Raw genomic sequence first — 144,179 nt, 5'->3', positions numbered from 1 at the left:
CAGACTCGGTCATGGCTAATACATTTTAACATGCATGCTAACGGAGCGAGATCGGGGGAACAGGATCATTTTTGTTGTCATTGGAAGAATGCTGCTTGGAATGCTATGGTGATTCCAGACTTGATTCTCATAGTTTATTAGTTCTACAAACTCCAGCTACGGCCGAAAAACGTTGTGGAAGAGGAGCTGCAACGTTTTCCGTTCATTTGTATACATGTTGCTTCTCCTGCATCTAGTTCTCTTGCTGCATTTGTCGCCACCCAATTGATCACTAAATCATCACCCTTTCATATAATTTTGAAACGTCGAGATAGTTTTCCATGGTTTAAATACTAGTTTGATCACACTGATTCCATGGCGCATCGGTGGAGCAGATAGAAAACGCAAGTAGACATGGACTTTCGATCAGGAACCCGGAGGACAACAGCTGGAATCTGGGTCATACAGCAAAAAAGTAACTTCAGTGAAGCAAAAAAAAAAATGAGAAAAGAACAGGAGCTAAACAAATTATTTTTTTTTTCTTTTTTCTTCATCTCACTTTTGACAACTACCGCTCCAGAGACCTGCTACGGAATTTTGAAATTGGCCGCATATCAGCCGAATAATGCGACAAAAGTGGCTTTTGAGCAGCTCTATTAGAGGATATAGAACCAATTAGCTCTGTTAGCCAGGTTCTATATTCGACTAAAGAACCGATTTAATGCCATTTTTACGGCTTATTGGTTATCTGGGCGTGCAATCCACAGCATCCCCACAGTTGTCACGGGAAGGAGTATATGTTAGTAGGGTAGGGTAAAGTGTGGATCTAGGATCCACCTATGGTAGGTGATATGATCCACTAATTATATGAAATACACATCGTGGCCTTCATCACGATTGTAATTTATTTGGTCGCGATGAACTCCCCACACAGTAGTAAGGGTAATGCACATAAGTCAACGGTCGTTCATTAAACGTATCAGCACGTTGATCGTTTAGTTAACCGTGCAAACGGGCTTTTTCACGAAATTTCTCGAGCAACTCTAATTTTGTATTTCACACTAGCATCCCCATCCCGTGAAAACCGACTGACCCACAATATTTGTCGCGCGATTCTGCGCATCCGCGCCCTCATCGCTCTTAGCTGAAAATCGTTCTCCACATTAAAGTTTTCGTGCAATTCTCGGAAGGCATTGCAGAGAGTTTCAGAGGATTTTCGGTGGGCTTTGGAGTCATTACCGGTGAATTTTCGGTGGTTTTGGAAGGTCTCAGGTACCGTAATCCCGGGTCAAATTGATCACTTTAAAACAACTTTTGCGGATAACATCAGTACCTGTTCATATGTTGCCAAAAAAATATCTGTAAAACCAGTACCCTATGGATCTCCATGGAACCATGTGACAGAATTTTTGTTCAACAAATTTAAACTTTAAGTTTAATAACTCCAAATATCAAAATATTGGAAAAGCCACTTTGGGGCGAAATTGATCAGTTTACAATTAAGCATCGGTTGGAAAGGAAAATTTCCTTCTCCGCTTAATTTTGCTCTTCTAAAACCGAATAACGCATCTAAAATCTCACAACTAGTGAATTTAATACTTTAAATGCAAAATTAAATTTTGAAATTTCCCTTTAATCGCCTAAAGGTAAGCAATTTCATATGATATAAGTGATTTTTATCACAATAAATGAATATTTCCGCATAAAATGAACTTTTTATAACTATTTCATATTCTGATTAGCTGTATAACATCCCAACCAAGGCTCCACGAAAATGCTAAAACAGAGAATTTACGGGAAGCCCTATTGACAATTGATTGTTTAGTAGCAATGATTGCAGCTAAATGAAAAATACATTGCAAATTCCTTGAAAAAATAAGGCAAAACTAACTTTTTTTCTTTAAAATTTAAAGTCTACACTCATCTCTAGACATCCACGAATCAGATGACATAAAAAGTTTAAGAGCATTACGACGCTTAAGAGTTCCTAGTATGAAATAACAATGTAGTACCCGAGTGATCAATTAACCCCGCTGATCAATTTGACCCCGGTTTACGGTACGTGACATGGGTCTGAGGGGGGTTTTAGGAGAATTTCGGAGGTATATACATAGGAGCATTTCAAAGCATTTTCGACGGGTTTGGAGGCGTTATGGAGGTGATTTCGGTGAGTATCAGGCGCGTTACGAGGGATCCGAATGGGGTTTTAGATATCGGAAGCATTCCAGGATGTTTCAGAGGATATTTGGATAACCCTTTCTAAAAACCCTTCAAACTCATTGAAACGCCCCAGAATCCTTCATAATCCCATTGAAATGCCCTGGAAATCCCCATAATCCATTTGAAATGCCCCTTAAACTTCTTTGATTTAAAGGTTCTCAACATTCTCCACTGCTTGCTCAGCTACCGTAAATCCGAAAGGGTTGACCGTGTTTACATCTAACGATTTGGTCTTGTTGACGTTGATGGTAAGATCTGGGGCCGAGGAGTGATTAGCAAGATGATCGAGCTTGCTCTGCATATCAGAGCGCCGTTGAGCATAGTGAACAACGTCATGAGCCAATTCTAAGTCAATTAGGACTGTCACAGCAACCCACGGTTTGGTTCACGATCAATCGCACTTGCCAGGGTCTCGTCGGTTACGAAGAGTAACAGTAGCGGTGATACGACACATCCTTGCCTCACTCCAGCAACGACCCGGATGGGATCGGACAAGACACCGTTGTGCAGTACTCTGCACGAAAATGCCCTGTACTGTGCTTCAATGAGGCCGATGAATTTCTCAGGGAAACCCTTGCGCCTGAGGGCTTCCCACATGTTTTCGTGGTTGAGACGGTTGAAAGCTTTTTCGTAATCAATTGACATCGGGTAGAGAGACTATTGGAATTCATTGATTTGCTCCAGGACAATACGGAGCGTGATAATATGGTCCACACAAGATCACCCGGCACGGAATCCTTCTTGCTGCCGTCGGAGAGTTGCGTCAATCTTCTCCTGTATCCGGTTGAGGGTCTCCAGTTAGCCTAGTGGTTAAGGCTACCCAGACAACCAGTCATCGTATAAAATGTTGCATAAGATGATAAAGTGGAGGCCATTTGCGTGCATGCCTCCATTTAGGCGCATGTAAAATGTACGCATATCGCCATCTTATACAACATATTATACGATGACTGGTTGACTGGGTATGGATCGCCGATCCGGAGACGAAGGGTTCGATCCAGAGCGTTAATGATTAATCATAAATTTAATCATGATTAATGATTAATGATTAAGATTAACACCTATGTGCCTGTGCCTCATTTTGCACCCTATTTCAAAACTTTAAAAATCTGATTCTCAGCCGTTTCTCAACGAAAATTTGTGAAATTTTGACAGTTGATCACAAAATCCTTCTTGTTTGTGGAACCGGTATCATGATTCCGATTTTTTCCGTTGTTCCGGATTTATGGCCGTGGGTACTGGGGTAACCTCCTTATCAGATAGAGGTGCAACCTATAATTCGCCTTCGAAAACTAGCTTGCGACATATCAAACTTCATGATTTTGCAAAACAAGACTATTGGTACATGTTTTGAGACATTTCGGAAACACTGGCCACATCTCCGGATGTTCCGGAAACCTGGTGCCCCCAGGGAAGTAATCACTTTCTGACCGGTTCTGAAACCTCGCTTGCGACATATCAAACTTCATGATTTTGCAAAACAAGACTATTGGTACATGTTTTGAGAGATTTCGGATACGCTGGACACATCCCCGGATGTTCCGGAAACCTGGTGTCCCCAGGGAAGTGGTCACTTTCTGACCGGTTCTGAAACCTAGCTTGTGACATATCAAACTTCATGATTTTGCAAAACAAGACTAATGGTACATGTTTTGAGAGATTTCGGATACACTGGCCACATCTCCGGATGTTCGGGAAACCTGGTGCCCCCAGGGAAGTGGCCACTTTCTGACCGGTTCTGAAACCTAGCTTGCGACACATCAAACTTCATGATTGTGCAAAACAAGACAATTGGTACATGTTTTGAGAGATTTCGGATACACTGGCCACATCTCCGGATGTTCGAGAAACCTGGTGCCCCCATGGAAGTGGCCACTTTCTGACCAGTTCTGAACCTTAGCTTGCGACATATCAAACTTCATGATTTTGCAAAACAAGACTATTGGTACATGTTTTGAGAGATTTCGGAAACACTGGCCACATCTCCGGATGTTCCGGAAACCTGGTGCCCCCAGGGAAGTGGTCACTTTATGACCGGTTCTGAAACCTCGCTTGCGACATATCAAACTTCATGATTTTGCAAAACAAGACAATTGGTACATGTTTTGAGAGATTTCGGATACGCTGGCCACATCTCCGGATGTTCCGGAAACCTGGTGTCCCCAGGGAAGTGGCCACTTTCTGACCGGTTCTGAAACCTAGCTTGTGACATATCAAACTTCATGATTTTGCGAAACAAGAGAGACCATGTTTCTAGAGATCTCTGATGCACCGGCCACTTCTTCGGTTGTTCCGGAAAACTGGTACCCCAGGGAGTTTTTAGATAGTTTTCTCTTTTATTAGAATGCCTTTCGCATACTGGACGATTACAATAGAGGCAACTGATCATTGTTTTCACGTCACGGTGTCGTGAACAGTACCAATATCTTCTGATTTTTTCGATATGTATTTCAGTTCCCGAATATCTGGCTGTTCGTTCATACAATCCGCCCAGACAACCAGTCATCGTATAAGATGTTGCATAAGATGATAAAGTGGAGGCCATACGCGTGCATGCCTCCATTTAGGCGCATGTAAAATGTACGCATATCGCCTCCACTTTAACATCTTATACAACATCTTATACGATGACTGGTTGTCTGGGCGGACATGCGTACAATTTAACATTTCGATAATATGATGAACGAACAGCCGACTTACATAATGGGCACTCCTTTAGATCGATAAATCACACCTTTTGTTTTTATTCTACATCGGTGATTCCCAAAGTGGGCGAAATCGCCCCCCAGGGGGCGAAAATCAGGCCGAAGGGGGCGAAAATTTGAAATACCAAATTTGGGGGGCGAAAATACTAAATAAGGGGGCGATTTTTTTTAAATAATTGAGAAATATCAAAAATATTGAAATACAGGTTCAGAATATCAACTGAATCATTAAAACTCCCTGACATTTCAAGATTTTTTGTTTATAGGATTTGAAAATGTTTCGAGACCAACTAAATTTTACAGTATTTTTGATGTTTATGTGAACTTTTTGGCAACATTCCAAGAAAAAAAGGCTGCTACACGAATTTCCGAAAAAAATCCTAATGATTCAAGAGATCCAACAAATGAGAAACTCCTAGGCAAAAATTCATGACTGATTTTTGTCCAAGTTATGAAAGGAAGAACAAAACTTTCTTATTAAGTAAAAAATAAGAAAGTTTTGTTCTTAATTTATATGAGGTTTTTTATTGACACTTCAATCAAAAACATTACGTTTAAGATGCGTCTACAACACTTTTCGGATGAAGGTCGTCACATATTGTTTGAAAATATATCAATGAAGCTTCCTGGAGAAATTTCAAATATTAGTAGTGAAAGGAGCTTTTTGAAAATTTTCCACAAATACAGCGTTGAATTCTCTCAAAAGCGAGTAAACTGCATGTCTGCGTATCTACTTATTTGACAACACAAATTTCTACAATTCATGGGATGCTGAATTGACACATAATTTTCAATTACTGAGCAATGCTGAATACATTTGAAAATATACAAATAAGGGGCCCAGATGCAAAGGGGTATAAGTGGCCATTTTGTCGATTTTGAACTAAGCTTATTAGAAAATTCTTCAAATTTCAAGCTTTCAGGAATTTTTTTAAGATTATTTTTACGTTTATTAGAAAAATTACAATAAATCGAGAAAAAATGGGTCGATTTTGAAATTCCATACATTTATTCGAGTAGTAATTTTTGTATCAATGACATTTTTGTGATTGTTTTTCAATTTCCCACCAGTCCTATTTGAGTACTTATGACTAAATATTTCGGGTGTTGAAGAACCCCCTTTTAGAATATTGGTGAAACATCTGGTTGAGTTTAACGAGTGTTCGTAAATGTTCACAGTCCGTTCTATTATATTTTGCTCGATTTTGTTCAAAACCATGTATAGCACTAACATGATTTCAAGATGCTCTGTTTTTACATGCAATAATGCAGTTTTTTTCAAATGCAGACAATCAACGCATTTTCATTACAACTCAATGAAAATGAGAGCGATACTAATTTAGGTACATAAAATATCAGTGTTACCATAATAGCACAGACAAACAGATGTAACACCTAGAACAATTTTCGTGAAAATCCATCGCCCAGTTCACACTACCATCACCTGGTGGAAATGATTCACATAACACTACGTTGTGCAATATCGTCAACAGAAGGCGCTAGTGTGAAACGTCAAACTCAAAGAAAAACGATGCGTGCGCCTCTGGTTGTGAAAGTCACAACTATGAAGATTTAAAATGATCGTGAAAACCATGGTCGATGGAAATTTCGATAGTGTTACGTCTGTTTGTCTGTGATAATAGTGTCAAATAGTGGGCTATTAACGGCTCCCGGTTAGCAAATTTTTAACCTTTTATCATGGAAAAATTCAATCTCACTGAGGGGGGCGAAAATATTTTTCTCAAGCTCCAAGGGGGCGAAACCTCCTAAAAGTTTGGGAAACACTGTTCTACATCATTATATAGAATGATGTCCTGTTGTCTCGTCCTAACGTGATTTACGGCAAACTCCTTCGAAAGCCTAGCTTGAAAGCGCAAAAAGGAATGTGATGTAGGAATTGTGAGCGCAGATATCGAGAGTGTTGGAAAATATTGCCAGGGAATATCTGTCTGTCCGCCGTTTACATGTATAGCTTCCAGGAATAAGATCTAATGAATCTCCACCTGCTTTTAGTGAATTGTACATCCTTACCACTTTTGGTTTTTCCTGCAAATAATTTAAAATTTATTGCTGTTAAGGGTTTTGGTGCCACAATAAACCAAAAGCAAGTCACAAAATATGTTTGAAAATATAGAATCAGAACTTTTGTGGCTCACAGAAACAAAATACATATATAAGCAATTTTTTATTATTTATTTATTATTTATTAGACGAAATTGTAACAAAGTCAGCTCTCTACAACTCGATAGTTGAGAAATCAGTATGTTTAAAATGCCAAACAAATTTTATTTATTGGTCGATTTTTCTAGGTGATTGCGGGTTGCCAAGATGTGCATATACTCTCTGGAACAGTCGATAAGATACAACGAGAATAAGGTACTAAGAAGTAATCACGTACATATGTGGCAACTGTATTTTCACCTAAAGGGGTGTCCATAAATCACGTGGTCATTTTTTGGGAGATTCCGAATAACCCCCCCCCCCCCGCGTGGTTTTTCGTTCATACAAAAAAAATAAATTTGTATGGACCGTGGTCTTTACCCGAACCCCGCCCCCCCCCACCATGACCACGTGGTTTATGGATGGCCCCTACGGGATTTGACAGGGTCTCCAATTAGTCTAGTGGTAAAGGTCAATACGGAGATAGCGAGTTCGATTCCCGTTCAGGTCGGGTAAATTTTCACAACTCCCTGGGCCAAGTGTATCCTTGTGCTTGCCTCACAATACACAAATTTATGCAATGGCAGGCAAAGATAGTTGAAGAGAGAGACCATGTTCCAGTGGGAACGTAGAACCATGAAGAAGAAGAAGAAGAAGTTTTTGACATGGTCCAACATCTGCCATGGTGCAATACTCTTGTTTGGCGAAATCGTTAAGTTTGATATGTTGCAAGTCTGGTTTCAGAACCGGTCAGAAAGTGGCCACTTCCCTGGGGACACCAGGTTTCCGGAACATCCGGAGATGTGGCCAGTGTATCCGAAATCTCTCAAAACATTTACCAATAGTCTTGTTTTGCAAAATCATGAAGTTTGATATGTCGCAAGCTAGGGTTCAGAACTGGTCAGAAAGTGACCACTTCCCTGGGGGCACCAGTATTCCGGAACATCCGGAGACGTGGCCAGTGTATGTGAAATCTCTTGAAATATGGTCCAATACTCTTGTTTCGCAAAATCATGAAGTTTGATATGTTGCATACTAGGTTTTTGAACCGGTCAGAAAGTGGCCACTTCCCTGGGGGCACCAGGTTTCCGGAACATCCGGAGATGTGGCCAGTGTATCCGAAATCTCTCAAAAGATGTACCAATTGTCTTGTTTTGCAAAATCATTAAGTTTGATATGTCGCAAGCTAGGTTTCAGAACTGGTCAGAAAGTGGCCACTTCCCTGAGGACACCAGGTTTCCGGAACATTCGGAGAGGTGGCCAGTGTATCTGAAATCTATCAAAACATGTACCAATAGTCTTGTTTTGCAAAATCATGAAGTTTGATATGTCGCAAGCTAGGGTTCAGAACCGGTCAGAAAGTGGCCACTTCCCTGGGGGCACCAGGATTCCGGAACATCCGGAGACGTGGCCAGTGTATGTGAAATCTCTAGAAACATGGTCCAATACTCTTGTTTAGCAAAATCGTGAAGTTTGATATGTTGCAAGCTTGGTTTCAGAACCGGTCAGAAAGTGGCCACTTCCCTGGGGACACCAGGTTTCCGGAACATCCGGAGATGTGGCCAGTGTATCCGAAATCTCTCAAAACATGTACCAATAGTCTTGTTTTGCAAAATCATGAAGTTTGATGTGTCGCAAGCTAGGGTTCAGAACTGGTCAGAAAGTGGCCACTTCCCTGGGGGCACCAGTATTCCGGAACATCCGGAAACGTGGCCAGTGTATGTGAAATCTCTTGAAATATGGTCCAATACTCTTGTTTCGCAAAATCATGAAGTTTGATATGTTGCATGCTAGGTTTCAGAACCGGTCAGAAAGTGGCCACTTCCCTGGGGGCACCAGGTTTCCGGAACATCCGGAGACGAGGCCAGTGTATCCGAAATCTCTCAAAACATGTACCAATAGTCTTGTTTTGAAAAATCATGAAGTTTGATATGTCGCAAGCTTGGTTTCAGAACCGGTCAGAAAGTGGCCACTTCCCTGAGGGCACCAGGTTTCCGGAACATCCGGAGAAGTGGTCAGTGTATTCAGCATCTCTAGAAATATGCTCCATTACTCTTGTTTTGCAAAATCATGAAGTTTGGAATGCCGCAAGCTAGTTTTCGAAGGCGAATTATAGGTTGCACCTCTATCGAATAAGGAGGTTACCCCAGTACCCACGGTCATAAATCCGGAACAACGGAAAAAATCGGAACCATGATACTGGTTCCATAAACTAGAAGGATTTTGTAATCAACTGTCAAAATTTCACAAATTTTCGTTGAGAAACGGTTGAGAATCAGATTTTTAAAGTTTTGAAATAGGGTGCAAAATGAGGCACAGGCACATAGGTGTTAATCAAAATCATTAATCATAATCACAAAAAAATCTCATTTAATCATTAATCATTAATCTTAATCACACTGTTTTTGCAATCTAATCATTAATCGGTAATCATAATCATAAGAAAAAATATTAATCAATCATTAATCATTCATCACCAAAAATGATTCATCATATAAAATATATGATCCAATTTAAATTGGTTCAAATGCTGTTCTAAGTAATATAATGTATGATTCTTTTTCCAGAAATCTCCCGGACAGAGTTACCTTTTACTTTTGAAACTTCAAAAACATGTTAAACACAATAAATATATTTTAATCATTTCCAGTTTTTTGTGATTGATTAATCATGATTAATCATGATTTTTAATCAATGAGCCATTTTTAATCATTAATCATAATCAATAATCACAGATAAAACCAAGTTTAATCATTAATCATAATCTTTAATCATCCTGAAAATCAAATTAATCATTAATCATAATCAATAATCACCAAAATTGGAATTTTAATCATCAATGATTAATCATGATTAAAATTTTTGTTAATCATGAACGCTCTGGTTCGATCGTGTCGGGGAAATTTTCTCGACTCCCTGGGCATAGTGTATCATTGTCCTTGCCTCACAATGTACAAATTCATGCAATGGCAGGCAAAGAAAGCCCTTCAATTGATAACTGTGGAAATGCGCAAAGAACACTAAGTTGAAGAGAGGCCGGCCAAGTTTCAGTGGGATTGTAGAGCCATAAGGAAGACGAAGAAGACATTAGCTCGAAGGTAAGTGAATTCTGTTACCGTATATACTCAATTGTGTATTCTTTTCGTTTCAGAGAACGGTCAATGGTGCTTCAGCCAAGGCTTTTTAGCCAGGACACATGGTGTAGATGTCATAGCTCCATTCCAGAAACAAAATGGCACATGGAGTGACAAAGAATCTTTTAGTTACGTCACTCCCAACGTTAGCGTTTGAATTTTTCACATCTACATGATTTTCCCAGTTACACTTATACAAAATCCAAAATCATCCCGTTCCAAATATTCAACTCCTTGTCAACAAGAGTGTAGGTGAGTGTGAGTCGCTGACTTCTTGTAAAGTACCGTGATTTCGGGTGAAATTGATCACTTTTTCCAGTTTTCGGCGCCTAATTTTTGAATCTTCAACGATATGGTTGAACTCAAAGTTTTGAAACAAGTACGACTACGGTTTTCATCAGTCAATGAGGTTGAAACTTTTATTACAAATCATTTTATCACAATAAATGTCTTTTGAAATAAAAAATCAAAAATATTACTTTCGGGGTGAAATTGATCAGTCAGTGGAATGCCTTTGTAAGTCCTGAAAATATTTTTTCCACCTAAATCAACCACCCCAGATTGTGAAAAGCTATGCAAAACTTTTATAACTTTACTAAATTTTTAATTATGTAAGTTTAAAGTTAAATAAACCGCAAGAATACGCCTGAAAGTATGCAATTTCCATACCATATATGTAATTACACTACTGTACTTCAGAAAAGTATAATTTTATGCATAAATTTGAATATTTATAGAATTTTTATGAGGAAGTCGGATTTAGCGAATGCTTGGCAGCTATAAACATTCATTCGAATATTCATTACATGTGCGATACTGGTACGGTAACAAAAGTTTGAAAGTGTCTTTGAAATTCGCCTAACACGCAGTCTCAGAAAATATGAAATTTAATACAGAAATATGTGACTAATTAGCTTTAAAACATGTAAACTCATCATTCAATAATCCTTGAGCCAGATGATGGTCATTTTCTACAAATCGTTTTAACTTCACCCCACTGATCAATTTCACCCGAAATCACGGTAACATAGAAGATACTGTATACCCAGGTATGTCAAGAAAATTTCCTTTATGAAAAATTCATGGACCGACCGGGAATCGATCCCGTCACCCTCAGCATGGTAATTCTGAATATTCACTCCTTTACAAGGCCCTCAAAACCATAATTATTTTGACTTATTTCATCATGTATTCAAACAATGGGTTGGGGGCTTTGGGGCGTTTCAGGGAGTTTTACGGGGCTCCAACGGATTTCTGTTGGTTTCAGAAGCGGTTCAGCAAGTCAAGAGGCGTTTCAGGGGGCTTTAGATGGTTTCGAGGAAGTTTGAATGCGTTCCAAGGGGATTTCAGCAGGTATTAAAAAGTATTGAGAAGAATTCTGGGGATTTGCCGTTTCAGGAGCGATTCAAGGGGTTTCAGAAGGTTTTAAAGGGCTAGATGACTTGAACAGGTTTCTTAAAACATTCAGGGGGATTCCAGTGGGATTTCAAAAGGGTTTCAGGGGTTCTAGAAGGTGTTAGGAGGGGGCTCAAAGGAATTTCGAGAAGTTTTAAGAGGTTTCAGAAGTTACCCTAGAGAGTTACAGAGAGTTTTGAAACATGAAAGTTTTACAAGCCGCTTGACTTATTCCGCAACGGCTTCGTGTCGAGAGTCGAGCTGTGTAGGGATAGGGATGGAATCCTTTTGACGGAAGGACGCAAGGTAATAATGTTGGGAGCAGCTCTTCAATGAGCATCTGAACGGCGCAGAGAACATCATCTTATACACGAAAAATGTAATTACACATTATTAATATATAGAAGGTCCTCTCAGTGCTGAAAATTTCATTTCGTCCCATCTAAATTCAACCACCTACAGCTCATTTTAGTAGCTGAACCTGAGAATATGGTATATGAAAAACTTGTGCGGCTAGACCTGTTTTGCAAGAAAGTCACGGAAAAACCGCCATTTTTCGAATATTTAAGGTAAATGTCACGGACTACCTTTGAAAAATGCTAATGATATTCACGGTGAATATCATTTGGCATTTTTCAAAGGTAGCCCGTGACATTTACCTCAAATATTCGAAAAACAGTGGGTTTTCCGTGACTTTCTTGCAGAACTGGTCTAGTCGCAAAAGATTTTCATATACAATATTCCCAGGTTCAGCTTCTAAAATGAACTGTAGGTGGTTGAATTTAGATATGACAAATGAAATTTTCAGCACTGGGTCCTCTAAAATTTGTGTGAGTCCAATTTAAAGATCCTTGTCTGGTTGCCAAGGAAAAATCACTCACGTACCTGCATAGTAATTGATTTGTTCCCATCATTATTAGCGAACCAATACTCTATAAATCCTGTTCAATGATTCCCTTGACACCCCATATCGCTCGTCCGGCAACATTAGCATGTTCAATTGTCGGAGGAGAATTTATCTCCAATCGCTTCTCCTCCTGGCAGCCAGAATCACCGCGCAACCGACACCTGGCGAATAAATTATCGCTTCATTATTCTTTCATAAGCGCGGATCCAACAAGTGAGAACAAGTATGGGGGAGGAAAGTGGGACGTACATGTAATTATTGAATCTCTCGCACATCCATGGACATGGAGGGGAGGAGGCTGCTCTGGTGTTGGCGATTCTTTACAGCAGAAACTGACTGGACCTCAAGTGGGCCGATTAGTGGGCGAAAAGTGTGTCAAAAACACTTGACGTCATTGAGAATGTTTCGAGAGATTCTTGTCGAGTTTTGTGATCGATTGTTTTGTGGATAGAAATTGACTAGTCATCTCAGAATCAGGGAATAGCCGTTATTCATGATACCCACGAGGTTAGATTTACAAGACTTTTCTATATAAACATATAGGTATTTATTGCTATTTTATAATTATTATTACCTTTATTATTACGATTTTCAGCCCATGTCCCCATTCTAGACATTACTGTACGAATCAGGGTTGAATGTAACTTACCAACATATGTATGAATAACTGTTTAAGTCACGATTTTATAATCTCGTCAGATTCCAGACTGCAGAAAAACAAACATCGGAATTGGATTAGAATAAGGGAACTCAATACAAGTTGGGAAGCGAAAATATCGGAAGCTGGGTATGAAATCATCTAACAATCGCATCGTGACTTGCCTAACTCGCGAGACATCTCAGTCCTGAGTTGGCAATAAAAGGCATTCCATCTGGTCGAGTAAAGTTATGTAATTAATCTTATTACCAATTCATCATTCAATACCTCCAGATGAACGTTGATGGCTCGTGGCTTAAATTTAGTTTGTTCTTTATAATCAATTTTTCAGGGTCAGGCCAGATCCGTTTATTGAAAAATGATGCTGTGCTGGACCAGTCGGCAGAAACCAAAAAACAAGCAAACAAAATAGTCACCCGAAATATAACAAAGAAGTAGGTGGATACGAAACAGAAAACAATGAAGGAAATCGTAAATATGCTGTAAGGAAGCTTTGATTTGACGCCAATTATGATTGGACTAAGGCTTGGATAAGATACTTTTTCACGCCGCAAAAGACACCAACTATAGAATTGAGCAGCGATTTTCAGCTTCGTTTATTGCCGGTATCCACTGGTTTTCTGCAGATCTATCTATGTGGTTTCCAAATTACTAGGGCCGATCTACAGCACAGGTCTATAACGTTTTAAAGGTAATCATTTGATTCCGGAAACTTTTAATTTTTTACTTCTTTATTAACTTCTGAATATCTGTTTTTAATGGATTACTTCTCTTATTTTATCCATGGTTTATCTTTATAGTTTTTCCGGAGATGTACATACGGTGAAGTAAATTCGTGTTAAACATATTTAAAATAAAATTGCAGGAAGAAACACATATTCTTCGGTGGGAATAGAACTCATGACTTCCAATTAGCTAGGCGAGCGCTTCAACCATCAAAGGTATAGATCCACTTGAAGTGCCTGCTTTGGAGTCTGTTATTCAAAATCCGTTAAACTAGCAGTGCTCTACTGAATCTGTTTGGTGATCAAAAGTAGCTTCTTGCATTTTACATTCCCAACTTGAGAACCCCTTCAGTAGTAGCTTTCGGTCCACACAGTTCATTCGCACTACTGCAAGCTCCGGTTCGAACCTGTTCAAGTTCAAGAACGACGGAGCGCGGTGGAATGCCGAACCAGAAGCTCAACTCGATCGTGTGACGTTTCCACTTTTCAAGGACTCCGCGCCGAACGATGACGAGGGCGACGATGGACGGATGGTTAATCCGTCGCTAACGTGTAAATGGACCAGAACGCAACGGACTTGCTTGCTGCTGTAGGCTTAGCGGCAATGCGGAGGAGGTATAAGCACAAAAACTGACCGACCACACACTACTGCTGTGATGCAGTAGGTAAGTGGAGACTGTAATTCAATAGATGGTTTCCTAGTGGAGTGGTTTCCTGACTTTAGGAAATGCAATTCCGGATCAGATAACAAATCAGCAAAACAATTGCTGATCGATATTTTGGAGATGATCCAATAGTAGTGGTTATACATCACTTTGCTTGTGAATATGGTTTGTCGACAATTTTGCAACGGTATGGTCTACAAACCAGAGTTACGCGCAATTTTTTTATAATTAATTGTGTATTTCAACTTAAAGCTTATTCTACACACAACGAGCAAAGATGCATTAAGAGCCATTAACCGTGTCCGACCAATTGTTTGTTGGTTTTTACACCGTGTTTTTTTTAATGGGAGCTGGGTCTGAGTATGCCGGTCACATAAGGGTTAAACAAATAACAAGACAAAAATAGTCTTGCCATGGCCCGTGGCACATTGGCCACACAATCGCTTCATAAGACTGGGTCAACAAAGTCGATTTTTCAGAACAAAGCTTTTTCGATTCATTTTAGCGTCCAAAGCAACTGTGCAAAATTTGGGAGCGTTTGGCTGCGTCCCCGTATTCCGCATTGCGATTGAAATTTGTATGAAATTTAGTATGGGACAACGTGCTTTTATGCATTTCTGTGAATTGAAATTTTTCGTCTAAAACGATCTAACAGATTACGTTAAAGTATAGCCTAGGATAAGCCGAAAAACTTTGCCGAAGACCGCAATGTGATCCGACACTCGTTAAAAAAGTTATAACGTACAGATTGCCCGGTGATGCGTAACATTTAACATGTAAAGGAATAACATCAATAATAAAATCTCAATTTTTGACCTAAGTTACCAGGCGAATGACTTTTTCCACAAACGTCGGATCACTTTGCGGTCTTCGGCAAAGTTTTTCGGTATATCCTAGGCTATACTTTAACGTCATTAGTTACATGGTATCAGACAAAAGAATTTAACTTATGATGAAAATGCAAAATGTACGATTTCCCATACTAACTTCCATACAAATTTCAATCGCAATGCGGAATACGGGGACGCAACCAATCGCTCCCAAATTTTGGACAGTTGTTTCGGACGCTAATATAGATTGGAAAAGCTTTGTTCCGGCTTGATACGATTAAATTTAAAGATTCTTCATACAACGATGACCCACTCTAGGTCATGGGATTGATCCCAGCCTTGGTACTTACAAATTTTTCGTCTGTTACTCTTCCCACCGAAACCCCCCCGCAACGTGGGTAGATCACCTTATAATGGTGCGTTGCGGTGTAAGATCTACCAAATCAAATTTTGATCTTGATATTTACCGTATTTTTAAATATTCCAAGATCAAAGTTTGATGCTCTTTTCCTTGTATTTTGTAGTTTTTTTTGTTTCAATGTACTGCTAATTAACATTTTATTTCAGCAGGATTCAGGTAAATACATCGTACGATATAAATCATATTTTAAAATATGTAACTGTGGCGAGCGTATCATTAATATGTAGCTTATTTAACCCTTTATAAGGCAGTGGCAACTATATTGCCACCTACTGTTTGTATTTTTTTTTCTGTTTCATAACAATTTATCGCGAACTTTTTTTTTGGTTTACACAAAATTGGGATTATAAACAAGGCCTGGAATTTTTTTGGTACTAAACAAAGCTTAAACAACAATTTGGGAGCCATTTGTAGTCTCAAAAATGGCTCAAATTGACCGCGTTAAGAAAATTAGCTCAAATTTATTGTTAAAATATAGATTTGGTGAATATTTTAAGAAATAATCATATTATGGGTTGTCATGAGCTAAACTACTCAGTTTATATTATGGGTTAAGCCCTAACCCACTCTAAAATCTATTTTCCGGCTTTTTGTTGAAGTCAAAAGAAGAAAAGTACCCCAAACGGGCAGTGGCAAGAATATTGCCACCAGCGCTGGTGGCCTAAACGGGCAGTGGCAACTATATTGCCACCTCAAAAGCTCGTTTTTGGCCTAAACGGGCAGTGGCAACTATATTGCCACCTAGATTTTTGAGAGTTTCTTTCAAACAAAAATTGTTTTGTACATGTAATCATGTATATAATCATTTCCATAATAGTATGCGTTGACAACTCATCTAGTTTTCTCGGCCTTATAAAGGGTTAACGTACGATGTTAATATTGTTTTATATTTCAGATTATCAACCGAAGAATCTACATAGTAATTCAACCAAATGCCAACAAGATGACGAGGAAACCAACTGATTCGAAGCAGTCTAACAATGGTGTGCCTGAACGTTAACCAAGCGTATCCTTTGGAGTTTACCCTTCCACTAACAACACCCAAAAATTCCCGTGACACCTAGGCCTGAGAGATCGTAGAGTTGTCTACATTTTTCATAGGTGTCCAAAACTAACCATCCTTTCCTATTCCTCAGCAGTCGCAAGGACGTGGCCAGGACAGTGCTCGACCATTGGAGGATTGCGTCAATCTTGTCTAAGAGTCAGAGATTAGTCCCAAATCTTTGTGCTTTGGTTCGGACGGGAAGGAGGCAACCCTCATAACAGCGGTCTAGGACTGTACCACCTACGAATTTGTGCGACTCGCTTAATGCTAATGCTAATGCTAATGCTAATGTTACTCTTCCCACCGAAACCTGCTGCTGCCCTCTTCTGGTCAGTTCTACGCGCAGCCCGAACGAGAGTACGATAGCTGCCTAAGACACGACGTTAAGATCATCATAGGAGATCTAAACTAAACGCTCAAGTAGGCCAAGAGAATAAATTCAGACCGATGCACAATGGGAAGAAATAGATATAAAATAGAGATGGTCGGGTTTCAGATTTTACAGACCCGAACCCGACCCGTACCCGAACAATTTTCAATTTCAAAACCCGGACCCGACCCGTACCCGAGAATTTTTTGTTCCGTCAAACCCGCACCCGACCCGAACCCGAAAAATTTTCGTCGATCAAACCCGAACCCGACCCGAACCCGAAAAAAAATTGCCAATAAACCCGACCGAAACCCGAGTTCAATAATAATCATTAAATGTATCAGATACAACAAATAAAATATTTTTCTGAATACTGATTTATCTACATTGGTACCAAACCCGACTTGAACCCGACATTATTCAAACCCGACCCGTACCCGAGAATTTTGAAATTGTTTAAACCCGGACCCGACCCGTACCCGAGCTTTTTTCAAATTTCCAAGCCCGAACCCGACCCGTACCCGTCGGGTTCGGGTTCAGGTCGGGTTTCGGGTTTGAAAACCCGAAACCCGACCATCTCTAATATAAAACGCGAATAAATTCAATATCTCTGCTCGGAGTGAATGGATTTGAATGAATTTTCAACACAAACTGTAAAATTCTCTATAGTTAAGGAACGTGTCATTCGCCGCACGATGCTGGAAGTCAATGTATTTATCTCGTTTTACCCCACTCTCTCTCTCTCTCTTTTTCACCTTTTTCGAAAATTTTGATTTTTTAAGTCGTGCCTATAGCAGCTGCCTATTGCACTGGAATAATCTGAAAAGCGATTGTGCTGTTGTTAGTGAACAGCCATTCTCCTGTATGAAGGGCCAAAAAGGGTTGTGCGGACCCGCAAGCACTTGACACTTGACACTCCATTACGGGATAATGATTTTTTTAAGTCGTGATTGTGTAAAAACTTCCGTAGTATCGAATGGAGCTGATTGGACCACGGCTTTAAAAATTGAAATATCTTCAAATAACCCCGATATCCCCTATTTCTTTGAAATTTCACATGTATCTCCTAAAGACACTATATGCAAAGACACGAAATGTTCCAATTGGAATTCCAAATTTACTGTCAATGTCATTCCGATCGAGCAGGAGACCTGTCAAACGCGCTTTAAAGGCATTGCTCGACAGCATCATCGTCATGATGCGGGAATCATCATCACCAGCACCAATCATCAGATTTCGTGTCTTTAGCATATAGTGTCTTTAGTATCTCCGCCCGGAGTGGAACGCAATCGATAAGAACAGGACCAACCGTATGTTAAATTGCCGATCCTGTGGAAGTTTTTACACAAATACGAGTTAAATAAGTCATTTATTTTGCGCGCCAGTCGGGAATAGATGAGGATTTTCTCAAAAAGGTGTATCTTAGAGAGAGTGGGGTATAACGAGCTAAATTCAGTGATTTCCACCATTGTGCGGTGAAAGACACCCTACTTATCTGAAACTGTAGAGATTTTTGCAGTTTGTGTCAAAAATTCATTCGAATCCATCCACTCCGAGCAGAGATATTGAATTTATTCGCATTTTATACCTATTTTTCCCACTGTGTGATGATTGGAAAGTTGAGCGCTCATCAGCTGTCGAACGAAAACGGGCTAAATACATTTCACCACCTCTAAGAACATGGCAATAAGTAGTAGGGTATTTTAACCAATAGTGGACCCCTTAGTAGCTGAAAATTGTTCTGATCGTTAAAACAGTATGATATTCCAATTAAATTGCCCCTGTCAACGTTTGCACAGCAAGTTCTATGTCTTTCCTGCACATTGCACACAAAAACCTTACCAAACCACCCTATATTTCCCATAAAATAATCATTTCAAATCTGGCTCAAATTATCCTATAGTGGTCCCCCCGGGGTCCACTATAGGATTGTTGGGGTCCACTATAGGATAAATCGTATTCTCTTACCATGTTAAAACGGAGACAATAGTGGACCCCCTTGGATTTAACCAATAGTGGTCCCCCAGATTTGTTTACATTTACAAATTTGTTCAAAAAATCAAATTATTGCTTTCCAGCGTAGCTCCACCACTTGTAACTACTGGCTAGGAACATGATCCATCGTCTCCCGGTGGAAGTTCACCGGTAAAAACAGATTTAAGCAGGAAAATTAGGAAAAATATAAGGGGGTCCACTATAGGTAAGGGGTCCACTATTGGCTAAAATACCCTACATACCTATTTTCATCATAGCCTTCCTTATCGTTACACCTGGAGACCACCACAGCCGACAGAACCCCAAATCGATCACGTCCTGATTGACGAACGGCACTTCTCTGACACATTATCGTCGTCCGTCAAGACATATCGTAGAGCAACTGAAGCAGCCGGATGTCGCCTCAGCATACGCGCAGAATCTCTAGGCAGCGTTGGCAGACGAAGGCGAGCTCGATGTGACCCCTCTAGAGGACTATTGGAGAATGCAGCCATCAACAACGCAGCCGAGAGCAACATCGGGTACGTGGAAAGGAGTCGACGAAACGAATGGTTCGACGAGGGATGTAGAGCGATTTTGGAGGAGAATAACGCAGCACGGGCGGTAATGCTGCAACAAGAAACCCGGCAGAACGTGGAACGTTACATACAGAAGCCTGGAAAAAGCGAAGTATTCCCAAGTTCCCAGGAAACACAAAAGTTCAATCAGAAGCTCAACGCATCCCGCAACGGCTTCGTGCTACGAGCTGAAATATGCAGGGATAATGATGGTGTAACGTTTTGACGTTTTTTTTTCATCTTTTCTAGTACAATAAAGTTTGAGAGTTGCGATGGGAATCTCGATCGGGTGGCATTGTTCGAAGGAAAAAGTGAAAACTGACGCGTGTTTGAGGCAGTTGCGATGGGGATCTCGATCGGTTTGCATGGTTTTGCAGAAAAAAAAACGAAGTAACGAGTGTTTGGGACAGTTTTGATAAGGATCTCGGACGCGTTGCATTGTTCGATAGAAAAAATGAAAAATTACACGGTGCTACTTATGGCCATATTTTTGGAGGCGGCGAAATCAATGAGTCGTAGGCCGTTTTCGTTCGTCTGCTAGTGGCGCTGAACTTACCAATCGTCGGTCTGAATTCCTCCTCCTCGCCTAGCTTAGCGTTTAAATCTCCTATGATGAACTTGATGTGGTAGCTCGGGTAGCGGTCGTACTCGCGTTCAAGCTGCGCGTAAAATACATCCTTGTCATCATAAGTGCTTCCGGAGTGTGGGCTGTGTACGTTTATTACGCTGAAGTTGGAGAATCGGCCCTTTATCGTCAACCTGCACATTCTTTCGTCGATCGGCCTCCAACCGATCACGCGCCTCTGCATATCACCTATCACGATGAAAGCTATTCCCAGCTTGCGTGTGTTGCCGCAAGTCTTTTTTGTTCGCTGGAGTCGTTGCCGTTGGTCTCGGTTCGTATTATTCTGTTGCTGATTTTCCGTTACAATGGTTTTTACGGCTGGGTAGGGCTTGACACCAACCCCTAACTTTCCTGAGGACCATAGTGCACAGTTGAGCTTAGAGTCCTTCCCTGGCAGTCGGACGTAGATCAGCCGTCCCTAACATGGGGATCAGACGCTGTTGTGAGCCGCTCCTCCTGGAGAACATACGCTCAAGTTTGCCGAAGAAAACCCCTCCCCCTTCTCTGTCAGCCTACGACCAAAGTTCCCACCGGGGTTGCTTACCCGATCTTCGCTAAGGTTGCTCTTAGTTTCCGGCCGGTACCACGAGGAAAAAGGGTAGTGGCTAGTGGATCACAATGGGATCTGGATTGCGCAGCTGAAACAGTAATACATTACGAATAACTGTTCGTTAGCATAAACGGGAGGTATGGACATGGTTGGTTTTAACATCTCATGAGGTGGGTCAAGTCGATCAATGTCACCCCGCTGATCAAGCTACCCCATTTTACAGTACCGTGGTTTCAGGTAAAATAAATCTCTTTTCACAGTTTCTGGCTTCTAATTTTTGAATTGTTATCGATATGGTCAAATTCAATATTTTAAAACAAGTACGACCACAGGTTTTGTCAGTCAACGAGGTTGAAACTTTTACTGTAAATTTATTTATTGCAATAAATTTTATTTAAAATAAAAAATCGGAAATTTTAGTTTCGGGGTTAAATTGATCAATCAGTGAAGTGTCTTTGTAAGTACTGAAAATATTTTTTTTTTCATCTGAATTAACCACCCTAGAATGCGAAAAGCTTTGTAAAACTCGTATCGTAAGCCTCGGCTTCAAATAAAAATAATACGCTCTCACTTGTAGTTGTAGGGCACAAACAAGGGTGGTTCTTAAAAAGTGAATGTTCATGGAGGGCTCGGGTTCAGTTTGGCTTTCTATTCCGCAGAATTATTACCTGTTCTGTAGCTTAGTAGATTAAAGCACGGGTCTACCGAATACGGGGTCGTGGGATCGAGACCCACCAGAACGTGATTTTTTTTTTCAAAAATTCATCTCTCGGGATGTTCAGAGCTTCTCAGGTAAGTTACATGGGGTCCGAGGGAATTTAAGGGGCATTTGGGAGGCATTTCTAGATGTTTCAGAGCATTTTTGGCAAGATGCAGAGGCGTTACTTAAGCATTACGAGGAGTTTTCGTAGGTTTCGGAGCCTCTCAGGTGCGTTATATGAGGTCCGAGGGGGTTTAAGGGGGATTTTGAAGCCATTTCAGGACGTTTCAAAGCATTTTTAGCGGGATGAGGAGGCGTTACAAAAGCGTTACGGAGGAGTTTTTGGGGGGTTTGGAGCCTCACAGGTGCATTACATGGGTCCGAGGAGGTTTAAGGGGGATTTTGAAGGCATTTCAGGATGTTTCAGACCGTTTTCGGCGTGATTAAGAGGCGTTACGAAAGCGTTACGAGGAGTTCTCGGGGGGTTCGGAGCTTCTCAGGTGCGTTACATGGAGTCCGAGGGGGTTTAAGGGGGATTTTGAAGGCATTTTAGGATGTTTCAGACCATTTTCGGCGTGATTAAGAGACGTTACGAAAGCGTTACGGAGCAGTTCTCAGGGGTTTCGAAGCCTCTCAGGTGCGTTTTATGGGGACCCCGGGGGGTTTAAGGGGAATTTTTGAGGCATTTCAGGAAGTTTCAGAGCAGATTCTGAAATACCTTGAAACGCCCCTCAAACCTCTTGTAACGCCCTTTAAAGGCTCCTGAGATCCCTTGAATGGCCCCTAAAGCCCCTTGGAACGCCCCTGAAACCCTTTTAATACTATTCCACGTAATTCAAATTCCACGTAATTCCATGAAAACACCAAAAAATATTGGCAGAACACCCTTAAAAGGCTCTTTAAATCCCCCTTAAAACACCCCTGAACAGTGTTGGTAAAATCACACTCATGAACCGCTCCTGCGTGAGCAAACTCGCGCGCGATTCTGAATCATTTTCTCGCGCGCGAGATTTTCAGGTAAAATCTCGCTCTCACGAGTCAAGCGCCGAAATCTCGTTCGCTTGTAAAACGAATCCAAATCAAATCGAACGACATTGAATGATGTTGTACGATAGATTTGCTTTTGCTCTATCATATAATCCTAAAAACTTCGATGTAAATAATAAGGACACCAAGAAATAACGCAATGAGTGAAATCGCGAGTCAACTCATGCATGATTTTTTTCGGCGGTAAGTTTGGCGAGTTAAGAATCGCGCGTGAAACAACTCAAGCATGAGATTTGAGATTTTGAGTTTTTACCAACACTGCCCCTGAAGCCCCTTGGACCTTCCTTTTCGACCCTCTGGGAACTTTCTGGAAACCCCCTTAGTCCCACCTCAACTGCCCAGGAGCAAGATCTGTTCTCGCGAACTAGATTCTATAATTAAAGCCCAAACTTAATTTATGCATAAATTTCCCTCTTTTTATACCTTTTTTAATTTATGCACATTTTCAATTTATGCAGTCCCAGCCATGTGCATAAAAAGAGGTTCCAGTGTATCCAATCTTCGAAGTATACCGTAACTACGCTAACGCGCTAATCAACTTTCAAGCTTGAATTATGTATTTTACTAAAAGTACAGGGTGAAAAAATGCGAAAAGTTCAAGGCACTATTACACGCTAAGTATGGGATATATATGACTATTTTTTTTATGACAGTGTGTCAGTCAATGTCTACACTCTAGCACTGCAAAATAAAAATGAACATATTTGATGTTTAACATGTGATTATGTAAGCCTAATAAGCTGGTATCAATAAACTGCGCGCCCAATGGTCATTTAGCAAAATGACTACAACAGTGAAAAAATTAGCTTCAATTCGATGAACAACCAGACCACACTGATCCAGAGCCATGAAGTTTCACATACTAGATGAAATAAGTACATATATTTGATGATATTGTAGAGAAAATTAAAATTTTTGTTTTAACAGATACGAAATTTAGCGACCTGTGTGCTTTTCTGCGGTTTGAAAATTCTGATTGTCTTCAGCTTCAACCGCCGCCCTGTAAAGGTTAGTGACCAAAATGGGAAAATTTTTAATTAACTTTTCAGAAAACTAGCCTATTAGAAATCATGGAACGTTGAAACATAGATTGGTTAACGTCAAATGGACGAAAACGAGGTTTGAAGTTGAAAAACACTTTCGCAATTTTTCCTGCCGCATACTGTAGTTCCATGTGATCGTCAGCCGTTTTAAATTTGCTCAATGATTGTTGTGAACTGCAATCACTTTCTTCTTACATTTTTATCGCCTTAATATTAGGCCTACACCAAAGCTACAAGATTAATTTGCAGATATAACAGACTTCAGGTGTCCTCATGAAAACGCATTGGCGAAATTACCCCAATTTCTTCTAGTATGTAAAGAAAAAAAAACTCGGAATGGTCTCACCCAGTTCCATGTCGTCGGATGACCGCAACCACTCCTTAACTCCTTCAATTTTCTGTAATACTGTTTGCACTTGGTAAAGTGTGCATCCATTTTTATCACTTCTCGAGGAAGGACAATGTGCACCTGGCCCAAACACTTGTCACTTTTTACTTTTTCCTTCTAACAATGCAACGCGACCGCAATTTCCATCGCAACTGCCACAAACACGCGTCACTTTTCGTTTTTTTTTCGCCGAACAATGCAACCCGTTCGAGATCCCCATCGCAACTGCCGTTAGTTGAGTCAAGTATTTTTCACAAACCAATAAACTAGACATAAATGTAAAAAAAATCATTTAATTCGTTTTACTAAATCGTGAGGCAAAGCAGTTAAAAAATAACAGCTAGTTAACCGATCAAGCAAAAAATTTTAAATTACTGCCAACTAGTAAAAGAAGCACTCAAAATTTGGGAATATTTGCCACATTTTATAAAAAAAAGTAACACCTTGTTGAAAATTTTCGAACTAATAATTATACAAATCCGTCTTCGTCAGATACGCGGCAGCATCTTGTACGCCAAATTTAAAGGGGTAATCCTATGGGTAATCTCTCAGTAAATAATACACTTTAGTCTGTGATTTGGCATATAAGGTAATCCAAGCAAAGGACCTCTGCAGCTACAGATACAGTCGTAGGTATCAGCGGCCTTGCTGAGGATGACGTGTTCAATTCCTGGTTGGTTCAGGAACTTTTCATAAAGGATATTCTCATGACTTCCTTGGGCGTAAAGTGCCTTCGTGCCTGCCACACAATATACATACATACACATGGATAACGGTCATTGGCAGAGGAAGTTCTCAATTAATAACTGTGGAAGTGCTTTTAGAAAACTGAGAAGCAGGATTTGTCCTAGTGAAGACGCTACGGCAAGAAGAATAAGAAGGTGACTCAACCAGATGGTGGACAATTCTTCATTCTCTCATACCTTTATAACAATCTGGAGGATTTATTGATGCAGCTGCTCTCTTCCGTGTTTAAAAATTTTAACCAGGATCTCGTCATGCCCAAAAGCTTTGCTGTTTTCCAGCTCCTGGGAATTCTTAACCTCATCCAGTTTAAATAATATTTAGTACATGAATTAAAAAAAAGGAATAGTTTAAATTCATGTTATTTAAGTACAAACACTGGTTTTAAAATAAGTGAACATTGCTCGCATGAGTAATAAATATCTCTCCAATTCTACGAAGCAATACTATGTTCAAACATATCCAAAATGTTGAGACTGTTTCAGCAGCTAAATATGCAGTGAAAGACATAAAGACAAACAATTTATTGAAGAAATATTTGAAAAATTTGTCAAGATTACCATGGATTACGGTTCTCATCAGTGAAGAGAATTGTCAGACAAAAGAGGCACAAAACAAGCAACAAAGGAGGCGCGACAATTACTCTTTATCCCTTTTTTGTTGCAGACAAAACGGAAGCTGAATTTGTTGCGTACTTTTCAACTCGTGAATAATCAATTATTATTAACCCAAAGTCGAAACAGTTTGATGATAGAGCTTCACCAGAGTTTACCGACTCGAAGTTACCGTTCGAAAACCTAAATGCAAGGCTAGAAAATCTCTAAACTCGTGGTGTACGATGTTTATCCTATTATTTTTAAGTTGGGACAAACTTATGTCGCATGGGATAGATTGTCGCAACAAATACAGGTTGCGACATTGTCATTATTGTTGCGCGATGGTTGAATTTTGATTCACTGGTTCTCATTGAACACGCTACTATATATGAATATTAGAGTGGGTCAACGTTGTATGGAGAAACTTTAAATTTGATCGTATCAACCCGGAACAAAGCTTTTTCAATCTATATTAGCGTTCAAAACAACTGTGCAAAATTTGGGAGCGATTGGTTGCGCCCACGTATTCCGCATTGCGATTGAAATTTGTATGGAAATTAGTATGGAAAAACGTTCTTTTTTGCATTTTACTCATAAGTTGAATTCTTTTGTCTAATACCATGTAATTAATACAGTTAAAGTATAGCCTAGGATATGCCGAAAAACTTTGCCGAACACCGCAAAGTGATCCGACGCTTGAGAAAAAAGTTATTCGCCTGGTAACTTGGGCCAAAAATTGAGATTTTATTATTGATGTTATTCCTTTACTTGTTAAATGTTAAGTACCACCGGGCAATCTGTACGTTATAACTTTTTTCACAAATGTCGGATCACTTTGCGGTCTTCGGCAAAGTTTTTCGGCATATCCTAGGCTATACTTCAACGTCATTAGTTAGATCGTTTTAGACGAAAAATTTCATTTTATGAGAAAAATGCAAAAAAGCACGTTTTCCCATACTAAATTCCATACAAATTTCAATCGCAATGCGGAATACGGGGAAGCAACCAATCGCTCCCAAATTTTGCACAGTTGCTTTGGGCGCTAAAAGGAATCGAAAAAGCTTTGTTCCGAAAAATCGACTTTGTTGACCCAGACTAGAATATGTTATTCTGTTTGGGTCGGGAAGGGCAATGTCCAGGTGCACGCTGGGGATTCCCCGATTGTACGCTTTCACATCTACTCTTGCCACACGTGCATTCCCCATCTAGCAAGACAAAACTGGATTTCAGGTCACCAGCGCATCTTACGCATCGACGAGATCAACACCACAGATCGAGCTGTGGGAATCACATTTTTCGATTCATAAATTAGTATATTAGTAAAATATGCAGTCAGATTTTTCTCTCGATGCAGGTTTTTTGTACGATTTTCTTCAGTACTTTAGTTACGGGAAGTTTTATGACAAATTTCACGCAGAAAAAAAAAACAGATTTATCTTACATGCCTTTGATGGAACGTGCCGAGTATTGCAGAGCAAACCAGTTCCCCGAAACCCCAAACTTAGCATGAGTCAGTCGAAAGGTTATTCCCGAGATCAAAATCTCGCAGGCGGCAGACGCGCTACTTCATAAAGACCGGTCCAGAAAGTATGGACGCATAAATAAAATACTGGCTTTTCAAAACTATTGATGAATAGTTCTTTTTGAAAGCCACATCCTGTTGATCAACCTATTTTCTCAGCATTTGTATAGCGGTTTTTGCGATTCTAACAGTTTGTTTCAAAATACATGAACTTTCAGCGGAACATCATCGAAAAAATGTGCACAACTGATGAACAGAGCTTGAAAGATCACTAAGAAAATGAGCAAAATATAGTGGGAGTAAGTGAGAAAACCGTGCAAGCAGCAATCAGCAAACACAGTGGAGGTAACACGTTTAAGCATAGGCAAAAATAGGACAAAAAATATAGATCCTGCTAACCCTCGTTTGGAAAAACAAATAATGAAGGTATTTGAGCACAAGAAAAAACCTTCTAACTTACACAGAGCGGGGTATGACCAAAAAGGTTACCATTTCGAATTCCAATGTTCATCGTGGCAAAGAACATTTGAATTTTAGATCGTATAGTAAGCAGAAACAGCCAAAATGAAGCCCGAAAGAAGAACCATCGATCAGGCCCAGTCAACTGAAGACTAGGTGCGTCCATACTTTCTGGGGCAGTCTTTACACAAGATTTCGGGACCACTATAGCCACTACTGTTTGCGTAACAGTTAACACGTCTATATAGTTATCTTCATGCCAACGTGACGGGGCATTCCCGTTCGCTTCACCACCAACCAAGATCGCCGAATGGTGGTGTTGGATTGAAACCCACCCGCAGCAAAAATGAAGTCAAGTTCACTGTCATTGCCCACGCAAACATCTGAGATCGGCAGTCGTACCTATTGAAGGGGAATGAGATGGGATGAACCGCCAGGAATAAATGGACTTCAATTAATGGTGCGAGATGCCTCTAGTTCCATTGAGAATTAAGGTAAACCATCATGCGTCTCCAATTCTCCATAAGAGCGCTCTACGATATATACTGAACCTCTTTTCAAGCAGGGAGTTCTAGCTGGCCTTAAGGGAGTTTTGGGAGTCTCAGGGCCGTTTCCAGGGGATTCCAGGGGGCTCAGGGGGTTTTTTGGGAGTCTGAGCGGGCTTCAGGGATCCCAAGAAGTCTCAAGGGCGTTCCAGGAGTTCTCAAGGGAGGTCTTATGGGGTCTCAGGGGCGCTTCAGGGAGTTCTGGGGGTTTCACAGGTGTTTCTATGAGGTCACAGAGAGAGGTCCAGTGGGTTTCAAGTGGGTTCCAGGGTGTCTCAGGGGCGGAGGAGATTTGGTGGGATCTCAGGAGCATTCGAAGCAACCTATAGTAAGAGAAAGCATGTGAAGCCAACCATCGTAGCAAAGAAAAACAGTGGAACAGAATGATACAGTTTATTACAGATTGGTCGATTGTATTGTAATGTATTTACGGCTGTGTCAAAACAATCTCATGAAAATATATGATTGTTGCCCTTGTTACGAATAGTCGAGTCGCTTAGCATCCTTCTCTCCTATTTAAGAAGCATATATTTCAAGCTTGTTTATGCACTTTACTCATTTGTTACTGGACACAACTGGATTTGTGGATGGAGGTCTTGGAGATGCAGTCACATCAGGTCAGCTCTAACGTAGTCGTCGTCGTTGTCATGGCAGAAACGTAAATCCACAACCTGTTTCCACCTCACTGAGTGTGCCGCTAATTTTTATTCATTCTTTTATTGATGCTCTTCCCCGATCGGCAGCAGACCATTTCCCTTTTTTCAGTTTGAAACTTAGGCCAGTTGAGGTAGGCCTGTTGGCCGGAATGTTGGTAAGAAGTATACGATACTCCAAGACTGACAACCAATTTGCTACAGCCATAGGGCAGCACCGTCGAACATGCGGCAAGAGAGGAGGGATACTGGATCAACGTGGGTATTACCCAGAAAGTTGAATGTTTACTGCTTCCGTAGGGTCATTGTAGGTTGTGGATTGAGTAGCATTCCTATAGGTTTACAACATTGTTTACGCCCTGCAACGCCGCGTGGAGTTTCATGGATGTGCGCATGGAAGATTGGTGAATTCTGGGTAATACAAACCAGAACTATTAATATTGATTTCATTGAGTTGCTCTTAAATAGCCCTTCATCCAGAAACCCTACACACCAAATTTTTTAAAACGCTTCTAGCACAAAAAAAAATCAGCAAAATAAATTGCTGAATTTTAGCAAAATTTCTTCTGAATTCCAGCACAACGTTGCTGATCAACTGTCAAAATTGCTGGATGGTTCAGCAAGTTGAAAAATAATTGCTGATATTCAGTAAATTCGCATTGCTGAATGAAATCAGCACAAAAAATCAGCAAAGTTTGCTGAATACCAGTAAACAAAATTTGCAGTGTAGTCTTATTTACACGTACAACCGACCTAGATACGTGCATCCTTAGGAAAAGGCGGTAACTAAATCCGGTAAGATAAATAAATTGTGTAAACGTACCAATAGTAATGGAACTTGCAGCTCCTTGTACTAAATTAATAGAATAAAACATAGAATATCAAATAATCAAAAGTTTGGATACGTTAGTTGGTAGTTTTTTTTATTCAAATCAACACGGAAAAATATGTAAACTACCTGATTATAACCCTGGACGTGTAAGTGAAAAATCGCGTTAAATTATAACTCGATTTACGGTTATTTGCGAAACCATCGTTTATCTCTGCTTTTGACAATAAATCACTTGCACCAACTATAGGTACTATTCCTATTATGATGGTAAAATTTAACATTGAATCCAATTTAGGTCTTAAGGGTCCAACCACTAAGGGAACCACTATAAGTGTAAAGTAGAAAAAAAGAAAATGAAATGAACTAATGTGATCATGCCACTCTTCCATATAACAGTTTAACTTGAAAGAACAGCCTATGATTAAAAGAAGGAAAAATCTCTGATAAAAACAATAACATTTGCGACGCCAACAAATCGCTTAAATTAATTAATAGAAAGAATAGCCTACACACTTAAAACTGATTCTCGAGATCGGCAGAAATATTTGCTGGTTCATAACGGCAATTCATAATTTTGCTGACATTTCGGCAAACAAAATGTTTTTGCCGAGATTGTTCAAAATATTTTACCGAAATTACGGCAAACTGCTTGAAAAATTGGAAAAGTGACAGCATTTTTGGCTGATTCTGGCAGTGATCGCGGATTTTGCCGAAATCAGTAAACGAGATTACCGAGATATCAGCAATTATGTCATCCTTTGCTGAGTTTCAGTAATCCAACTGTCATTTTTGCAGCCGCCATGTTTTGACAAAAGAAAAACAAATCAGCGGTGGTGTGTGGTGCTGAAGGCACATGAAGTGCATTTTTTAAACGTCGAAAGGTGTAAGAATTAAAGACACTCTGTAAGTAAACTATTGCTAATTTGCTTCATATTCACTGTATTCTAGAATCGCAGTAACGCCTATGTGCCGCTGTTTGTCAAGGAGCCGTTGGTCTTTGAGTAGTATTCTCCATGCAGCTGGAACCCGGAATTTTCGACTAGCGAAGTTGGATGTTTCTCCAAATCCGTGCGTCGGACCTAACTTCGGAAGTAGTGCGCTGTATAGCGGACCAGGTTTACTTTACAGCGCACCACTTCCGAAGTTAGGTCCGACGCACAGATTTGGAGAAAAATCCAAGTTCGCTAGTCGAAAACTCCGATTTTCAACTAAATTGAGAATATTTCAACACATGAACCAAAATGAAAGGAGGAACCCTGAGAGGAATGAATGCTTGCGGCAACAAATTCGATATTTTTCATAATTTTATGGGCCAATGCAAAAATAAATGTCGGAGAATATAATTTCTTTTTTCGTGGTTTTATATGGAATAAGACTTGGGCTAAGAATTCTGAATTTTATTTATTTTTTATTATTTTAAAATGAAAACAAAAATATGCCTTGATTCAGCAAATCCATTTAAACTGGCAAATGATGTTGCCGAGCTTCAGTTAATGTATTTGCTGAGAATCTCGGTAAAATATCACTAGCTGTCAATTTTGTGATTGCCGAAATCCCGGCAACTCCAATTTTTGCCGAGCTGTTTGCCGAGCAGTCGGCGGTGCCAATCTCGGCAATTGGTTTGCCGAGATTCGGCAAAAAAAAACTTAGTGTGTATGTTTGAAAGAAGGGTACATAAGTGATGACCGCATAGTAGAATGTCCTTGAATGAAAGTTCTTTGATAGTAAGGTCAAGAAGAACATCATATGCTCAAAGAAGGAAAAGTTTTGTAGAAAATATGATAAAACACTTGGTGTACCGTTAACTATACCCATGGCGGGTTTCGAGGTAGGCTTGTGGATAAATAATTCGGATATTGGGCCATTCGGGGAAATGGGTCATTCGGGGTAATAGATCATTCGGGGCAATGGAATTCGGGGTAATGTCATTCGGGGTAATGGAATTCGGGGAAATATCCTTAAGCCTGTAAAAACCGTTCCCCGACTATTGAGCAGGCTCCTTGCATCACACCTTCCAGAGCGATGGTGTAGGCATCAGAGTCCGTCACCTTGTCGCAGTCCCCGGTCCCCATCGTTGCTTTAATCAGAACAGTTTGTTTAGAAGTTTCAAGTTTTGATGCAAAACTTCGTCACTGACGCTAGTAACAAATTTTTAATAGGATGCAAATGATTGGAATTTCTAAAAATGTGTTTAACAAGCTGTAACTTTTCTCTCTTTTGACATATTTGAGGTAAGTCAAATGGTAATCAAAGACCAATATGTTAGTCATAAATGACCAAAATTTTATTAAATTTGGTTCACTACAGTGAAATTGAAAGTATTTTACTAAAAACATTTCAACTTCGAGTAGAGTTAACCAATCAAGCCCAAACTCGTATCACTTATAACTAACTAGTTAACCCTCTAATACCCAAATTTTTGATTTTGATCTAAATATCATTTTTCGTCATCTAAAATCGATTTAATCATGTTTTGGAAGATGATTCTTTTCAATTCTCGATTTCGTGAATTTCAGTTTTTGATTTTTCTAATTTTTATTTTTGAACATCCCCACACTTTTATATTTTTCCTGGAAGCCAATTTGGGGGACGAACTTCTTGAGATAAAAACATTTTGAGATTTAATGATTATTGTTGAAATATTATTATTTTAAATTTTTTTCACAGAAAATTTTATTTTCCGTGTAATTTTAAGGAAAATAATTTTAGAGTGTATTCGATTCCCTTAAACTATTAAACAAGGATAGAATGATTTGGGAAAAATTTAAAATATGTTAATTGTAGCGATTCAATACAAAATAAACAATGACTTCTAAAAGGTGACTAAAACATCAATTTTTCAATGATTTTTAAAAAATGTAAATACGCTGAAAATACACCAAAAACCATTTTGAGATATACAGAACAGTCCTAAATATCAGCCAAAAATATATAAAAAAAATGATTTTCCACGAAACAAAAATTACAAAAATGCTCAAACTATACCCCGTCTAAAGACGGGATTGGGTATTAGAGGGTTAAGGAACTTGCAGTCAAAATTTGAGAATTTTCGGCGCACTTAACTCTTGAGTGATCGCGTTATTGTATCTTGTACAACACGTTGAAAAACTTTCGCTTTTTGTATTCAGTATTAGCGTGGTGCTGATGGTGGTGGCCAACCGCGCGAATGACTGAAGGTTGATTTAAAGTTACAATTTGTTGAACATTACATAGCTAACTAACTGTTCCAGCAAACGTCGTACCGTAACCTGGGGTAACATTGATCAAAATTTTCGATCTTTCTTAAATAATTCTCTTGCCAAAGCAAACGTTACATGTTTTATATTTTTAAAACAAGTACTGGCCCTCGACGCTAGAGTGCAAACACATTTTAAATTCTACATTTCTCAGGATCCTGAATATTTGGAAAAATTGTACGATAGATCAAGGGCTTTCAGTTGAATTATTGATTGGTTTTAGTTTCTGGTACCAGACGGCAATAGTTGCAGATTTGCAAGAGCACGCCAATTTCAATTATTAGCAATAAAATGTTCAACAAGCTGTAACTGTTTATTAAGAGCACCAAATATTCCCAAATTTTGACGGCTAGTTCCCTAACTAGTTAGCAATGGTTGACACATTTTTGGGCTTGATTAACCTCAACTACAATATGTTTGACAGAAAAAAAAAAGTTATAGCTTATTGAACACTGTTGGGGAAATTTCAATAATTTATTATGCTATTATAACTTTGCTACTAGCACCGCCGCACTGTGTTCAATAATAGAAACATGAAGATTCAAACAAAGAATTGCCAAAACGAATTTTGAAAATCTTTAGAGCCATCGCTGAAATATGTCCGATTGAAAATCTTGTAAGAGATAAATCTTGTAAGAGATAATTGATAACAATTGGGTTGTTTAGTGAATAAAATATTGCTATTTTCTATAGCTTAATCGAAAGAGCTCATTTTTCTGAGTATAACGTGATTTTATTGCGTTTCAATAACTTTGTTTTTATGGTTAAATAAACAAAACAGGTTTAAATTTTGTGGCTAGAATGACAGTTCAATCGTTAGAATGACAGTTCGCCCCGAACAAAAAATTTTCCCCATACAAACTTTAAATGCATTTTAAAAATACTTGCCGGGTACCAAAAATTATGAAATTTTGGATTTTGACTAATTTTTGGGCCGAGATTCCGAATATGACATAGCCTGGATACCCCTAAAGAACCCAATTGCAAGAACACTAGAAACGTTCAACAAGTTTTTCGCATTCGAACAACAAGAGACTGGCAAAACAATTTTGAAAATCGGTTGAGCAATCGATGGGATATACCTTGCTAATTGGAAATTTAATTGCAACTATTCATTGTGCCGGGAGCGCTGGGGAGGTTCAAAATATTTTTTGTTGTATTTAAGATATACAGGGGATAGACAAAATGATCGGGACAGGCAAAATTTTTACTTTTCAAAAGATGTTCAACTAGCTGTAACTTATCGAAAAGTGCATCAAATATGCTCAAATTCTTACTGTAAGTTGATCAACTAGTTGTGTATCAGTGATCAAAATTTGGAAAAGATCGGTAATAAAGTAATAAAGATTCTAGAAAAAGGTATAATTATCCGATAGCCAACTTTGAGCTGTTATATCTCCGGATTCAATGCACCGAATGAAATGAAATTCAGACCATTCATGACTTATATAATGAACTATTAAAAATAATTGACTTAACTTAAAATTAATAACAAGAAAGAAAGTTATAGCGATTTCTTTTGTTTCATGATTTTTTAGTAAATTGGTCAATTTTTAATATGCATCCCATTACTTTTTCAATTTATTGCTGGCTTTGTTGTTACTTTCCTTCAAAACATATTTATATTCAAGTCAATTTGAGGAAATTCAAATGAACTATAATAATATCTTAATAATAATAATTTTGTGTTTTATTAGAAAATTAACCAAATCGTTATAATTTTCTTCCGTGTAAAGAATTTTAAGTTAAAAGTTTTTATATAAGTCATGAATAGTCAAAATTTCATTGCATTCGGTTCATTGAATCCGGAGATATAACAGTTCAAAGTTGGTAATCGGATAATTATACCTTTTCCTAGAATCTTTATTACTTCGTACATAATAGCCCGACCTTCTCCAAATTTTGACCACTGATACACAATTAGTTCATAAATTTCAGTGAAAATTTGAGAATATTTGATGCACTTTTCAAAAAGTTACAGTGAAAATTTTGCCTGTTCCGATAATTTTGTCTATCTCCTGTACATCCGGATATCTTATACTATATATGAATATGAATTTATTCATTTGAGCAACTCAGATTTATGATGTTTACGGAAATATTATAAGAACGTTTACATCCAAATAAGCATAGCGAAATAGTAGGTTAAGTAGTTGAAGATTTTTACAGCACGAGTCGTACATTGTCCAACGAGGCTTGGCGAGTTGGACAATTACGACGAGCGCTGTAAAAATCGAGTTCTGCACCGAGTTGTGTACAACGTTTTTTGCAATTTCATAAACTACCACTTGAGGATAGTTTTTAACAAAAACATTTTCATCAAACTGCAAACTGATGTTCATAGCCATGAAAGAAAGTCTGATCATTGCAGGTTATACTGTGCAGTTGTCACAAGTTTTCAAATCTGCATCCAGATAGCATCAAGAAGCTAAACAAAACTGAAAACAGTGCTGTAATGGCTCATTACGTAACGTAAATCAGTGTGGCAATGAACCATTACAGTACTGTTGATTTGGTGAGGGAATGTAGGCCTTTTCCTGACAGTTGCGTGAGGTAAAACAGCCTATTACGATGAGAAATTGCAAAAAAAATTATCGATTACACTGTTCTAAAGGAAATTTGAACACCCCTAAAATAATGTCTGTTTAATTATCTGAAACTTTAAGATTCGGACAAGAGATTGATGAAAGTATTTTGAAAATTGTTTGAGCCATCACTGATTGAGATATAGCCGATTGAAAATTTTATTGCAACTAATCACAGTGTCAAGAGCGTTCAAAATATTTTCATTTGAACTACTAAGATTTATGTTGTTTACTGAAATACTTATTTTGAACGTTTACAACCAAATGAGCACATCCAAAAAAATTGTATCGGTTGCACTTTTCTAGATGAAATTTGAACATCCCTGGAATGATTTATGTCCAATTACCTGGAACTTTAGGATTCAGACAAGAGATTGATAAAAAAAAAATAGAAAATCGGTTAAGCCATCGCTGAGATATAGTCATTTGAAGATTTAGTTACAACAAATTTTCGATCCGCGCAACTTTTTTGATCTCGGGGCTCCAAGTGTTAATAGAACTTCTATTAATTCTATTCTAAGAAGGGTAAGGTCGAAAGGGTACGTTTGGCCAACGTTCAGTCACACAATATAATGTTGGGCTGCTTCGAATCTCCTGACTAGAACAAATAAAACCAAAAGTTTGCAAAAAAGTAATCCACATCATTCAAGGATTAGGCCAAGTTCAACTTCTATCAAAACCTCATAAAAATGGTGAGCGAAAATCGAGCCAGTTGGTCATAAAATGTGTAGGACTCGAGTTGATCAACTGTGAACATGATGGGAAGTAGCTGTATTGTGTGAACTAAATTTGTATTCCGTTAAAATGTCATTTCATACCCGAATTTAGACGAGTAGCTCACCACAGGTCGTTCGAGAGATCAAAACACAGCAGTAAGCGTATTATAAATTTCAATCGAAGACATGTTGCAACGGTTCCAACCAACTCCAACAAACTTGAAAAGCATAAATGCAATGCAATTGAACTATCGGTCGGACGTCGTCATGGCAGTCCAGTCCCGTTTGTTCCCACCGCACCCACATTACTGGCACGGCGCAGGTAAGCCTACACGGCTGCATGAACCGAGAAGACAACATGAACCAGCAAAAGTTGAAAGGCAAAGGTATTTCCACCATATTATTGCCAATCTAAAGAACGAACTAACGAACAACAGCCTACAGCAAATGAGGAAAAAAAATAAGAGTCAAGAACAAATTCTACGTGAAAGAACAGAAAAAATGTAGACAGCCAAACACACGGATTCTGGTTCTATCCCGTAGAACCAAGTTGACCGGCAGCAGCAACGAAACGATCACCAGAGCGTCCATCACGCCGCGGCGTGGCAATCGGTCTCGGTGTCGGTTATACTCGAACTGGCTCTGGACGAGAACTGCCCGACGCCGAAGGCTTTTACAGCCTAAACCAAATGGGGAGCCACCACAATAATCGTGAGACTTGTTCTGTTCTCCACCTCACTTACTCTTACTCACTCACTTGTTCACTTCGCTCACTATCGGCAAGTGTATCTATGACGCGACCAAAGACGCGAAGTCCCAATCCAAGCCAATCCCGTAAAGGTAAATTTGCGCAGGAGTTTTCCGATCGCGATATGCATGGGCACTTGGTGGAGGCCATCATTATAAGGCAGGTTTACAAGTCAGCTTGTTGACTCATTTTCATCTCCCTCTAGAAAATTTATTCTAAAATGGGAAATACATAGCTCTTCCCCAGTTTTTTAGGCCTTTCCCACAAATTGCGGATGCAGCGTCCCCATCTTTTTCGCACCTTGAAAAATAAAAGAATCTAATGTCTTTTCGAAGGTTTTAAAAATGAAAAATCTCCAACATACCCACCTTGACACCCTATTGGCTATTGTACTCCTGAATATTATTTTCGCTATTCTTTCTCCCGACATTCCTACTGAAGTCTGCCGTCCCATGTAACAATGAGAGCTGAATAACAGCTTATTCACCCATAATTTTAAGAATCAAGCCGCTTATTCATCTGTTGTACAGCAATAATGTTTGTTGGGGTATTTTATATGTATCACAATATTCGAATATTTGTACATTTCGTACAACTCGTCTGTCATGCGTCTGTGCCACACATTCCATGTTATTGTTTCCCACCAAGAATTGTCCGCGGAACGTTGTACTCAAAAATTCTGAAAGATTTTCGGTCTACCTCCTTTAATGTCTTCGCTTCGTGAGTCGTAACCGTAGAGGGCAACCGGAAGAAACTGCGTCTTATACAGAGCGAATTTCATTTGCGGTTGCAAGTTACGCGACCTAAGTTGGTTACGCAATCTGCAAAATACCCTATTCGCAGCTTTAAAACGCCTTTTCACTTCACGGGTAACGTCATTGTCACATGTCACAAGTGACCAAGATAAATAATTTTTTCAACAACTTCAAACGCATCCCAATCAATCACTACCTCAGCATTAACACCACTATGTCTGCCTCTGTCTCTACCCGCTATCGTGTACTTAGTCATGCTAGAGCCGTGAATCGTCAGATCTATCCTCACTGTCTCTCTCTTTCTCTCTCTTCAGATGAGCATAAGCATTCTCCACTGCTCTACGATCGATGCCGATGAGATGAGAATCGTTCACCAAGCTCCTCAGCGTGTGCGATCGATGATCAGTAGGTCAGCTCCAGAGACACGTTCTCTTTGTGATGATAGTGCCATTCGTCTGCACGCCTGACCTTCTAGTCGCTTCTTCGAGTGCAATGTTAAACAATAAATTTGAAAAAAAACGTCACCCTGATTCAATCCACCCAGCCATATTAGTTCCGTCGGAAAACCATGTTCTGCCATTATCTGCCAAAGCTCATTTCTTTTCATCGTTTTTAAGTAAATCAACAAATGGTGAGTCTGCAAGTTATATACCCAAAATTTATCTAGGATCATCCACAAATTAAACATTTGATCGGTCGTTGATAGGCTCTCTTAAAAACCACCCTGGAATTCACCGACAAAAGGCTCCTCAACAGGTCTCAGTCTGTTGAACAGGATACGCGACAGTATCTTATACGCCGAATTCAAAAGAGTAATCCCTTTGTCATTGACACAATCTAGTCTGTGCCCTTTCTTGAAGATTTGTCCATGATGTAGCTGCTCGTGTCCGTGCTTAAGAAGTTCGCCCGAGATCTCGTCCTTCCCAGCAGCCTTGCTGTTTTCATCTCCTTAAGGGTTTTCTTAACTACATCCTGTGTTGGTGATTCCACTGCTTGATTGTCATTCATTATGTTGATCCTGTTTTTCGGTGCTCCTTCCACATGGCTGCCACCATTATTGTTTGGTCAGTTAGCAAATTTCCTCCCCGGTAATTGGTCACTTGTGCCATTGACAGCTGCATAACACCTTTTCATATCGTCTCTTTTCATTCTTGCGCTTTAGCAATCACACTTGCATGCGTGGGAATCGCGCATAACTTGCGAACGGAACGTCCGATTTGGCTCGTTTTAGTTTTGTTTCGTTGGTTTTCTGCCAAGGAAGGTTTATGAGGCAAAAACATGAAGAAATTCAGCCATTCTAGAGAAAATCGATATAAATAGTGTATCTCCGAATGCCGTGATACTTGGTGGGTTTGTAGTTCTTCGAAAAATAATTAGACCTGTACTTTTTTTATTTCGTCATTAGTGTGATCAAATTTCCAAAATTAGGGTGGTCCAAAAAATCTGAGCTTTTAGAACTAAAACTTTTCAATCATAACTTTGAAATCAGTTTTCGATTTTTTTTTTGTTTCAAAGATATTGAATTCTTGTTTTTGTTTAAAATATGTTAAAAGGACATAATTATGTTCAAGTACATACAAATGGTAAAAATATTAGTTTTTTTTCACGTTTTGGTCTCGGGACTAAAGAGGCACCCTGTTTTTATATGTTAAAAACATCAAAAATCCAAAAATTCAGTAATTTTTCAGTAACGTATCCAAAAATAAAAAAAAATATATATATTTTCTAGTTTTTAGGATATGATATGGAAAATAGTGAGCCATATATTTTAATATTAGCTACTCTAAAAATGTCTAATATTGTAAAACCCAAAATTATGTATTTTATTGCATTTTGAGTGATACCTAGTGTTTTTGTATTCATAGTTTTAAATATATTCAAATTTAAAAAAGTATCCTGTACGGGAAAATTTGACATTTTATTTATATTCTTACAATTTGTATGTACAATTATGCCCTGTTTTTTTAATATTTTTCAAACAAAATAAAAAGAAATTTAAGATCGGCCAACTGGTTCCAAAAAGATTTGGAAATATGGCGAATTCGAAAAATAGGTGAATTCGAAGTATGCTTGCAAGGTGAAATTCTTTGAAAACCAACAACAAACAATGATCATCGACATCGTATCCAAGGCGTTGCGTTGCTTGGAGCGATCGATGATACCTAAGTGAAAATCAGTAGTCTGACAGCTGCGATTGCTTTTTTGCCGAACCGCAAAACGGAAAGTTTTCTCTCAATCAGTAATACTTATGGAAACGATCATGTTCTAGTGAATATGCTTTGTCATTGCAAACAATGTTGTATGCAACACAACGTATTTATCCAACTCGGCTAGCCTCGTTGGATAAGGGCACGGTTCGTGCTATAAAAAATATCATTTTGCACCTCGTTTCATGATAACAGTAACATTTAGTAACTGTTCTTTCTAGAGATTTTTGGGTTTTTTTTGGGAACTTTCGTATGTTCTACAAAATTGTTCTATGTGGTGAAATACGACTCTATGACATTTCCTCGAATTCCATTCATTACCCCGAATGACATTATCCCGATTACATTTTTTCAAGATTGTAAATTTTCTATTCATCTAGCTGAAGGAAAGTCAGGAATTAACTAGCTTTTCATTCACGAAGTGGAAAATAAACACTATATTTACTGTGAGATTATCTAAGTATATCAGCTCCAGGGACTTTTTGTGAAAATTTTCAACAAATAGAGTAATGAAAAAAAATCTATTGAAATACTGATATATTACAGTATAACTTGAAAGAAGAGCCTATAATTGAAAGGAAGATGGACTGATCATAGTACAAAACAATAAGAATGACAAAACATTCCTTAGTAGAGAGGCCAGAAAGAACAACATATGCTCAAAGAAGGAAAATCTACCACTTCGTGCAACGGTAATTACCCAGAGCGGGTCTCTAGATAGGCTTGTAGATAACTCATTTGGGGTAAAGCCGTGAAATGTGTATAGTTTTGTTTTTTTTTTCTTTTTACAGAAATAATGAACATAGCTTGCATCTCAAAGGAGAAATCAAACAAAGTTTCTTGGTGAAGTCCTTGGAGAAATCTGGGAATATCTTCAAAATTCCTGAGGACATTGCTGGATTGAAAAAATCCCGCTGGGATTTCTCCAGATATTTCTTTAAAATTTCCTTTGTACTTAGTAATATCTGTTAAAAATCCACTAGAGATTCCTTCAGGAGCTGTTTTTGAGATTGCTCTAGGAATGCTGCTGGGATTCATTCAAGAATTTCCTGTGGAATCCACCAGGAAGTCTTGCTGGGATTTCTCGGGAAATTCCTGCTGGGAATCCTCCAGAAATATTTAGAGGTCTATTAGTAGCAATTTCTGAAGAAAAATCCCATCTGAAATTGTCTGTAAAACCCCCGTAGGAACTCCTGAAGACATTTTAGACGCAATACCTAAAGGAATCCTTGCAATAATTTCTACCGGTTTAGTAGAAAAAAAAGCTATGGGAAGTCTCTGGAGAAATCACAAGAGAAATTTCTACAGCAATTCTTGGAGGAATTACAGGAAGGATTTCTATAGGAATCCTTGCATAAATTTGCAATATCAGCCAGGATTTCACTTCGTATTCATTCTGTGTATGCTCTTCAGATTCCTTTGAGAATTTTTGGTGAAATTGCTGCTGGGATTTCTTCAGGAATTCGTGGTTGGAAATTCCCAGGAAGTCTTGCTGGAATTCTACAAGCAATTTCTACTACAAACATTCCAGAAATTCCTGGAAAACTCTAAAGAGCAGTAACTGTAGAAATTCCATATGGAAATGCTTGAAAAATCCCAGCAAGAATGCTTGGATAAATCTTGGTAGGAGTTCCTAAAGGAATCCCAGCAAGAACTAATAGAGGAATGTGAGAGAAATTTCTAGAGGAGCCCTTGTCAAAATCCGTGAATAAATCATCGGAGCAATTTCTGGGGGAATGCCTGGAGATATCCATGGAGGAATCTCAGCAAAAATTTCATGCAGAAACTGAAGGATTTCTCAAAAGATTTCTTTGACATTTTTTTTGGAATTCCTCTAGGAATGCCTGCTGGGGTTTCTCCAGAAATCTTTCCTAGGACTCCTCAAGGGAGTCTACTTTTACCAGAAATTGCTGATATGATCCCTTCAGAGATTTCTGTAATTTTTTTCTCTAAGAATTCCACTTGGAATACATCCTCAGTAATTTCTACCGGAATTCCTCCAGGAGTTCCTACTATAATTGGTTCGGAAATTCGTGCTGAGATTCTCAAGTATTTTCAGCAGGAATGTGGCCCGGGGCAAACCCTGTAAAGTGGGCCCCAAAACCAAAATTTAAAATAAAAATATACCTTATTTTTTCGAATTTTTTTATCAAATTTTTTGTATGTTATCGTATTTTTTTTAGTTTTTCACTGTTTTTCAGCGATTTAGTAAGAAAAATTACATCACCCAATTGTTTTGTTCATTTTTTCATGTGGAAATATTCAGGCCAAAACAGAAAACTTGTAATGCCCTAAAACGTGTACCTTATGCAATGCATTTATTGTGATAATTTGGGTAAAATGCTAAAAAAAACTTCAGAATTTCAGCGTAAATGGCTTTTGTTCAGGAGGCAGTACATATGTTTCAAACTTTCATCCAAGTTTATATAATATATGCAATTTTTAGACCTTTGCGTTGAAACCTAGAATAATAAAACATGGAGCAACTTTACTTAGGATTACAAAGCTCGACTTACATTTCAAGATTCAGATTGAACAAAGGGCTCATGGAGGTAGAAATAAAACTCAAAAACTTTGGTTAAGCTCAAAATATGTAAATTGCAACCGCTGTTTCTCGATGCGTTTGGACATTGGGTTCCTAAAACTTCCCCAGCTTCTCAAACATCTCCAGGAATCACCTAAACATCTGTCCTCGGCGAACTGATACAGATGGGTATTATGCAGTTGTTTTACCTAATATAATCGTATGATCAACAGACGTATGTATAATCATTGTCAAAAAAATGATTGGATTTTGAAGAATTTTCAGAGAAAATAGCGTGAAAAAAATATAAAAAAAAAAAACAGATTAATCCACCTAGTGGTGATAGTGCCTTTCTCGTCGAATATGTACTTATGAACATCCCGTCGCCGTTAGCCGATCCTGAGAATGAGCTCAATCCGATCAAAGACATAATTCGGTCTTTGCTTTTAATCTTACCCAACGTTTAACAGGCTATCAAAAAACCACGATTTGATTTATGTATAGCTAACATTGGTATTGTTCACTTTCATATTTCCACTATATGATGTGCCGCATGGAGGCCCGGATTAAAGATTGTAGGGGCCTGGTGCCTGAGCGGATGTGGAGGCCCTTCGAAGAGATGACCAGAATGTTTTTCCTTATTTTCGAATAGTATTTGAGCAATATGAAAACGTTTTCGCTTAAAACTATCAAATTCGATTTGGTAAAACAAAATATTTGGCATAAGCCGTTAATTTAGATGTTAATTGACCAATTTATTCTTTGATTGGTAAAAAAAATACTTCCATGCCTAATGGTTGGCAGTCAAAAAAGCTCAAAATCGCATATGTTGCCCTATAACTTGAGGTATAGCTTAAAACTGTGACGTGCTGAAGCAAATCTGTGCCCGGATTCGGATTCAGCGGCCCAAAATCTGACAGAGACACATAAGTTTGCTTTTAAACAGACTAAATCTTTTGAATAAAGGATGAAAAGCTGCGATAAGTTCGACCATTTTCAAGTTTTTTTTTTTTTTTTTTTTAAGTCTGAACCTATTTGATTACTAATGTTCATAAGGTTATCAAAAAAGCCGCACTTTGCTGTGTCGCATGCATGGGTTTGGTTCAATTTTATATTTGCCGCTTTCGGAGGGACACCCGAAACTGGTTCCGGCACTACCGGCAGTCCCTAATGTGGTCTTATCCTACTTCCTTGATAACAAGTCATCAGGTTATCGGATAAGCCGTTATTTGTTGTGTCCCATGCACGGAATTGGTTCTCTTTTATAAAAGGCCATTTTTGGTGGGACACCCGGAAACGGTTCCAGAACAAGACCGGTTCAGATATGGTCTGAGACTATTTTCTTGCTTACCGTTCATAAGGTTATCAAAAATGCCGCTCCTTAATGTGTCTTATGCATTGGTTTGGTTCACTATTATTTTTTATCACTTCCGGTGGGACATCCGGAACCGGTTCCAGAACACAACCGGTTTAGATATGGTCGGAGACCAGCTTCTTGCTAACCTTTCATTAGGTTATAAAAAAGCCGCGCTCTGATGCGTTGTATGCATGGTTTTGGTTCCCATTTATATTTGGCCACTTCCGTCGGGACACCCGGAACCGGTTCCGGAACACACGATTTTCCTGCTAACCGGTCATCAGGTTATCGAAAATGCCGCTGTTTGATGTGTCGCATGCATGGGTTTGGTTCACTATTATATTTGGCCACTTTTGGTTGGACATCCTGAACCGATTCCGGAAATGTACCGGTTCAGTTATGGTCTGATACTATTTTTCTGCTAACCGTTCATCAGGTTACCTAAAATACAGCTGTTTGATGTGCCGCATGAATAGGTTATGTTCACTTTTACATTTGGCCACTTCCGGCGGGACACCCGGAACCGGTTCCGGAACACTACCGGTTCAGAAATGGTCCGAGACTATTTTCCTGCTTACCGTTCATCGTATAATCGAAAATGCCCTGGTTTGATAGGTCGCATGCATGGGTTTGTTGCATTTTCATGTCTTTCCCCTTCCAGGGGTACCAGTCCGGAACACCTAAATGGCCATAACTCCGGAACGGCTGGAGCGATCCAAATCATTTTCAATAGGAAACAATGGGACCAGATTCCGCGTCGAATGAACCGTCGGTCATTAAAATCGGTTGAGGTTTACTGCCAAAAAGTGATGTGATTTTTTTTGTCCACACACATACACTAGCGTGGGACACAAAAAGACATTTTACTCCTGTACACTTTTTGAGTTCCATTTTGGCCCCATATCAACTGTGCAAAATTTCAGCTCGTTCGGAGAAACTATATTTTAGCGCCAGCCGTTTATATTTTTCATACGATTTACTATGGGGAAAATCACTTTTTCAAAGAAAAATCGCCACAGGTTGCCCCTTAACTCCTAAAAATATATCGATGAATGATTTCTGTTGGAAAATTTACGAGGAACAGACCCTCCGAAGACCGCAAAGCGATCTAAGGCATGTGGAAAAAGTTATTCACTGAAAACCGAATGGCATGCCAACGCTGTTTAACATGTAAGGAATAACAATAAATAATAAAATCTCGTCATTTTATCGATCGGGTAAGGCTCAATAACTTTTTTCACGAATGTCGCATCGCTTTGCGGTCTTCGGAGGTCTGATTACTCGTGAAGTTATCTACAGAAATCATTCAACGACTTATTTTTAGGAATCAATGGGTGACCTCAAGCGATTTTTCTTTGAAGAAGTAGATTTTCCCCATAGTAAATCGTATGAAAAACTAAGAATGGCGGGTGCTAAAATATAGTTTCTTCAATAGATCTGAAATTTTGCACGGTTGATATGGGACCAAAATGGAACTCAAAAAGTATACAGGAGTTGGAGTTTTTCCATTTTTTGTATTTTCCCATATAAACCGTGTACCAGGCTAACATACACTCATACATACACACAGACATCACCTCAATTAGTCGAGCTGAGTCGATTGGTATATGTGACTCGACCCTCCAAGCTTTCTATCAAAAAGTCATTTTTGGAGTGAACATATAGCCTTTCCAGTACACTTAGTGTACGGGAAAGGCAAAAAGATAAGTGTTGTTGAACATATCAGATTGAATTTGTACATCAAAACATGGATTTTTTTTTTACAAAATTCTACACATAAAAATGAGTTTGTGGAGTATTGAGTGAAAAACACAGTGAATTTAGCTATCAAAAATCATTATCTTTGTAAAAATATATTTTTAACGGTACATAAACATATGATTACATGCTATTCATGGTGAGTTCATTTTTTTTTGGGTTGTTTTTTAATGTTTTCTAAACAAGTTTTTAACACAACAGATTCAACTACATACAAGGACATTGCATACTTTTAGGCGTTTACCTGTATATGGAAATTTATGTCGCAATTTACAAAATTGATTTCAGTTTGTAAAAACACACTTCGTTAAGAGATTCAAGGCCAGATTTGGAATCTACCATGATGGATCTACCGAGAATAAGGAGCCATTCATTGAAAAAAATGTTGAAACGAGATTGTTTAAAGGAGTTGAAAAAATGACAAAAATATCAACAACTTTTATTTTTGCCCAAAAAGTTCAATATAAACTTGGTTTTATTGAAAATTCATCTAAGATGGACTTTCAAAGACTATCGATACATCTTCAAAATTTCAGTCTCGTGTGCCAAATAAATTCGCTCTTCAGAAGGGTATGGACGTAGCTTGGTCTATCCGTTTAATATTTTTCTTATAACGCATACCATGTTAAAAATAACAATAGTATTCAAGTGTGATAATTAGACTTTTTACAATTTTCATATGTTGAATTTAGGGCACACCTGCTTCGTGCCAAAATACGACAATATTTCTATACTCAACTGACCCTGTTGCGGATATTGTCGACTGCTCCATCCACCGTTAAACCTGAAAACCCCTGCCTGGTTTTGCACACCATTCCAGTCAGTGTTGAACCCATCACAGTGAGCCCGACATCTCACCTCTCTGGATAGGTATTGGGTATCAAATTGCCTCATACTGACTGCCGCCGCCGCAGCCGGTTGCCTCCGGCCACCACCTCACAACCGCGCACACGTCATTCGTTGTCGTCACCACACCGTCCGTCCCTCGCGCGCGCGAACACATTGCCTCTACATACTAGACTACTATACTGCTGGCTGACTGCTTGGTACGGCCGACCACCACGCGGGCCGTTCGAAGCCTTCGACTCGGGGCGGCGAGATCGCGGGAAGCAACACCGACGACGTTTGTAGAAACAAAAAGTGCTTTTGTTATTTATTGAAGCACCGGACAGTGATCCGGACTTAGTTAGTGACTGATCGGCGGTAGATTCGGTTGTCTTCCGGAGGACTTCTTTGTTTTGCCTGCTCGGTACGAGGAGGAGACCTCTGAACGCCCACAAGTCCTGTTGAGTGTGTGCGCTCGCCGAGTGCGTGTGGTGACTCCTGACCGGGACGATTTATAGTGCAATTAATCCGTACTTTTAGAAAGTAAGAACAAGCGAAACAAGTGAAGGTGCAACGGTTAGTTGGGAGGAATTTGGGCGCGAAAATCCGGCAAGTCCTAGAGAAGTTCGTCGGTTGAAATACATACTCCCCCGAAGTTGTTGAGTGACACCTAAATATTGATCAAATCAAAAACCGTTGCCTGGACTATCGTCCAAGTTTAGTGATATTGAAACGAAAGTGAACTGAAGGCAGTGCAGTGAATGTGCATGTGAAAACTACCTGCCGAGATAACAATTAGGAAAACTACGAGGAGGAGAAACACATACGAAGGTGCCCGTCAATAACATCGAGTTGAAAGGTGAATAATTGGTTTTAAGTTCTGTTTAATTACACGCACGTGGGTGAGGTGTTGTGAGCATCCTCCAGTCAGGTTCTAGGCATGAGGAAGCAGGGAACAACGCAGGAAGATAATGGGCACGACATAATGAGGGGAGTCGTTCCCAGAGTCGTTAGAGTTGGCGCTCAATAACTGTAGACGGGAGGAGCGGGAAGCTAAATTACGAAAACACGACAGCAACGAGGGGTTACGTTGCAGGAATTTGACCCCAAGTTCGAGATGGATAGGGATTCGCAGGAGGACTGGCTTTGTGTTTGTGACTAATGTGTGTGTGCTCAGAAAAGATTGTAATGGATGATAATTACAGTGAACAATACGAGAAGGGTATCGAATAATAGATTAAAAATCACAACAACGTGTTTATAAAGACTTGCTGATGCTGATCGCATATCGTTATACAACTATTGGATCAAAATATCTGACGTTCTTATACTGACCTTGAGTCGGTTCTGTAATCCGAGAGAAAATTCGTTGAAGCTCATATATTGCAGAACAAAATTTGACAGAATCGATGCTTTGCTGCTCTATAGACTGCTTTAGAAATTATAAATACACTTTGTTTATTAAATAAAATTAACTGTTCTAATGATTTTTACCAACTTCTTTCAGAATATAGCTTATTGTACTCCATGTTTTTGTAGTTTCTTTCAATTTCCTCCTGAATTTCTAACAATTAACTTCATTCTTTAAATTTGCATTTGCACGAAGGTGTTTTTTAATTATTTCAACATTATTTACCACAAATTATCTAAATTTTTGTCACATTCGCTTTCTCAACAAGTTTGATAAGAAATGCCTTGATCAAAATCTGGGAAAAATCGATAAAGACATTTCAACAACATTCTTTTTGAGATCAAGTTTCTCAGTTTTTAAGGCTTTCTACGGAACATAAGAACTACCACACAGTTTCTTAGCTTATTCGATCGTTCAGATGGCAAAGCTTGTTATACCATAAGAACGAATGCAGTGCGCAGTAATTAAGACATTCGTTTGCTTCAAGTTTGTTGCTACTGGGGTTGTTGAGAAATTTGAATCAAAAAATTTTGCATTGAGAAAGCCCGTAATGGTGGTTCTTGATCAAATATTCTAATAAAAAATACTCTTACCAATCAAGGAATATCTTTTCTTATCGATATGGTAATTTTTTATTGTGTTTGGAAATTAAATATTTTGTGTGTGAGATTTTTTTTACTATGCTACATTCTTTGAACACTTTGTGCAACTTCAAATTTTAATCATCTAGTTTTTCTAAGCCCTATTTTTTAACTTTTACAAGAATCATCATCACAATTGGTATTATTTGTTTCGTTAACATGTTTACTATAAAAGAAAGAAGAAACTTTTTTTGGAAATTGTGCTCAAATTGAAATGGCAGTCAATCGTTAGTGTATTTAAAAGTTCTGAACCAGTCTATAGATTTGACTATTGAATTAAAATTAAGACCATAAGATTTAACCCTCTGCCTCTAATACCCAATCCCGCCTTTAGACGGGGTAGAGTTTGAGCATTTTTGTAATTTTTGTTTCGTGGAAAATCCTTTTTTTATTTTTTGGCTGATATTTAGCACTGTTTTGTATATCTCAAAATGGTTTTTGGTGTACTTTAAAGAGCATTTTCATTTTTTTAAAATCATTGAAAAATTGATGTTTTAGTCACCTTTTAGAAGTCATTGTTTATTTTGTATTGAATCGCTACAATGAACATATTTTAATTTTTTGCCAAATCATTTTATTCGTGTATAATAGGAATTGAATACACTCTAAAATTATTTTCCTTAAAATTACACGGAAAATAAAATTTTCTGTAAAAAAAAATTTAAAATAATAATATTTCAACAATAATCATAAAATGTCAAAATGTTTTCCTCTCAAAAAATCCGTTCCCCAAATTGGCTTCCAGGAAAAATATAAAAGTGGGGGGATGTTCAAAAATAAAAATTAAAAAATCAAAAACTGAAATTCACGAAATCCAGTATTTAAAAAAATCATCTTTCAAAACATGTTTAAATCGATTTTAGATGACGAAAAATGATATTTAGATCAAAATCAAAAATTTGGGTATTAGAGGGTTAAACAACTTTTGAATGGTTTGATTTAAATAGTTATAGAAATATGTCTTCGATGTGTAACAAATCAACATAAATTTCTACATATATGAAGATGTTCAACTTGCTCTGTAACCGTATATTATAATGCGGCATATTTGTCAAAAGTTCTGGAAACCTTGAAATCGTAAGTTCTTCTGGATTCAATTCACATAAAAAGAGAAATCTCTGAGTTTATTTAATCTAAAATTGTTGAGATTTAAAGCTTAGCGGTAGTAATAAAAAGGTGCTATCATTTTAAGTCAATTTTCAAGTTTTTGCATGGAGCCCTTCCGAATTAATTTTTGAATAAACTTGTAGAACATTAAATTTTCCCAAAGTCACGCAAAATAAAGGATATCTTTTATTTTTCTTCTATTTACTTAAAACTGTAACTTGAAGTCCCGATAACTTTTCAACTCCATGACAAATTTCCATTTTTGGTCGTGTTTTTGAAGATATTTTTGTTGCCTAATAAAAATGTTGTAAACAAGCTTGTACCTTTGAACATAGAAAATATCAAAAACCAATGTTGTACTGATTTTTCGAACCCTCTAAGCAAAATACTCTTTTTGAATGAATGTAATCAGTTGTGTACCTTTTTTTCTTTATTTACTTCTTTTGCTATTTCCCTCTATTGCTTATCCTTTGACAAAAAAAAAAAATCAAAAACCCAAAAAATAAGAACTTCGGGTAATTTTTTGTTGTTTTGCATAGTTTCAGTCTTAAAATGAAAAATGTATTCTGAAAAATATGATGCTTAGTATCTGATTTTTTGTAAAAACTTTCAAAAAATGATCCTAAACTTAAATTTTGCATGGAAAACATAAGATTTTAAGCATGGTTTAGCAGATTGTGCTGAAAATTTTCATAGAAATGAAAACATTAATAAATTGATTGTTGAGGACATATTTAGGCAACAATCTACAAAAGTACGCTTAAGGATTTGAATAGGACAAGCAGTTGAAAAGTTATCGGGCCCTAGATTTAAAATAATAAAAAAAATCCTAAGAAATTCATTGGTCTACAAGTTTGTTATTCAATTTGAAAAGGATTCGTTTAAAAAAAATGAAAATCGGTAGAAAATTAAGAAAGAAGGCCTTTGAGTTAAGCCATTAAGTGTCAAAGTAAAAGCATTTTTTTTTATTTGAGGTTTTTGCGCCACCTATAAATTTCAATGTGTTTAGCACACACTTTCAGGTTTCTCTTTTTTGTGATATAAATCTAGAAGAGCATACGAATTCCAGGTCTCAACAACTTTTGTAAAACAAGTCTCGCCCTACTGTGTTTAAACATCGGTGTTGACGAAAATCTGGAGTGGAAGTTCGTTTCATTTTTATGGGCTACACTGCAAAGAGATGTGTGTAACGTTTTTGATTTATTTTGACCTGAGTTCAAGAAAACAAATCTCTTGACTTCAAGTTTTAAGATATTTTTGAATTAATGTAAGCATGTTCAATAGTTATGAATATTTTATTCCAAACAGAGATATTTATTGTAAAACAATCACGGTTTATTCTCTCAAAAGCGTGTTCTGTTGTTTGCCTTATCAAGGGAGAGGACAAAGATCTTTCCTTATTACGTGGAAACGGCTTTCTCAGTGCTTGTTCTCCAAAATTCTAAAAAAAAGTAATCATTCTAGCGTATTTTTCTAGTATTTCTTTTGCAAAATTTTATATTTGAACTATGGACTACTTTCCTATACTTGTATACTTGGGGCCAGATTTACAAATGTGGGGTCCCTTTCAGAGAACTTTTTTTTTCATTTTTTTTTTTTACTTCAATTAAATGTTTGCCGGAAATTCTATTTACAACCGATTTTTACAGAATGCCTTTTCTGCAAATTCTTCAAATTCTATTCAAGATCTATTGAAATTTCTCCGCAAACTTCTTCTGCCATTCCCTTGAAAAATTTTTGAATGTTACTTGGAACTTTGCCAAAAATTACATCCTCAATTCAGGAAGAAAATAACTCAAGAACTCAAAATTATTCATTAGATTCCGCATGAATTTTTTGCAAGAGTTCATCTAGAAAATGATTCAACCAATTTGAATAGGTCAAGTCAAACCTCGATTCAATTAAAAAAAAGCTTGAAGATACGCTTCAATCATTTCCGGTGGAAACGAAAACGAATATGGAGAATTCTTTCAGAAACTCCTCCAGAGTTCAAGCGAAGATTCATCCTTCAGGATGAAATATGTTGAGCAACTGCACAAAACATAAATCATCACTTCTTTTCTCTTTCCCACATTGACCTACAATCTGACGTAACAGGCACCAGTCTGTCCTAAAAACTAGAAGATCATTGGTTCCTTGTGTGAGCGTAGCTGATCTGGCGATACTGGAATAGACAACTACGGCCAGTCAGACACGTTCAAGTTCAAACTCGTAAGAGTTTTGCTACGAACCTCAAAGATCCTCACTTTTCGCTGCAACAATAGCCAGTGAAGATACTTGAGGGCTTTAGGTAGAGCGTTAATAAGTCCTTGTTGGGTGATATCTTATTTGCACATAACTGCAACAAGAATGCATACATATGTATTATCCAGATTTGTTTCTTATTTTCAATCCAAATTTTGTCCGTTACATGTTATCATAACGCTAGAACAAATTTACAAAATTGTATGTTATACAGACTTCTTTTATTTTTCAATTATCTAAACATTTCCCAATTCTCTTTCTTCTTGCTGTACTATACTTTACTATACCGAGTAGATTTAATAAAATAACCTAAATGAAAAGGTTAACTAAGCTTCAAGATAAAGCATCTTGAACATGGCTCATATTAAAGGTTTAATTGGCGAACATTATGTGCGTTTGTTGTTATTTTAATTAATGCAGCTTTTCTTTTTGGAATGTGTTTCTCAAGAAAAAAAAATATAGGATTTTTCAAGGTACTCTTTGAGGATTTTTAGAGTTGGTATTTCTATCAAATTTCCTGTGAAGTGTTGTGCGGTTTACAGAACTAACAACAAGTCCACGTGGCTTATAAACAGCCCCTGTTGAGCTTTTTTATAGATTCTTCAGAATTTGCCTACCGATCATATCACTCGGTTCTTCTAATATTGAGGAAACTACGCTATGTATAAAAATTCATCTAGTAATACCACAACAAATTTCTCAAGTAAGCCTACACGAATGCATAGCAAACTCTTCCAAGAAATCAAGTAAAAATTCATCTCGAAATACACGTAAATATTTTCGAAAATTTCACCTGAAAATCTATTGCTGATTGCTGAAACTGTACAAGAAATTTTCATCAAAAAAAAAACTTGCTTATTAGAGTGTTGAATCTTTGTCACAGATTCGCCTGAACCTTTCAAAAATTACATCGAATATACCCGCAAATACTTATGTGCAAAAGATCTTTAAAAAAAAAAATCCAATATCCCGAAGTCTAGAAATTAAAAAAAAACTACGTTTGGAGTCCTTCTGTAACGATTACCTTTACACAATAGTTACATTTACAATTCTTACAATTTACGAAAAAAATAAAGTATTGGTTCAAAGCTTCCTTTCGTGAAGTTTTAGATTTTTTTTTTCAATAATGTTGTAAATGGTAATGGAGATCCCTCTTAGCTACACCATTGCAATGGTATGGCTTTGGATTTAATCACATTTCACGTGTAGAATCCAAGAATAATAGTCCAGTTGAAGCCAACGGAACTTTTGAAGGAACTGTCAGAAGATCATGAAGAACCCATTTTCTCATCCAAAACCTATTTTTCGTAAAAAAAATGTTCATAAGCTATCCGATGAGCTTTCCCTAATTTTTAGAATTTCCAAATAAAATACTCTACGAAGTTTGTCAGGTCTTTTTCTGCATTTGTCACAAGTATTTTACATGATATTCTGTCTGATGTTCATAAGCGTCCAAACCCTTTCAGATCTTCTGCAAAAATAACTGATGCCTTTTTGCAATGACTTCTGCTCCATTTCCTTAACACCGACCTTTTTTATAAAATCTTCTAGAACAAAATTTAATTAAATTGATTGACCGCTCGTAGCCGCTTGGGACCAACAGGCATCTTCAGTGTGTGAGTATTGATGATGTTCTATTTATAGGCGACAATGGCGCCTGCTACGTCAAATTGCAATCGCTTGTTGCCAACAGGTCGTTGAGTTCTCTACGCCTGCGGATGTCGGAGTGTTTTTGGGAAATTTTTATTTTTCACATAGGTATTCACGCATTGCTGCATGGATGCAAGGCTTAAACTGATAGATTTTGTGAAGGTTACTGTGAAGCGGCACAGTTCACTTGGTTGCATAACTGGTAGGCGTTATATGATAAGTAGATTCACACTATGCTGTAAAAGTTAGAAGGAACGGAAACGTTTTTTTTTTTCAATCCGCTACAAGTTCTACCAATGGTTATGTACGTACGTTTATACATGAGCTGTATATGTAGAGCTAGGATGTAAAGAAGAGAGTATTTTTGGAGCGGACCTGTAGGCGAATTCCGGCGCACTTTTCTTCGAAGAAAAGAAAATTTTCTTGCTAGTGAGCAATGGAAGAAAATTTCTTCTCTTCGAAGAAATTGTGCGCCGGAATTCGGCCACTGGTGTGATGGTTAGAACACTTGACTATCACGCCGAGGACCTGGAATCGAATCCCACTCCCGACAAACTCGCAAAACGTGAGTTCTTCCTTCGGAAGGGAAGTAAAGCATGGGTGCCGAGATGAACTAGCATTGGGCTGAAAATCTCGTTAATACAGAAAAAAAGATAATGTAGAGAAAGTAGATAGAACGATACAAAGTAGGAGGAAAGGGATAAGCCTGGGATTGAACCCAGGAAATTCTGTAAATGAATCAGAAGTGGTAGCCACTGGACCACCAAGGTCGTCTAACCTTTTTATGTAACCTTCTAGGAACTAAACTAAGAATCCGTCAAAAATGTCAACAAATCTTAATTTAGAAGTACCTGATATAATTAACAATAATTAACAATCAATCAAAAGTTATACTGTACATACTTCTAAAAAGTCATCGTGGGAACGTAAAATTTTAAATGTTCGATGAATTCTGCTAGTAGATATTGCCATTTTCCCATGGTTGAGACAGAATTTCAGAACACAGTCAAATTGTATCCATTAGTGAAACCGTGATGATATCAACCATAAGTTCTGCCAGAAATATGCATCAGAAGTTTCACATCAAATTATACTAGTGATTCTTCCGGAGAATTATTCATAGATTCCCTAGTGTTTTCAAAAAAAAAAAATGGATGAATATCGCCAAAAATTCACTCCACTTTTTCAAACAACTGGAAAATCAATCAAGACTATCAGAAGTGATGTAAGAATATCAATATTTTTTCTCGTGGGAGTTAATTTTGATGGAAATGGTAGGTACAAAATCCGAAGGAATACTTGAAAGCAGCAATTTGCCTTTCCTCCAATATTGGCGAACAAAAAAAAACAACAAAAGGCAAAGTTGAAGAAAACTCTACTCATTTTTTTTGCTTGCCAGACCATGACAGCCAATTTTAAGTCCAATTAGCAATGAGGAGGTTCTTAAGGCCGTTTTAAAATCCAAATCAGTCATAATGATGCATCAACGCTACTTTTTGGATAGCGTGAATTTGATGACAATGATTTTATTGCCCTTTTCCGGCTATACCTGTCGGCTAGTATGTCTGAAATAGACGTAAAAACTTGAAGTATTTTTAGGCAAAGTACGTTTAATTGTAAAATTGAGAGATAAATTTGTGAAAAAATTACCGTTTGTTTTGGCGTGAATTTGATATTTATTTCGAGGCTTTGAGAATTTGATTCGAAATTATGTATCTGAAAAATTCATTATTCCAGTCAAACCGTGAAATACATTAGAAGCGATTGAATTGATATTGTTAGATGAAGTACTGTGCAGAAAAAACGGAGCCAGGGCGATTGAGATTTCATTTTCTTTATTTCATAGCTCATACATTCGGTGTCCTGCCATTTGGCCGGATGTCGTTTGGTCGAACTTCATTTGGCCGGTTGGGTTGTTTGGTTGAGTGCCGCTTGGCCGAAATATTATCATAAAAAAGAGGAAGGTTTTGACATTCTAGCTCATATATCATCAGAAATGTTTCCTTCCTTTGATGATAGTCTATTCTTTGTAGTTTTACCTCAGGGCCTGTCCATAAACTAAGTAGACTCTGTGATGAGAGGTGGGGGGGGGGGGGAAGCGGAGTTCGGGGCAAAGTCTACGTCTAAAGTAATTTCTGTATGCACAAAAGTCTACGGAGGGGGAGGGAGTCTGAGATGGCCAAACATGAGTCTACGTAGGGATAAGTTGACGCTGAAACTGCCAATACTGTCCAATACTGGATCATAGATTTGTATTTCTTTGAATAGAATGCTGAATAGAATGCTGTGCTTTAGAGTTATACTCATCTGGAGAACAGTAGTGGCATAATCACTTAATGAGTTCATCATTAACTCTTTCGGCCAAATGACCCGGAACCCATTCTCTGTAAATCAATGCTACAATTGGGTTGGAATTTTCACTGTGAAACGATAAAGTTTTATACAGTCTATGCTCCATGTCTCAATCTCAATGTTCTATAGTTCAATATCATTTTTTTGGAAAGTTTAATAAATCTCAAGTTTAATAATCTTAAAGCTCAATAATCTCAACTTCCATCAATCTTACGAAAAAAATGTGTTCAGATGATCGAAAGATATTATATCCAGCTTTCTATTCATGCAAAATATTTTTTATTCATGTTTTAGTAAATTCCATATATCAAAAACTGTAGAACTCGATTTTCAAGTAAAACCCAAAACTGTTCTATTCTAGAATTTTTGAAGCTTCTTCTTCTTCTTCTTATTCTCCTTCTTCTTCTTCTTCTTCTTCTTCTTCTTCTTCTTCTCATTATTCTTATTCTTCTTCTTCTTCTTTATGTCCTCACTGGGACTTGGCCTGCCTCGCTTTAAAGTAGTGTTCTTTGAGCACTTTCACAGTTATTGGAGGGCTTTCTTTGCCTGCCATTGCATGAATTTGTATATTGTGAGACAAACACAATGATACACTATGCCCAGGGAGTTGAGAAAATTATCCCCACCGGAACGAGAATCGAACCCGCGGTCTCCGGATTGGCGATCCATAGCCTTAACCACTAAGCTAACTGGAGAATTTTTGAAGCACGGTTTCGAATTCAGCACATGCATAAGTCCTGGTCGTTGAAAGAAGTTCATGATTTAGTGAAATTAATTGCCACGCATTCTTAGAAGTCCCAAAATCTGCTACAGTCATAGCACAATCATGGGTCACCCATTATTATGGGTCAATTCTATTTGAATTGCATGGTGAACTGACTGACTAATAATTATGAGAGAGTGTCCCATAATTGTGCAATGACTGTACAATAAAAGCTTGATTTCTACATTTCAGTTTCTATAGTCAAGATGTACGATCGAATTGTGTACATTCCGAATCACAAACCATTGTCATCCTTAACGATCGAACTGGACGGACAGTCATAAGGCGATCGCAATCTGTCGACTTAAACTTGCCCAGCCCGCCAGCATTGTCACGATCATCCAATTGCTGCTGCCTAGCTCAACATTCTGCCTTATGTGGTTTAAGAAATCTGATTTTATACAGGTTCTTACGTTCCGCATCAAACCCCACGTAAGTGACTGACTACGACCATAAACTTTGCGGCAAACGACGACGGCGGGTTAATGAAGAATAGCTATAGCTAAGTGGAAAAAGGAAAAGAATAACACTTTTTTCACGCACCATTTCTGAAATCCAGCTCCGACGGTGGTCATTAAACGGGATGATTAATAATAACCCGGACGGAGGGGTGTAAACTGGCGATTTTCGGCACTACACGCCTGGCATTTTTCAGCAAATTCTAATCAAGATCCCAGCAACAGCAGAAAGCAGTACCAACCCATTGGTGCCTGTTTTGATCTCAACAGGAAGGGTTGCTAGCAATGTGCTTATTTATTTAGGTGGATGATTGTATCCACACCATACACTAATGGGTTGGTTTAGCGTAGAACAGGTTTTGGCGTCACATCTTGAGATAATTCCGGTTCTCGGTTTATGATAGGGTTTTTGCACAGTGCTCACGTTCTAGGCTTTACGGATCGAATTGATCTGCTAATTGGTATAAAAAAAGACCAATCTCAGCATTTATGATTGTGAAACAAGTTTCTTGAGGCAAAGATATTGATAATTAGACTGTAGTAAAATAATGCCATTATTCTGTTTTCTTTCATTTTATGTTTATGCGAATGAACTCAAATTTCAATCATATGTTTAGTTTTGTTAGTTTTAGGGTTTTAAATAGGGAATTCTAAAACTTTCTTGCATATTCGCTATAATATGACGAAAAGGGTGAAAAGTTTTGTACAAAGGCCAACCATGTTTCTACTATAATCTAACATTTTAACATGAGTAATTAATTGATTTGAATTCATGTCGTACAATCCATATATAGGTAAGGTATCTGGTGAGAGCCCCCAGAGGCCATTGTCCATCGGAGAATATTAATTATGAAATACGAACTTGAAAGCTGCAGCTAGGGAGAATAAAAAACTGCTTATTAACTCGCTGCCCCGACAAATGAGAAGAATGATGTAACATAATACTTTTCCCCTCCCATAAAGAAATCCCACAGATTACTTCCATAGATGAAATGCACTGCTGCTGACCGACACCCAGACACGCGGAGAAGGTTTTCACGTGCAAGTTTGCAGTTTTTACTGCACTGACCATCATCGGTCCGGTCGCTTCGGGTTGGGGCAAGTTACGAGTTTTTTTTTGCATTAGGTAGAAAGAAGATAACCCGCGATAGTTGGTCGCTGCTGCTACGGCAACAAGACATCCATCACCCGCGGTTGTTCTACTTCGAACTTCCGCCTCTGCTGGTCTGGCTTGGCCTATGTATGTATCATCCGGTTTACGGTGCTGTCTTGCGTTTCCACCGACCGCCACCTGTGAAAACCTCAGCTTATGGTGCAGCACAAGACCAAACCTAATTAAAAGTTAAAGAGCGAGTCACAGTTTGGACAATAGAGGGAACTAATGTAATCTAAGTCACTTGTTAGTAACTGGTTGCGTGTGAACGAATTATACCTACGATTGCTCGGCAAGCATAAGAGAGAGTGTCTTCCATTCCACTGCACTGCAACCTGCTACGCTCTTCAAAACGGTCACCTGGCACAACCAGGTACAGATTAATGCACCAACGAATGCGTATAAGCTTGCGTTGACTAATCTGTGAACTGTGCCGCATTGGTGCGGAAAAATACCTTGATCAAGATCAATGTCACTGGCCGCGGATAGGTAGCTTAGTCTGGCAGTTGTGCAATATTGGTTATGCCTCGTTGGAAAGCAATTCCGATTTCTTTCGCAGGTAATGGTTGGTGTCAGGAGAGGAGAGTATCTCTGCGGGTTTTGTTGGTATAAAATATGCGTCATTGATAGTACTAAAAGTGCTCGGAACAAAGTTTTTACAAGAAACGAATGGATTAAAAGGTGTTGCAAGAAAACTGAATTTTATGGATCACCCTAACATGATTCTTTTAAAAATATATAAGTTAGGAAACATAAGAGATAGAATAGGTAATGGTTTCTTCGGCAAACTTGCTCCAAATAAGTTCTTTTACAACTTTGTAGAACATTTTGTAAGCGTACATAAAACTGTTAAAAAGCAGATGTTTGGATCAGCTAAACTAGAGGGATCACCCTAATTTCACAATGATGAGAAAAAAAGGTCGAAAAATATGAAAAAACTTTTCCAAAGACATCATGTATCTAAAACTTATGGTTTAGGCACAAACATTTTTGTCCTTGTAAATGTGGCTCTGGACCCATTGTGCAATGGAAGTTTTCTTGTCTTTGCTAGTTTGATCTCCGATAGCTGTTCTTTACCAAATAGCTTTTCACGCTTTTCATTAGCGATTGAAATAAGAGCACTGAAGCTATGAGAACCTTCAGTATGCAATCTACGAATTACCTAATTACCACGCAACGCAACACACCTCCACCCGGATAGTGTGCAAGATAATTTACAATTCATCTCAAATGCTCAATTTTTATTTTCATTGTTTCAAAGTTGAAAAGTGTGACATTTATCCCGTTTTATGGTACCGCGATACCACAGAATCAATAGCAAAATATTACCCTCATAATCATCAATCAATGCCGATGACAATGCAACAGGTGGCCTATAAAACTCAGAGCTACAATTGATAGCCTCATCCCGTCTGCCGCAAATCTGGGATTTATCTACTCCACGGCTCATTGTAATTGTTAATTGATCCGTTTATCATACCGTCGCTGCACTCTCAATCCCGTTCAATCAATAGGCGCTTTTGTTGGTAATTACCTGCCATCATCACACAACCTGGCAATGCTTTTAATTGGTAAAACCTTTGAATTGTGGAGTTCCTTGCTAGACCTCACAATTTGAAATTTAAATATCACTCTCAATCAAGGCCGGTCGCGTATACATTTAGTATGGTCATTTAGCCTAAAGTGTTTGTTCGTGGCTACATGACTTGTATCTCACCACGCGATAAAATATCACTGTCATAACAGAATTCATTTGCAAGTGATTTCCTGATCACTCGCCTTGTCATTTAGGTGATCCGAGTTGTTCCAGGTGTTGCCATTGCATACCTTACAACACAACGGTCAAGAGCGGGATCCCGTCGGGTTGAATCGAGTAGGTGGGAGTGCACCTCGTCGTTTCTAGATATCTTTATAACCTCCCGTTGGAAACAGGTGTCAAATAGTTACTCGGAACTGGTTCAGCTTCGGAATAATTCTTATTATATTTGCATTTATCATCGTTCGCCTTCAGCAGTGGGTTAATCGGCATTCCATTTAGGAATGTGTACTCGTATATATTCCCCATACCTACTGATAATTGCCGGGTGGCTACCGGTTATCATCCGCAGGCAAAAGTTATAAAACTCATTGCCTGACAGGTGTACAGGTTGTAGATCCAATAACCGGGAATCCGGTCTGGTTTGGTGACACAAAACCTATTCATCATTCGCACATTGAAATTTGAGCATGTAGGTACCTAGAGTAACTGGTGGCAAAATGCACTTTTGGCCACAACCACCTTTCACGATTTTTTAAAGTTTAAAAAAAAATGTTATTTACCACAATGCTCAAGCGTTGTTTTGTCCCGAGGGTGCGTATTACCCCGGAATTCCCCAGCAACGAGCGGGTTTGGTAATCGACACAGGAAGCTAAGAATGCACGAAAACAGGTTTTTCCACCGAAAGTGAAAGGGTTCTATGGGTGGTCCTGGTTTGGCAAAGTGCTCTAGTTGATTGGGATTATTTACAACCCTGGAAGAGCAGTGACAAATACACAAATGACCTTTTCAGAAGGTTGACTTCAACAGCTGTGAATCAGAACTGAAAACGATTTGTTTTGCTAGTCATTTCTACACTTCTATACTTGAGTCATAAAGTCTCAGTTGACATTGCTGGATTTTCGTTCTGGATTATTCCAAGTTTTGTCATGTATTGTGCGTTGCATGAAAAACACAAATATGGCGACTACTTTCCAAAGCCTTATGTGATGGTTGAAATTTAATCGCGGTGCAAATAGCACGTGCAGTCCTAGCAGTCATCACATCACCCGGCCATGTGGCGACCCTTTTTCAGGAATTATCAAGGAGCCCTGTCATGGAAAATTTGAAAACAGGTCTGTTTCCTTAGGCGACCATCTCGCGCGTATCTTTGATTGCGGGCAAAAGCAGTCGTCAAAGTAGATTTTATTTTGATTCGTATAATACTTTCGATCATATTGCTTTAGTCGAATCCTTAATACTGTATAGACAAATTTCCATCTTTTTCACTTGTAGTTTTTCACAAGTTTAGATATTCGGACAGAGGTCTATTTCAAAGCACATGAAATAGAGCTTCAATGTGAATTTTCACTGAAGAAATGAAAATAGGTTTCTTTCTTTTCTGGTAGTCCTGGTTAAATTGCATGGGCGTCACTTTGCATCAGGCAGGGCTGAGGTTGCAATTCCCAACTCTAACCATTATATCTGGACTTCACGTGATCTAATCTTGCTTCAATGCATTCTTGCCCTAACAATTAAAACCAAAATCATCTCATTATTATTTTTTCAAAAATTAGATGTGAGTGGGTCGCTAAATTTTATTGGCTATGGAAAATGGGTCACGACTCACAATACATAAACTAAGTTTAAGAACCTCTACATTTTCTACAAGTTCAGAAAAACATTGGGATAGAATTTCTCACAGAATTCGTGTCGAAGTCGAGTCAAATACAAGACACTGAAGACCACCTTACAGTTGAGGTCGAGATACGTATCTATCAAAGGATGCAAATTCTTAGTGGAATTCAAAGGAACAGTACTTAACACGATTTTCTTTTTACTTAATTTCTAATACATTGTCTGGGCTCAAACCGTAAGAAAATCAAGTTCGAAAAATTTGTATAGGATCTTAAAGATTATAGTTCCAATCTCTGAAAATTGTGGCGTTATCTGAATTCCTGAATTTATGGCAATACCTCTTTGTAAATGACACATGAAACTACGAACAAAAAAAAAAACAAATGGCGAACCCATAGGAAACTTCTTAAGATGTGGGATTTCTTGTAGGTCGTTTTCAATAAACATTTTGATTTTATGATTAAAAGAAAATAAAATATTTAAAGTTAAGGATATGTATTCTATCCACCCTAATTGAAATCTTGAAGGAAATTCCTGAACAAACTTTGCTAAGTGACAAAGCATAAGATTCCCATGAAAATTTGTCATGAAGTTTAGCAACTTTTTTTAAATTTCTTTTTTCTATGAATTGACTTTAAAATAATTTCTCCTGTCATTTTTCTCTTCTTGTTGCGAAATTTATTCTAGATTTTGGCAAACTTTCTTGAAAAAAACTTACCGTCTCGAGTCTACGAGTCTCGATAATTTCAATACATATTTTCTAGAAAAAAAAAACTACAGGTAATTTTAGTAGACCTCTGTTCTAAATAATATTTGAAGTTCCATCATTCGGGATAAGTAATACCAATACCATAATACCATTTCTCCCAAAAGTTCTATTCAAAATTTTACAAAATTTGTCTGCCTTATTCGTGTTAAATTCTCTGGATTTATCATGCTAAATATACTGGATTAATTATACCTGGAGTTATTTCCTGAAATCTAGAGCACACCTGGAAATTTCATGGTCTTTCAATATTCAAGGTTTCATGCGGGGCTTCAGAGGAGTTTAAATTAATTTTCTTGGGAGTTTCAAGGGGTTTTGGGACGTTTCTAGGGGTTTCAGAGGGATTTCCGAGAGAATCGGAGGCCTTCAGATGCTTCAGGAGGAATTTCTAGACATTTCAGGGAGGGGTTTGTCTTCAGGGACTTTCAGGAAATCTACAGAGTGCTTAAGTAGAGTTTACGATGAGACTGTGAGGGTTTCATAGCTTTTATGATGAGTATTGAAGGCGTTGAAACCATAGGGCGTTTCAAAACATTTCAAGAGAATTCAGGAGGCCTGAGTAGAGTTTGAGAGAAGTAAACTAGAGTCTCAGGAGCCTCAGGGATATTTTGGAGTGCTATGACCGGGAACTGGGATTTGTACCGGACAACGCTACGACCGGGGCTAGCTATGGTTGATGTTGCTACGGATGGACACTTTCGGATATTCGTTAGACAAGACTGTTCGGTTACAGGTTCAAGCTCATACTGACTCTATTCAATTCATTTCATTGGTACATACATTAGTTGAGTTCACTTGGAGTTCATTTTACGTTTACTTCATACTAAAACCTATACATATCATCTCCCCCCCTTTAAGATAATTCTGCCATTTACCATAAAACTACATTGTCTTTTTAGCTAACTTTTCCAGGTTCAGGTTACTATGTCTTGAACTCTTGTTTCTATTGGAACGGCGTATCGTTTGTGTTGTGTTCTGCTTCGAATCTTCAGTAGAATCCGATTCAGTTTCATGGTTCTGATTCTCATCTGGACGATAGTTATTACCTACACTATCATTTTGGGAGATCGGTGTATCAATATGATTTTTAAGTATGAAAGGTGTTTGCGGTATCTTCTTCAGTTGATTTGTGTGTGCTTTTCGAGTTGAGCCATCTACTTGAATTAAATAAACTAATTTGGAAATAGGTTTTATTATTTTTGCTTCGTGTTTGAATTGTCTTCCGTTTGCTTTGTACGTATAAATTACTTTCTCGTTTGCTTTTAAATTCATGCTTTTATCGAGTTCATTATGACTTACATCGTCTACATTTTGTTTTTCTCTTAAATTAGACAATTCCGAACGCGGGTTGAATGAAAAAATTCGTTCATTTGGTATAATTTTATCGCCTGTAGTTGGAGTTTGATGATGATGGTACAGAAAAGTTCGTATTTTATTCCCGATCTGTAAAGATGAAACGGAATCTTTTTCGTTTATTATTTTTTCTAACACCGCTTTTGTGGTTTGAACAGCTCTTTCCGCTAATCCATTACTGGCCGGATGATACGGTGGGGAAAATATGTGCTTTATGTTCCTCGTTTTACAATATTGAGCAAAATTGAAACTATTAAAAGGAGGGCCATTATCGCTGACGATGGTCTGCGCAAAGCCAAACATTGAAAATATATTGTCTAACTCTAAAATTACATCTTCGGCGGTTGTTCTGTTCATCTTTCTAATTTCTATCCATCGAGAGTAAGCATCAATCAATATGAGAAAGGTGCGATTATATTTTTGAAAAAAATCTATATGTACACGTTCGAATGGTGTATGCGTTGCTGGCCAATTCCCGTAAATTCGTGGTGTTCTGTCAACGCCTTTCAGCTGGCATATTTTACACGAAGCTGTGAAGTTTTCGATATCTGACCCTATTTTTTCCCAATACAAGAATTTGCGTGCCATTTGCTTCATTTTTTGTATGCCCCTGTGGTTTGCGTGTAACAGCTGCAATGCATGTTTTTTTAGGTTTGTTGGTATTACCATTCTCAATTCGTGAGCTTTGGAGTGAAAGTTCTTTATATTTTTATTTTTAACCTGACTGGGCCACCCATTCTTTATGTAATTGATTACTAACTTGAGGACCGGATCGAGCTTAGATTCATTTGCTATAAGTTTTGAATTGAGAGTAACTTGATGATTTTCGATTAAGTAGTTCGCACCATTCAGAGAGCTTCTTAAACTCTCTTTCATATCGGCATCGCTCAAATTTTGTTCTAGAGGTAATCTTGAGAGACAATCTGCTGTGTGGTTTTCTCTACCAGGTTTATAAGTGATGGTAAAATCAAATATTGATAATCTGTAAAAATATCGTTCTAAACGATTAGCAATTATCATTGGACCATTTTTCTGGCCCTTGAATAAACCCACCAGTGGTTTATGATCTGTAACAACGCTCACTTTCTGGCCTATAATATACTTGTAAAACTTTTCCATAGAAAAAACTATAGCTAAGGCCTCACGATGTAAAATGGGGTACTTCCTTTCTGCTTTGGAAAGTCGCCGAGAAACGAAAAAAACTGGTTTTTCGAATCCTTCAATCTTATGGCTTAGAATTCCTGATATGCCCTCGTCGCTTGCATCACAAGTAATTGTTATTGACTTGAATGGATCAAAGTGTGTTAGAACTGGTGCACTACAGATAGCCTTTTTGCTGTTTTCTAAAGCATTGTGGCACAACGTATTCCAGTTCCAAGTGGCATTTTTTGTTAATAAGTCATATAATGGTGACAGTATTATATTCAGTTTAGGTATGAATTTAGAATAAAATGAAATCATACCGAGAAACGACTTTAGTTGTGTCTTTGTTTTAGGCTCTGGCACGGCCATAATAGCTTCCACCTTCTCCGGATTTGGCGAAACACCTGCCTCCGAGAGAATGTGGCCCACATATTTCACGTGAGAGACAAACCACTGACATTTCTCGGTATTGACTTTTACGTTGTATTTTTCTAATCTGTCTAACACTAACTTAATCCTTTCAAGCAGTTCTTCGTCAGAGCTTGCCCATATAAGAATGTCGTCTATATAGACTTGGACACCAGGAATTCCATTCAAGATTTTATCCATAGCCGCCTGGAAAAGAGTAGCCGCTGGTTTTACACCGAATGGTAGCCGTTTAAACGCGTATAGGCCCTTATGTGTATTTATTACTAACAATTGTTTTGTAGCTTCTGATACCACTAGCTGCTGATAAGCTCCTCGTAAATCTAGCACAGCGAATGTTTTTGCTCCACTCTTGTTGGTAATCAACTCTTCGATTAACGGCAATGGGTAATGATGTGTTATTATGTGTGGATTAACTGTTTTAGAACCGTCCATGCAAATTCTGATATCAACTTTATTTGATTTTACCACTACAACGATGGGAGAAGCCCACTCAGCATATTGCACCTTTTCGATAATCCCCTTCGATTCCAGGTTATCTAAGTATTGCTCTACCCTTTCCCTGTGTTTAAAAGCTACAGTATAGGGTTTGTGTATGAATGGTTTAGCGTTTTGATCAAATTTTATATCGACAACTACATCCTTAATTGGCTCTGTTAAATCATCATCGAAAGCTTTAGGGAATGAATTTTTCAAATTTGTCACAACCTGTTGTATCCATTGCTCTCTCGGTTCATTTTGCAGTGAATTGAGAGTGAAGCATTTTCTCCAATCTGGCCAAATAATGTTTAGCCAATCCCTCCCTAATAGAGGTACAAAATCTCTTGGAGATTTAATCACTAATATATTCAAATTTTTTAATTTCTCTCTGAGCTGCACTTGAACCTTGAGGCTCCCCATTACTGAAACTTTCTCTCCCGAGATAACAAAAAAGCTTCTTTTAATTGGTATTAGTTCTAAATTGCCAAATTGATTTTTATAAGTGTTGAATGAACATATTGTGGCACAAGCACCAGTATCACACTCCATAGCCAACCTTTTTCCGTTTACTATTAGTTCCACTAAAGCAGGTGTTATGTTACTTGACTTACCGAGCAGCACATTATTTACCCAATTAGCCGCCTCACTATCGTCTTCGGATCCGTCGATAGATTGCTTATCGGACAGTTCCTCCTCCTGCTGAAGTGATGACTTGAGTTCTTCCATGGCTGCGGTTAGCTGGTTAATCCGTTCTTCGAAGGCCCTTTTCCTATTACCGGTACTTCTTGGCACACTAGATCTGGGTTTTTTCGCCTTTGGCATGGTACAGTCGTACGACAGGTGGCCTTTGTGATAGCAATTGTAACACACTGTCTGGTTATTAGCTTTGAATGTTCCCCGATGACTTGATAGATCACTTTGGCTTTTGTACGTACTATTTGTTTCACCGAACTTGCCTTTTTTCACTACGTTACGAGATTGAGCGTATGAGCCGCGACGGTCGAAATAGTTCACGTCTCCGCCTTCAATGCGAGCCATTTTTCGAGACTCTTGGACCGCGATTTCAATTATCTTGGCTTTTTCTAATAGTTGTGCTAAACTGAGTTTGTCACTAGCGTCACGTAAAATTATCTCACGAGTATTGTCGTTTCTCAAGCCTGCTACGAACACAGATTGCACTAAGGTAGCCTCGGTCTCAACACTAACACCACAGTGCTCTACGATGTCCTGCAAATCGATAGCGAAATCATCGAGAGTCTCTCCTACTGCTTGCTTACGGGTTATCAGCCGATATCTTTCCGCGAACACGTTTTTCTTTTCGTCATGCAATTTCTTAAATTTTTCGATTATCTGGTCATACGTTTTGTCCACTATCTTCTCGGGTTTTTTTTTTTTTTTTCCTTCTAAACCATAGGGGGATAATCTGCTCAACAGACACCCTAACAGAAGGTTAGGGTAGTGTAGGTCTGACAGGCCGTCTTCTACAACAAAAGTAAAATCCAGGACTACTCTCTCCTCGTACCCACTAAACCATTCCTATGGTCGCCAAACCCTACGTCTCTCCGGAACCACCAAGAAGGTATTGCTTCAGAGAGGGGCTAGTGCACATCGCACCCACAAGGTTAGCTGCGTAGCCTGCAGCAACGAACATCGATGACTCGCTTTGGAGAGTCCATCACGGTAGCATGCTGGCGCTTAGCCAGTTTCCCGAGTGGTCCTCGCCACTCCCTTTGTCCTCGGAAGGCGGGCAGGGTCAACCCCGCCCGCGCCCTACTGCTGAGCGGACATCAAGAACTGATGCCCACGTGCAACCCGATCTGACCTGCCCGTAAGGAAGGGTATCACTACCCTTCAGGCCCTATCAGATGCACCCGTAGGTTGCAGACAGCAGGATCTCACCTACCCCGACCCTTGCCGGGGACCCCTTTCCAACCGCGGGCTCGGATCCAACCCAGTAGACCGACGCCACGACAGCACCGCTACCGGGACTTCCTCTCCGCGGCCACTTAATCGTTGTAAGGGTCGATCTCGACCGCAGGGCACCGGTATGACCTACGAAGCCGACTCCGAACCCCTGGACCACCTCTTGTACTGCATCTGGACTAGCCATTCTCCGAGTCCACGCGCCACCTCCTCTGTAGCTCCCAGACGATGTGGGTAATAGCCGTTGAAACGGCGTTCCAGCCAAACTCATCCCTACACATCCTCTGGACCAAGTTGTCCGGAGTTGTGTCCTCCCCGCATGTGGCAAGCATGCGGTCACGCATTGTGCGAAAACGCGGGCACACGAACAAAACGTGTTCCGCCGTTTCCTCTAAACCATTGCACACTGGGCATTCGGGAGAATCCGCATGCCCGAAACGGTGTAGATACTGTCGGAAGCAACCATGACCTGTAAGGACCTGTGTCAGGTGGAATGTGACTTCCCCATGGCGCCTATTAATCCAACTATCTACCCTCGGTATCAACCTATAGGTCCACCTTCCTTTGGTGGAACTGTCCCACGCGCGCTGCCATTTGACCATAGAGGCCATCCTGACAGTCCTGCGTATGCCTCTTGTGCCGCGCATTTCGAAGCACTCCATGTCCTCACTGATAAGAATGCTGATAGGCACCATACCAGTAATGACGCAGAGAGCGTCGTGTGACACGGTACGGTACGCGCTCGCAACCCTCAGGCACATAAGCCTGTAAGTACTTTCCAGCTTCCGTCGGTAGCATTTAGTACTTAGCGCGGTGCCCCACGCCGGGCCGCCATACCTAAGTATGGATGTAGCAACACTAGCCAGAAGCTTGCGCTTACTGGCGTACACCGCAGAGCTATTGGACATCATCCGGGACAGTGCCGCAATAGCTGTGGAGGCTTTTTTACAGGCATAATCGACGTGGCTACCGAAGGTAAGCTTATCGTCGATCATCACGCCCAAGTGTTTGACGGAGCGCTTTGACAGGATAGTACAGTCTCCTACACTGATCTCCGTCTGCTGCTCCGACTTCAGGTTGTTAACAACCGTCACCTCTGTCTTGTGGTGAGCCAGCTCCAGTTTCCTGGACCGCATCCACGCCTCCACAACTTTGATCGAGTGGTTGGTAGTCAACTTTACCTCCTCGATCGTTTCACCGTAGACTTCGAGCGTAATGTCGTCGGCAAATCCGACAATCACCACTCCCACTGGATACTCTAACCTCAACACCTCGTCGTACATGACATTCCATAACACCGGACCCAGGATGGAACCTTGCGGGACTCCTGAGGTTATGTGAAAGCACTTCCGACCCACCTCCGTGTCGTAGACTAGTACACGATTCTGAAAGTAACTTCCGAGAATCTTGTACAGGTACTCCGGTATCCCCAGACGCAAGAGCGCATCGGCAATAGCAGACCAGCTGGCGCTATTAAACGCATTCCTTACATCCAGAGTCACTACCGCGCAAAAGCGAATTCCCCTCCTCTTAGGCTCGAGTGCTTTCTCGGCGGTTTTTGTAACCGACAAGATAGCGTCTACGGTGGACCTCCCCTTCCGGAAGCCGTACTGGTTACTCGAAAGACCATTTTCGCCCTCGGTGAACCGCAACATTCTATTGAGGATGATCTTTTCGAGCACCTTCCCCGCCGTGTCAATCAAGCATATTGGTCTATATGCCGACGGGTCTCCGGGTGGTTTCCCCGCCTTTGGCAATAGTACCAGGCTCTGCCTCTTCCAAGCTTCTGGGAAAACTCCCTCGTCCAGGCATTTCTGCATAGCAGACCTGAACATCTCGGGAGCCTCTGCAATAGCTACTTTTAAGGCTAGGTTCGGAACTCCGTCCGGACCTGGGGCCTTACCTACGCTAAGGGACTTAGCTATCCCCGCAAGTTCCACATCGGTGACCCTCTCCTCATCGCCAGCCCCAGCCCCCGGCTGTCCTACGAAAGGAGGCCAAGGACTAGGATCATGACGCGGAAAAAGTCCTCCAATGATCCCCTCCAACATCTCTGGAGATTGCTCTGTAGGAGCCATCACACCTCTCGTCTTGGCCATAACGATCCTGTAGGCGTCACCCCACGGGTTCGTATTGGCACTCTGACAGAGACCCTCAAAGCAGGCCTTTTTGCTTGCTCTTATCTCGGTCTTAAGCGCGGCTTTTGCAGCGGCGAACACCACCAGCCGTTCGTTTCGCTCTTCCTCTGATCGTGCTCGCTGCATCCGCCGCCTAGCCCGTAGGCAGGCGCGGCGCAGGTCCGCAATCGCGTCGGTCCACCAGTAAGCCGGTGGCCTCCCATTTCTAGGGTGGACTCGCCTAGGCATGGTCGCATCACACGCACGTGAGAGCACCGCTACCAGCTCGTCGCCGTCTAAACCGATTAAGTTTCGCTCACGGCGGAGCGCCTCCCTAAATACCCCTTCGTCGAAGTATGATGTCTTCCACCTGCGAGGGCTTGGCCTTGGCCTAGCCGCCTCTTCTTCTATCCGCTGTCTGCTGTTGTTGTAGTCGATACTGTAGCGAACCGCCAGGTGGTCGCTGTGAGTGTAGCCATCATCTACTCTCCAGTTCGAACTACTTGTTAGGCCAGGACTACAAAAGGTCACGTCAATAATTGACTCCGCTCCGTTTCGACTAAAGGTACTCTTGGTACCGACATTAGCCAAGTCGACATCTAAGATGGCCAGTGTTTCTAGCAGGATCTGACCCCGCTGGTTCGTGAAACGGCTTCCCCATTCCACGGCCCAGGCATTAAAGTCGCCCGCTATTACCACCGGCCTTCGCCCTGTTAGCACGGTCGTTAAGCGGTCCAGCATTTGCGTGAACTGCTCGATCGGCCACCGCGGAGGCGCATAACAGCTACAGAAGAAGACCCCGTTTACTTTGGCGACCACGAAGCCCTCATAGGTAGTAGACACCAACTCCTGAACGGGGTATTTACCCGTCGTCCATATCGCCGCCATTTTTCTGGTCCCATCCGCGACCCAGTTGCCGTTGCCGGCGGGTACTCGGTATGGGTCCGATATGATGGCGATATCCGTCTCCCACTCAGAAACTGCCTGACAAAGCAGTTGCTGAGCCGCATCACAGTGGTTTAGGTTCAGCTGCGTTACCTGCACTGTGATTTGTTGTTCACTGCGGCTTTCTTGAAGGCCGGGCACCTTGGACCACCCATCGGATGTCTGTTGTTCGAGGATTTCCCGGTACAGATCATGCAGATGGGCGGACTCGTGCAGCTTTGGGCCTTATGACCTTCAGCGCCGCATCGCCTGCACAGTTTGCGCCTGTCGGGGCCTTTGCAGTCCCACGACTTGTGTCCTGGTTCCAGACACCTGAAGCAAACCTCTGGTGGCTCGTGGAATGTCAGGTGACATACACACCAACCCACCTTTATGCTCCCTACTTTAACGGACTTTTTGACGTCCGCCACAGGTAGCTGAACCAAAGCTATCTGTGTCCCTGCTGGCCCTTTCCGTAGCTTAACGGCTGTGGCGGCCACCTGCACATCGCACTGTTGCCGCAGTGCCGTGACGAGCTCTTCCACTTCGGTGATCTCATCGATGTCTTTGACCTTCAGAGTCGCCTCATGTGTCAGAGCCCTCACCTGCACACCCTCACCAAGGACCTCTTCTGCCAGCCTCTTATAGGCGGCGCCCTTGTGCTCCTTCTGGCGCTTCAGCTCCAGGATCATCTCGCCCGTACGAGTACGTCTAATACTGCGTACGTCGGCTCCAAGACCCTCAAGCTTGGCGTCGCTTCGCATCATCTTCAAGACGTCCGAGTACTTGGACTGTTCCGTCTTGATGACGATAGCGTCGCCTTTTTCGCGCTTGGCACCTGCCCTCCTACGCCTTGGCTTGGCGTCCTGCGCTACTACCTGCGGATTCGCCTTCTTCTTCCTCTTCCGCTCTACCTTCGTCCAAGGGGGGTCCACCCCTTGGATCGCCCTACTCTGTGGCTGTTGAGGGCCCACTAGCGGTCGCAACCCCTTGTTCCCATCGTTCCGGGACGGGCCAGCCTTTTCAGGCCCACCCTTCCCAGCTTTCCGGGAACCCTGGCTGGGGTCCGACCTTCCGGCATTATTACCGACTTTCGGGGTAATGATTCGCCTGGCCTTGCGGGCACCGCCAGACAGCTCCTCGCCTGACGGTTGCCTCGCCCGCTTCTGCGATTGCTTGCCCCGTTTGTCGCGAGCAGTCGCTTCCGCCTTATTCGGACTTCCTGCGAAGGAGAAGGCCTCCGTTTGGGTAAACTTCGGCACTTTCTCATTTGCAGGCTCCGCTGCTGCAGCAGTCAGCAACGCGAGTGCCGCGTGCTCCTGCTTGGCATTGTCGATCGACGCCCTAAGTCGAAGCAAGGCCGTTTTCAGGTCCTTGCTTATATTCGACTTAGTGGACGCAAAGTCGATGATTTTGCCAAGCTGCTGCTCAGCCACCTCTATTGCGGACCGTCCTTTGGATCCTCGGTTGACGGCCCTCAACAACCACGCTCCGTCCATAACCTCCACCGGCTGGCTTGCCGGGAAGTGGACTGGAGCACCCACGCTTGAGCTGCGTACGCAACTCCCAGCGCCTATCTCCTCACTTCTCCTTGTCGGAGATCTCATCAACCCGCTTCTTGCGAAGGGGTTGATCCCACCACTACTACCTGCTACACTTGATTTCTGTATTGGTTTGTTACTCATATTTTATTCCCACGAGTCGCACGAGAAAGAATGTCCACCACGCCAGAGCTCTGCATTAACGCGGTAAGGGACAGCTTACTGTGGGGGGTGCCCAGGTGCCCCACAGGCTCCGTTAAAGATCGAGCATCTTTTTCACCCCCTCGATCACTCATTCCTCGGCACGGGTCGCTTGACACCTTGAATTGGGGTTAGTAGTCCTATTCTTAGCCGGCAACTACGCGGCTGACTCGCAAGCGGGGGGGTGCGTCAGTCCCCAGGACATCCGTCCCTGCTGCCCCGATCTTCTCGGGTTTAAAACTGCCTATTATTCTGTTTGCAGTTTCCTGACCCACACTAGTAATAAATTCCAGCGCCTTCTCATCAGCCGGAGTTTTATTTAATTTGAAAAAAATATCTACAGTTTGCAGATACGAGTTCACATTAAGGCCCGCCACGAATACTGGGAACTTTCCCTTTGTTCTTTTTTCTGCAACTGGTGCCAGCGGAGCCACTATGGGTAGGCTTTTACTACACACTACGAAAAACTCATGTAAATTTGTGTCATTTAACTCCGACATATTACAGCGAGCAAGATGACACAAAATTAAGTTTACATAGTCTTATTTTTACATGACACTGAACTGGTTGTAGCGGGCTTGTAATTTTACAGCAAGTGTCTCTTGTTGGTATCATAACCTCAATCTCTTCGTTTATTTTTCAGAACGCTATTACCCAGGTATTCTTTCAATTAAAGTATTACAAAGACTACAGAAATGAAATTTGAACATAATTTATTCACTTTTGATCGCATCAGATACAATAGATTAATCAATTTCTGTTCTCCACTTGCAAATCACATGATCCGGAAGACCTCCTTCACCGCGTAGACACATTACAGTTTTCTTTTCTGCCATTTCCAATTGCATCCGTGAGAACCGTATTACGATGCATGCTTACTTCCTCATTTTGTTTAACCCAAGTCTATACACTTGTAACACTGCACAATTAGAGAGTAATACATTTTGTGATCACAGCTTAAAAACACAATTCAGAAGAAAATTAACAAATCACCGACGGCGTTTGACGTTTCATCGTCAACAAACATTGCGCCGCTGGATTGCGTTATTGGTCATGTAAAATTTTGGCATATCAAACTGAAAAGTAGGTCTCATGTGTGAATGTTGCAGGCAAACGCTCAAAAACATGTTTGAAATGACTTATATGAATTCAAAAATGATTTTATTCTCGTTCGCGTCTCGGAAGACTTAAAAGTATGTCATATGTTTGTTTATGTCACGAATAATTAAGTCAATTTCTACAATTATGTCACCATGAATATTGAGATTTTTTTAGTGTGTATCATCACCTGTAGCCATGTTCGCTGAATTGAAATTTCACTATTTCACTGGGTATCTGTCACGACCCTTTTGTATATCACCACACGCGATGGTACTGCAACTTATATTACGCGCGCCGCGGATTTTTATGCTCGTCGCCAGATGCTATGACCGGGAACTGGGATTTGTACCGGACAACGCTACGACCGGGGCTAGCTATGGTTGATGTTGCTACGGATGGACACTTTCGGATATTCGTTAGACAAGACTGTTCGGTTACAGGTTCAAGCTCATACTGACTCTATTCAATTCATTTCATTGGTACATACATTAGTTGAGTTCACTTGGAGTTCATTTTACGTTTACTTCATACTAAAACCTATACATATGAGTTTCAATACGTTTCAGTGGATTTCACGGGTCTTCATCAGCAATGCTTTAGCCAGTGCTGAAAAGTTTGACATATTTTATCTATGTTCAACCACATCCAGCTTATTTTAGAATCTCAACCTGAGAATATGGTACTGTGATTTCGGGTGAAATTGATCACTTTTCACAGTTTTTGGCTACTGATTTTTGAATAGTTATCGATATGGTCAAACTCAATGCTTTAAAACAAGTACGACCACGGGTTTCATCAGTCAACGAAGTTGAAACTTTTACTGCAAACCATTTTATTGCAATAAATATCATTTAAAATAAAAAAATCAGAAATTTTAGTTTTGGGGCTAAATTGATCAGTCAGTGAAATGTCTTTGTAAGTGCTGACAATAATATTTTCCATCTGAATTGAATTAACCACCCCAGAATGCGAAAAGCTTTGTAAAACTTATACAAGTTTAGTAAATTCTCAATTATTTAAATTTTAAGTTTAATAAACCTAAAGAAAACGCCTAAAAGTATGCAATGTTCATACCAATCAAGTAATTACTTTAGAAAAAGTACAATTTTATGCATAAATATCAATATTTATAGAGCTTTTGATGACGAAATCGGGTTCAGCGAACACTTGGCAGCTATAAACATTCATTCGAATATTTATTCAATGTGCGATACAGCTACGGTAACAAAAGTTTGAAAGTGTCTTTGAAGTTCGCTTAACACGCAATTTCGGAAAATATTGAAATTAATACAGAAATATGTGACTAATTAGCTGTAAACCATGTATACTCATCATTCAATAACCCTTGAGCCAGATTATGGCCATTTTTTACAAAATGTTTTAAGTTCAAAGCTTTATTATTGACAAACAAAAATTGTCCTCATGTCGATCAATTTCACCCGAAATCACGGTATATGAAAAACTTATGCGGCTAGACCAAAAGCTAAATAACAGCTTAAACAGTCAAATTTTGAAATTTTTCGCTGTTTAAGCTGTTATGCAGCTCTCATTGTTTGCTGGGTATGATCGGTACTCAAAGGAGTCCTTGGATAGCCATAGACTCCCAAACGATCCAACTCCAGCTCGTCCCAAAAGTCATTCAACTCCCTTCTTCAACTCTAAATGGAGTTACCAGTGTAATCTTGAATTTGAATCAGCGTAAAATCTAAGATTCAAGGAGAAACTTCCAGATGAACGAAGTTTTTAAGGAAAGGTAATAAAGCGAAGATTGTGAAACTATTATTTTAGTTTAAGACTTTCATCTGAAAGTAAAGCCGTCAACGAGCTGCATACACAGATATACCTAGCAGAAGCAAGAAACAGGTATCTACCAAGACCATGTCTTCTGTGACCACCCCATAAGGGTGTATGGGATTAATTCCCGGTCTGTCCCATATCTTTTCGCGATGGACATACCCTGAATTTCTTGGGCATAGGACTTTTAGCTGAGGAACAGGCTCTCTCCCAGGAAGGACGTTACGTCAAAAAGACAGAGAGTAATCTAATTTAAGCTGGGTAGTACGCAGATCGCAAGAAATTTCTTGGCCTACCTTGACGCGTGGGAAATTCAGGCAAAGAATCGCTGAAAAAGTGAGCAAGATTTTTATTTTTCTTGACCCAAGTGCGGAGCTGAGATGAATCGTCAAATCAAAGGGAGCTTGGCTGTGTTAAATTTCTTGACCATTCCAATAGAAATACACTAGAACTTCAATGGCGATGTAGTCACTTTTGCTATTGATTTAAATTAATTACTTCTATTGTAATAATTGTTTGTTTTTAAGTGCCCAGCTTGAAGAGCATCATTTGTTTTGGGAAACAAAATTTATTTGACACTTCTAGCACAGACAAACAGACGTCTCACTCTACTCACTTCCCATCGTTTCACTTTTTAACGGATTATTCAAATATTCCGTAGTTCGCAAATCGCTCGCTCATGGCGCTCGCATCGTTTTTGCTCCTGTTTGACGTTTGCTCACTACCGCCATCTACTCAGTAGGTTTGCGTACCACAGCATAATTAGCATTGGGCGATTATGTTTGCGTGACGATGATTTTTATCGCATTTTCTTCCAAGTGACACGTCTGTTTGTCTGTGCTTCTAGTACCGCTAGCGACGCTGTAAGGGCGTGGCAAACTAGATGTTAGTCACACGAATAGTCGCGACATTGGATTTCTGTGACTAATTATTCTAATACCATTCCGGTCAAGGAAAAAGAATCCACTGAACGAAACTTACTTGAGCGATTCCGTTTAAGGTGCATACCTACTATAAGCAAATACACTTCCAGTATGGGCAAGTCTCTAGACAGACTTTTGTGCTCATCATCAAAATTAACCCGTATCAAATATTTATCGGGGGTGTACTCATTCATGTATGTATGTATGTATGTAGGTAGCCACCATCCTAGCTTGAGTCTTGCTCTGCATGCAGTTCCACTCAACAGTAAAGATTAAATTTCATTACCATTCTGAATTCAACATACCGCTGTATGAAGGGCCAAAAGGGGGTGTGGCGGACCCGTAAGTAGAGACACTTACGCGAAATCCGCGGGTTTAAGAGAATCTCCTTCCAACAGTATGATCCAACAGGATGAATAATGAAATTCACATTACTTGTCAAGCTTTCTACGGGATGGTTTGTTATAAGAAGGGCGCGTCAAATCCATTGCAACTGTTGGGATAGAAGAACCCATCTACAAGGATGTTATAGTTACTTCTCACCACGCTCCGGCTGGCAATCCACTCCGTTGCACAGTTACAACTTCAATGATGCCCTGATGCTCCCTCCCGACCCCATATAGTCATATAGTTACATAGTTATATAGTTATACAGTTATAAAATCATATAGTTATATTGTTATACAGTAATATATTTATATATTTTATAGTAGTATAATTATGTAGTATAATTCAATATGATGAAATATAATTATGCAATGTTATGCAATCAATAAATAATAATGAAATATAATGTATATAATGTATCATATGTATATGTATATGTATATAATGTATATAATGATGCACTCTCCCAACCTCATATGGTTATATAGTCAGAAGTATAGTTTGTTATGATGAAATATAATATTGAAATATTGTATAATACATAAAATATAATAATAAAATGTATTGTAATTCGATGTAATGTAACGAAATGAACAAAGGTATTAATTTGTAAATAATTTGAATGAGTGTAATTCGGATTATAATCGGTAATGGAGTATAACATAGGAAAATATAATGTAATGCAATATAAGAGAACAAAATATTCATAATGAATTAACATAATATAGTAAACTGAAATAAGAAAGGTGATTATAAGACGTATTTTTTACTGAGGAGTATTATTATTACGTAGTAGTAGTGGCAGTGATCGACCTTAGGAATGCTGAATATAATTACCCAATGTAGCAAATAAAATAATAAAGGGCATTGGAAGTAGCAATATTCATCGACGAATAGTAGCATCCCTGTTGACTGAAAAGTGGAAGTTTATTATAATAATAAAAAACATCAACAACAAATCTATCTGTTTATTTATTCGTCCTTGTCCTTTCTATAGCTCAAGGTAGTTACGTTCGCGTTAGATTTAATCAAACTTAATGTTATAACAAATAGATTTGTCGGTAGTAGAATGTAATAATTAGCAGAAAAAAATAATAAGAATTAACTAAGAAGCGTAATTAGTATATATAAAGCAATATTGCTAGCTGACTGTGAAGGCGCGTCTTATTAGTAAAGATGATGAACATGGTTTCTAGCACTTGTAACAAAATATTGTTTGCATAAAATGCAATCAATTAACGTGATGCAACGCACAAGCAGTTGTCCGTTTTATAATTTGAAGTCTTTATTTAATTTGCTGTCATTACAGCTGTAACTACTCCGTCATCCTAATGTGTTCTTAAATGTTGCAACTGAAATTTTCAATAATTATAAATAATAGTTCCCAAAAACAGCTAATTATTTAAAAACAGTTCTCTTAAAGGCTTCTCGTTCTGCTGAAAATTCAAAATCATGATTATGAATCGTGTTTTTCTTCGGTCTTCGCTTCCACTTGCTTTAAAATTTGAAATATTCACAATCATCTTTTAGCAAACTTGGTATTCTAATTACTTGTAATTGTAAGAATTGAACAAGATAGAACTTTGTATGTTAACGAAACGAGAATTAGATGATTTCAATGTACTCCCATTACCGCTGCTCCATAAATCTAGCATACAAATACTATATTATACATACACGATTACTGCGCAAGATTATAAAATGTGAACTAATATTATGTCTCGCGTATGGGGCCATCAATAAAGTACGTCACGCTTAGAAGGGAGAGGGGGTTTGTGAAAATGTGACAAGCAATGAAATAAGTATAGGGAAACCCCGTACGAAGGAGAAAAGGGAGGTTAAAAAATCTGAATTTTAGTTCCCTATGGGCAAAGTACTGGCCTAAATTTATTCCGTATCGCAGCAATTAGAAGCTTGGGTAAAAAATCATACGCTACAACCAAAACCATGATGCTTTCTCATTTCTTCTCGTTTCTTTGTATTTAGTAACAAGAATATACATATTACTCCACAAAAAAAACCTCAAGTTGTCCATTCCGGTTTCGTTGACTAGCTGACTGTTCCACCCGTGTTATATATAAGTTAGTCAAGCTCGTGCTGATACCGTAAACCGGGGTCAAATTGATCTCCGGGTCGAAATTGATCAGACGATTTTCCGTTAAATAAAGCAAACTGAAAATAGTTTCCATGCAAATATCGTTTAGTATCAGTTTTCAGCAGCACAATACTTGGAAGGAAACTATTTAAAATATTCTCAACCTAACTGAAAAACGTCTGATCAATTTCGACCCGAAGATCAATTTGATCCCGGTTTACGGTACCGCATTATATGTAAAGAAATAATACAACAGAGTCGCCATCTACGCTCCCGTAGTGCAACATTCGCAATTTTATCCCGCTGCTGCCACTGCTACGTTTTTCCTGCACAACTGACACTCTAACCCAGAATTACCTACGTATAAGTCATTATTACTAATTATGATAAGAAGTCATACCCCAACCGATAAGAACCTAATGGTGTATTAAAATTTAAAAGTTATGTTGATACTGTAGTAAAAACAATTGCTTCACGAATATTAGAATGCTATATAATATAAAAAGAAATGCAATAAACATCAAACGCCGAGTTAATAGAAACAAATAACAGGTCCAAATTCAACATGCAGCGTAAAAAATTTCAAGAGTGCAGCGATTCAATCGTCGTCGGCATCTGGTGATGAGTTGCTGAAGTATAACTTAACGAAAATTGAACACATAGAGCTTGCTGACGTTTATTCACCTCTCTCTTTCAAGCATGCAGGCGGGATAGGATTTGTTTTCATCGGGAAAGGTTTCCCGATGAAAACAAATCCTATCCCGCCTGCATGCTTGAAAGAGAGAGGTGAATAAACGTCAGCAAGCTCTATAGAGTTTGACGAAACTGCCTTCCCACTCTCTTCACTGCTTCTTCAGCCTTGGCTGGATGGACTTGATGTGTCGCGTGCTTCGCAATTCAACAGTGTTGTCAGCGCTGCTAAAACATTTCATTAACAATATTGTTGCATTTTCGTTTATTTTTTTATTAATAAAAATAAATTAATTTAGCGTGATAATATCGCTGACGAATCGTGTTAAAAAATATTGGTAATGATGTCTAACTCTTGGTCTAACTACTTGTACAGGTTGAAACGGGCTCACCGGGAAATAATACTGGATCCTTTTGGCAACCTTGTTGTACTCGGCATGCGGCTGGCTCTCGTGCCGCAAAGTATCTAAAGTATTTAGATACTTTGCTCGTGCCGTGCCCGTCCGTAGAAAGAAGTGCTTTTCCGGCTTCACCGGCAAGGTTGAAAACACACACTCACACAAATGCACATATTTTGAACTAAGCGTGGGTCACTGAATTTTCTTTCGAGATCCTTTCGGCCAATGTTTTCTCATTTATTCGCTATGATCCTTCACAAACTTTGAATCAACATTTCCAAACTCTTCATCAGTTTGAACACTGTGTGAAATTATTTCAAAAAAGACCACTTCGCAAGCACATCCACTTCACTAGCAAGAAAAAAACCACAGCCGGTACCGCGCACCAGAGTATGTGTTGCCGCTACGAAAGCACGAACTGAACTGGGGGTGTACTCATTCATTGCTCTGAAATGTGTACCTAATTTCATCATTTCCATAGAAAAACTAAACGAAAAAACTCAAGAGGCAATTGGCATCATTATAATAAATTATCCTTATTCTACTAGTATGCATATTGGCATTGAACTTTCAATTCAACCTCAAATTCCTTGCTCCAATGCATGCGTTTGCGAGCACATCATTCATCACAATGTAACAATTCATTGCCAAATTAAAATACATATGCAGTATGTTTGACCTCACAACACAGTGCATCCGACATTCGTCGTGGCAACGAGAACTCAACGACCGATAAAAGTCAAATATAGCGCCACATATCGTGCATTTGCAATACATTTTCCCATGCTTCCAACAGAAATGTGCGCCGATTTCAGGAACGTGCAAATGCTTCAACTATTCAAAACTGTGTCGTCCTTGCCGTAGCAGTCCAGTGTCATGAGTGGACGAATATTATTTGCCGCATCACCTTCCTCATGACCAAACGTAAAACTATATCAACCGGCTTCGTATGACCCCGGCCCCACCTCTGTGGCCGAACACGGCCAGGGGGGGCTCTCTAATCATTATGCCCTGGTAGTACAAATCATCCGCTAATGTAATTCAAAACTACAAAACGCTGCAAATAGACACACTCCGTGCAACTACGTGATAGGCGCCTACAATTAGTTATGTGGCGATCTGGGAGATTCACCCGTTTAGCAGCTCCATCACGACGACGGTGTACCTAGTCTAGTGAAACGACGACGATACCGGCAGAAGCACGAGACCGGTCAGCTATGTACTATTGCATAAATTTTGCACGTGAAAAGTTGTAAAAATTAATTGACCGGTGCGAGAGATTGCTATGGCAAAATATGCACTGTAGGTTGACACTATTTACCCCACCCACCCACTTCCCAGCCTATAGGCCAAACCTATAGACGATAGAGATGGGGCGCAAAAATGCGCTGATTCACATGAATGCATGTTGCATCCATCTAACGTGCGTTGCAATAACACCTCGTCGCTCGCCGTTGCTTATCATGTGTCATATAAATTGTAATTGACAGGTACGGTCGAACCTATGTAGGTGCATCGGGGAATACATGGACGGGCTGTCGGTCGGGGATGAATTCACGCATGAAAAGCGAAATGCGTTTTGCATGCACCAGTGGTGATAATCAGTGCACGGCCTCCACCAACTCTGGGACATTTTTATCAATTTTATTAAAATGCAGTTTTCAAACATTGTTAAAATTTATAAGAATCATTGAATGTGATGGTGGGTGCCAGAGGGTTATACAGTAGTGACCCGATTTTGTTAGCTTCCGGTTTTGTCTTCGTGGTTTTTGTCATCGTGAAATAAATTGCTTCGTGATGCACTTTAAATGATAAAGTTTGAAGTTTGTCAAAAATGTTTTATGACGTTGACTATTTCATACAAGAGGAAGAGGAGTTTTTGTCAACCAATATAAAATGAATACTGTTTCGAGATTCCAGCAAGGATTCACATATGTGTTACAACAGACCAGATAACTGTTGACGAAGCTGTACAAAAGTATCTTATTTATTGGATTCGTGGGTGTAAACACCGTACTAACGATATGAAGTCGTAGATTAGAATTCCATCATTATGAAGTGGTACTTTTTCGTATCTCCTTATTTGTCAACCGAATAAACAGTGTGCCTTCGCATTTCAAACTACTTCGTTTACAGTTCAAATCAATCAGCTACCGGAAAACAAACTTAAAGCGAAATGATTAGCTTCTAAAACCAGCACTTTAATAACAGCATTCTCACCATAAACATATGCCACTTTGAAGCAATTAGGAATGCAAATATCATGGCAAATATTTATGCGTGGATTAATTTCCCTGTCGTCCGTAACTGATGATTAGATTCGCTACTGAACAAACATGTCATATGCACATGGTTCTAAGGTAGGCGCGCCGCCGCCGCATCGATCCAGCATCCAATTTGCATCGAACGGCTGCTGCAGCTCGCACAACCCAAAGCTCGATCCGCTTGAACTCGACCGTGATCTGACACGCGATCCAAACCTCCACCACCCACCACGCTTCACTTTTCTGACAACCACCAACCCCCCCACCCGTGTCGTAAAAGATCGCAACTCTCCGACTGTGTGGTCAAGTGTAACAAACAATCAATTACTATAGACACACTGTTCGATTCAGTGTCTAGTTTATTGCCTACCGCTCTGAATCCAAAGCCACGCGGATCAAGCTCTCCAGTGCAGTGCCCAACGCCACACCTGTTTAGTGTTTAGATAGAGGAACACATCTCGTATGTGCACAACTGATCAACGGCAATGCGACGCGACGTAGGTATGTGCGAATTATAGAACGTGACATGCGGTTGACCACCTGCCCGATGTACAAACCGTACAAACGAGTGGCTACGGAACTAAGTTCTGTGTGAGCGAGTTGTGCCGTGTGTGTGACTATTTTTATCACCATTCAAGACCCCCAGAGCACTCCAAGATCGACTGGAATTTTGCACCACACACTACGTAGATCGATTGATACATATGAAGATCACTTTAGGGCAATAATGGCAATAACGACAGGTAACGAATAGAGCAGTCCCGTTTCATCTAATTTTCATTATTATTTTATTTTGTTTTACACAGAAGGATCCTTTTTGTAGACTGAATCAACGACTGTAGAGCTTGAAGATCTTGAAGTCCTGGATTTCAGAATAATTTGGATGGTTGTATTAGTATATGTACGTACATACAGTTATCAAGACCCAAACATCAGAATGTACCTACCTTGATACCTTGTTGACTACAAAGTAACTTTACTCCAACGCCGAGCGTATAATAGAGCACCTTCTTCGTCGATCTTGGGCGATGTTCCTCCAGTTTCCCCGAACGTTTAAGGATCGTTGATCTCCTTCAACCACGTGCAGTCAGCGAGTTCGCGGCCGCCCACGAAGTCGCCTATATCTACCGGGTTCTCTGCTGAATATTGTTTTCGCTATTCTTTCTTCCGACATGCGCACTACGTGTCCAGCCCACTGAAGTCTGCCGTATTTTATACGTTTCACAATATTCGCATCTTCGTACACTTGGTACAACTCGTGATTCATGCGTCTGCGCCACACTGCATTTTCTTGTTTCCCACCGAGATTGTCTGCAGCACTTTGCGCTCAAAAAGTCCAAAAGCGTTTCGGTCTACTTCCTTTAACGTCCACGCTTCGTGACCGTAGAGGGCAACCGGAAGAATCAGCATTTTATACAAAGCGAATTTTGTTTGCGTTTGCAAGTTACGGGTCCTAAACTGGCTACGCAATCCGTAATAGGCCCTATTCGCAGCTGCAATACGCCTTTTCACTTCACGGAAAACGTCATTGTCACATGTCGCAAGTGTTCCAAGATAAGCAAATTCTTCAACAACTTCAAACACATCCCCATCAATCACTACCTCAGCAGTAACACCACTAGGCCTGCTTCTGTCTCTTTCCGCTGTCATGTACTTCGTCTTGGTAGAGGCATTCGTCAAGCCTATCCTCGCTGTCTCTCACTTCAGGGGAGCATAAGCTTCCTCCACTGCCCTACAATCGATGCCAAAGAGATCAATATCGTCCGCGAAACCGAGGAGCATGTGCGACCGTGTGATGATAGAGCCATTCCTTTGCACGCCTGACCTCCTAGGTAATCGCTCCTTCGAGTGCAATGTTGAACAATAAATTTGAAAGAGCATCCCTCTGCTTCAATCCATCCAAGGTCACAAACGACAAAGACACTTCGTCCGCGATCCGAATACTTGATTTTGATCCATCCAGCGTTGCGCGTATCAGCCTAATTAGTTTCGCCGGAAAACCATGTTCTGACATTATCTGCCAAAGCTCATTTCTTTTCACTGAATCGTACGCTGCTTTAAAATCAATGAACAGATGGTGAGTCTGTAAGTAATATTCCCGAAATTTATCTAGGATCATCCGCAGGATAAACATTTGATCCGTCGTTGATCGGCCCTCACGAAAACCAGCCTTTTTAACCTCATCCAGTGTTGGTGGTTCCACAGCTTAACCGTCATCGATTATGTTAATCCTGTTCCTGGGTGCTCATTCGCTGCTACCATTCAACAAATCTTCGAAGTGCTCCTTCCACCTGGCTGCCACCATTGTTTTGTCTGTCAGCAAATTTCCTTCCCGGTATTTGCACATGGCGGGCACTGGCGCAGTCTTGTGCCGCGCGTCATTGACAGTTGCATAAAACTTCCGCATATCGTTCCTGTTCGTACTTTCCTGCGCTTCAGCAATAACACTCTCTTCGTGTTACCGTTTTTTTTTCTGTGGTGGATTCGTTTCTCTTCTGCACTTGCCACCCTGTACCACTCCCTGTTCTGCCGGGTACCGGCCATTAGCATTCGACTTCTGGTGGCGTTCTTTTCGTTCGTCACTCGTTGGCAGTCCTCGTCAAAGCAACCATTACGTTGGCGTTGCTGAGCGGTACCTATCACCTCTTGCGCTGTTGTTGTCATTGCTTCGTGGACAACTCACCATAACCTGTTAACATCTCCAGATCCGTTGGTCTCTCCTATCCTCTCGTCTAGCTTCTGATGGTACTATGCAGCAACACCTTCGGCTGACAAGCGCTGGATATTGAAACGCATCGTCCTATTGTTTCTTGAAGTCGTGACGCTGGATAATCGCGCCCGAATTTTTGCGGCTACAACACGTGCGGGTTTATTCAAAGCTCTCACGTTCCAAGATCCGACTTTCCAATCGTTGTCATTTATTCGTTGCCGGGTCTGTTGCCGTTGAATCAATCCGATTACTCTACTATTGCTTATCTGGGTGTTTGAAGGTTTTCAGCAGGCTCCTTACCGGGGCCGCGCTGCCTATTGCGTTGAAGAGGGGCTGCCTTCTTAGGTATAGCTTACGCGATACAGTATTTCATACTCAGCCACTGGATGCCAGAACAGACGCTGTTTGAGCCTCACCTCCTGGGTGAACAGACGCTCGGGACGTACCTTCTCAATCTAGCTGAAGTCAGAAGGACAACAGTGCTCAGGCAGCACTACCAGCTAAGCACACAACTCTTAGTCGGCGGTCTTTGTCATCGCTTGACCCGTGGAAGCATGAGGTAGGAACTTGTGAGGATCATATCTATGTTGGACGCTCTCCTTATCGACTCACCGTTTTGCAGCCCAACATCAGAGTGTATTGAAGAACTCTCGAACTCTTCAACACATATAGCAGGAGGACAAGTTCCATCGGCCGCCATATGAATTTCAGGGGTTCCACTCGAAATTGCAAGGAATTTTCCTGAAGAAATTGCTGCTAGAATTCCTCCAGAAAATTCTTTGAAAATCTTCGTAGCAGTGTTTCTTTTTGAGCTTTTTGAGGGATTGCTCCACAAATTTCCAAAGTATTTACACGGAAGGATTCATTCCAGAGACTCCGCCTATAATTTCACCAGGAGTTGCTCCTGGATTCATCCAGATAATTTCCCAGAGGAATTACTCCAGTATATTTTCAAAATTCTTCAAATTTTCAGTTCATTTAAGGATTCACTTAATATTTTCCTTCTATATGTAATGTGGAAATATCTCCAAGTATTCGTCCAGGTAATACTCCCAAAAAATGCTCCAGTGGTTCCCCCAGAAGTCATTAGCATTAGCATTAAGCAAGTCGCATAAATTCGTAGGTGCTACAGTCCCATACCGCTGTTAAGAGAATTGCCTCCTCCGTGTCCGTTACCACAGCACAGAGATTTGGAGCTAATCACTGACTCTAAGCTGAGAGCTGTCCTGGCCATGTCCTTGCGACAGCTGAGGGTTGGGAAAGGAAGATTAGTTGGACACCTAAGAAAGGTATGCAGAGACCTCAGATCTCGGTGTCACGAAATTTGGGTATTGTTAGTGGAAGGGTTAAGTCCAAAGGATACGTTTGGTCAACATTCAGGGACTACAATGATGTACAGGAACAGACTCGCTAAGTTTTACGGAATTCCAGGACTCTCGAGCCGAAATTGTTGACCATTTGTGAGTCCAGGATATTCAGCAGAAATCACGCTAAAAGAGTTTTTTTTTAGAAATTTCTCCACAATTTCCACAAGTATTGCTCCAAATATGTTTCATCAATTGCTGCGGTGATTTTCCCCGAAACTTGTCCAAGAAAAACTCCAAAGACTTTACCAGATAATTTTCCGGAGAATTCTACAAAATTTCTCCAGTGATTGTTTTAGATATCTACAAGAATGTATCTACAAAAAATCATATTTTTTCCAAAATTTCTCCAGAAATTCCGACAAGAATTCTTCCAGGGATTCTTTTAGCAATTACCACAGAAATTGTTACTAACATTCCTCCAGAAATTGTTACTGAAATTCTTCAAGAAACCAGAGTTTTCTCTAGGAATGTTACCAAAAAGCTATTCAGAGATTTGCTTCTCTAATATAATCTGACAGAACGCGGGGATTGATAGAATTGACGTTCTATTTGTTCAGATCATATGAATGACTAATTACAGAGAGCTTGTTTGAAATAATGAAACGAGTGTGTACTCGGAAGCATTCAACCAACTCTAGCTTGTCGTGGTCATGGAATCAGCAGCCACTAGAAGAGCAGAGCAACCAATTGAATTGTAACAATTTCCAATAATTGGGTCCACTTTAGACACGGTTTGAAATGTAGAGAAGTGACATGTAGGTAATTGAGTAAACGGCGGCCTGCAGTGTTGCTCGCTTTGAAGTTAAGACGAGATGCGTTCGGCTCGAATCGAACGCATAACGATACAGTTGAGGTTACACGCGGCCTCCGTATCTGTTCCAACCAATAACCGTCATAGAATGTGGAGCTGTCATGCGAGATTTGTTTGAATGATTGCGTCAAGAATTTAGAGATGCATTGCAGTTCCATAATAGGCATAAATTACACATCTTGGCAATCTTGGCTTGGCACACGACAACCACAATGTTGATAGGAAAACACGGTCCATCAAAAATCAAACAGTAGCTCACTACTTCTGCCTTTACCTGCAATCATGTAAACACTAAACTTGATTCGATTTAACGAAGCGTTTGTTTAGTTCGTAACGCACAAATTAACCATTTTCGACACCTTGACCCCATTTGTAACGCTTGTATGGTAACAATGTCGTATAACATTTTTCGAGATAATATCACAATCTGTACTAGTTGGGACAAAGGATTGTTAGCGCGTCTTCTTTGTCGTTCATTTGCTAATTTTTTCAACGACATATTTATTCATATTATATGCTCTTAACACAGACTATTCAATGAATAGGTAATCATAGAATCATCCACGTGACGAAAACTTTCCTATCGTTTTCAAATTATTTCCTACTGCATAAATAGATCCAAATCTTAATTCATCAATCTGCTAGAAATCAATGAACTTGGGGAGCTTCCACAGATTGCGTAACGCTTTCAAAAGATTTAAGTTCAAAACGTACAATTTTGGCAGATTTTTTGTGTTAAAAAAATGTGACACGGAATGGCATTTTTTGACATTACGTATTTAATGGAAGACATCGTCAACACATCATAACATTAATACTCAACATCTTTAATGACCCTAACACCACTAACTATGGGAAATTAACTACCCCCATTGATTGATGCAGGAGAATTAAAATCAACGTGGCACGGTAACTCGATTGTTATTATAACACGCATGTGAGCATTTTTTAATCGCACAGGTGTGAATTCAGTTCGATATCTACATATTGTGAAACAGATTGTTGATGTAAGATGTATCTAATCGATGATATACGTGCAATATTTAGAGCATGTACGATGTGATAATGAACGTGAAACGTGACCAAAAAACACAACACTGCTGAGTGCTCAATGAAAATTAAGGTGAAGGTGAGTTGAGTTGCAGTTTCTGGTACTTCACGTTTACTTCTGTTTTACTTAAAATTTAGATTTAAGGCAGTATATTCATTTTAAATATATCCAAAATATAATTTATGATAGGTTCTAAAAATAAAAATAAGTCAGGACGAGTAAATACCTTTTGATTCCACTACTTGTGCTTATCTGCGAACACCTAGACCTATTTCCTCTATGACTTACATGCATATGCCAATCAATTACTCGAAACTAAAAGTCTGTAAATTGCAGATGAAATAAGCATTAGGAATGAAATTCAATCTTCCAGCCTCATACAACTATGTATGTGCTCTCAAGTGAGTGTGATATCTGTTTGGGGATCTGCAAGAACTCCCTCGAGTATAGGACATCAGATCTAGAAGAAACGTCTGAACACACCTGAGAACCTGTGAAGCCCCCAAAAATGCCACTGAAACACCCTGAAATGCTGTGAAACGTCTTGAAACGCATTTGAGGCTATCCTGTATGCCAAATTGCATCTACAGTTCAGTAGCTCAAATTGGGTACATATTGGAGATGTCGTTCCCCTTGCACTCTACAAAGAGCAAGCAGTGCGCGCGAGCGGCTGCGTTTTAAAATCACTGCCACGGTTTTTTCTTAGCTCCGCGATGTATTTAGTTTTGCCGACTAAAACGTGGTTCGGCTTGTGACCGGTGAAGTTTTTCGTAAAAAGTGCATAATTTTGTAGTATTTAATGTTAAACGCGATCGGGTGCACGTCCAACTACAGGTAGTCGACACGGTGTGCGTACATGTTTGCTGTGTTTTCGTCTGGAAAATCTGTTAGGGGAGGATGAACTTCCTACGTGGTTTTTGTACATAGATATTTACATACAGCAATGCTCCACTTTATATGTGAAGATATCAATAATGAAAATAAAAGGTCATATAAATATGTGTCCCGGAGTCTCGGGAGTTTTCCAGCGTACTGTTTCCATTTGGAGAAGATCGCGATTATTTGGTTGGCAGGGTCTGAGGGAAAATTTGCCCGCGATGTGATGTGCGCGTTCAAGAGGAAGAAGAGTGGGGGAGCAAGTTGTAATAGTTTATAATGGTGTGTCTGTGAGATGAATTATACTGGCCAAAGACGCAAAAGTCTGAGAATAGTTATTTATACAACAAGTTGCAAAATGATGATTTTTTCAGCACGCCTCGTTGGATAAATACGACAAGTGCTGAAAAAATCGAGTTTTGCAACGAGTTGCATACAACATTTTTTGTAATTATGAAAAATACCCATTCAGTATAATCTTTTCTCGCAACACAAACATGTATTTATCAGGAGGAGCCACGTGCGCGCATCCACGCTCGTCAGTGTAGTTTCTTTTATCGATCAGGTAGGCTGTGGTGTAACATTTGATCGAGCTCCCGTTGTCAAACAGTTGTTTGTTGGTAAAGGAAGAAGTCGCGAAAGTATCTCCACCAGCTTCTTTTTCACCTGATCTGCCATCCGAATCGGAATAAAAGTTGTCTTGATTCGTATTCGTGCTGATGAGTCGATGTAGAATCAGCAGTTGAACCTACGGATGACAGGAAAGTTAATGCAAAGGGTGTGCTAGCAAAAGTGCCGAAAAGTGCTACTTTTCAGCACCCTTAAGAGTGCCGAAAAGTAGTACTTTTCGGCACACTTGCATCAGAATGGAAAAGTAGGCCGTTTCATGACACTTCAGCTAACTGAAAAGTGAAACTTTTCAAAACGTAATTGCAAAATAGTTATTTATGCAACAAGTTGCAAAATGATGTTTTTTTCAGCACGAGTCGTACATTTATTCAACGAGACTTGCCGAGTTGGATAAATACGACGAGTGCGGAAAAAATCGAGTTTTGCAACGAGTTGCATACAACATTTTTTGCAATGACAAAAAAACGGTAGAATCTAATTAAAAATAGAAATCCATAAATTTATAAAAAAAAAATCTGATTTTTTTGGGTCATCTCGAACAATCTTTTAGGACTAACTATAAATCATGTTTCAGGATTTCTACCATAATGTTGATTATAAATTATTTCAAAAGATCCGAAAATAATGCTTATGAAAACTGCTTCTGGGAACAGAAAGTCCCATTCTCGTAAAATACTTAGTAGGCACCCTGATTAATAAGCAATCAAAGATCTATTGACCCAACACTTTTTATTCCATTTAGCTTGTTTGCAAGTTGTTTGCAAGTTGCAACATTTTTTAACTCTTGTTTGATGTAGAAGTTGTCATCTAAAGTCATGAAATAATAAATAATAGTTAAAAATCAATTTATCATAAGAAATGCTTTTCATGCTTTTCATGCAAAAAAAAGTCATGAATAGTTGATTTTCTGAATTATGAGTTTGAGTCATCGAAACCATATGTTTTTGTACTGACGCGGATTGCATGATCTTGACGCAGATTTTGCGTTTTTTGAATCGACATTTTTCTAACAGCCCTGCAGTCACCGTAGAAAGTTCATGCCAGCAATTGCTCAAGAAGTTTCTTGAGCGATTTCTTTCAAACACGAAACTGGGCTATAACCGTCACAATATTTCAAGCTCTTACCGTGGAAACTCTGGTTACCAATCAAACAATCGCATTATGATTCATGCATTATGAACCACAATGCAAATCTTTGATTTAGTGATGAAAAGTAGGCCATTACGATACCAAAAAGGCAAGTATAAAAATAGATATTGTAGTGCAGAGTTGCAAAAATGATATTTTCTAATTGAGTTGGTGTTGAAATTTCCGGGACGCATTTAGAAATAGACTACAGATGCCTATATTGTACTTAAATGTGTTTATTTGTCATCCCTCTTAAAATCGTTAATTGAAGAAACATATTGTGCTGGAGAAACCAACCGACAGCTAGTATATGACTTTTGTTACCATGGCAACTGGCTGTAATGTTTGGTAGGTTTTCACCTAAGGAGTTACAGGCGTGATCGCAAAAAACGTCAGGCCTGCTGTGGTTGGGATCGTGAAAGTCATATCTGTATCATGGAGCTAATGAATGTTTGCTTATGCTAATATGTTATATGTGTTCGTTGAAGATGTGTCTATACTAATGTATCATTTCAGAGAGTGAGCAGTGGCGCTTAAGCCTAGCATTTAGAGCAGTATTTCCCAAACTTGTCGGAGCTATCGCCCCCTTGAAGCAGGCAAGATAAGTTTTCGCCCCCCTAAGCTTGACTTTTTCAAACAAAATTTGAAGGTTTGAAATAACGCTTATTTCTCTGATTTCCAATGATTGTATAGTCCTCCAAACTATTTGTTGTTACGAAATTTATTGAAATTTTCAAAAAAATCGCAACGCATCCAGATCATTTACCACAAATTTTTATAATTTATATTTTACTAGCATTTTGAAATTTGAAATACAATACATATCGTGAATAACATTCAACATCACATTTTTCTGAAACTTACATCTTAATATAACTTTTCACAAATACTAAGAAAATAGAATGTGAAAGTGTTCCATGATCAGATTTAAAAAGCTATTTAAATTTTCTAATAGAAACTTGAAAATTTTTACAAATATGTATAGCTTTATCGAAAGTTAAATGTTTTCGTAATTAAATCACCAAATATAAAAAAAAACAGTTGCAAAATGTGTTGCAAAAAGATTTTTGGATTACGAAATTTGACGGAAATTTTGAAGTTCTCCGCCATGTAGGCAACACAAAGTTTTCAATGATGCTAAGTAAAACATTCCGAGTATTGTGGCAAATTTTTGCACTCTCATTATGATAGTGATTTAGGCGAAAAATGTCATCTCTAAAAACTTTTTTGAACTGCAAGATATTTGCAAAACCTGCAACAAAGCCAAAGCATAAGAGATCTGAAATATAATTATATTTTGTTTTTTAATTCTATTGGAACATCCCAAAACAAAAAAAATGACAAAATCTGGAAAAACCTAAAATGTTTCCGATAAAAACTTATGCACTGCATGCCATATTTGGAGATATAAGTAAACTTGTAGCACACCTGAGAACATATAGAATCAAATCATTAAGGTAAAGTTTCACATTTCTTGAAACACGTCTGAATATCACAAATATCAAACCATATATCTTATTGTACCAAATTCGCAATCAATTAAAAAAATCTATCATGACTTCTTGTTTGAAAATGCAAAATAACCGGAAGGGTTAAATTTTTCCTACAATATTGTGGTTTTTCGACCAAATTTCCACACTTGTCTTAGCAAATAACGTGATGATAATATGTAATTTAAAAACTAAAGACCGTTGCGAAATAGTAGCGAAAATAATAAGGAACCCGTAAAAAAAGTCTGAGAAGATAAAGCAACTTTTGGAAAGTTGTTACAATGGATCACTAAAACAACTAAAACGGACGCTATGGAATGAACAGGAAGCGCCACCGTAGCCTTGTGTGTTTGACATAACTTCACTGCTGTCACAATGGTAATGTCCATATACTGTGGCGCCTCTGTTTACATGCGCTGAACGCTAGAAAAGTTTGCTTCATTGATCCATTAATCATTAAATATTTGTAATTGGTTTCATTTGAATTTTAGAGGGTTTCACCTATCAACCAGCTTTTGACAAAACGCCCCCTTGTTGGAATTTTCGCCCCCCAATTATGAGTTTACACATTACCGCCCCCTTCGATGTGGTTTTCGCCCCTAGGAGGCGATTTCGCCCACTTTGGGAATCACTGCTTTAGAGAGTGGACACAGATTAAATACCTGTGTCCCATCCCAAGGAAAGTAGAATCAGCGATGGAATGTGTATTAACCTTCTTAGCAACGCCACTCCCATCGAATCAGTATATGATCCCCGTTCCTCTTAAAAAACGAAACGGTTGGTACGGTTGTCCCCATTTCTTCTAACAACAATTTAAAAAACTTACGATAATCATGTAACACATAAGTGAATATAATCTGATTGTCGTGAATTGTTGTATTATCTTCGACCCCATTAGTCTGCACAATGGGCGAATTAATATTTGTATCACATCATCGCTGCAATTATTAATGCTGACAAGAAAATATCAGAATAAATTTTGGTATTATCAGGGAGGTTTTCAATACTGGTTGTGCAAGCGCTAGAAAAGAATAGAGTTTTTTTTTTCTACGACGCTCACACTAAAATGGTTTGTAAATTGAACTTCACTCGATCACCTTATAACTCTTTTTAAGTACTATAGAAAGTTTGTACTCAAGCTTCACATTCTTTGAGTCTCCTTCTCCCCGACGAGTCTTGAGACGATTTGTCATCGTTAAATTTACCAGAATAGTGATTTTATGAATTGAAAATCGATTGACAGTTTAATATAGCCGAAATTATTTCAAACTTATTCATCAATAACTGAGACATAACAATAAAAATCGCTCATCAGTATCCAGTAAAATCTTTCATCATATGAGCACGCTCTTATCTAATTGATCGCAAATGTTCGCTCATCATCGTTTACCGCCATACGTAACTCAGTCTAGTAGGTAGCTAGTGAATTAAAAATTGCATTTTAAGCTAATCTCTAACCATTAGTTCACCCCCACCTGTCCCGCCAACGAATCAGCAAACTAATTACAAAAGGTATAATTGCACACCTCTCTCATCTCGATCTCACATGGTGGCGCGGCGGAGATGAGGAGATGCCATCATCTTATTAGGGAGATCGCGTCAAAACATTATTTTCCGTTCGTGCCGCGCCGCGCGCGGTTCGGATTCGCGTGTCTGTTGCGCTGAGGTACCTATCTCATCTGTCTTAGAATGTAATTCAGGAATCAGTAAACAGCGAGCGTCTGGTTCTCAATCCATAAATTAAGAGGTGTGGTGACGAGTAAGGGCCAATTACACAATGTATCGTGACCGATTAATTATTATAATATTTTTACTATGCCCATATTGATTTTGTATCTGCTGGTAGGAGTCCAACCGACACTTGAAAGCCGAACAAGCAAAATCAATCACCTGTACAGGGTGATGCATGCAAATCAATGACGATGAAGTTTACGTTGGCGGATTGAGGTGGAACGACATCAGCCTCCCATGCCCGTGTATAAGGATAAATTTATGGGATGCATATTGAATCAATCTGATGGATGTTCGTTCTTCATACAACGCAGTTATATGGAGAAGCGATATGAAGCGAGCTGTATTTAAATGTCGATTACAGTCCAGTCCAGACTATGTGAATTCCATCTACGCTATGATTAACATTTACCACAAAACGACTTTCCTCCCACTTCACCCATTGATCTGCAATATGACGTAGCAGACGCCATACTTGCTTAAAAACACTGAAGATGTCTGATAGTCCCAAGCAGTCATTTAGTTTTAGTGCAGCTCAATCGGCAACTCGGCGAAGTTTACACCAAGTGTTCATTTTACCCTAAATTTCCATTTGTATCTAAATTACTCGTGTTGTTATCAACTTCATTTCAGAATTGCAGAGATTTTCTAAATCTTCCTATTTAAAAAACTAACCATTTTCATTCTTAAAATTCTCTTTCCAGATAACCCCGCCAGTGTAAAACAACACCACCAGAAAAATGCAGTCCCTAGTGGATAAGATGAGATTTCTCTACAAACCGTACGTACTGGCGGTACTAACGATTGGATACATCGCCGGCGAGCTGGGTCACTATCTGATCGGTGTCACATCGAAAGCCACTGCCATCGAGCTGGACTATGGGGACCACGCGTGCCAGCAAAACCATACCGAAGTTCATCGCCACCTGCTCCCACAGCAGTGCGCCGGAATCGAGCTGGAACATGAGTAAGTTACAGCGGGGTGGAAGCTTTCGCACTCGCGCGCGCAGTCAAAAGCTCGCTCATCTCTCTGTTCTCTTCTCTATGCATACATACTGCTGTTCGTGTCGAATTACAAACAAGTAGAAATTCTAAATCACTTCTATTCTAAATTAGTAACTAACTGTTAGTCCGTAAGGGGCTGTCCATTAATTACGTAAGGGAAATTTTACGATTTTTCGACACCCCCACCCCCCCTTGTAAGATTTTTTGTATGAGAACCCAAATATTTTTGTATGGCGCGTAAGATTTCGCAAACCCCTCCTCCCCTTATAAACCCTTACGTAATTAATGGACAGCCCCTAAACACCTGAGAAGATCTTCTTTTGGTAGAAATGCAATATTTATTTTTCAAACATTTTACCATGGAGTCTTTTTAATAATCAAGACGAGTTGTGCTAAAAAATGCATACTAACCCCCTTCCCTTTTGCTGTTAGCCGAAAATACGTTACTTTTTTGTATTTTTCTGAATTCTACATCTCTCTCTCTTCTTGGCGTAGCGTCCTCATTGGGACAAAGCCTGCTTCTCAGCTTAGTGTTCTATGAGCACTTCCACAGTTATTAACTGAGAGCTTCCTCTGCCAATGACCATTTTACATGCGTATATCGTGTGGCAGGCACGAAGATACTCTATGCCCAAGGAAGTCAAGGAAATTTCCTTTACGAAAAGATCCTGGACCGACCGGGAATCGAACCCGTCACCCTCAGCATGGTCATGCTGAATACCCGTGCGTTTACCGCCTCGGCTATATGGGCCCTATGAATTCTACATGTTTTACTTAAATTTCATCATTTTCACTGATCTTGGACATGCAATGTATCGCTACCTAACATAATCTGTTGAAGTTATTATCCCAGAACTATTCTAAGGCCTCCAAAGTGCTCCGAAGTTTGTGTCGCATATCCAGCATACTAAACCAGATTTGAAACAAGCTGAATGATCACAGAACATAGTCTACTGAACTCAAAAAGCCTCAAAGCATCACTAGAAAGTTCATGGTAAATGAATTGGGAAATCTAGATCATCCAAACTACTCTGGAGTTGATTTCTTTTACATCTACAGGATCTACACTCTGTTCAAAAAATTAAGTCACGTTGATGACCATTAGACCACGCAATTCGCCAATTGTTGAACGGTTAGTACTGACATTTTACACCTTAGTTGAAAATTATCCAGTTAACGTTTCCTGGGTGACCTCTGCTGTACATAGTAGCCGTCTTCATTCTACTCGTTCCGTGGCTTTGTGTCTCCAGTTCCGCACTCTGCGTAGGGTCCGCAGATCGTCCTCCACTTGGTCGACCCACCTAGCTCGCTGCACACCACGTCTTCTTGTACCGGTCGGATGACTGTCGAGAACCATTTTAGTCGGGTAGCTATCCGACATCCTGATGACGTGACCCGTCCACCGTAGCCTCCCGATTTTCGCGGTATGGACGATGGTTGGTTCTCTCAGCAGCTGATGCAGCTCGTGGTTCATTCGCCTTCTCCAAGTCCCGTCTTCCATCTGCACTCCGCCGTAGATGGTACGCAACACCTTCCGTTCGAAAACACCAAGGGCGCGTTGGTCCTCTGCACGTAGGGTCCATGTTTCATGCCCATAGAGGACTACTACGGTCTAATCAGCGGTTTCGGCGAACTTTATTCGATCGTAGAGTTCTGCGGAGTCCAAAGAAAGCACGATTTCCTGCCACAATGCGCCTCTGAATTTGGAGTCGTTGTCGGCGATCACCAGTGAGCTCAAGTACACGAATTCTTCAACCGCCTCGATTTCATAACCGTCGATATAAATTCGGGGTGGCGGGCGCGGTGATTGCTCTGTGGAGCCCTGTAACTCGGTAGCTCTGGGATTGTGGATCTTAGGGTCGTTTATTATGACTTGGCTCTCACATCCTTCACTGAGGACGAACGTCTCAGCAGGACCGGTATAAATAGGTAAACTTACTCACCAGTGTTTCACAAATGAACATACTACAGACATCAAATACCAGAAGCATTACTAAAAACACATATTTGGGTAAAATTCCAAAAAGGCGAGGCTTGGCAGCTCCTTTCGAGCCCGACAAAGCGGAAAATAACGAAAAGTGGTGGAAACGTTTCAACCCAGGGCAGTGCTCCATAAATAAGCTACCACTGTGTTTCTAACTACATTACAAGTTTATTCTTAGACGTCACATTTTCAAGGGGTCTACTTGCGGTTTTGGTTGGGGAACCTCTGGTTCTTTTGAAGATGAATCGTCCAGCGGATGCCGAACTTCCGTGCTGCAGTTTGAGGGAGATCTAGTCGCGAAGATCGCGACTGACGGTTGTTGTTGTGATGCTCGGGGAAAGGATTCTGATCGCTAAGTACGAGCCGGAACGATGATGACGGAGCCACCCATATCGGTGGCCAAGATGGCGGCATCACACGTTCACTTGACGGTATCGTTTGGCCGTTTGCGATAGGATGCTTACGACCGGCTTGGTAACGGTGATTTGTCTTGGACACGGTGATTCACCCACAAAAGGGGGGGGGGGGGGGGGGTGCGCTGGCGATTGTGGCTGATTTCTCGGGAGAGGTACAATACCGTCACAGTACTCGTCGATTGCCTGTTATTGGAGAAATTCTCCAAATAAAAAGAAAAAGGCCCAATTCTCGGACCTTTTTCTTGTAGCTTTTTACTTGTTTGTCGTCTAGTAGCATTTAAGTTCGGGTTTTTCGTTTTTATTTTTGCATGACTTCTAACCACTACTAACCACTTTTATCTTCGTACTAACAAAAACACATATAGTACGCCGAACTAACTTTTATCCTCTAACAATTAACATAGAAACTATACACGCGCGCACTACTATTCCGTTCTGGAATCACCAGTCAAAGAGCGCTTCTGGGAGTCAGTTTTACCTTTTATAGAAAAATCTGAACTAATACTATAAAGGGATTTTATACTTTTTTGGAATGTAAAAACGAACCATGCCTGTACTAGTTCCACTTATGCTCCACCTGTGGGTTGAAACCATAAAAGCGAACCGGTTCAAACTGCTTGAAAACGAACGGTCACTCGAACATGACAGATTGCCGTGAGAGTGGAGATGCACTTTCTCAAACATCAAGTCACTGTATGAGTGCCGCTAACTCCATTGTTTTAGTGACTTATTTGGGATTTTGGCGTATTAGATTCGGGAAAGGGGAATCATGGATTTGTGGTGGAGCCACAAGCTAAATATGGAACCGACGGTTACAGCCCTTTGCCATCATGTACTTTGTCTTCGATACATTAATAACTAATCCGATTCGCCTGGGTTCACTATTTGATCGTGAAAATCGTTCCACTCGTGTTTATCCTCGCTATCCTTATTACACCCTCTAAAGCAATGTTGAACAGCAAGCATGAAAGACCATCACCTTGCCGTAACCCTCTGCGAGATTCAAAGGGACTCGAGAGTGTCCCTGATACTCGAACTACGCACATCACTCAATCCATCGTCGCCTTGCTCAACCGTATCAGTTTATCCGGGAATCCGTATTCGTGCATAATCTGCCATAGCTGTTCTCGATCGATTGTATCATACGCCGATTTGAAATCGATGAACAAGTGATGTGTGGGCACGTTGTATTCGCGGCATTTCTGCAACACCTTGCGGATGGCGAACATCTGGTCCGTTGTAGCGCGTTCACCCATAAATCCAGCCTGATATTGCCCCACGAACTCTCTTGCAATCGGACGGCGGCATAAAATTTGAGAGAGTATCTTGCAGGCAGCGCTCAGTAGTGTGATCGCGCGGTAGTTCCCGCAATCCAACTTGTCGCCCTTTTGGTAGATGGGACACACGATACCTTCCATCCATTCCTCCGGTAATACTTCCTCCTCCCAAATCTTGGTAATGACCCAGTGTAGTGCTCTCACCAGTGCTTCCCCACCATATTTTAGAAGCTCGATTGGTAGTTGATCTGCTCCAGCGGCTTTGTTGTTGTTGAACCGGCCAACCTCCTCCTCAATCTCTTGGAGGTCAGGGGCCGGAAGTCTTTCGTCCTGTGCACATACTCCTAGATCTGTTACCACGCCACCTTCGGTACTTGCAACGTCGCCATTGAGATGCTTGTCGTAATGCTGCCGTCACCTCTCGACCGACTCACGCTCGATCGTGAGAATATTCCCGTGATTATGTCGGCATATGTCAGCTTGTGGCACAAAGCCTCTGCGCGAGTGGTTCAACTTCTCGTAGAACTTTCGTGTGTCCTTAGCGCGGTACAGCTCTTCCATCGCTTCGCGATTTCGTTCTTTCTGCTGGCGCTTCTTCATCCAGAAGAGTGAGTTTATAACGTGCCTCATTCGCTCTCGTACGGTGTTGCAGCATTCTCGCCCATGCTGCATTCTTCTCGTTTTTCAACTATTCACATTCGCCGTCGTACCAGTCGTTTCTGTGATTCGGTGTCGCGAAGCCCAGTGCTGTAGCCCAGGTACTACCTATGGCGGATCGGATGTCCCTCCAGCCATCTTCAAGTGTAGCTGCGCCAAGCTGCTCTTCCGTTGTTGGTAGGGCCACTGCTAACTGCTGCGCGTAGTCTTGAGCCACTTCTACGTTACGCAGCTGCTCGATGTTGAGCCGCGGCGTTTGACTTCGACGCGTGGTAATTGTTGAGGAACGATGATTACCTCCTGGCAACCCTGCGGTGCATTCGAGCACCCCCCGTGAGTACCACTACAAGAAAAGCATTTGTGTACCCCCAGGTACGTTTGACATTTGTCCCTCATTCCAAAAGCACATTTCCCGCGTTCGGTTGTAATTATCTTTTTCTCTCCCGAATTATAACGTTTACCAGTTAGCTCGCGTGTTTTATTTCCCGTGCAAATCCGAACTGCCGCTTCGCTGATTCTGCTGTGCTACTCCGCCTGGTCGTATCGTCGTCAGGTAATGGTCCCAGGAAGCAGACGGATTTGAGAAATCACGGAGGAAATAGTCCGGTCGGAAAGTGACGGAGTATCGCGAAAGTTCGACGGCGTTTGTGTGTGTGTCGGTGCGCTGCTGCTGCTGAATGCGGAGCCGCCGGTGGCTTTGGTGAAAAAGCTTTTGTTCTCGACAAGCGTCGCGAGTGTGGGATAACGGGACAGTGGTACAGTGCTCGCCAAGATGGCTGATTCCCGATTTGCTTTTGCCAAGCTGAATGGCACAAATTGGGGCACGTGGAAGGTGCGCATCGAGATGCTGCTTCAACGTGAAGATTTGTGGACTGTTGTGAGTGAAGCCGTCCCGGAGGCTGAAGACCAGGACGATGAGTGGAAAACCGCCGATCGGAAAGCGAAAGCCACTTTGGTGCTGCTGCTTGAAGACAGCCAGCTGTCGCTTATTAAAAACTGTGCGAGTGCCCACGAAGTGTTCCGCGCGTTGAAATCGTTCCACCAAAAGACGACGCGTTCGGTACGAGTTTCTTTATTGAAAAAGTTGTGTGCGGTTAACCTCCCCGAGCGCGGTAATTTGGAGGAACATTTACGCGAGGTGGACGAACTGTTCGATCGGTTAGACGCGGCCGGTACCGAGCTGGACAAGGATACTAAAGTGTGTATGCTGTTGAGAAGTTTGCCCCCGTCGTTTGATGGCATTGTGTCGGCTCTTGATAGCCGTGAAGATGATGATATCTCGTTGGATATCGTCAAATCCAAACTGACGGATGAATATCATCGACGATTGGAGCGCGACGGTGGTGGTTCCGGTTCGAAATCGGAGAAGGCAATGCGGTCGATCGATAACAAACCGAAAGAGTCTCGCGTGTGCCACTTTCGCAAGCGTCCGGGTCACCTGCGGCGCGATTGCCGAAAGTTCAAGGCGCAGAAGGGAGAAAGTGTTGGGGAAAAAGAAGCTCCCAAAGCGAAAGCCGCCCAGAGCGAAGGAAGAAGTGTTGCGTTCACCGGTTCTGAAAGTGTTCGGTCGTCGGCGTGGGTCATTGACAGTGGGGCCAGTGCCCATATGACCAACAATCGTGACTTTTTCGATACGCTGAGTGAATTCTCCGGCGGGTGGATCACGCTCGCGGACGGTCAGAAGACGAAGATCCTCGGAGAGGGCAGTGGAGTGATTACGGGTATAGACGGTTCCGGAAACCCGGTGAAGATTGACATGAAGAGTGTGAAGTTCGTGCCCGGGCTGGCGACAAGCCTGGTATCAGTGGCCAAATTGGCAGAAAAGAAGCTCGCTGTGAATTTCGATGGTGAAGGCTGTCGGATTGCTGATGCAGGAGGAGACGTCGTGGCGACCGGCTACCGCTACGGAGGTTTGTACTACCTTCGGACGGCGGAGGTTTCCAACAAGGCTGCCGCTGGTGAACACCGAGAAAACTGCCAGCACCAGTGGCACCGGCGCTTCGGTCACAGGGACTGGGCAGCGACGGAACGGCTCTTCAAAGAAAACCTAGCTACAGGTGTCAAGGTAGGTGATTGTGGCATGCGTCTTATTTGTGAATGTTGCCTCGAGGGGAAGTCCGCTAGGCAGCCATTTCCCCCGGTGGCTGAGCGTAAATCGAAGCGTATCCTCGACATCGTTCACACTGATTTGTGTGGGCCGATGAAAACCACGACCCCGAGTGGAAATCGGTACGTGCTCCACTTGATCGACGATTATAGTCGCTTCACGGTGACTTACTTGCTGAAGCACAAGTCGGAGGCAGCGGAGCAGATAAAGGATTACGTTCGATGGACGGAGAACATGTTCGGCAGGAAGCCTGGAGCCATTCGTTCCGATGGAGGGGGCGAATTTTGCAACAACGATTTGAAGAGCTTCTACCGTGCCGAAGGGATCATGGCGCAACTCACGACACCGTACACTCCCCAGCAGAACGGTGTGGCCGAGCGTAAGAATCGGTCCATCACGGAAATGGCCACATGTATGCTCATCGACTCCGGCATGGATCGGCGCTACTGGGGAGAGGCGGTACTGACCGCTACCTACTTGCAAAACCGTTTGCCATCGAGAAGTGTTCCCAAAACTCCCTATGAGATCTGGTGGGGTCGCAAGCCGGATTTGGCTCACCTTCGTATTTTCGGCACAGAGGCCTACGTTCACGTTCCGGATCAGAAGCGCGGCAAGCTGGACAGCAAGTCGAAGAAGCTCCGTTTTGTGGGCTATTCGATGAGTCACAAAGCCTACCGGTTTGTGGACTGCGAGACTGACCTCATCACCGTCAGTCGCGACGCGCGCTTCGTAGAGTTGGCGAACGGTACTTCGTCGGTCGACATCCCGTTGAAGGCTGAAGCCAGCGGACAGCAGAGAGCATCCGTTGAGGAGGAGATTGATCCACTGAAGCTTGAAGAAGAAGAAGAGAAGCTTATTCCGGAAGAAGGGTCCGAGGACGACGATGAAGAGCCTGCACAGGCGGAACCTGTTCGTCGATCGCAGCGCCAAACGCGTGGTAGGCCACCACGGAAGCTTGATGAGTACGTTCTCGATTACGCTGCTGGCAACGTGGCGTGTGCATCGGAGGAACCAATCAACGTGAAGGAAGCGCTGCGGATCAAGGAATGGCGGGACGCGATGGAGGACGAGCTTGAGTCCCACAAGCGGAACCAGACATGGGAACTCGTCCCACCACCGAAAGGGCGGAAGATCGTTGGATCGCGGTGGGTGTATAAGCTGAAGCGTGACGAGGAAGGCAACATCGCGAAGCATAAGGCTAGAGTCGTGGCCCAAGGATTCTCCCAGAAGCTTGGCGAGGATTTTGAAGATGTGTTCGCACCGGTCACTCGACATGCAACGTTCCGTACACTTCTGTCCGTTGCATCCAAGCGGAAGATGGCGATAAGACACCTGGACATTAAGACGGCATACTTGTACGGCATCTTGGAGGAAGAGCTGTACATGCGCCAGCCGCCTGGGTATGCTGTTCCCGGCAAAGAAGACTACGTCTGCAAACTCAAGAGGAGCATCTACGGACTGCGTCAGTCCGCGCGGTGCTGGCACAAGCGTCTCCATGATGTGCTGACCAAGCTGCAGTTCAAGCAATCATCGGCTGACCCCTGCCTGTACGTGCGGGGCCGTGGAAGCGAGACAGTATTTCTACTCGTGTACGTTGACGACATGTTACTGGCGTCGGCAAGCTCCAAAGAACTGGATGCGGTTACGGCTGGGCTGAAGAAGGACTTCGAAGTTACCTGCCTGGGGGATGTTCGCCATTTCCTCGGCATGGAGGTCCGCCGTGAAGAAGAAGCGTACACCATTCGGCTGCAGAACTACATCAATCAACTACTCGAAGAACACGGTATGAGCGAGGCGAAGCCGGCGAAAGCGCCGATGGATCCGGATTACATCAAAGGTGAAGATGACAGCGAGTTGCTTCAGGATGCTACCAAATACCGAAGTGTCGTCGGAAGTCTGCTCTACCTCGCTGTAGTGGCTCGCCCGGACATAGCCAACAGCGCGGCCGTTCTAGGGCGAAAATTTGCGGCACCCACGGAGCGAGATTGGGTAGCGGCGAAGAGAGTCTTGAGGTATCTCAAGGGCACAATCGACTACAGTCTACGTTTAGGCGGCGAAGATCAGAAGCTAGAAGGTTATTCGGACGCCGACTGGGCCGGCGACGTGACCAGCCGCAGGTCGACCTCCGGATTTGCGTTCATGTTTTGCGGCGGAACGATTTCGTGGACAAGTCGAGGGCAAGCCAGCGTAACTCTTTCGTCTATGGAGGCGGAATATGTTGCCCTCAGCGAGGCCTGTCAGGAAGCGATCTGGCTGAGGCAACTATTGGCAGATTTCGGCGAACAACAGGACAAGGCTACGACGATCCGTGAAGACAACCAAGGTTGCATTGCGTTCGTTAGGACGGAACGCATCAACAGAAGGTCTAAGCACATAGACACAAGGCAGAAGTTTGTTCAGGAGCTGTGTTCGACGGGGCAGATAGCGCTCGAGTACTGCCCGACGGATCGAATGGCAGCCGATATATTGACCAAGCCACTCGGACCGCTGAAGCACGACCGCTTCCGCGAGATGTTGGGTTTGGTGTAACGGAGTTCCGGACTGCATCCGGAGATCGCGGAGGCTGCTCATCGAGGAGGAGTGTTGAGGAACGATGATTACCTCCTGGCAACCCTGCGGTGCATTCGAGCACCCCCCGTGAGTACCACTACAAGAAAAGCATTTGTGTACCCCCAGGTACGTTTGACATTTGTCCCTCATTCCAAAAGCACATTTCCCGCGTTCGGTTGTAATTATCTTTTTCTCTCCCGAATTATAACGTTTACCAGTTAGCTCGCGTGTTTTATTTCCCGTGCAAATCCGAACTGCCGCTTCGCTGATTCTGCTGTGCTACTCCGCCTGGTCGTATCGTCGTCAGTAATAACCGTCGAAAGTTTTGCGCATGCATACAGTGACTAAATAGTGATCCGAATCTATATTCACACTGCGGTATGTGCGGACATTGGTTATATCCGCGAAGAATTTACCGTCGATTAGAACGTGGTCGATTTGGTTTTCTATTTGATGCTCGGGTGATCTCCAGGTGGCTTTGTAAATATTATTTGCGGGGGAAGAAGGTGCTTCGGACTACCACACCACAGGAGGCTGCAAAGTTTACGTATCGCTGGCCGTGCAGGCTGTTTCCTCCCTTCCTACCTGCGCGTTCATGTCGCCGATAACGATTTTCACGTCACGCGGCGAGCAACCATCGTACGATTGCTCTAACTGCGCGTAGAACGCTTCTTTCTCGTCATCAGGTCTCCCTTCGTGTGGGCAGTGGACGTTGAGGATGCTGTAGTTGAAGAAACGGCCCTTAACTCTCAACATACACATCCTTGCGTTGATCGGCTACCACCCGACCAGACGTTGTCGCATCTTGCCCAACACTATAAATCCTGTTCCCAGTTCATTGGTGGTTCCACAGCTTTGGTAGAAGGTAGCCGCGCGATGCCCGCTTTTCCACACTTTCTGTCCAGTCCAACAAAGTTCCTGCAACGCCGCGATGTCGAAGTTGCGGGGATGTAGTTCGTCGTAGATTATCCTGTCACATCCTGCGAAACCTAGTGACTTGCAATTCCAGTGAATGCATGTTCCAAGTTTCCAATCGTAGTCCTTATTTCGTCGCGTGGGTCTTTGCCGATTGTATCGAGTCGTATTTTCTCCTATGTTATTCGCAATGGGGATTTTTACGGGTGGCTTATTGGGCCTACCCCAACACTCCTGTCTCGCCGGAGGGCCATCGTGCCAGTTCTGTTTAGCGTCCCAACCAACACTGGGACGATCACGCTGATGGGGCTACCACCTTGGATCTAGCTGGGCGTGATGCAGCATTTCTTACTCAGCCGCTGGATGCCAGAACAGGACGCTGTTTGAGCCGCACCTCCTTGGTGAACAGACGCTCGGGTCGTCTGAAGTCAGAAAGACAACAGTGCCCAGGCTGCACTATCAGCTAAGCACACAACTCTTAGCTGGCGGTCATTGTCTTCGCTTGACCCGTGGAAGCATGAGGTAGGAACTTGTGAGGACCAGAGCTATGTTGGACGCTCTCCTTATCGACTCACCGTTTTGCAGGGAAGTGGTCACAACCATAAAGATTGTCGTCTACTTGCCATGTAATCCGAATAACGACATTCCAAGAAGCAATGAAGAGATTCACCACTGACTGAACCCCAGTGGTGTCTCTGGAGCCGACCTACTGATACCTGAACCCCAGTGGATCCAGTATAGTCGATCTTTCCTCAGTCTGTACCGAACTACCTAGTCGTTGACGTAATCGCTCAACTATTACGTCTACTCCATGATGCACGTTTAGGTCACCCACAATCAGGTAAGGTGCAAACAGCTGTCTGACAGCATACGTCTGACGTTCTAGTGCAACTTTATTCATTGGGGTCATTGTCACGGTGAGCACCAAAGGGCACTTAATGGTTACCGCGATGGCTTTCAGATCAGTCTACAATCGCACCACCTTATGCAGAATATCCTCCCTTACTGCCAGTCCAACGCCATGGATTCTGACGTTAGTGTGAGGCTTGATATACCATTTATACTTACCCCCGAGATAGTTGCGGGGTAGGCCGGACTGCTCCGCCATAGTTTCTTACCACATGGGTTGTACCTGTTCGTAAGAAGTTGGATCTTGGATCACCTTGATCTCAACCCGTGCGCGTTTCAATGTAGTACAACAAGCGAGTTTCCAGATGGCGCCATAGGTGCTAGCCATAGGGTTCACTCTGTCCGGTAACAGCTTCGCTTTCGCAACCCGGTTTCAAGGCTATAAGAGGGTCGGTCCTGAACCCTCTTTCTTACGTCTCTTTCCACTGGGAACCGTTTCGAAACCGTTTGATCAGAAATTATCGACAATAGTTGGTCAAAGTTTATCAATGATTTCTTCCACATAAAATATTTGATTTATTCAAAGATTTTTTTTATAAAAAAAAAAACAAAGATTCACCAATTTCAAATTTCCCTTTCTCCATCCACAGATGCCACGGTCAGCACGTGAACGGAACCGTCTACTGCGAGTGGAACTACAACGGTTTGGGGCTGGAGTACCAGCTGCTGGCCGGCCCAAGCTTCATTGCCGTGTTCACCGTGATGGGCGTGGTACTCGGTTTTGCCGCCGATCGGTTCAACCGGGTTCGCATGCTCTCCATCTGTACACTGGTCTTCGCCGTCGCCATCGTGTTCCAGGGGACCGTCAAAGAATACTGGCAGTTGATTCTGCTGCGTATGGTTATGGCCGCTGGTGAAGCCGGATGTAACCCACTGGCCACCGGTATCATGTCGGATATCTTCCCCGAAAGCAAGCGGGCGCTGGTGATGGCCATTTTCAACTGGGGAATCTACGGCGGGTACGGAATTGCGTTCCCCGTCGGACGGTACATCACCAAGCTGGATATTTGGGGCCAGGGCTGGCGAATTTGCTATTTCGGAACTGGAGTGTTGGCACTGATCATGGCCATCCTTACGGGAACCACGCTGAAGGAACCGGAACGCAAGAGCATCGGCGAAGAAGCGTCCGGCAAGGGAAAGGTCTCGCTGGTCAAAGCTCTGATGCAGCCACGTGTCATTCTGTTGATGATTGCGGCCTCGATTCGTCACTGCGGTGGAATGACCTTCGCCTACAATGCCGATTTGTACTACAATATCTACTTCCCGGATGTGGACCTCGGCTGGTGGCTGTTTGCTGTGACGATCGGAATCGGAAGCATCGGTGTGGTGATCGGAGGAATCGTTTCGGACAAGTTCGTGGCCAAGATGGGTATCCGGTCTCGGGTGGCTTGTTTGGCCATCAGTCAACTGATTGCTACTCCGTTTGCCTTCGGATCCGTCTACTACGAACCGCTTTGGGCGATGATCACCCTTGGAATTAGCTACTTCTTCGGTAAGTGTAGTATTAACCCAAAAAGACATTTGAAACATCTTTTCAACGTTTCTTCTTCCATCCAGCCGAAATGTGGTTCGGAATCGTGTTCGCCGTCCTGGTGGAAATCGTCCCGCTTCAGGTCCGTTCCACCACCATCGGAGTGTTCCTGTTCGTGATGAACAACATCGGAGGCAACCTGCCCATCCTAGTCGATCCGCTGGCCAAGGCCATTGGCTACCGTGGCTCCGTTATGTTCTTCTATGCCGGTTTCTACGGTATCAGTACCGTTCTGTTCTTCATCACGATGTTCTTCATGGACGGACCAAAGCCGGAACCGGCGGTGGCCAGTGACGAGCACCGGAACCAGGTGGAGATGGGCCACGAGAACAACACCTTCCAGCCGGACGACTTCATCAACGGCATCGGAGGACCGAAGACCAACGGACACAACATCGTGAACGTGAGGCCATCCGAGAGCAGTAGACTGTAGGCGGACCGGGGGAGGGACAAGTTCACGGGGAGTGAACACTTAGTTAGGATTTTTTTAACAAATAGCTTTTAAGACTAGAATATCAAAAGGACAACCCGAAGAATCTACCGAGCAGGAATCATAGAACCGTAATGTGGTTAGCTTTCCTCCTGGCTGTGGAAAGGAATCTCATATTTCAGTGTTTGTTTTATCGTTCGTCGCTCTCATTGAGAATTTTAACCGCGTACCTCTTCTGACCTGACGGTTTTCGTTAACCGATGATCTGTACAATGAATAGGCAACGTTCTGAGTGCCACAAACCGTAGTTGATTTTGTATTTAAATCGAAGTGATAACTTATTCCTTCAGACGTGTTTAAACAATAAAACGAAATTGTATAAATAAAATTGGGTTTATCATTTTAATTATGATGACAGAAATGGACTATTTGTTATTGTGTATTGTTTAGGGTAAGAAATCAAACTTTGAACTAGTCAAATTGTAATCTTAATTTGAACCATTTCGAAATTCATTAAAACGACGTACTTTTAAGGCAAATATTGTCCCGAAAAAGATGTTAAACAGCTTTCCGTAATATAACCTGATAACATGGACTTTAAAAGCATTGAAAAAAGCGTTTTTGTCATGGAAAACAGGCATTTGAAAAATCACTGTGATTTCACCTATTTCCCCCCAGAGAAAGCCCATTTTCGGTGCACCCGTACAGCTCATGCATTGCATCACACGCAATAAGTGAATACGTCAAATGAAAGCTTATTTATCGTAGAATCGACCAACCGAATAATATTCCGCATTATTTGTCATAAAATTATCAAATTTAAGTGATTCTTACTTGGAGAATGTTATCTAAAGTTGAACCATTTGTAATCTAAATTTGAACTAGTAAACGGGGGTGAGCTTCTAGTGTTGGCCTGTAGATTGCGCTAGTGGTTGCTTTGTTTACTCTTGGGGGATGAAAAATTCCAAATTTAGTTTCCAAATTCCTAAAGAATTTCGAACATTCTGAGGTGAGATTCCACTGCCTAATGAAAAATAGGTATGCGAATTAACAGATTCATGTGATTTTAAATTGTTTAGCATGGAATTGGCTGTTTTGTGAGTTGCTCGAGCTGCTGCCGCCAGTAGTTCAAATTAAGATTAAAATTGGTTCAAATTATGATTACGATGGTTCAAATTAAGATTAAAATCATTGTTGATGAAAAATCGAATATTTCAATGAAATTCGGTGCAAATACAAACGTTTTACCATTTAACAGAAAGCTTATACCCGTGGCTTTCATGTACATACGATTTTGCCGTAGTAAATTATTTCCATGTGGGAGAAAAAATCACTTCAAATTTGCACTGCTTCAGAAAGCCGCAATATGGTTCAAAGTTTGATTACCTACCCTATATGGCCGACCTTTACCTCTGAATGCCTATCGCTTTCGGTTTCAAGTGGCATGGACGGTGAAGCTCAGCGTTGGAGATCTACGTGTGAGGCCATCATATCATAAACCACAGACATCTGTTGATGAAGACCTGCAGCAGCCGTTAAGAATAATCCAGTGATGCACACCTGGTTTCACTGGCATACAACAGCAGAAATTCAACAATAACTGGATGGAGGTCATACATAGGTACTTTGAAACTAGCTTGCTCAGCGGGATAAGGATCTACAGGGTCGTTTACGGTATTTCATTGACCCAATACTCAGGCAGAGGATGATTCATTCGAGCAGGAGCAGAGTTTAGGAAGACTCTCCACAAAAAGTGCTGAATGTATAGGATAGGCAAACATATAATGGGGGGGGGGGGGCAAACAAACTACAACTGTGATCCAAGCAAGACGAGGCTTGACGGTTCCGTTGTGAACCCGGAGAAACGCAACAATTGAAGATTGGTGAAAGGCCTTATAAACCCAGGGCTGCTCTTTCTTTCTACTGTTAGGCTACACCTGAGGCAATTTCAATCTTACAATATATTCGTGACGTCACAATTTGGGGTGTCTTACTTGCATGCTTTGTAGGATTTTCTCACGGATCCGGAGTGGGGTTGGTGGCGTTCGTAGGGGGGGGGGGCGTTCCTGGTGTTCGGCCGTTCGAAGGTGGCCGGAATCTTGACAGGCGATGGCGATGGAGCTACTCTCCGTGGTCGGAGACAATGGCGGAATGGCACCGCACCGGGGCACAAACTATCCACCTGCCATATCGTCGGGATCAGGGTTGCCGGAGTCACGTTCACTCACTCGATCTTCTCCGGGAACCGCCCACGGCACTGCCCTAACGACGATCTTGATAAAAGATAGGAAAGAAAAAGGTCCCTTGACGTGGACCTGAACACCGTTCATTAACACCCTGCAACGTCACACCTAACCTCAAACTATTACTGTTCACTGTATTTACCTTTTTCTTATAATCGTTATAATCTTGTTTCACTCGTTTGTTGTAATCGTTTGTTTGTAGCACTTTTTCCTTGCATGTTACTACAATTTAATTATATAACATTAGTTTTAAGTTCCATTTTAGACACTAACACTACTAACCGTACTAACAGATTTTTATCGAACAAATTTGCATCTAACGTTTACTAACATTTTTACACGTAACTTTTAACAAATCCTACATTTAAGAAAAGAAACAACACAAAATTTTAAGAGACTTCACCAATAAAGAAACATACAGTTTTAACATTTTTACATTTACTATTTACACGCGCGCGCACTACTACTTCTTACAAGGATCACAATTGGCACAAAAAGAGGGATTTTTGGCATTCAACCAATTCTTTTATATAATGCCATTCAACATAAGAAGGCGGAATGGCCTCTATGCTATCATTTTATGCTTGCCCATCCTGTTGCAAGCAGCACCCTCTGTGAACGAGCAAGATAACAACAGGGCTGTGCTAGTTTTTTGCCCGAGCTCAAACTGCTCGAACTCTCTCGCATCTTATCTGGCCTGGCATGGCATCAATGACGAACACGCACTCACTCGCGATTCCTCGACCAGTGAGCGTGACTGTTCTTGATTGCCTTATGAAAAGGTCTTATTTCGGGAAAAGTTACTTGAGGTGGAGCCTTCAAGTTCAAATTGGAACCGAACGGTTACATTACCCCATCGTTCCTCTTTCAAAATGAAAGAATTTCATTTTGAACTAATTTTTCCATAACGGTCATTATCATCTTCGACCAACATCAATCACTGATGAGGTGAATCAATAAATTTAAATGCCCTTTGCGGGACGACTCTATTAACCTTCATCGCTCGCGCGAGAAGAAAAGAGCGAGGTTTTGTTATCCTCCAAGTTCCATCCTCCATGAATATTGTGCTATTTTTTTAGTACGATTAGTTATCTTCCCAAGCCATCCTCCAGGAATATACTCAGATTGCATATATTCAGGAGTATAAGCAGAAAACAGTGAATTACTTTTTAGTACGATTAGTTATCCTCCAAGCAATGTATCAGGTAGGTATACATTTAGGGGTATTAGGTGGATTTGAACGATCCGGCAGATCAATCAATGCATTTTTTTTTGCAATACTGCAATTTCAATGCAGATTACTTTGTGATAAATACAGACATACTAAATACAAAATTCAAACAATAAGCCCGTTTCCTGAAAGCAAAAACTCATACAACGGATCTGTAACTCTAAGCTTCCAGCATTAAAAATCAACATTCTGTATTTAAAAAATATTTGTCGTAATTTCGCGTCATATGGCCCCTTCCAAAACCAAATTCAGGACATGACCATCATACAGGGTTCGTCCTTAGAGTCCTGCTGGTGAGTCCTGATGTCGGAAACTTATGCCACGGATCTGTAACTCTGAGCTTCCAGGATCAAAAATCGACATTTTCTATAGAAATCATATTTGTCGTAATTTCGGCTCATATGGCTCCTTCCCAAAACAAATTCAGGACATGACCATCATACAGGATTCGTCCTTAGAGTCCTGCTGGTGATTCCTGATGTCGGAAACTTATGCCACGGATCTGTAACTCTGAGCTTCCGGGATCAAAAATCGACATTTTCTATAGAAATCATATTTGTCGTAATTTTGGCTCATATGGCTCCTTCCCAAAACAAATTCAGGTCATGACCATCATACAGGATTCATCCTTAGAGTCCTGCTGGTGAGTCCTGATGTCGGAAACTTATGCCACGGATCTGTAACTCTGAGCTTCCAGGATCAAAAATCGACATTTTCTATAGAAATCATATTTGTCGTAATTTCGGCTCATATGGCTCCTTCCCAAAACAAATTCAGGACATGATCATCATACAGGATTCGTCCTTAGAGTCCTGCTGGTGAGTCCTGATGTCGGAAACTTATGCCACGGATCTGTAACTCTGAGCTTCCAGGATCAAAAATCGACATTTTCTATAGAAATCATATTTGTCGTAATTTCGGCTCATATGGCTCCTTCCCAAAACAAATTCAGGACATGACCATCATACAGGATTCGTCCTTAGAGTCCTGCTGGTGAGTCCTGATGTCGGAAACTTATGCCACGGATCTGTAACTCAGAGCTTCCGGGATCAAAAATCGACATTTTATATATAAATAATATATGTCGTAATTTCGGGTCATATGGCTCCTTCCCAAAATAAATTCAGGACATGACCATCATACAGGATTCGTCCTTAGAGTCCTGCTGACGAGTCCTGATGTTGGAAACTGATGCCACGGATCTGTAAATCCGAGCTTCCAGGATCAAAAATCGACATTTTCTATATAAATAATATATGTCGTAATTTCGGGTCATATGGCTCCTTCCCAAAATAAATTCAGGACATGACCATCATACAGGATTCGTCCTTAGAGTCCTGCTGACGAGTCCTGATGTTGGAAACTGATGCCACGGATCTGTAAATCCGAGCTTCCAGGATCAAAAATCGACATTTTCTATATAAATCACATTCATCGTTGACTCGGGTCATATGGCTCCTCTCTAAAACAAATTCAGGACATGACCATCATACAGGATTCGTCCTTAGAGTCCTGCTGGTGAGTCCTGATGTCGGAAACTTATGCCACGGATCTGTAACTCTGAGCTTCCAGGATCAAAAATCGACATTTTCTATAGAAATCATATTTGTCGTAATTTCGGGTCATATGGCTCCTTCCCAAAATAAATTCAGGACATGACCATCATACAGGATTCGTCCTTAGAGTCCTGCTGGTTAGTCCTGATGTCGGAAACTTATGCCACGGATCTGTAACTCTGAGCTTCCGGGATGAAAAATCGACATTTTCTATAGAAATCATATTTGTCAATAGTTCGGCTCATATGGCTCCTTCCCAAAACAAATTCAGGACATGACCATCATACAGGATTCGTCCTTAGAGTCCTGCTGGTGAGTCCTGATGTCGGAAACTTATGCCACGGATCTGTAACTCTGAGCTTCCAGGATCAAAAATCGACATTTTCTATAGAAATCATATTTGTCGTAATTTCGGCTCATATGGCTCCTTCCCAAAACAAATTCAGGACATGACCATCATACAGGATTCATCCTTAGAGTCCTGCTGGTGAGTCCTGATGTCGGAAACTTATGCCACGGATCTGTAACTCTGAGCTTCCGGGATCAAAAATCAACATTTTCTTTAGAAATCATATTTGTCAATAGTTCGGCTCATATGGCTCCTTCCCAAAACAAATTCAGGACATGACCATCATACAGGATTCGTCCTTAGAGTCCTGCTGGTGAGTCCTGATGTCGGAAACTTATGCCACGGATCTGTAACTCTGAGCTTCCGGGATCAAAAATCGACATTTTCTATAGAAATCATATTTGTCGTAATTTCGGGTCATATGGCTCCTTCCCAAAATAAATTCAGGACATGACCATCATACAGGATTCGTCCTTAGAGTCCTGCTGGTTAGTCCTGATGTCGGAAACTTATGCCACGGATCTGTAACTCTGAGCTTCCGGGATGAAAAATCGACATTTTCTATAGAAATCATATTTGTCAATAGTTCGGCTCATATGGCTCCTTCCCAAAACAAATTCAGGACATGACCATCATACAGGATTCGTCCTTAGAGTCCTGCTGGTGAGTCCTGATGTCGGAAACTTATGCCACGGATCTGTAACTCTGAGCTTCCGGGATCAAAAATCGACATTTTCTATAGAAATCATATTTGTCAATAGTTCGGCTCATATGGCTCCTTCCCAAAACAAATTCAGGACATGACCATCATACAGGATTCGTCCTTAGAGTCCTGCTGGTGAGTCCTGATGTCGGAAACTTATGCCACGGATCTGTAACTCTGAGCTTCCAGGATCATAAATCGACATTTTCTATAGAAATCATATTTGTCGTAATTTCGGGTCATATGGCTCCTTCCCAAAACAAATTCAGGACATGACCATCATACAGGATTCGTCCTTAGAGTCCTGCTGGTGAGTCCTGATGTCGGAAACTTATGCCACGGATCTGTAACTCTGAGCTTCCGGGATCAAAAATTGACATTTTCTATAGAAATCATATTTGTCAATAGTTCGGCTCATATGGCTCCTTCCCAAAACAAATTCAGGACATGACCATCATACAGGGTTCGTCCTTAGAGTCCTGCTGGTGAGTCCTGATGTCGGAAACTTATGCCACGGATCTGTAACTTTGAGCTTCTGGGATCAAAACTCGTCATTATTTATAGAAATCATATTTGTAGTTAATTCGAGTCATATGGCTCCTTCCCAAAACAAATTCAGGACATGACCATCATACAGGATTCGTCCTTAGAGTCCTGCTGGTGAGTCCTGATGTCGGAAACTTATGCCACGGATCTGTAACTCTGAGCTTCCGGGATGAAAAATCGACATTTTCTATAGAAATCATATTTGTCAATAGTTCGGCTCATATGGCTCCTTCCCAAAACAAATTCAGGACATGACCATCATACAGGATTCGTCCTTAGAGTCCTGCTGGTGAGTCCTGATGTCGGAAACTTTTGCCACGGATCTGTAACTCTGAGCTTCCGGGATCAAAAATCGACATTTTCTATAGAAATCATATTTGTCAATAGTTCGGCTCATATGGCTCCTTCCCAAAACAAATTCAGGACATGACCATCATACAGGATTCGTCCTTAGAGTCCTGCTGGTGAGTCCTGATGTCGGAAACTTATGCCACGGATCTGTAACTCTGAGCTTCCAGGATCATAAATCGACATTTTCTATAGAAATCATATTTGTCGTAATTTCGGGTCATATGGCTCCTTCCCAAAACAAATTCAGGACATGACCATCATACAGGATTCGTCCTTAGAGTCCTGCTGGTGAGTCCTGATGTCGGAAACTTATGCCACGGATCTGTAACTCTGAGCTTCCGGGATCAAAAATTGACATTTTCTATAGAAATCATATTTGTCAATAGTTCGGCTCATATGGCTCCTTCCCAAAACAAATTCAGGACATGACCATCATACAGGATTCGTCCTTAGAGTCCTGCTGATGAGTCCTGATGTCGGAAACTTATGCCACGGATCTGTAACTCTGAGCTTCCGGGATCAAAAATCGACATTTTCTATAGAAATCATATTTGTCGTAATTTCGGGTCATATGGCTCCTTCCCAAAATAAATTCAGGACATGACCATCATACAGGATTCGTCCTTAGAGTCCTGCTGGTTAGTCCTGATGTCGGAAACTTATGCCACGGATCTGTAACTCTGAGCTTCCGGGATGAAAAATCGACATTTTCTATAGAAATCATATTTGTCAATAGTTCGGCTCATATGGCTCCTTCCCAAAACAAATTCAGGACATGACCATCATACAGTATTCGTCCTTAGAGTCCTGCTGGTGAGTCCTGATGTCGGAAACTTATGCCACGGATCTGTAACTCTGAGCTTCCAGGATCAAAAATCGACATTTTCTATAGAAATCATATTTGTCGTAATTTCGGCTCATATGGCTCCTTCCCAAAACAAATTCAGGACATGACCATCATACAGGATTCATCCTTAGAGTCCTGCTGGTGAGTCCTGATGTCGGAAACTTATGCCACGGATCTGTAACTCTGAGCTTCCGGGATCAAAAATCAACATTTTCTTTAGAAATCATATTTGTCAATAGTTCGGCTCATATGGCTCCTTCCCAAAACAAATTCAGGACATGACCATCATACAGGATTCGTCCTTAGAGTCCTGCTGGTGAGTCCTGATGTCGGAAACTTATGCCACGGATCTGTAACTCTGAGCTTCCGGGATCAAAAATCGACATTTTCTATAGAAATCATATTTGTCGTAATTTCGGGTCATATGGCTCCTTCCCAAAATAAATTCAGGACATGACCATCATACAGGATTCGTCCTTAGAGTCCTGCTGGTTAGTCCTGATGTCGGAAACTTATGCCACGGATCTGTAACTCTGAGCTTCCGGGATGAAAAATCGACATTTTCTATAGAAATCATATTTGTCAATAGTTCGGCTCATATGGCTCCTTCCCAAAACAAATTCAGGACATGACCATCATACAGGATTCGTCCTTAGAGTCCTGCTGGTGAGTCCTGATGTCGGAAACTTATGCCACGGATCTGTAACTCTGAGCTTCCGGGATCAAAAATCGACATTTTCTATAGAAATCATATTTGTCAATAGTTCGGCTCATATGGCTCCTTCCCAAAACAAATTCAGGACATGACCATCATACAGGATTCGTCCTTAGAGTCCTGCTGGTGAGTCCTGATGTCGGAAACTTATGCCACGGATCTGTAACTCTGAGCTTCCAGGATCATAAATCGACATTTTCTATAGAAATCATATTTGTCGTAATTTCGGGTCATATGGCTCCTTCCCAAAACAAATTCAGGACATGACCATCATACAGGATTCGTCCTTAGAGTCCTGCTGGTGAGTCCTGATGTCGGAAACTTATGCCACGGATCTGTAACTCTGAGCTTCCGGGATCAAAAATTGACATTTTCTATAGAAATCATATTTGTCAATAGTTCGGCTCATATGGCTCCTTCCCAAAACAAATTCAGGACATGACCATCATACAGGGTTCGTCCTTAGAGTCCTGCTGGTGAGTCCTGATGTCGGAAACTTATGCCACGGATCTGTAACTTTGAGCTTCTGGGATCAAAACTCGTCATTATTTATAGAAATCATATTTGTAGTTAATTCGAGTCATATGGCTCCTTCCCAAAACAAATTCAGGACATGACCATCATACAGGATTCGTCCTTAGAGTCCTGCTGGTGAGTCCTGATGTCGGAAACTTATGCCACGGATCTGTAACTCTGAGCTTCCGGGATGAAAAATCGACATTTTCTATAGAAATCATATTTGTCAATAGTTCGGCTCATATGGCTCCTTCCCAAAACAAATTCAGGACATGACCATCATACAGGATTCGTCCTTAGAGTCCTGCTGGTGAGTCCTGATGTCGGAAACTTTTGCCACGGATCTGTAACTCTGAGCTTCCGGGATCAAAAATCGACATTTTCTATAGAAATCATATTTGTCAATAGTTCGGCTCATATGGCTCCTTCCCAAAACAAATTCAGGACATGACCATCATACAGGATTCGTCCTTAGAGTCCTGCTGGTGAGTCCTGATGTCGGAAACTTATGCCACGGATCTGTAACTCTGAGCTTCCAGGATCATAAATCGACATTTTCTATAGAAATCATATTTGTCGTAATTTCGGGTCATATGGCTCCTTCCCAAAACAAATTCAGGACATGACCATCATACAGGATTCGTCCTTAGAGTCCTGCTGGTGAGTCCTGATGTCGGAAACTTATGCCACGGATCTGTAACTCTGAGCTTCCGGGATCAAAAATTGACATTTTCTATAGAAATCATATTTGTCAATAGTTCGGCTCATATGGCTCCTTCCCAAAACAAATTCAGGACATGACCATCATACAGGATTCGTCCTTAGAGTCCTGCTGATGAGTCCTGATGTCGGAAACTTATGCCACGGATCTGTAACTCTGAGCTTCCGGGATCAAAAATCGACATTTTCTATAGAAATCTTATTTGTCGTAATTTCGGGTCATATGGCTCCTTCCCAAAATAAATTCAGGACATGACCATCATACAGGATTCGTCCTTAGAGTCCTGCTGGTTAGTCCTGATGTCGGAAACTTATGCCACGGATCTGTAACTCTGAGCTTCCGGGATGAAAAATCGACATTTTCTATAGAAATCATATTTGTCAATAGTTCGGCTCATATGGCTCCTTCCCAAAACAAATTCAGGACATGACCATCATACAGGATTCGTCCTTAGAGTCCTGCTGGTGAGTCCTGATGTCGGAAACTTATGCCACGGATCTGTAACTCTGAGCTTCCGGGATCAAAAATCGACATTTTCTATAGAAATCATATTTGTCAATAGTTCGGCTCATATGGCTCCTTCCCAAAACAAATTCAGGACATGACCATCATACAGGATTCGTCCTTAGAGTCCTGCTGATGAGTCCTGATGTCGGAAACTTATGCCACGGATCTGTAACTCTGAGCTTCCGGGATCAAAAATCGACATTTTCTATAGAAATCATATTTGTCGTAATTTCGGGTCATATGGCTCCTTCCCAAAATAAATTCAGGACATGACCATCATACAGGATTCGTCCTTAGAGTCCTGCTGGTTAGTCCTGATGTCGGAAACTTATGCCACGGATCTGTAACTCTGAGCTTCCGGGATGAAAAATCGACATTTTCTATAGAAATCATATTTGTCAATAGTTCGGCTCATATGGCTCCTTCCCAAAACAAATTCAGGACATGACCATCATACAGGATTCGTCCTTAGAGTCCTGCTGGTGAGTCCTGATGTCGGAAACTTATGCCACGGATCTGTAACTCTGAGCTTCCGGGATCAAAAATTGACATTTTCTATAGAAATCATATTTGTCAATAGTTCGGCTCATATGGCTCCTTCCCAAAACAAATTCAGGACATGACCATCATACAGGATTCGTCCTTAGAGTCCTGCTGATGAGTCCTGATGTCGGAAACTTATGCCACGGATCTGTAACTCTGAGCTTCCGGGATCAAAAATCGACATTTTCTATAGAAATCATATTTGTCGTAATTTCGGGTCATATGGCTCCTTCCCAAAATAAATTCAGGACATGACCATCATACAGGATTCGTCCTTAGAGTCCTGCTGGTGAGTCCTGATGTCGGAAACTTATGCCACGGATCTGTAACTCTGAGCTTCCGGGATGAAAAATCGACATTTTCTATAGAAATCATATTTGTCAATAGTTCGGCTCATATGGCTCCTTCCCAAAACAAATTCAGGACATGACCATCATACAGGATTCGTCCTTAGAGTCCTGCTGGTGAGTCCTGATGTCGGAAACTTATGCCACGGATCTGTAACTCTGAGCTTCCGGGATCAAAATTCGACATTTTCTATAGAAATCATATTTGTCGTAATTTCGGCTCATATGGCTCCTTCCCAAAACAAATTCAGGACATGACCATCATACAGGATTCGTCCTTAGAGTCCTGCTGGTGAGTCCTGATGTCGGAAACTTATGCCACGGATCTGTAACTCTGAGCTTCCGGGATCAAAAATCAACATTTTCTTTAGAAATCATATTTGTCAATAGTTCGGCTCATATGGCTCCTTCCCAAAACAAATTCAGGTCATGACCATCATACAGGATTCGTCCTTAGAGTCCTGCTGGTGAGTCCTGATGTCGGAAACTTATGCCACGGATCTGTAACTCTGAGCTTCCAGGATCATAAATCGACATTTTGCTTAAAACTCATATTTATCGTTGACTCGGGTCATATGGCTCCTTCCCAAAACAAATTCAGGACATGACCATCATTCAGGATTCGTACATAAGAAGAAATCCCTCAAACATCCTCTACAGGAATTCGAGGAGGAATATCTGGAAGACTCCTGATTGGAATTACGGTGGAAGCTCGGCAGGAATCCCTGAAAAAATCACAGAAGCAAATCCCGATAGAAATCCAAAGCACGTTAAGAAAATGTGAATCGATTAAATAAAATTTATATCGCGTGTGTTGGTGTTCTTATTTATTTAATGCACATAATGCATAAACGAATATTGCAACTATTACATTTGAATTTCCCACATGTGCATTTAATAAGGTCCTCTCTCTTTCCGCAATATGCACAAATGTGTATGTCGATAGCGCCCAACAGTTCATTCATCATATTGGTTCTCAATACGCTAGGATTGAATGTTTTTGTTGGATTTAACGCAAAATGTACCACAAATATGCCGCAGTCATAGCTGTTGGCTTGCTGCAGACAATCTACTGCTACGAACCGCCAACCCTGTATCGTACAGTCCAGATTTCCTGTAAGGTAAGAAGGAAATATAGTAAATTAGAAAGGCAATATGTGTATAAGCAACAAATTACCTGTCTTCTGCCGAACAAACTCTGCGTTTTTTCTTATTTGTTCCATGACGTAATCGCAATTGAGCCCTTTTAGAGAATTGTAAAAATAAATCGATTTTAACGCAGGGATAATGTTTATAAGAATGAAGTGGTGCTTTGTCCACACCGGCATCATCTTTTCCGCTCCCTTTAGTGCCTTAGCAAATGCCAGCTCCATCGCTTGCACGCTGTTGTCGTCCACCACCTTATCTGCTGTCATAAGTGCACTGGTGGCAGTGTCTATGACTGTCCATCTATTTTCCTTTTCTGCAAACAAAATGAAGTATTTTGAAAATTTTGAATAATTAATTAAAACAACATTACATTTATTGTTTTCAATTATTTTGTAGTACTCTTACCTTTCGCAGTCAAATATGCATCAATGACTGAATTGTATAACCACTGCTTCGGCGCAAGGCTGAGGAGGTCCTTAACATCCACAACACGGATTTCATTGTGCATCGATTTCACGAATCCAACGTATATTGTTGGGGTCACGTTGTGCTGCTTGTTTAGATCATGTAGGTTTTGGTATTCTTCGAAAATCGTTTTTCTTTTTTTTCGCTCTACGCAGGTTATTATATTTGCGTCAAAAAGACGCTTGGCGCACTTTTTTTTTGACTTTTCTGTCATTTTTGATCTATCATGCTTATACGATCGCGACCATTTCGCCTCTTCCTTGAGCGCCTGCGTTTCGGTCATATCATCGCTCTTTTCAATAGTCCATTTATCGATGAGCTCGTCGAAATCACTTTCTATGCGGTCCGAAACCATGTGTTTTACATCAATATTTATTTTTTTTTATAAACTCCTTTCCTGGAATGATACAGTACATACAGGATTCAATATCTATAGGTAGTCGTGCGGGGTTCATATGATACATATTGCATTTTGCATTGAAAATTTTAAAAGTGTCGCTGGATAAGCTGCCATTCAGTTCGAGCGATACCTTCTGCGAACGTAGAGGGACGTTGAAATGCAATGTTGGGCATATAGTTTTCGCTACATGGCACGATCAAACTGTCAGATGCTTGTGCAGTGAAGAGCAAGAAGCAACATAAATAAAAAACAAGCGGAACTGATTCCGAATTTCTGGGGGAAAATATTCACTGGTGGTAAGCAACATTTTAATAATATCGTGTCTTATATAAATTAAAGAATTCTTTCCAGCACAACGATGGATGGCAATGAGAAAAGCGAGCACCTAAACACCTCCGACAATCCAGAAGCAGAATACCTGGACATGGACTTCGAGGAAAATCATGACGATTCTCAAGGACAAGCGCGCCACGTCCCGAGTGATGACGATGATGAGGATCCGCTGCATGCCGAAAAGCTTGAAGCCGATGACCGATTGATTCAATTCAAAGCTACCGTTGTGCTAAAGGATTTTAAAGGACAGCGATCAAATGAAGTTGGAGACACCTTTGAATTTGTTGGAGACACCGTGGAGGAAATTTTCGAATCTATGTGGAGTGCGGCGAGCTCGTTCTGTAACAGAGCCTTGGTTTTTTCAAACAGTCGTAGACTATCTGGTTCTACGAAGCTTGAATATGACGTCGAGTGGTCCCCGAAGGTAACCCCTGATATTACGGACATGGAAGACTACATCTTGATGCAGGATCCTGAGTCCAAAAAAGTGTACAGCCTTAACAAATCGAAGACTATTGAGGCCCTAATGAAATGGAATGGTAAGCAGTTGAATATGATAATTCATTCGTATTCATTGTCTGTGCAATCACTACAAATGTGGATGCAAGCGGATAGCAAGCTCATTCAACCCGTGCAAAAAGATAGAGCTGGTGCGCATTCAACCCGCGAAGCTGAACTCCTTAAAAATCAGCTGAAATCGGAGCATTCCTGGCGGTACACGGACGTCGCAGATATTAATTGGAGCATGTGGGCTAACTTCATCCAATCATCACCGGCGCATGCGAGGGAAGCTTTGGCTAAGGGTACTCCTCCTGATCATTTGTTGACTGTGTTCCGACCGGGACTAGAGAATGCTTCTGCTAAGCTCTCTGCAATGCGGAAAGATCTACAGGTAGCGAAAACTGTGAATGCCGGTTATGGCCAAAAAGTGAAGACGCTGCAGGCTACTTTCGACAATATTTCCGTTCTAATGGCTGACATGAAGGTGATCGTCAATAGCCTTGTGGAGAAAGTTACGGAGGACGAAAAACTGTTGACTGTTGTAGCACAGTCTGCATCTGTTGAGGAGAATGAGTTTAGTCTCTCATTGGCAGAAGGCGTAAATGACTGCTTGGATACTGATCATGATTGAGCTCGATGTCAATTTTAGAATCAATAGAGTAAAATAAAACACAACATTTCAATTAAACATATTTATTGCTCTGAATGCGTTATTGTTCGAACGATCCATGGACATTTGTGTTAGAACCGAATACTTCTCTCTGTTGTCGCAAACCGTTGTTAGGGTCGAACACTCCTCCCGCATAGTAGCCACATTTTCGGAAAATGTTCGTCGCACTGAAAGATTTGAATGAATCCAATATTTTGCCCACAAACAACACCAAATTTTCATTCGAATTTTCAACGTAATTTCTTTTCATTTTTTGTTTAACGAATCCAAATAGTATTTCAATCGGGTTAAAGAACGGACAGTAAGCCGGCAGGTAAATTATGTGTATTCCCAAAGAGCGTAGGTAACGGGTTATGTTTGGATCACAGTGGATCCGTGCTCCGTCCCAAATCCAAACAGAGTGAAATCCGGGGTGTTGGAAGACTTTCTTACTGTTTATCGCAAAATCTCGACAACAGTCAAAAAATTTCTTCCTGTTGAAAGTGCCGTCTGTGTAATATGATTCCAGAAGGCCACATTCCGAGAGAAAGCATAGAACGGATACCCGGGGTTTGCGTTTGAACTCACCGCGATACAACACTCTTTTTCCTACAGCTGCATAACCACGATTACGAAGCATCCCACGACTATCGAAGGATACTTCATCGATAAAAACCAAATTGTACAAATCCCATCGGATAGATGATAACTCTGCACAGAACTCTAGAACATCTCTTTCGCGGATTTGGATCGCTCTTCGTTCAATGCACTTCCAGGAGATGTTCTCTGAATGCAATATTCTGCAGATTGAAGCCACACTGATGGACACGTTGAACTGCTTTTCAAATTTCGCCTTTGCTTCGTCCAGGAACAGTACCGGTTCTTCGGCATAGAGTTGTACAATCCACTTACGCATTTTTAGAGGAAACTTCTTGTAAACACTTTCTCGTTCTTTCCTGCTGAAAAAACCGTGCGCTTCATATTGCCTGATCCAGTTGCATATAGTTGCTAATGTCTTTCCGTATATTGTGGCCAGAGATTTCCGTGGTAATCCGAGTACGTAGAATCCGTAAAGACAGTGATATACTGTGTTCGCTGAGGCGTGTTTCCGATAAACTTCTTGTTTCAGGAGCAAAGCCATCTTGCGTGCTGCTTTTAGTGATACGGTGAACAAATGTAAACATTGACTTCAATGAGAAAAAAAAATTAAAGAGATTTGACAGCTCCCTTTGTCGCCGAATCTGGCGCTGGGTCAGCGGCGCGGAAGCCCAATTTGGTGAATAAAATTTTGGGGTTTGGGCGCAATATATTATTTCGAACATGTTATAATATTTTCTGAAGAATAATATTGTTCAATCATTGTTTAGTTCTCCATTTACAACAAAGCGTTAATGACTAATCTTAATTATTAATCATAATCGCACAAAAATATCGATTAATCATTAATCTTAATCATATATACATATACAGTATTAGAAAGAAAAAAGTAAACATTTTCTGATTTCCATAGAAAATAGCCATTTATGGAGGTCTATATCTTTGGAGTCTATGGACTGATTGAGTTAAAAATTGGACACAGAACTAAAAATTACCTGAATTTTCAATTTTCATTGAGTTCAAGCAAATTCAAAGGAAAAATGTTAAATTTCTGTTGATGCCGAATTAGAAATATATACAGCCATTCCATAGAAAAACGATATAGTGCATCTCCGATTGTCGTGAAACTTGGTGGGCTTGTAGTTCTTCGGAAATAATAAGACCCGTATTTTTTTTTATTTCGTCATTAGGGTGACCAATTTTCATATAGAGTGGTCCAAAAAATTAAGGTTTTTCAAAACTAAAATTTTTCGAAAAATCGTAACTTTTGAACCAGTTGACCGATTTTAAACTTCTTTTTTTTTTTGTTTGAAAGCTATTGAATTGTACCCTTGCTTGCGTCACTTGGCGCAGTTCGGTCGTCCGAGCGTCCGACCGTGCCGAGCTCTCGACGCATACTAATTAGACACCAGCAAAACAAACTGCCTGGTGGCTAGGTATGCGGAGTGCGAGAGTAAGTCTCGGCTTCATATAAATAACTCGCTCGCACTTGTAGGTAGTGGGCACAAACAGGAGTGTGTTGTGGATTGGCATCTAAGCCGAAAAGAGAGATGAGTTTGTGAAATAGGAGTGTTCATGGTGCGGCTTCGGAGTCAGTTTGGCTTTCTATTCCGCAGAACCATTACCTGTTCTGTGGCTTAGTTGGTTAAAGCGCCGGTCTAGCGAATACGGAGTCGTGGGTTCGAATCCCACCAGAACGCGATTTTTTTCACAAATTTCATCTCTCAATTTGCCAATTAGCAACATTTCGTGCCTTCTAATTACAAGTTTTTCCAGTATATTGAATTGTAGTTTTCAGGAAAAATAGGTTAAAGGGGCTAAAATGTAAAGAGTACTACAAAATATGCAAATACATTAGTTTTTTCACGTTTCATGGTTTCGGGACCAAAGAGGTACCCTGGTTTTATATTTTTATCAGAAAATTCAGGAAATTTGTCGTAACATATCGAAAGATCAGAGATGTATGTTTTTTAGTTTTTGAGATATGATTTTTTGAAAATAAAAGGTCAAATTTTCCCATACATGACATTTTTTTTAATTTGATTATATTTTGATTCCTTATAATATTATGGATACCAAAACCACCAGGAATCACTTTAAAAAGCAATACTATGCATAGTTTTATGCGAATTTGCAATTTCAAGCAATTTTAAAGTAGCTAGTACTAAAATATATAACTCTCTATATTCAAAAAATCATATCTCAAAAACAAAACAACATACATTTCTGATTTTTTGATATGTTACGCCAAATTTCCTGAATTTTCTGATAAAAATATAAAACCAGGGTATATATATAAATGGATTTCTGTCTGTCTGTCTGATCCTTATGCATTCGGAAACTACTGAACCGATCGGTGTAAAATTTTGTATGTGGGTAATGTTGGGGCCGGGGAAGGTTCTTAGCTTGGTGTGAGACCTCTGGCGTCTCTGGAACGGACGAATCCCATACAGTTGACTTTACGGGGGACGTCCCTATGGAACTGTATGTCAAAAAACAGTAGGCAGGCAGTACGACGTTTGCCGGGACAGCTAGTAGCTTATAACAATTTTCATTTTGTATTTTTTTAAATGCTGAGAAAATTTGCTTCTGATTTCACAAAAAAAAAATAAGTCTACGAAGCTATGATTTTTTAAAGTGGGTGGTGTCTGTGGAAAATGTTTGTTTTCTACTAGAGTTTTCCAGAAAATTAGGTTTTTTTCAACTTTGTTTTTCTTTATACATCTACGAACCCTACCAATGAAAAAAATATTAAGTTCTGAGAACCTTCGTACCAATTTGTACGATAATAATAAAAATCCCCCCTATAAATGTTCAGACTCATAGACCTCAACTGATAATGCACTAGCTTCAAAACTGACGAACCTTTACGCCAAACACGTTTTGCTCTTAGTCCCTGGCAATATACCGCAATATCGTCAAATTGTCCTACCTGTAGAAAACAAGTCCTACTCTCCGCTCTTCATATAAGAATATAACATAAAAATGCAAAATGTCTATCTTTTAGGGTGGCCTCAAGCTTCTATGGAAAAACCACATGTCAAAAAGTTCGATGAGCACCCTTTTTACTTCGTTTTATATGACGTCACGATGCTCTGGTAAAAAAAATCAGCTCAATCCGTTATTATTTGGGCGGTGCTAAACTCGTTTGAAGTTTGTATGGGGGTTTATATGGGGAAACATCGTTTTTTGTATTTTCTAAACTTGCTAAAACTTTGACCAGAGCATGATGGCATCATAGAGAACGAAATGAAAATAAGGCCCATCGAACTTTTTGACATGTGCTATTTTGAGCCACGCTTTGTCAAACATAAGTCAGGTTGTTCAGTTAGTCAAAAAAAACCTCAATGGGAATACCGAAAATCCGGATGTACTTGAAATCACCCCTTGCCGTAGAAAACGAAACCGTTGTGGTTTGTCCGTCATCGTACGCGAAAATGTCCGTAGTCGGACATCGCAGCAATTCAGCCTTCATTAATTCTTCACTTTGGAACTTGACGTACACGCTGTATTCCCTCGGTTCCCGAAACATTGCTGTAAGCATGTTCGGCTTCCATTCTCACTTCCCGAAGAAAGCAAACACCTCTTTGTCCGTGGGCATCTTTGACTTCGCATCGAACCTCACTTTCACACAGTTGGTGTGGATGTTCCTTAGCTCTATTTTGTTCCGTACCGATTGCTTCGCCCCAAGGTCAATATCACAAAGCTTTTGCTTAACAATAGCCTGACCGGCCAAATGCTTCCACTGTGAAAAACACACTGCTGTAGATCTCGCACTTCTATCTCCGCTGACGGCTGAACACGAACTGCGATTAAAATCATTGATGACGAATAATCGAATTTTTCAATGAAATTCGGTGCAAATACAAACTTTTTACCACTTAACAGAAAATTTATACCCGTGGCTTTCATGTACATAAGATTTTGCCGTAGTAGATTATTTCCATGTGGGAGAAAAAATCACTCAAAATTTGCGCTACTTCGGAAAGCCGCAATTTGGTTCAACTTTTGATTACCTACCCTACATGTAGTTTGTTATTCTGTTTCAAATCGTCAGCCCAATCGGCTCATAGATAGCAAAAATATAGACCTCTATATATGGCTATTTTCTATACAAATCAGAAAATGATTACGTTTTCCCATCGAATATAGTATTGCCTCTCAAATAAAAAAGTATCAATAATGAAACAATAACAAAATAAAAACTCCTTACCTGGTAGCTATCGAGCTCTTTGGAATATTTTTTGTCCAACGCATTATGAACCCTGCCGTAACGTTTTTCCGGTATGTAATGTAACGGTCAATGGGAATCGGGAGTTTTCCTACTTGAAGCACACTGCTCCTAATGCCTTCTTTGGTGTGACTCCAGAAGGATTCAATGTTGGCGTTGGTGGTACGGTGTGGTCCTAATGTCTGATCGCGGGACCGCTCATAGTGAATAATACTCGTCCACATGGGTGCATACGCCATGTACTTTGCAGTGTACAATTCCAGGAACTTTATTATTGAAATGTCGTGGCAGGCGTCATCAAGCGTGTCTAATAGAGATCGTAGCATGGCATTGCTATCCCGGTAGAAAGGACTCTTCTTGTAAATCGAAGTGTTCATTTGCAGAGATGGCTTTTGTTCGTCTACTTCGAATTCAAATTCAAAATGTCGGTAGTCCACTTTTGATCCAATTTTTTGCAATATCTCCATTTGAGTAGATTGGTTAGAACTCAAGAAATATTCAACCATTGATCGAAACATAAGGAGTAAATCATTGTAGTTCGTGATTTTGCTCATTTCAACAAAAAATGCAAGAGCAATTTGGTGGTAGCTTTCGTGCAGCATTTTAACATCTTTCAAAAAAACTTTTGAGAGATGAACCATACAGCTGAATATTACTATCGATTTCTTATCAACTTTAAGCATAACGTTCTCATCGCTCGTATGTAGATAGTCGTAGATCAAGTTGAAGTACTCCGTGATAGTTAACCCATTCAAATCGGCGATCGATGCAATTTGGGCCCAACAACCATCTGTAACGATTGCTGAAATGAAAAATGTGGAACATGGTTTCAATTTATGTAGCAAATAAAATCCAGGCTTATGCTGCCGTAATTCTGCAAAGTGACGTAAGCGCCATTCCAATCTTCGACGTCTTTTGGTATATATCTGATGAAATAATAACACTGTGGTAAGCTTGCTATGTTAGGATGCAAGATCTGGTGGTAATCTAGCACCTATGTTAGAAAACATAGCGAACAATCAAGAGATTGATGAATAATAATAAAAAATGTACCAAACTTGTCAATATTGCTTACGTCACTTTGCAGAAGAACGGCAGTATGTGACTATTTTTATTTTGTATCGAACAGTTACGGATGAAGGACCTCGAACCTTCATAAAATGTTAACCATTTCGGGTGAAGAAAAGAAGGTTCCTCCATAGAAATGTCTCAACTTTGGCTATACAGAACTTTAAGACGTTTTAACAATACAACTTTCATTAACACATTAACACATTAACATTAAGAGCTACTCTTTATATTTTTTTACCTTTGCCTCTGATATAGAATTTGAACAATTGTTAGTTTGTACACATACAACTATACATACTAGCCTAATACCATTTTTTACATCTCATAAAACAAAGGCTGAACAAACGGAAAAAATATACACAACTGTTATTGTTCAACAGCCCAATTGTGCTGGTTTGTCGTCAAAGGGTTCAGTAGAACATTATTTGAATTTCCAGTAATTTCTGGAAATCGTTAATAAAAAAACCGTAGAGTTTGTACAGCTTCTTTCTTACTTAAACAAGTAAATTTATTATTTTGTTTGACAATCTCACCATGGCTATCAATATTCTAGGTGTTCTACATATAAAACATGTTTTAAATACTTTACCTTGTATTGGGGGCCAATATTTGTCTCCCACATTTCGTCGGAATTCTTGCTTCCAAGTTTGTAGAAAAATAGAAATATTTTTCGCAGTGCTGTCATTCGTAATCATTTCAGTGATCGCGATCTGGGTTTTCGCGGAGGGATCGCCTGGAATGCCAACTGCAATAACCAGAGCAAATACATATTGTTTCTCTCGTCCAAACCCTCTTGTTAAGCCACCAGTTGCATCCATTTCGGCTGCCAGTCTTGGAGCAGATTTGTTTCCACATTTATCATTTTTCTCCCGTTCTTTTGATGCAATTCGATTTTGGTCTGTACTGTTCAGTACCACCATAAGCGGTCCTGCACAGAACCGTTTCATGAATTTGAATTCCCCGTTCGTCATAGTCTCTGGCATGTGTTGTTCTGTACTCCACATATGATAGAGCTCATTCAGCATGTTATCTTTGTATGTTCTGGTTTTAGTTAGTATTTCGTGTCTGATGTTTTTCAACGTTTGCATTGAAACAGGCCATTGATTCAGCTGCTCATGATTCACTAAGAGTGTATCGATGTATTGCTGCGGCATGGCATTTTTCAGTTCCTTTTTCACATTCTCTCTTATAACTCCTCTTATTTGAGGAACTCGGTAAGAATTTTCACAATGTTTTAATGTGTTACACGTACTTTGCACAATAAAACGCTTCGATCCGTCTGCTCCGTTACACGTCTTTTCATAACGATAATAGTCGAGGAGAAACAGATTACATGGTGTATCTGTACCACGTATGCAGTATGCGTAGATCCTTAAACACTCTGTAGCAGCTAAGTATTTATTCATTTTTACTGCCACATCACAGCTACTTGCTCGCATTTTGCTCGTTACCAGGCTGCCATAACCATGAGCTAGTGCCAATGTACCGTTTTCTCCTGATTCGCAGTGTTTCTTCCACTCATCCTTAGTGAATGTAATCATAAGGCTGATTTTTTGATAACGGTTCTGTTTAGTACTGAACTTGTAATTTCTTTTGCCGTTCCAAGTTATTTCTTCGGCGCATATCTGGCAAATGCAGTCCTGGTTCATTTGCTTTTCCTAAATTGGAAGAATAGACAAGAATCTATTGTAGTAACTTGAATAATAATAATAATAATAATAATAATAATAATAATAATAATAATAATAATAATAATAATAATAATAATAATAATAATAATAATAATAATAATAATAATAATAATATTGGAGATTGGCGACGTCACACAGTTCTTAGCCAATCTATGGGAGAACCTTGTCCAGCACAGCGAAGAAGAAGAGCGGCAGTGTAATGGAGTCGGAGACATGACAACGGTCGTAGTTACCGCCCTGGACTCCTTATTGTTAAAATTCAGTAGTAAATGTTCATTCTCATGAAGATTTTAAAATATGTATGGTGAAATTTGTGATCATTATGGAATCATCATTATCATTACGGAATAAATGAGTGGGACACTTTCTAATGCATTTCAAAATCAGTTCGCGGGCCGCAGTTTGGTTACCATTGCTCTAGAGCCCATCGATTTCCGGCGAACTGGTGACCAACGGATCTAGTTGAATATGATGTTATTGTTTTTAGAAAACGATTGTGGTCTCGTTAGGTAAACCCAACTGCCAACTAAGTGCTTCAATGGTGGAACTATTAATTAACAATCAAAACACTATTGATTTACAACCTTTTTTGAGTTGATTTTGGAAAAATGTGGCATATTTGCAATGATTTTTGTTTAAGTACTATTTTAGAAACGCTTTCTTGGCAAAGTCGTTCAATGTCGTGAGAAGGAAATACTAATGATCAAAAAAGTGTTTGTTTTGTAGCAGGATAAGTTTTATCAGCCATAGTTACCCGTCCTTCCCAAAACGAGTTACCTAGTTCTAGCAATAAGGGGGATATATGAGACTCGGCTCTCTGGGCCACGGAGTGAAAGCCGTTTTTTCGAGCGATATGGGTGTAAGAATGGCAAAAATAGTTGAAATGTTTTAATTTGGTTTCGAACTTACTTGCGATGGATTCATAACTCCTGTCGCCACATGATTCGGACTACTGGCAGCGGAAAATCTCGGTGACACTGTTTTTTCCAATGAATGATCCACGTTGTGTTCATGCTGAAAAAAATATAAAAGCATAATTTATGTTATACTGTAGCATATTTTTATTGTTTTTATTTTCATATTCATATTGTTATTATTTACATTAGAATTAGTAAATGCTAATAGCTAACAAAATTTTATGCAATGAACTTTTCATTATGCAACTCATTTGGGTTGCATAATGTTCATAATGCAGCTCAAATGGGTTGCATTATGAACATTATGGAACTATTTTTCATTGTGCAACTCATTTGAGTTGCATAATGAACCAGTGGGGAAAAGTAGGTCATTATGATACTGAAATGAGTAATATAAAATAGAAATTATGATACTGAATTGCATAAAGCATATTATTAAATTAAAAAAAAATAGCGTATTCAACAAAAGTGTTATAAAAATGTGTAAACAATACATAGAAGTGTGATATTTTCGAAGATGGTAAGAATTTCTGATAATTGGGAGTTCATATACAAATCATAGTTTTTTTAATTGACTCACCAATTGATTGATTACTTCTTCCGCCGATTGATTTGGACTTCCAGCAGAAAAAATATTCGGTGTATTCTGGTGTTCTAGAGATAGATCCACGGAGCAAAATTCCTGCAATGAATATATAAAATATGTGTAAAGCCTGTATCCGCAATAATCGGGACACAGAAGCATGGCTGTATCTTTGCAAGAAATCAGTAAAATTGGCCAAAAAATTGACTCTTTGGTGTATGTTTATTGTTTGTACCAAATTTCATAAAAATTAGTGCATTACTTTGAACTGTAGCTCAAAAACAAAAATACGTGCTTCGAGGCATTTTGAACAAACATGACCAATTTTCATTCGCATAATAGATGGTTCTTTTCCGCCACAGTTCAAAGTTCTGTAAGGATAGTTATAAAATTTCGTAAGCAGTTATAATACTTATAAAGACACTTCCTCACAAAATTTCATCAATTTTGATCAACAGGTTTGAAAGCTGCCGGTGTTGTTGGAGGTGAGTGTTAGTAAAAATATTTCGGGTTTTTCACGTGCGAAGTTTGCCTATTCATAACTTTTGAATGTCTCTGTCAATTTTCATGAAATTTTCACAGAAGGTAGTTGATTATGTATATATTATGCCTGCAAAATTTCATGATTATTGGAATAGTACTTTCAACAGTACAATCGAAACAATAAGGGGTACTCACTTATTGCTGTCTAAGGGGCTAAAATCACGATTAGTCGTAATACATGTTTCGTCTATAAAATTCTTAATAATGCATCGATTTTTTTGAAATTTTGCCTATACAATGAATATATTTTGAGAGCATTGTGTTACAAATTTTAGCCATTTCCATTGCTAATTTTAAAAGTTGCAGCGCTGACTACCTAAACTAGGTGCTGTACAAAATTCATTTGCGCACGTTCTACAGTTTCATCGTTACAACAAAAAGTACTGTACCGATTTACATAAAATTTTGCAGGTGAAATGAACACATCTTAAGATGGTCTAAGGCCAAATTTGAGCAATTTTACTGTGTCTATCACAGAGCTACAGGTGTATTTCAGTGTCCCGATTATTGCGGATACAGGCTTTATTTTAAGTTGTTTAAAACTAATAAATTAATTGAAATACTTAGAAACTGAAGAAATGTTTATAAGAAAAACAAATACATACATGTAAAACCTTTGTAAATTTAATTCCTCGTAAAATCGATTAATATCTAGTAATTTCAACTTAAATGTGATTTTTTTTAAATACAATTGATGGGCTTAGAAGCAAAGGGATGAAAGTGACAAAAACCCACTTTCGAGTAAATGAGGTTTCATTGTTTTTAATCAATTTTGTGTTCCAAAATCAACCTAGTTTTCTTCAAATTTATTTGTAATTTTTGTAACCATTGTAAAAATAATCTTAAAAATGTTCCTAAAAGCTTAAAGTCTGATAATTTTTTTTAGTATGCTCAGCTCAAAATCGATAAAATGGTCGCTTACACCCCTTTGCACCTGGTCCACTCAATTGAGAGGTGATTTTTTAAGGGCAGGACATTTGAATTCAAAGCATGTTTTCAATTTGGATCAACTGTAGCATAAGTGCATTCGAAACTGTATAAATATCTTCTGACTATTTACTATGTGGCAGTTTATAAGAACTGTTTATTTTTTTACATCTGTGTTCGAGAAGAAATAGTTGAATTTTTAAATTTAGTGTAAGTGCAGTATGAGCATTTTAGTAAAGTTTATGTTTATATAAACTAAAAAAAAAAAATAGATTTTACACTCACTTGCGATCGATTTACAACTCCTGTCGCCGCTCGATTAGGACTTATGGCAGCGGAAATTCTCGGTGGTGTCGGGTTTTCCAATGAACGATCCACGGTGTGCTCATGCTGGAGAAAATATAAACATGATTTAAACGTTATTAGAAATACCCAAACTTAATAGAAAAATCTTTTTATTAGCGTATTAAAAAAAAAGTTAGATAATTGCGTGAAAATTACACTGTAATGTGAAAAATGTGAAGAATTTCAAATAAGTGGGTGTTTGTATACAATCATAGTTTTTTTTTTTTTTTTTTTTAAATTAAATAATTCACCTGCAATAGGTTGAAAACTTCTTCCGTCGAACGATTTGGACTTCCGGCAGCAAAAATGTTCGGAGTATTCTGATGTATATAAGATATGTGTGTATTTTGTTAAATAGAGTATGAGTGCCATAAGTGATCTCACGCTCCCAAACTCATAGGATGAAAATGGAAGTCACATGCTTGATAAGGGAAACAATACCCTAGTTGAGTTTTTGAATTTAGTGTAAGTGCAGAATGAGCATTTTAGTAAAGTTTATGTTTATACAAATTAAAAAAAAAATAGATTTTACACTCACTTGCGATCGGTTTACAACTCCTGTCGCCGCTCGATTAGGACTTATGGCAGCGGAAATTCTCGGTGGTGTCGGGTTTTCCAATGAACGATCCACGGTGTGCTCATGCTGGAGAAAATATAAACATGATTTAAACGTTATTAGAAATACCCAAACTTAATAGAAAAATCTTTTTATTAGCGTATTAAAAAAAAAGTTAGATAATTGCGTGAAAATTACACTGTAATGTGAAAAATGTGAAGAATTTCAAATAAGTGGGTGTTTGTATACAATCATAGTTTTTTTTTTTTTTTTAATTAAATAATTCACCTGCAATAGGTTGAAAACTTCTTCCGTCGAACGATTTGGACTTCCGGCAACAAAAATGTTCGGAGTATTCTGAAGTATATAAGATATGTGTGTATTTTGTTAAATAGAGTATGAGTGCCATAAGTGATCTCACGCTCCCAAACTCATAGGATGAAAATGGAAGTCACATGCTTGATAAGGGAAACAATACCCTAGTTGAGTTTTTGAATTTAGTGTAAGTGCAGAATGAGCATTTTAGTAAAGTTTATGTTTATACAAATTAAAAAAAAAATAGATTTTACACTCACTTGCGATCGGTTTACAACTCCTGTCGCCGCTCGATTAGGACTTCTGGCAGCGGAAATTCTCGGTGGTGTCGGGTTTTCCAATGAACGATCCACGGTGTGCTCATGCTGGAGAAAATATAAACATGATTTAAACGTTATTAGAAATACCAAAACTTAATAGAAAAATCTTTTTATTAGCGTATACAAAAAAAATGTTAGATAAATGCGTGAAAATTACACTGTAATGTGAAAAATGTGAAGAATTTCAAATAAGTGGGTATTTGTATACAATCATAGTTTTTTTTTTTTTTTTTTTTTAAATTAAATAATTCACCTGCAATAGGTTGAAAACTTCTTCCGTCGAACGATTTGGACTTCCGGCAGCAAAAATGTTCGGAGTATTCTGATGTATATAAGATATGTGTGTATTTTGTTAAATAGAGTATGAGTGCCATAAGTGATCTCACGCTCCCAAAATCATAGGATGAAAATGGAAGTCACATGCTTGATAAGGGAAACAATACCCTAGTTGAGTTTTTGAATTTAGTGTAAGTGCAGAATGAGCATTTTAGTAAAGTTTATGTTTATACAAATTAAAAAAAAAATAGATTTTACACTCACTTGCGATCGGTTTACAACTCCTGTCGCCGCTCGATTAGGACTTCTGGCAGCGGAAATTCTCGGTGGTGTCGGGTTTTCCAATGAACGATCCACGGTGTGCTCATGCTGGAGAAAATATAAACATGATTTAAACGTTATTAGAAATACCAAAACTTAATAGAAAAATCTTTTTATTAGCGTATACAAAAAAAATGTTAGATAAATGCGTGAAAATTACACTGTAATGTGAAAAATGTGAAGAATTTCAAATAAGTGGGTGTTTGTATACAATCATAGTTTTTTTTTTCATTAAATAATTCACCTGCAATAGGTTTAAAATTTCTTCCGTCGAACGATTTGGACTTCCGGCAGCAAAAATGTTCGGAGTATTCTGATGTATATAAGATATGTGTGTATTTTGTTAAATAGAGTATGAGTGCCATAAGTGATCTCACGCTCCCAAACTCATAGGATGAAAATGGAAGTCACATGCTTGATAAGGGAAACAATACCCTAGTTGAGTTTTTGAATTTAGTGTAAGTGCAGAATGAGCATTTTAGTAAAGTTTATGTTTATACAAATTAAAAAAAAAATAGATTTTACACTCACTTGCGATCGGTTTACAACTCCTGTCGCCGCTCGATTAGGACTTCTGGCAGCGGAAATTCTCGGTGGTGTCGGGTTTTCCAATGAACGATCCACGGTGTGCTCATGCTGGAGAAAATATAAACATGATTTAAACGTTATTAGAAATACCCAAATTTAATAGAAAAATATTTTTACTAGCGTATTAAAAAAAAAAAGTTAGATAATTGCGTGAAAATTACACTGTAATGTGAAAAATGTGAAGAATTTCAAATAAGTGGGTATTTGTATACAATCATAGTTTTTTTTTTTTTTTTTTAATTAAATAATTCACCTGCAATAGGTTGAAAACTTCTTCCGTCGAACGATTTGGACTTCCGGCAGCAAAAATGTTCGGAGTATTCTGATGTATATAAGATATGTGTGTATTTTGTTAAATAGAGTATGAGTGCCATAAGTGATCTCACGCTCCCAAACTCATAGGATGAAAATGGAAGTCACATGCTTGATAAGGGAAACAATACCCTAGTTGAGTTTTTGAATTTAGTGTAAGTGCAGAATGAGCATTTTAGTAAAGTTTATGTTTATACAAATTAAAAAAAAAATAGATTTTACACTCACTTGCGATCGGTTTACAACTCCTGTCGCCGCTCGATTAGGACTTCTGGCAGCGGAAATTCTCGGTGGTGTCGGGTTTTCCAATGAACGATCCACGGTGTGCTCATGCTGGAGAAAATATAAACATGATTTAAACGTTATTAGAAATACCCAAACTTAATAGAAAAATATTTTTACTAGCGTATTAAAAAAAAAAGTTAGATAATTGCGTGAAAATTACACTGTAATGTGAAAAATTTGAAGAATTTCAAATAAGTGGGTGTTTGTATACAATCATAGTTTTTTTTTCATTAAATAATTCACCTGCAATAGGTTTAAAATTTCTTCCGTCGAACGATTTGGACTTCCGGCAGCAAAAATGTTCGGAGTATTCTGATGTATATAAGATATGTGTGTATTTTGTTAAATAGAGTATGAGTGCCATAAGTGATCTCACGCTCCCAAACTCATAGGATGAAAATGGAAGTCACATGCTTGATAAGGGAAACAATACCCTAGTTGAGTTTTTGAATTTAGTGTAAGTGCAGAATGAGCATTTTAGTAAAGTTTATGTTTATACAAATTAAAAAAAAATAGATTTTACACTCACTTGCGATCGGTTTACAACTCCTGTCGCCGCTCGATTAGGACTTCTGGCAGCGGAAATTCTCGGTGGTGTCGGGTTTTCCAATGAACGATCCACGGTGTGCTCATGCTGGAGAAAATATAAACATGATTTAAACGTTATTAGAAATACCCAAATTTAATAGAAAAATATTTTTACTAGCGTATTAAAAAAAAAAAAGTTAGATAATTGCGTGAAAATTACACTGTAATGTGAAAAATGTGAAGAATTTCAAATAAGTGGGTATTTGTATACAATCATAGTTTTTTTTTTTTTTTTTAATTAAATAATTCACCTGCAATAGGTTGAAAACTTCTTCCGTCGAACGATTTGGACTTCCGGCAGCAAAAATGTTCGGAGTATTCTGATGTATATAAGATATGTGTGTATTTTGTTAAATAGAGTATGAGTGCCATAAGTGATCTCACGCTCCCAAACTCATAGGATGAAAATGGAAGTCACATGCTTGATAAGGGAAACAATACCCTAGTTGAGTTTTTGAATTTAGTGTAAGTGCAGAATGAGCATTTTAGTAAAGTTTATGTTTATACAAATTTAAAAAAAAATAGATTTTACACTCACTTGCGATCGGTTTACAACTCCTGTCGCCGCTCGATTAGGACTTCTGGCAGCGGAAATTCTCGGTGGTGTCGGGTTTTCCAATGAACGATCCACGGTGTGCTCATGCTGGAGAAAATATAAACATGATTTAAACGTTATTAGAAATACCCAAATTTAATAGAAAAATCTTTTTATTAGCGTATTAAAAAAAAAGTTAGATAATTGCGTGAAAATTACACTGTAATGTGAAAAATGTGAAGAATTTCAAATAAGTGGGTATTTGTATACAATCATAGTTTTTTTTTTAAATTAAATAATTCACCTGCAATAGATTGAAAACTTCTTCCGTCGAACGATTTGGACTTCCGGCAGCAAAAATGTTCGGAGTATTCTGATGTATATAAGATATGTGTGTATTTTGTTAAATAGAGTATGAGTGCCATAAGTGATCTCACGCTCCCAAACTCATAGGATGAAAATGGAAGTCACATGCTTAATAAGGGAAACAATACCCTAGTTGAGTTTTTAAATTTAGTGTAAGTGCAGAATTGTCGTAACCTGTACAAATCAGTTGAAAACGTGAAGCGTTTTCAACTGCGTAATTGCAACACGTTCGTCGCTAACAGCTATATCCGATTGACTGATCATGGTTTTCATTCTTTCACCGATCGCACGCATCGCACGCAGTCGGGTGCCGAATCTACCACTCGACCGGCGTCGAGGGCTCTTCACTCACATTCTCTTTCCTCTCTTCTCTCTCACGCTAATGACAGTTGGATTCGTACATTTGAAATGTCTACACACAGGACGCAGCCCAAATCAAGTCAAATAAATGAATTGAGCCTGATCTGTAAATCCAGTTATTATTTGATAGTTCATATTATCCCTTACCACATTCTCCCTTACCTCTACTCTTAAATTGGAATTATTTGAACATTGCCAAAATGAATGGAAATAAATTTTCTATTTCAAACATGAACATTTGTTAACCTGGTTCCAGGAAAAAAAAATCAAATTTGTCAAGTTGTTCTATAAGTTATGATGTGAACTTCAGTATAGCGGTACTAAAATGCCTAAAGTAGCATTGATGCCAAAATTGGAACAGCGGACATCTGTCAAAATCCACACTATTTTGAATTTCCAGTTCTAAACTAGCACGAAACCTGTCAAAATTGCAACATGTCACTCTCCCTTCCAGCCAATCGTAAGCAATAATATCTCAAGATGTTGCGAAAATACCAGGGATGCATAATCCAAAAGGATATTATAACTCCAGAAAATTCAGTTGAAAGATCAAACAATCTTGGGCAGATAAAAAAAATCATCAATACAATCAGTTATTCCAACATTACCAACCATTCCAACATTAATAACGCATTCCAATTCAATAAAAACTTAAATTTAATGGAACCAAATCAAGCCTACACAAAATTCAAAAGTCAATCCAAATACAAATCCAATCCAAATCCAATCCAACCCAATCTAAATCCAATCCAGATCCAATTCAAATCCAATCCAAATCCATTTTAAATCCAATCCAAATCCAATCCAAATCCAATCCAAATCCAATCCAAATCCAATCCAAATCCAATCCAAATCCAATCCAAATCCAATCCAAATCCAATCCAAATCCAATCCAAATCCAATCCAAATCCAATCCAAATCCAATCCAAATCCAATCCAAATTCAATCCAAATCCAATCCAAATCCAATCCAAATTCAATCCAAATCCAATCCAATCCAAATCCAAATCCAAATCCAATCCAATCTTAATCAAATCAAAATCCAATCCAAATCCAATCCAGATCCTTTTCAAATCCAATCCAAATCCAATCCAATCCAAATCCAATCCAAATCCGATCTAAATCCAATTCAATCTTAATCCAATCCAAATTCAATCCAAATCCAATCCAGATCCTTTTCAAATCCAATCCGAATCCAATCCAAATCCAATCCAAATCCAATCCAAATCCAATCCAAATCCAATCCAAATCCAATCCAAATCCAATCCAAATCCTATCCAAATCCAATCCAAGTCCAATTCAAATCCAATCCAAATCCAATCCCAATCTAATCCAAATCTAATCCAAATCCAATCCAAATCCAATCCAAATCCAAATCCAATCCAATCTTAATCAAATCAAAATCCAATCCAAATCCAATCCAGATCCTTTTCAAATCCAATCCAAATCCAATCCAATCCAAATCCAATCCAAATCCGATCTAAATCCAATTCAATCTTAATCCAATCCAAATTCAATCCAAATCCAATCCAGATCCTTTTCAAATCCAATCCGAATCCAATCTAAATCCAATCCAAATCCAATCCAAATCCAATCCAAATCCAATCCAAATCCAATCCAAATCCAATCCAAATCCTATCCAAATCCAATCCAAGTCCAATTCAAATCCAATCCAAATCCAATCCAAATCTAATCCAAATCCAATCCAAATCCAATCCAAATCCAATCCAAATCTAATCCAAATCCAATCCAAATCCAATCCAAATCCAATCCAATCCAAATCCAATCCAATCCAAATCCAATCCGAATCCAATCCAAATCCAATCCAAATCCAATCCAAATCCAATCCAAATCCAATCCAAATCCAATCCAATCTAAATCCAATCCAAATCCAATCCAAATCCAATCCAATCCAAATCCAATCCAAATCCAATCCAAATCCAATTCAAATCCAATCTAAATAAAATCCAATCCAAATCCAATCCAGATCCAATTCAAATCTAATCCAAATCCTATTCAAATCAAATCCAAATCCTATTCAAATCAAATCAAAATCCAATCCAAATCCAATTCAAATCAAATTCAAATCCTATTCAAATCCAATCCAATCCAAATCTGATCCAAATCCAATCGAAATCCAAGTCCAATTCAAATCAATTCCAAATCCGATCTAAATCCCATTCAAATCCAAACCAAATCCAATTCAAATCCAATCTAAATCTAATTCAAACCTCATACAAATCCTATTCGATTTCAATTTCAATTGAAATTCCATTCAAATCCAATCCAAATCTAATCCAGAGCCAATTCAATAAAAATACAACCCAAATCCAATCTGAAACCAATCCAATACAAATTCAATCCAAATCCAATTCCAATCTAAACCCAATTCAAAGCCAATACAAATCTAATACGGAATCCAATCTAAAAATATAATGGAAATCCAGTTCAAAGCCAATCCAACTGTAACCAATATTTTGATCATTGTGTTTAACAAAAGTTAGCTCCGTTAGCTGTTATGCAGCCGCTTTTTATACAAAAGCCGTTCCATTATTGCAATATGCTCACATTTCACTCAGCGAATGAAATTTGATAACTGCTACGCTTGACAGATGACAACAAGCCATCAATTGTGTAAAATTAACGAGAATCTAATCCGAATCCAATCGAATTCAAATCCTTTCAAAACTCAACTGAAATCTAAAACAAATCTAATACAAATATGTACAGTTCAAATTTAATCTAATCCGAAATCCAATCAAAATTTGAAACAAATCCAATTGAAAGCAAATTCATAGTAATACCAACCTAAGTCACATTCAAATTCAATCAATATCAAGTCCTGTTCAATTCTACTGTAGTGCAAATCCAATCAAAATATAGTCCAATCCAATACAACCGAAATACAATCTAAATTCAACTTTAAACTAATCCAATCTAAACTTAATCCAAAATCATCCAAAACTCAATCAAAGTTCTCTCCAAATCTATTTCAACTGCACTCCAAGTAAAATAAAAATCCACCTTGAATCATTGGCAAGGATTTCTCGCATTTTGTACGCAAAACAGTTTTCAACAGGGACACATGCGATAGACTTTCGTCCAACGTTTGAGCATTACTTTTTCTGATTTTAGCTAGCAATTCCACCGGCGGCACATCTCGACAGTTTTTAAAACTCAAATATTCATACAATCCATCACACTGCACTGACAATATACCACTCTACTACACTGAGCAAGGCTCTTACGAGATACCTTATAAAATAGCTGCTGATTTTCTTTTTCACTTCATCACTCACATTCCTCCTGGTCTTCATAAATGAAGAAGTTGATGCCTTTATTTGATTTCAATTAATATTTTTTTTGTAACTACCGTAAGGCCACTTTTCACCGTTCGTTTCATACGATTTGAATACTCGCCTTTTTCTGTTCCGTCATTTCTATACCTCTCGTTTATTTTTTATAAACTTCTTTATGCTTTTGAGCCAGTTTCTCTTCCATGTATCATTTATTTTTTTTTTGCATACTCGTATTTTTTTATCTCCATTTATTTTTTTTTTGCTGCTTATCTCTTATTTCCAGCATTTTTTCTCCTTTTTTCGAAGCCCCATTTATTTTTTGGCTTTTGTTTTTCGACTTAACTCCTTCATTTATTTTTTATTTGTTTCTCTGTATCTCATTTATTTTTTAGTTGGCGTTGTATTTCTTATCTCCGGCATTTATTTTTTTTCTTTGTTTTTCAAAGCCCCATCTATTTTTTGGCTTTTTCGATCTCACTCTTTTTAAAATCCACTTCTATTTTTTTTGTTTTGCCAATTCCACCTTAATTTCAATTTCCAATCGTTCGTTTTTTTCTGTTCCTTTCTTTGCTCACTCCAGAAAACAGTATAGTTCGGCTACCGACTGCACCATGTCGTAACCTGTACAAATCAGTTGAAAACGTGAAGCGTTTTCAACTGCGTAATTGCAACACGTTCGTCGCTAACAGCTATATCCGATTGACTGATCATGGTTTTCATTCTTTCACCGATCGCACGCATCGCACGCAGTCGGGTGCCGAATCTACCACTCGACCGGCGTCGAGGGCTCTTCACTCACATTCTCTTTCCTCTCTTCTCTCTCACGCTAATGACAGTTGGATTCGTACATTTGAAATGTCTACACACAGGACGCAGCCCAAATCAAGTCAAATAAATGAATTGAGCCTGATCTGTAAATCCAGTTATTATTTGATAGTTCATATTATCCCTTACCACACAGAATGAGCATTTTAGTAAAGTTTATGTTTATATAAACTAAAAAAAAATAGATTTTACACTCACTTGCGATCGATTTACAACTCCTGTCGCCGCTCGATTAGGACTTCTGGCAGCGGAAATTCTCGGTGGTGTCGGGTTTTCCAATGAACGATCCACGGTGTGCTCATGCTGGAGAAAATATAAACATGATTTAAACGTTATTAGAAATACCAAAACTTAATAGAAAAATCTTTTTATTAGCGTATACAAAAAAAAATGTTAGATAAATGCGTGAAAATTACACTGTAATGTGAAAAATGTGAAGAATTTCAAATAAGTGGGTGTTTGTATACAATCATAGTTTTTTTTTCATTAAATAATTCACCTGCAATAGGTTTAAAATTTCTTCCGTCGAACGATTTGGACTTCCGGCAGCAAAAATGTTCTGAGTATTCTGATGTTCCAGAAATAAATCCACGGAGCGTTCGTCCTGCAATGGGTATATAAGATGTTTGTGTATTTTATTAAATAGAGTATGAGTGCCATAAGTGACCTCACGCTCCCAAACTCATCCTATTCGAAAACAAGCAATTATGGTCGACTCCGTCATTTTTGTTTTGTTGCGTGCTTATTTCCTTAAAAATACAAAAATAAGAAACAAAACAAACCACTATAGCTTTGTTTTTCATAGCATGAAAATGGGGGCTATATGCTTTATAAGGGAACCAATACCCTAGTTAAAAAATGTTAAAAATATTTGAAATATTTCAAATCTGAAGAAATGCTAATGTGAATAAAAGTATATGTAAAATTTATATGTCGAATAAATTTCCCGAAAAAAGTTTAACATCAGGACATTCCAATTGAAAAGTGATCTACTGAAACATATCAGAGTTGGATTTTTGACGTTAGGACATTTTAATTTCAAGGGGGCGTCCATAAATGACGTAGCTTTTTATAAGCGATTTTCAACACCCCCTCCCCCTCGTAGCATTTCGCCACAAATTCGGATACCCCCTCACCCTCAACAAAATTTTCATGTCAAAAATTGAAAAAAAAAATACAAACTTAGTTCTGATTTCACTATTAACTTATATATTTAACGAATGTTATGAAAAATCAGCAATTACAAGTAAGTATAGGTATTAAACTAGGAGCTTTTTCGAAGATATTAAACTAAGACAGCCTTTATGGGACTGAAGAACAACAAGGCTGCTGGGAAGGACGAACTCCCGGCCGAGCTTCTCAAGCATGGTAGTGAGCAGCTGTATCAACTCTGTATCAACTGTATAACACTTCTCAATTCAGCGTACAAAATTTTGTCCGGAGTTCTGTTCCGCAGGCTGAAGCCGATTGAGGAGTCCTTCGTCGACGAATATCAGGCAGGATTTCGTGAGGGCCGATCAACGACGGATCAGATGTTCACTCTGCGACAGATACTCGATAAATTTCGGGAGTACAACTTGCAGACCCATCATCTGTTTATTGATTGCAAAGCGGCGTACGATTCAGTGAAGAGAAAGGAGCTATGGCAGATTATGGTCGAACATGGGTTTCCAGTGAACCCAGCGTTCGTAACCTTGGACGGACTGAAGCAGGGTGATGCTCTTCCAAACTTGCTGTTCAACATAGCACTGGAAGAAGCGATAAGGAGAGTTGGTGTGCACAGGAGCGAAACCATTGTCACGAAGTCGCATATGCTCCAGGGCTTTGCGGACGATATCGACATCATCGGGATCGACCCTCGGGCCGTGGAAGAGGCGTTCGTGCCTTTTAAGAGGGAGACTGCGAGGATTGGACTAACGATTAACACCACAAAAACCAAGTACATGATTGCTGGTGTTCAACGTCGGTCCGGCCGTGGTAGTGGTGACGAAGTGGTTCTAGGTGGTGAAAAGTTTGAAGTTGTGGATGAATTTGTTTATCCTGGTACTCTAGTGACGTGCGATAATGATGTTACCCGCGAGGTGAAAAGACGGATTGCGGATGCGAATCGGGCCTTTTTCGGTTTTGCGAAAGGCATGGTACACTAATTACGTAACGCAAAAATTGACCATTTCAGACCCCCTCCCTCCCCCCATGTAACGCTTTTTGTATGAAAAGTCAAAA

At 40.0% G+C, this 144,179-nt stretch overlaps 4 protein-coding genes across 4 annotated transcripts; 2 read left to right on the top strand and 2 right to left on the bottom strand.

Annotated features, from left to right (window-relative positions):
- The first annotated feature begins 46,384 nt into the window (after nt 1-46,384).
- Nucleotides 46,385-108,040, top strand: LOC109424014 (putative metabolite transport protein HI_1104). Its single transcript, XM_029871905.2, has 4 exons — nt 46,385-47,040; nt 94,358-94,620; nt 106,064-106,965; nt 107,031-108,040. Exons 2-4 carry the CDS (start codon nt 94,394-94,396, stop codon nt 107,435-107,437), a joined length of 1,536 nt encoding a protein of 511 aa, XP_029727765.2. The 5' UTR covers nt 46,385-47,040; nt 94,358-94,393; the 3' UTR covers nt 107,438-108,040.
- A 12,836-nt stretch (nt 108,041-120,876) lies between these two features.
- LOC115264433 (uncharacterized) lies at nt 120,877-122,088 on the top strand. Its single transcript, XM_029868105.2, has 2 exons — nt 120,877-120,919; nt 120,975-122,088. The coding sequence occupies exon 2, from the start codon at nt 120,982-120,984 to the stop codon at nt 122,086-122,088; it is 1,107 nt and encodes a 368-aa protein (XP_029723965.1). The 5' UTR covers nt 120,877-120,919; nt 120,975-120,981.
- Nucleotides 122,089-122,152: 64 nt separating this feature from the next.
- On the bottom strand, nt 122,153-123,411 carry LOC134291350 (uncharacterized). Its single transcript, XM_062858983.1, has one exon. The coding sequence runs from the start codon at nt 123,245-123,247 to the stop codon at nt 122,168-122,170; it is 1,080 nt and encodes a 359-aa protein (XP_062714967.1). The 5' UTR covers nt 123,248-123,411; the 3' UTR covers nt 122,153-122,167.
- Nucleotides 123,412-132,831: 9,420 nt separating this feature from the next.
- On the bottom strand, nt 132,832-141,270 carry LOC115266156 (putative uncharacterized protein ENSP00000383309). The gene is made up of 10 exons (XM_062857533.1): nt 141,238-141,270; nt 137,111-137,215; nt 136,514-136,618; nt 135,928-136,032; nt 135,331-135,435; nt 134,743-134,847; nt 134,143-134,247; nt 133,550-133,654; nt 132,952-133,056; nt 132,832-132,837 (listed from the first exon to the last, which is right to left on the bottom strand). The coding sequence occupies exons 1-10, from the start codon at nt 141,268-141,270 to the stop codon at nt 132,832-132,834; spliced, it is 879 nt and encodes a 292-aa protein (XP_062713517.1).
- Nucleotides 141,271-144,179: the final 2,909 nt, after the last annotated feature.

This window comes from Aedes albopictus, chromosome 3 (genome assembly GCF_035046485.1).
Source record: "Aedes albopictus strain Foshan chromosome 3, AalbF5, whole genome shotgun sequence".
In the NCBI taxonomy this organism is placed as follows: domain Eukaryota; kingdom Metazoa; phylum Arthropoda; class Insecta; order Diptera; family Culicidae; genus Aedes; species Aedes albopictus.
This window is presented reverse-complemented; position numbering and strand designations above follow the sequence as displayed.

Excerpts from the sequence above, each read along its gene's own strand:
- LOC109424014 (XM_029871905.2), top strand. The coding sequence starts at position 94,394 with ATGCAGTCCCTAGTGGATAAGATGAGATTTCTCTACAAACCGTACGTA. Across the intron at positions 94,621-106,063 it reads GGAATCGAGCTGGAACATGA|ATGCCACGGTCAGCACGTGA; the intron begins GTAAGTTACAGC and ends CTCCATCCACAG. Across the intron at positions 106,966-107,030 it reads TGGAATTAGCTACTTCTTCG|CCGAAATGTGGTTCGGAATC; the intron begins GTAAGTGTAGTA and ends TCTTCCATCCAG.
- LOC115264433 (XM_029868105.2), top strand. The coding sequence starts at position 120,982 with ATGGATGGCAATGAGAAAAGCGAGCACCTAAACACCTCCGACAATCCA.
- LOC134291350 (XM_062858983.1), bottom strand. The coding sequence starts at position 123,247 with ATGGCTTTGCTCCTGAAACAAGAAGTTTATCGGAAACACGCCTCAGCG.
- LOC115266156 (XM_062857533.1), bottom strand. The coding sequence starts at position 141,270 with ATGACGGAACAGAAAAAGGCGAGTATTCAAATC. Across the intron at positions 135,436-135,927 it reads GAGTTGTAAACCGATCGCAA|CATGAGCACACCGTGGATCG; the intron begins GTGAGTGTAAAA and ends TATTTTCTCCAG. Across the intron at positions 134,248-134,742 it reads GAGTTGTAAACCGATCGCAA|CATGAGCACACCGTGGATCG; the intron begins GTGAGTGTAAAA and ends TATTTTCTCCAG.